The following is a 144,179-nucleotide window of genomic DNA, read 5'->3' on the forward strand; positions in this document are numbered from 1 at the left end:
AACTGAGGCAGGGATGTTGTGGCAGTTATGCGCTCCCCTTGGGATGCCTTTTGCAGCTGCAGTGTGCTTGGAGCTGGGGGCTTTGTGGTTTCCGAGATGCTAACCCTAGGCGTAACCCTAACCCTAACCCTAACCCTAACCCTAACCCTAACCCTAACCCTAACCCTAGGCAGGAAAAGCAGGCCTGGCCTATGGCTGCTGCCAAGGAAAAAGCAGTGGAGACAGGGATGTTGTGGCAGTTTTGCGCTCCCCTTGGGATGCCTTTTGCAGCTGCAGTGTGCTTGGAGCTGGGGGCTTTGTGGTTTCCGAGATGCTAACCCTAGGCGTAACCCTAACCCTAACCCTAGGCAGGAAAAGCAGGCCTGGCCTAGGGCTGCTGCCAAGGAAAAAGCCATGGAGACAGGGATGTTGTGGCAGTTTTGCGCTCCCCTTGGGATGCCTTTTGCAGCTGCAGTGAGCCTGGAGCTGGGGGCTTTGTGGTTTCCGAGATGCTAACCCTAGGCGTAACCCTAACCCTAACCCTAACCCTAACCCTAACCCTAACCCTAACCCTAGGCAGGAAAAGCAGGCCAGGCCTATGGCTGCTGCCAAGGAAAAAGCCGTGGAGACAGGGATGTTGTGGCAGTTTTGCGCTCCCCTTGGGATGCCTTTTGCAGCTGCAGTGTGCTTGGAGCTGGGGGCTTTGTGGTTTCCGAGATGCTAACCCTAGGCGTAACCCTAACCCTAACCCTAGGCAGGAAAAGCAGGCCTGGCCTATGGCTGCTGCCAAGGAAAAAGCAGTGGAGACAGGGATGTTGTGGCAGTTTTGTGCTCCCCTTGGGATGCCTTTTGCAGCTGCAGTGTGCCTGGAGCTGGGGGCTTTGTGGTTTCCGAGATGCTAACCCTTGGCGTAACCCTAGCCCTAACCCTAACCCTAACCCTAACCCTAACCCTAACCCTAGGCAGGAAAAGCAGGCCTGGCCTATGGCTGCTGCCAAGGAAAAAGCAGTGGAGACAGGGATGTTGTGGCAGTTTTGTGCTCCCCTTGGGATGCCTTTTGCAGCTGCAGTGTGCTTGGAGCTGGGGGCTTTGTGGTTTCCGAGATGCTAACCCTAACCCTAACCCTAACCCTAACCCTAACCCTAACCCTAGGCAGGAAAAGCAGGCCTGGCCTATGGGTGCTGCCAAGGAAAAAGCCGTGGAGACAGGGATGTTGTGGCAGTTTTGCGCTCCCCTTGGGATGCCTTTTGCAGCTGCAGTGTGCTTGGAGCTGGGGGCTTTGTGGTTTCCGAGATGCTAACCCTAGGCGTAACCCTAACCCTAACCCTAACCCTAACCCTAGGCAGGAAAAGCAGGCCTGGCCTATGGCTGCTGCCAAGGAAAAAGCCATGGAGACAGGGATGTTGTGGCAGTTTTGCGCTCCCCTTGGGATGCCTTTTGCAGCTGAAGTGTGCTTGGAGCTGGGGGCTTTGTGGTTTCCGAGATGCTAACCCTAGGCGTAACCCTAACCCTAACCCTAGGCAGGAAAAGCAGGCCTGGCCTATGGCTGCTGCCAAGGAAAAAGCCGTGGAGACAGAGATGTTGTGGCAGTTTTGCGCTCCCCTTGGGATGCCTTTTGCAGCTGCAGTGTGCTTGGAGCTGGGGGCTTTGTGGTTTCCGAGATGCTAACCCTAGGCGTAACCCTAACCCTAACCCTAGGCAGGAAAAGCAGGCCTGGCCTAGGGCTGCTGCCAAGGAAAAAGCCATGGAGGCAGGGATGTTTTGGCAGTTTTGCGCTCCCCTTGGGATGCCTTTTGCAGCTGCAGTGTGCTTGGAGCTGGGGGCTTTGTGGTTTCCGAGATGCTAACCCTAGGCGTAACCCTAACCCTAACCCTAGGCAGGAAAAGCAGGCCTGGCCTATGGCTGCTGCCAAGGAAAAAGCCATGGAGGCAGGTATGTTTTGGCAGTTTTGCGCTCCCCTTGGGATGCCTTTTGCAGCTGCAGTGTGCTTGGAGCTGGGGGCTTTGTGGTTTCCGAGATGCTAACCCTAGGCGTAACCCTAACCCTAACCCTAACCCTAACCCTAGGCAGGAAAAGCAGGCCTGGCCTAGGGCTGCTGCTAAGGAAAAAACCACTGAGGCAGGGATGTTGTGGCAGTTATGCGCTCCCCTTGGGATGCCTTTTGCAGCTGCAGTGTGCTTGGAGGTGGGGGCTTTGTGGTTTCCGAGATGCTAACCCTAGGCGTAACCCTAACCCTAACCCTAACCCTAACCCTAACCCTAACCCTAGGCAGGAAAAGCAGGCCTGGCCTATGGCTGCTCCCAAGGAAAAAGCCGTGGAGACAGGGATGTTGTGGCAGTTTTGCGCTCCCCTTGGGATGCCTTTTGCAGCTGCAGTGTGTCTGGAGCTGGGGGCTTTGTGGTTTCCGAGATGCTAACCCTAGGCGTAACCCTAACCCTAACCCTAACCCTAACCCTAACCCTAACCCTAACCCTAGGCAGGAAAAGCAGGCCTGGCCTATGGCTGCTGCCAAGGAAAAAGCCGTGGAGACAGGGATGTTGTGGCAGTTTTGCGCTCCCCTTGGGATGCCTTTTGCAGCTGCAGTGTGCTTGGAGCTGGGGGCTTTGTGGTTTCCGAGATGCTAACCCTAGGCGTAACCCTAACCCTAACCCTAACCCTATGCGTAACCCTAACCCTAACCCTAGGCAGGAAAAGCAGGCCTGGCCTATGGCTGCTGCCAAGGAAAAAGCCGTGGAGACAGGGATGTTGTGGCAGTTTTGCGCTCCCCTTGGGATGCCTTTTGCAGCTGCAGTGTGCTTGGACCTGGGGGCTTTGTGGTTTCCGAGATGCTAACCCTAGGCGTAACCCTAACCCTAACCCTAACCCTATGCGTAACCCTAACCCTAACCCTAGGCAGGAAAAGCAGGCCTGGCCTATGGCTGCTGCCAAGGAAAAAGCCGTGGAGACAGGGATGTTGTGGCAGTTTTGCGCTCCCCTTGGGATGCCTTTTGCAGCTGCAGTGTGCTTGGACCTGGGGGCTTTGTGGTTTCCGAGATGCTAACCCTAGGCGTAACCCTAACCCTAACCCTAACCCTAACCCTAACCCTAGGCAGGAAAAGCAGGCCTGGCCTATGGCTGCTGCCAAGGAAAAAGCCATGGAGGCAGGGATGTTGTGGCAGTTTTGCGCTCCCCTTGGGATGCCTTTTGCAGCTGCAATGTGCTTGGAGCTGGGGGCTTTGTGGTTTCTGAGATGCTAACCCTAGGCGTAACCCTAACCCTAACCCTAACCCTAACCCTAACCCTAACCCTAACCCTAACCCTAACCCTAGGCAGGAAAAGCAGGCCTGGCCTATGGCTGCTGCCAAGGAAAAAGCCGTTGAGACAGGGATGTTGTGGCAGTTTTGCGCTCCCCTTGGGATGCCTTTTGCAGCTGCAGTGTGCTTGGAGCTGGGGGCTTTGTGGTTTCCGAGATGCTAACCCTAGGCGTAACCCTAACCCTAACCCTAGGCAGGAAAAGCAGGCCTGGCCTAGGGCTGCTGCCAAGGAAAAAGCCGTGGAGACAGGGATGTTGTGGCAGTTTTGCGCTCCCCTTGGGATGCCTTTTGCAGCTGCAGTGAGCCTGGAGCTGGGGGCTTTGTGGTTTCCGAGATGCTAACCCTAGGCGTAACCCTAACCCTAACCCTAACCCTAACCCTAGGCAGGAAAAGCAGGCCTGGCCTATGGCTGTTGCCAAGGACAAAACTATTGAGGCAGGGACGTTGTGGCAGTTTTGCGCTCCCCTTGGGATGCCTTTTGCAGCTGCAGTGTGCCTGGAGCTGGGGGCTTTGTGGTTTCCGAGATGCTAACCCTAGGCGTAACCCTAACCCTATGCGTAACCCTAACCCTAACCCTAGGCAGGAAAAGCAGGCCTGGCCTATGGCTGCTGCCAAGGAAAAAGCCGTGGAGACAGGGATGTTGTGGCAGTTTTGCGCTCCCCTTGGGATGCCTTTTGCAGCTGCAGTGTGCTTGGAGCTGGGGGCTTTGTGGTTTCCGAGATGCTAACCCTAGGCGTAACCCTAACCCTAACCCTAGGCAGGAAAAGCAGGCCTGGCCTAGGGCTGCTGCCAAGGAAAAAGCCATGGAGGCAGGGATGTTTTGGCAGTTTTGCGCTCCCCTTGGGATGCCTTTTGCAGCTGCAGTGTGCCTGGAGCTGGGGGCTTTGTGGTTTCCGAGATGCTAACCCTAGGCGTAACCCTAACCCTAACCCTAGGCAGGAAAAGCAGGCCTGGCCTATTGCTGCTGCCATGAAAAAAGCCATGGAGGAAGGGATGTTTTGGCAGTTTTGCGCTTTCCTTGGGATGCCTTTTGCAGCTGCAGTGTGCTTGGAGCTGGGGGCTTTGTGGTTTCCGAGATGCTAACCCTAGGCGTAACCCTAACCCTAACCCTAACCCTAACCCTAGGCAGGAAAAGCAGGCCTGGCCTATGGCTGCTGCTAAGGAAAAAACAACTGAGGCAGGGATGTTGTGGCAGTTATGCGCTCCCCTTGGGATGCCTTTTGCAGCTGCAGTGTGCTTGGAGCTGGGGGCTTTGTGGTTTCCGAGATGCTAACCCTAGGCGTAACCCTAACCCTAACCCTAACCCTAACCCTAACCCTAACCCTAACCCTAACCCTAACCCTAGGCAGGAAAAGCAGGCCTGGCCTATGGCTGCTGCCAAGGAAAAAGCAGTGGAGACAGGGATGTTGTGGCAGTTTTGCGCTCCCCTTGGGATGCCTTTTGCAGCTGCAGTGTGCTTGGAGCTGGGGGCTTTGTGGTTTCCGAGATGCTAACCCTAGGCGTAACCCTAACCCTAACCCTAGGCAGGAAAAGCAGGCCTGGCCTAGGGCTGCTGCCAAGGAAAAAGCCATGGAGACAGGGATGTTGTGGCAGTTTTGCGCTCCCCTTGGGATGCCTTTTGCAGCTGCAGTGAGCCTGGAGCTGGGGGCTTTGTGGTTTCCGAGATGCTAACCCTAGGCGTAACCCTAACCCTAACCCTAACCCTAGTCAGGAAAAGCAGGCCTGGCCTATGGGTGCTGCCAAGGAAAAAGCCGTGGAGACAGGGATGTTGTGGCAGTTTTGCGCTCCCCTTGGGATGCCTTTTGCAGCTGCAGTGTGCCTGGAGCTGGGGGCTTTGTGGTTTCCGAGATGCTAACCCTAGGCGTAACCCTAACCCTAACCCTAACCCTAACCCTAACCCTAGGCAGGAAAAGCAGGCCTGGCCTATGGCTGCTGCCAAGGAAAAAGCCATGGAGGCAGGGATGTTGTGGCAGTTTTGCGCTCCCCTTGGGATGCCTTTTGCAGCTGCAATGTGCTTGGAGCTGGGGGCTTTGTGGTTTCTGAGATGCTAACCCTAGGCGTAACCCTAACCCTAACCCTAACCCTAACCCTAACCCTAACCCTAACCCTAACCCTAGGCAGGAAAAGCAGGCCTGGCCTAGGGCTGCTGCCAAGGAAAAAGCCGTTGAGACAGGGATGTTGTGGCAGTTTTGCGCTCCCCTTGGGATGCCTTTTGCAGCTGCAGTGTGCTTGGAGCTGGGGGCTTTGTGGTTTCCGAGATGCTAACCCTAGGCGTAACCCTAACCCTAACCCTAGGCAGGAAAAGCAGGCCTGGCCTAGGGCTGCTGCCAAGGAAAAAGCCGTGGAGACAGGGATGTTGTGGCAGTTTTGCGCTCCCCTTGGGATGCCTTTTGCAGCTGCAGTGTGCTTGGAGCTGGGGGCTTTGTGGTTTCCGAGATGCTAACCCTAGGCGTAACCCTAACCCTAACCCTAACCCTAACCCTAGGCAGGAAAAGCAGGCCTGGCCTATGGCTGTTGCCAAGGACAAAACTATTGAGGCAGGGACGTTGTGGCAGTTTTGCGCTCCCCTTGGGATGCCTTTTGCAGCTGCAGTGTGCCTGGAGCTGGGGGCTTTGTGGTTTCCGAGATGCTAACCCTAGGCGTAACCCTAACCCTATGCGTAACCCTAACCCTAACCCTAGGCAGGAAAAGCAGGCCTGGCCTATGGCTGCTGCCAAGGAAAAAGCCGTGGAGACAGGGATGTTGTGGCAGTTTTGCGCTCCCCTTGGGATGCCTTTTGCAGCTGCAGTGTGCTTGGAGCTGGGGGCTTTGTGGTTTCCGAGATGCTAACCCTAGGCGTAACCCTAACCCTAACCCTAGGCAGGAAAAGCAGGCCTGGCCTAGGGCTGCTGCCAAGGAAAAAGCCATGGAGGCAGGGATGTTTTGGCAGTTTTGCGCTCCCCTTGGGATGCCTTTTGCAGCTGCAGTGTGCCTGGAGCTGGGGGCTTTGTGGTTTCCGAGATGCTAACCCTAGGCGTAACCCTAACCCTAACCCTAGGCAGGAAAAGCAGGCCTGGCCTATTGCTGCTGCCATGGAAAAAGCCATGGAGGAAGGGATGTTTTGGCAGTTTTGCGCTTTCCTTGGGATGCCTTTTGCAGCTGCAGTGTGCTTGGAGCTGGGGGCTTTGTGGTTTCCGAGATGCTAACCCTAGGCGTAACCCTAACCCTAACCCTAACCCTAACCCTAGGCAGGAAAAGCAGGCCTGGCCTATGGCTGCTGCTAAGGAAAAAACAACTGAGGCAGGGATGTTGTGGCAGTTATGCGCTCCCCTTGGGATGCCTTTTGCAGCTGCAGTGTGCTTGGAGCTGGGGGCTTTGTGGTTTCCGAGATGCTAACCCTAGGCGTAACCCTAACCCTAACCCTAACCCTAACCCTAACCCTAACCCTAACCCTAACCCTAGGCAGGAAAAGCAGGCCTGGCCTATGGCTGCTGCCAAGGAAAAAGCAGTGGAGACAGGGATGTTGTGGCAGTTTTGCGCTCCCCTTGGGATGCCTTTTGCAGCTGCAGTGTGCTTGGAGCTGGGGGCTTTGTGGTTTCCGAGATGCTAACCGTAGGCGTAACCCTAACCCTAACCCTAGGCAGGAAAAGCAGGCCTGGCCTAGGGCTGCTGCCAAGGAAAAAGCCATGGAGACAGGGATGTTGTGGCAGTTTTGCGCTCCCCTTGGGATGCCTTTTGCAGCTGCAGTGAGCCTGGAGCTGGGGGCTTTGTGGTTTCCGAGATGCTAACCCTAGGCGTAACCCTAACCCTAACCCTAACCCTAACCCTAACCCTAACCCTAACCCTAGGCAGGAAAAGCAGGCCAGGCCTATGGCTGCTGCCTAGGAAAAAGCCGTGGAGACAGGGATGTTGTGGCAGTTTTGCGCTCCCCTTGGGATGCCTTTTGCAGCTGCAGTGTGCTTGGAGCTGGGGGCTTTGTGGTTTCCGAGATGCTAACCCTAGGCGTAACCCTAACCCTAACCCTAGGCAGGAAAAGCAGGCCTGGCCTAGGGCTGCTGCCAAGGAAAAAGCCATGGAGACAGGGATGTTGTGGCAGTTTTGCGCTCCCCTTGGGATGCCTTTTGCAGCTGCAGTGAGCCTGGAGCTGGGGGCTTTGTGGTTTCCGAGATGCTAACCCTAGGCGTAACCCTAACCCTAACCCTAACCCTAGTCAGGAAAAGCAGGCCTGGCCTATGGGTGCTGCCAAGGAAAAAGCCGTGGAGACAGGGATGTTGTGGCAGTTTTGCGCTCCCCTTGGGATGCCTTTTGCAGCTGCAGTGTGCCTGGAGCTGGGGGCTTTGTGGTTTCCGAGATGCTAACCCTAGGCGTAACCCTAACCCTAACCCTAGGCAGGAAAAGCAGGCCTGGCCTATGGCTGCTGCCAAGGAAAAAGCTGTGGAGGCAGGGATGTTTTGGCAGTTTTGCGCTCCCCTTGGGATGCCTTTTGCAGCTGCAGTGTGCTTGGAGCTGGGGGCTTTGTGGTTTCCGAGATGCTAACCCTAGGCGTAACCCTAACCCTAACCCTAGGCAGGAAAAGCAGGCCTGGCCTATTGCTGCTGCCAAGGAAAAAGCCATGGAGGCAGGGATGTTTTGGCAGTTTTGCGCTCCCCTTGGGATGCCTTTTGCAGCTGCAGTGTGCTTGGAGCTGGGGGCTTTGTGGTTTCCGAGATGCTAACCCTAGGCGTAACCCTAACCCTAACCCTAGGCAGGAAAAGCAGGCCTGGCCTAGGGCTGCTGCCAAGGAAAAAGCCATGGAGACAGGGATTATTTGGCAGTTTTGCGCTCCCCTTGGGATGCCTTTTGCAGCTGCAGTGTGCCTGGAGCTGGGGGCTTTGTGGTTTCCGAGATGCTAACCCTAGGCGTAACCCTAACCCTAACCCTAGGCAGGAAAAGCAGGCCTGGCCTATGGCTGCTGCCAAGGAAAAAGCCATGGAGGCAGGGATGTTTTGGCAGTTTTGCGCTTTCCTTGGGATGCCTTTTGCAGCTGCAGTGTGCTTGGAGCTGCGGGCTTTGTGGTTTCCGAGATGCTAACCCTAGGCGTAACCCTAACCCTAACCCTAACCCTAACCCTAGGCAGGAAAAGCAGGCCTGGCCTATGGCTGCTGCCAAGGAAAAAGCCGTGGAGACAGGGATGTTGTGGCAGTTTTGCGCTCCCCTTGGGATGCCTTTTGCAGCTGCAGTGTGTCTGGAGCTGGGGGCTTTGTGGTTTCCGAGATGCTAACCCTAGGCGTAACCCTAACCCTAACCCTAACCCTAACCCTAACCCTAGGCAGGAAAAGGAGGCCTGGCCTATGGCTGCTGCCAAGGAAAAAGCCGTCGAGACAGGGATGTTGTGGCAGTTTTGCGCTCCCCTTGGGATGCCTTTTGCAGCTGCAGTGTGCTTGGAGCTGGGGGCTTTGTGGTTTCCGAGATGCTAACCCTAGGCGTAACCCTAACCCTAACCCTAACCCTATGCGTAACCCTAACCCTAACCCTAGGCAGGAAAAGCAGGCCTGGCCTATGGCTGCTGCCAAGGAAAAAGCCGTGGAGACAGGTATGTTGTGGCAGTTTTGCTATCCCCTTGGGATGCCTTTTGCAGCTGCAGTGTGCTTGGACCTGGGGGCTTTGTGGTTTCCGAGATGCTAACCCTAGGCGTAACCCTAACCCTAACCCTAACCCTAACCCTAACCCTAACCCTAACCCTAGGCAGGAAAAGCAGGCCTGGCCTATGGCTGCTGCCTAGGAAAAAGCCATGGAGGCAGGGATGTTGTGGGAGTTTTTCGCTCCCCTTGGGATGCCTTTTGCAGCTGCAGTGTGCTTGGAGCTGGGGGCTTTGTGGTTTCTGAGATGCTAACCCTAGGCGTAACCCTAACCCTAACCCTAACCCTAACCCTAACCCTAACCCTAACCCTAACCCTAGGCAGGAAAAGCAGGCCTGGCCTATGGCTGTTGCCAAGGACAAAACTATTGAGGCAGGGACGTTGTGGCAGTTTTGCGCTCCCCTTGGGATGCCTTTTGCAGCTGCAGTGTGCCTGGAGCTGGGGGCTTTGTGGTTTCCGAGATGCTAACCCTAGGCGTAACCCTAACCCTATGCGTAACCCTAACCCTAACCCTAGGCAGGAAAAGCAGGCCTGGCCTATGGCTGCTGCCAAGGAAAAAGCCGTGGAGACAGGGATGTTGTGGCAGTTTTGCGCTCCCCTTGGGATGCCTTTTGCAGCTGCAGTGTGCTTGGAGCTGGGGGCTTTGTGGTTTCCGAGATGCTAACCCTAGGCGTAACCCTAACCCTAACCCTAACCCTAGGCAGGAAAAGCAGGCCTGGCCTATGGCTGCTGCCAAGGAAAAAACCATTGAGGCAGGGATGTTGTGGCAGTTTTGCGCTCCCCTTGGGATGCCTTTTGCAGCTGCAGTGTGCTTGGAGCTGGGGGCTTTGTGGTTTTTGAGATGCTAACCCTAGGCGTAACCCTAACCCTAACCCTAACCCTAGGCAGGAAAAGCAGGCCTGGCCTATGGCTGCTGCCAAGGAAAAAGCCGTGGAGACAGGGATGTTGTGGCAGTTTTGCGCTCCCCTTGGGATGCCTTTTGCAGCTGCAGTGTGCTTGGAGCTGGGGGCTTTGTGGTTTCCGAGATGCTAACCCTAGGCGTAACCCTAACCCTAACCCTAGGCAGGAAAAGCAGGCCTGGCCTATGGCTGCTGCCAAGGAAAAAGCCGTGGAGACAGGGATGTTGTGGCAGTTTTGCGCTCCCCTTGGGATGCCTTTTGCAGCTGCAGTGTGTCTGGAGCTGGGGGCTTTGTGGTTTCCGAGATGCTAACCCTAGGCGTAACCCTAACCCTAACCCTAACCCTAACCCTAGGCAGGAAAAGCAGGCCTGGCCTATGGCTGTTGCCAAGGACAAAACTATTGAGGCAGGGACGTTGTGGCAGTTTTGCGCTCCCCTTGGGATGCCTTTTGCAGCTGCAGTGTGCCTGGAGCTGGGGGCTTTGTGGTTTCCGAGATGCTAACCCTAGGCGTAACCCTAACCCTATGCGTAACCCTAACCCTAACCCTAGGCAGGAAAAGCAGGCCTGGCCTATGGCTGCTGCCAAGGAAAAAGCCGTGGAGACAGGGATGTTGTGGCAGTTTTGCGCTCCCCTTGGGATGCCTTTTGCAGCTGCAGTGTGCTTGGAGCTGGGGGCTTTGTGGTTTCCGAGATGCTAACCCTAGGCGTAACCCTAACCCTAACCCTAGGCAGGAAAAGCAGGCCTGGCCTAGGGCTGCTGCCAAGGAAAAAGCCATGGAGGCAGGGATGTTTTGGCAGTTTTGCGCTCCCCTTGGGATGCCTTTTGCAGCTGCAGTGTGCCTGGAGCTGGGGGCTTTGTGGTTTCCGAGATGCTAACCCTAGGCGTAACCCTAACCCTAACCCTAGGCAGGAAAAGCAGGCCTGGCCTATTGCTGCTGCCAAGGAAAAAGCCATGGAGGAAGGGATGTTTTGGCAGTTTTGCGCTTTCCTTGGGATGCCTTTTGCAGCTGCAGTGTGCTTGGAGCTGGGGGCTTTGTGGTTTCCGAGATGCTAACCCTAGGCGTAACCCTAACCCTAACCCTAACCCTAACCCTAGGCAGGAAAAGCAGGCCTGGCCTATGGCTGCTGCTAAGGAAAAAACAACTGAGGCAGGGATGTTGTGGCAGTTATGCGCTCCCCTTGGGATGCCTTTTGCAGCTGCAGTGTGCTTGGAGCTGGGGGCTTTGTGGTTTCCGAGATGCTAACCCTAGGCGTAACCCTAACCCTAACCCTAACCCTAATCCTAACCCTAACCCTAACCCTAACCCTAGGCAGGAAAAGCAGGCCTGGCCTATGGCTGCTGCCAAGGAAAAAGCCGTGGAGACAGGGATGTTGTGGCAGTTTTGCGCTCCCCTTGGGATGCCTTTTGCAGCTGCAGTGTGCTTGGAGCTGGGGGCTTTGTGGTTTCCGAGATGCTAACCGTAGGCGTAACCCTAACCCTAACCCTAGGCAGGAAAAGCAGGCCTGGCCTAGGGCTGCTGCCAAGGAAAAAGCCATGGAGACAGGGATGTTGTGGCAGTTTTGCGCTCCCCTTGGGATGCCTTTTGCAGCTGCAGTGTGCTTGGAGCTGGGGGCTTTGTGGTTTCCGAGATGCTAACCCTAGGCGTAACCCTAACCCTAACCCTAACCCTAACCCTAACCCTAACCCTAACCCTAGGCAGGAAAAGCAGGCCAGGCCTATGGCTGCTGCCTAGGAAAAAGCCGTGGAGACAGGGATGTTGTGGCAGTTTTGCGCTCCCCTTGGGATGCCTTTTGCAGCTGCAGTGTGCTTGGAGCTGGGGGCTTTGTGGTTTCCGAGATGCTAACCCTAGGCGTAACCCTAACCCTAACCCTAGGCAGGAAAAGCAGGCCTGGCCTAGGGCTGCTGCCAAGGAAAAAGCCATGGAGACAGGGATGTTGTGGCAGTTTTGCGCTCCCCTTGGGATGCCTTTTGCAGCTGCAGTGAGCCTGGAGCTGGGGGCTTTGTGGTTTCCGAGATGCTAACCCTAGGCGTAACCCTAACCCTAACCCTAACCCTAACCCTATGCAGGAAAAGCAGGCCTGGCCTATGGGTGCTGCCAAGGAAAAAGCCGTGGAGACAGGGATGTTGTGGCAGTTTTGCGCTCCCCTTGGGATGCCTTTTGCAGCTGCAGTGTGCTTGGAGCTGGGGGCTTTGTGGTTTCTGAGATGCTAACCCTAGGCGTAACCCTAACCCTAACCCTAACCCTAACCCTAACCCTAACCCTAGGCAGGAAAAGCTGGCCTGGCCTATGGCTGCTGCCAAGGAAAAAGCCGTGGAGACAGGGATGTTGTGGCAGTTTTGCGCTCCCCTTGGGATGCCTTTTGCAGCTGCAGTGTGCCTGGAGCTGGGGGCTTTGTGGTTTCCGAGATGCTAACCCTAGGCGTAACCCTAACCCTAACCCTAACCCTAGGCAGGAAAAGCAGGCCTGGCCTATGGGTGCTGCCAAGGAAAAAGCCGTGGAGACAGGGATGTTGTGGCAGTTTTGCGCTCCCCTTGGGATGCCTTTTGCAGCTGCAGTGTGCTTGGAGCTGGGGGCTTTGTGGTTTCCGAGATGCTAACCCTAGGCGTAACCCTAACCCTAACCCTAACCCTAACCCTAGGCAGGAAAAGCAGGCCTGGCCTATGGCTGCTGCCAAGGAAAAAGCCATGGAGGCAGGGATGTTTTGGCAGTTTTGCGCTCCCCTTGGGATGCCTTTTGCAGCTGCAGTGTGCTTGGAGCTGGGGGCTTTGTGGTTTCCGAGATGCTAACCCTAGGCGTAACCCTAACCCTAACCCTAACCCTAACCCTAGGCAGGAAAAGCAGGCCTGGCCTATGGCTGCTGCCAAGGAAAAAGCCGTGGAGACAGGGATGTTGTGGCAGTTTTGCGCTCCCCTTGGGATGCCTTTTGCAGCTGCAGTGTGTCTGGAGCTGGGGGCTTTGTGGTTTCCGAGATGCTAACCCTAGGCGTAACCCTAACCCTAACCCTAACCCTAACCCTAACCCTAACCCTAACCCTAACCCTAGGCAGGAAAAGCAGGCCTGGCCTATGGCTGCTGCCAAGGAAAAAGCCGTGGAGACAGGGATGTTGTGGCAGTTTTGCGCTCCCCTTGGGATGCCTTTTGCAGCTGCAGTGTGCTTGGACCTGGGGGCTTTGTGGTTTCCGAGATGCTAACCCTAGGCGTAACCCTAACCCTAACCCTAACCCTATGCGTAACCCTAACCCTAACCCTAGGCAGGAAAAGCAGGCCTGGCCTATGGCTGCTGCCAAGGAAAAAGCCGTGGAGACAGGTATGTTGTTGCAGTTTTGCTCTCCCCTTGGGATGCCTTTTGCAGCTGCAGTGTGCTTGGACCTGGGGGCTTTGTGGTTTCCGAGATGCTAACCCTAGGCGTAACCCTAACCCTAACCCTAACCCTAACCCTAACCCTAACCCTAACCCTAGGCAGGAAAAGCAGGCCTGGCCTATGGCTGCTGCCAAGGAAAAAGCCATGGAGGCAGGGATGTTGTGGGAGTTTTTCGCTCCCCTTGGGATGCCTTTTGCAGCTGCAGTGTGCTTGGAGCTGGGGGCTTTGTGGTTTCTGAGATGCTAACCCTAGGCGTAACCCTAACCCTAACCCTAACCCTAACCCTAACCCTAACCCTAACCCTAACCCTAGGCAGGAAAAGCAGGCCTGGCCTATGGCTGTTGCCAAGGACAAAACTATTGAGGCAGGGACGTTGTGGCAGTTTTGCGCTCCCCTTGGGATGCCTTTTGCAGCTGCAGTGTGCCTGGAGCTGGGGGCTTTGTGGTTTCCGAGATGCTAACCCTAGGCGTAACCCTAACCCTATGCGTAACCCTAACCCTAACCCTAGGCAGGAAAAGCAGGCCTGGCCTATGGCTGCTGCCAAGGAAAAAGCCGTGGAGACAGGGATGTTGTGGCAGTTTTGCGCTCCCCTTGGGATGCCTTTTGCAGCTGCAGTGTGCTTGGAGCTGGGGGCTTTGTGGTTTCCGAGATGCTAACCCTAGGCGTAACCCTAACCCTAACCCTAACCCTAACCCTAACCCTAGGCAGGAAAAGCAGGCCTGGCCTATGGCTGCTGCCAAGGAAAAAACCATTGAGGCAGGGATGTTGTGGCAGTTTTGCGCTCCCCTTGGGATGCCTTTTGCAGCTGCAGTGTGCTTGGAGCTGGGGGCTTTGTGGTTTTTGAGATGCTAACCCTAGGCGTAACCCTAACCCTAACCCTAACCCTAGGCAGGAAAAGCAGGCCTGGCCTATGGGTGCTGCCAAGGAAAAAGCCGTGGAGACAGGGATGTTGTGGCAGTTTTGCGCTCCCCTTGGGATGCCTTTTGCAGCTGCAGTGTGTCTGGAGCTGGGGGCTTTGTGGTTTCCGAGATGCTAACCCTAGGCGTAACCCTAACCCTAACCCTAACCCTAACCCTAACCCTAACCCTAGGCAGGAAAAGCAGGCCTGGCCTATGGCTGCTGCCAAGGAAAAAGCCGTGGAGACAGGGATGTTGTGGCAGTTTTGCGCTCCCCTTGGGATGCCTTTTGCAGCTGCAGTGTGCTTGGAGCTGGGGGCTTTGTGGTTTCCGAGATGCTAACCCTAGGCGTAACCCTAACCCTAACCCTAACCCTATGCGTAACCCTAACCCTAACCCTAGGCAGGAAAAGCAGGCCTGGCCTATGGCTGCTGCCAAGGAAAAAGCCGTGGAGACAGGGATGTTGTGGCAGTTTTGCGCTCCCCTTGGGATGCCTTTTGCAGCTGCAGTGTGCTTGGACCTGGGGGCTTTGTGGTTTCCGAGATGCTAACCCTAGGCGTAACCCTAACCCTAACCCTAACCCTAACCCTAACCCTAGGCAGGAAAAGCAGGCCTGGCCTATGGCTGCTGCCAAGGAAAAAGCCATGGAGGCAGGGATGTTGTGGCAGTTTTTCGCTCCCCTTGGGATGCCTTTTGCAGCTGCAGTGTGCTTGGAGCTGGGGGCTTTGTGGTTTCTGAGATGCTAACCCTAGGCGTAACCCTAACCCTAACCCTAACCCTAACCCTAACCCTAACCCTAACCCTAACCCTAGGCAGGAAAAGCAGGCCTGGCCTATGGCTGCTGCCAAGGAAAAAGCCGTTGAGACAGGGATGTTGTGGCAGTTTTGCGCTCCCCTTGGGATGCCTTTTGCAGCTGCAGTGTGCTTGGAGCTGGGGGCTTTGTGGTTTCCGAGATGCTAACCCTAGGCGTAACCCTAACCCTAACCCTAGGCAGGAAAAGCAGGCCTGGCCTAGGGCTGCTGCCAAGGAAAAAGCCGTGGAGACAGGGATGTTTTGGCAGTTTTGCGCTCCCCTTGGGATGCCTTTTGCAGCTGCAGTGAGCCTGGAGCTGGGGGCTTTGTGGTTTCCGAGATGCTAACCCTAGGCGTAACCCTAACCCTAACCCTAACCCTAACCCTAGGCAGGAAAAGCAGGCCTGGCCTATGGCTGTTGCCAAGGACAAAACTATTGAGGCAGGGACGTTGTGGCAGTTTTGCGCTCCCCTTGGGATGCCTTTTGCAGCTGCAGTGTGCCTGGAGCTGGGGGCTTTGTGGTTTCCGAGATGCTAACCCTAGGCGTAACCCTAAACCTATGCGTAACCCTAACCCTAACCCTAGGCAGGAAAAGCAGGCCTGGCCTATGGCTGCTGCCAAGGAAAAAGCCGTGGAGACAGGGATGTTGTGGCAGTTATGCGCTCCCCTTGGGATGCCTTTTGCAGCTGCAGTGTGCTTGGACCTGGGGGCTTTGTGGTTTCCGAGATGCTAACCCTAGGCGTAACCCTAACCCTAACCCTAACCCTAACCCTAACCCTAACCCTAGGCAGGAAAAGCAGGCCTGGCCTATGGCTGCTGCCAAGGAAAAAGCCGTGGAGACAGGGATGTTGTGGCAGTTTTGCGCTCCCCTTGGGATGCCTTTTGCAGCTGCAGTGTGTCTGGAGCTGGGGGCTTTGTGGTTTCCGAGATGCTAACCCTAGGCGTAACCCTAACCCTAACCCTAACCCTAACCCTAACCCTAACCCTAACCCTAGGCAGGAAAAGCAGGCCTGGCCTATGGCTGCTGCCAAGGAAAAAGCCGTGGAGACAGGGATGTTGTGGCAGTTTTGCGCTCCCCTTGGGATGCCTTTTGCAGCTGCAGTGTGCTTGGACCTGGGGGCTTTGTGGTTTCCGAGATGCTAACCCTAGGCGTAACCCTAACCCTAACCCTAACCCTATGCGTAACCCTAACCCTAACCCTAGGCAGGAAAAGCAGGCCTGGCCTATGGCTGCTGCCAAGGAAAAAGCCGTGGAGACAGGGATGTTGTGGCAGTTTTGCTCTCCCCTTGGGATGCCTTTTGCAGCTGCAGTGTGCTTGGACCTGGGGGCTTTGTGGTTTCCGAGATGCTAACCCTAGGCGTAACCCTAACCCTAACCCTAACCCTAACCCTAACCCTAACCCTAGGCAGGAAAAGCAGGCCTGGCCTATGGCTGCTGCCAAGGAAAAAGCCATGGAGGCAGGGATGTTGTGGCAGTTTTGCGCTCCCCTTGGGATGCCTTTTGCAGCTGCAGTGTGTCTGGAGCAGGGGGCTTTGTGGTTTCCGAGATGCTAACCCTAGGCGTAACCCTAACCCTAACCCTAACCCTAACCCTAACCCTAGGCAGGAAAAGCAGGCCTGGCCTATGGCTGCTGCCAAGGAAAAAGCCATGGAGGCAGGGATGTTGTGGCAGTTTTGCGCTCCCCTTGGGATGCCTTTTGCAGCTGCAGTGTGCTTGGACCTGGGGGCTTTGTGGTTTCCGAGATGCTAACCCTAGGCGTAACCCTAACCCTAACCCTAACCCTATGCGTAACCCTAACCCTAACCCTAGGCAGGAAAAGCAGGCCTGGCCTATGGCTGCTGCCAAGGAAAAAGCCGTGGAGACAGGGATGTTGTGGCAGTTATGCGCTCCCCTTGGGATGCCTTTTGCAGCTGCAGTGTGCTTGGAGCTGGGGGCTTTGTGGTTTCCGAGATGCTAACCCTAGGCGTAACCCTAACCCTAACCCTAACCCTAACCCTAACCCTAGGCAGGAAAAGCAGGCCTGGCCTATGGCTGCTGCCAAGGAAAAAACCATTGAGGCAGGGATGTTGTGGCAGTTTTGCGCTCCCCTTGGGATGCCTTTTGCAGCTGCAGTGTGCTTGGAGCTGGGGGCTTTGTGGTTTCCGAGATGCTAACCCTAGGCGTAACCCTAACCCTAACCCTAGGCAGGAAAAGCAGGCCTGGCCTATGGCTGCTGCCAAGGAAAAAGCCGTGGAGACAGGGATGTTGTGGCAGTTTTGCGCTCCCCTTGGGATGCCTTTTGCAGCTGCAGTGTGTCTGGAGCTGGGGGCTTTGTGGTTTCCGAGATGCTAACCCTAGGCGTAACCCTAACCCTAACCCTAACCCTAACCCTAACCCTAACCCTAACCCTAGGCAGGAAAAGCAGGCCTGGCCTATGGCTGCTGCCAAGGAAAAAGCCGTGGTGACAGGGATGTTGTGGCAGTTTTGCGCTCCCCTTGGGATGCCTTTTGCAGCTGCAGTGTGCTTGGACCTGGGGGCTTTGTGGTTTCCGAGATGCTAACCCTAGGCGTAACCCTAACCCTAACCCTAACCCTATGCGTAACCCTAACCCTAACCCTAGGCAGGAAAAGCAGGCCTGGCCTATGGCTGCTGCCAAGGAAAAAGCCGTGGAGACAGGGATGTTGTGGCAGTTTTGCGCTCCCCTTGGGATGCCTTTTGCAGCTGCAGTGTGCTTGGACCTGGGGGCTTTGTGGTTTCCGAGATGCTAACCCTAGGCGTAACCCTAACCCTAACCCTAACCCTAACCCTAACCCTAACCCTAACCCTAACCCTAGGCAGGAAAAGCAGGCCTGGCCTATGGCTGCTGCCAAGGAAAAAGCCATGGAGGCAGGGATGTTGTGGCAGTTATGCGCTCCCCTTGGGATGCCTTTTGCAGCTGCAGTGTGCTTGGAGCTGGGGGCTTTGTGGTTTCCGAGATGCTAACCCTAGGCGTAACCCTAACCCTAACCCTAGGCAGGAAAAGCAGGCCTGGCCTAGGGCTGCTGCCAAGGAAAAAGCCGTGGAGACAGGGATGTTTTGGCAGTTTTGCGCTCCCCTTGGGATGCCTTTTGCAGCTGCAGTGAGCCTGGAGCTGGGGGCTTTGTGGTTTCCGAGATGCTAACCCTAGGCGTAACCCTAACCCTAACCCTAACCCTAACCCTAGGCAGGAAAAGCAGGCCTGGCCTATGGCTGTTGCCAAGGACAAAACTATTGAGGCAGGGACGTTGTGGCAGTTTTGCGCCCCCCTTGGGATGCCTTTTGCAGCTGCAGTGTGCTTGGAGCTGGGGGCTTTGTGGTTTCCGAGATGCTAACCCTAGGCGTAACCCTAACCCTAACCCTAGGCAGGAAAAGCAGGCCTGGCCTAGGGCTGCTGCCAAGGAAAAAGCCATGGAGGCAGGGATTATTTGGCAGTTTTGCGCTCCCCTTGGGATGCCTTTTGCAGCTGCAGTGTGCCTGGAGCTGGGGGCTTTGTGGTTTCCGAGATGCTAACCCTAGGCGTAACCCTAACCCTAACCCTAGGCAGGAAAAGCAGGCCTGGCCTAGGGCTGCTGCCAAGGAAAAAGCCATGGAGGCAGGGATTATTTGGCAATTTTGCGCTCCCCTTGGGATGCCTTTTGCAGCTGCAGTGTGCCTGGAGCTGGGGGCTTTGTGGTTTCCGAGATGCTAACCCTAGGCGTAACCCTAACCCTAACCCTAACCCTAACCCTAGGCAGGAAAAGCAGGCCTGGCCTATGGCTGCTGCCAAGGAAAAAGCCGTGGAGACAGGGATGTTGTGGCAGTTTTGCGCTCCCCTTGGGATGCCTTTTGCAGCTGCAGTGTGTCTGGAGCTGGGGGCTTTGTGGTTTCCGAGATGCTAACCCTAGGCGTAACCCTAACCCTAACCCTAACCCTAACCCTAACCCTAACCCTAACCCTAACCCTAGGCAGGAAAAGCAGGCCTGGCCTATGGCTGCTGCCAAGGAAAAAGCCGTGGAGACAGGGATGTTGTGGCAGTTTTGCGCTCCCCTTGGGATGCCTTTTGCAGCTGCAGTGTGCTTGGACCTGGGGGCTTTGTGGTTTCCGAGATGCTAACCCTAGGCGTAACCCTAACCCTAACCCTAACCCTATGCGTAACCCTAACCCTAACCCTAGGCAGGAAAAGCAGGCCTGGCCTATGGCTGCTGCCAAGGAAAAAGCCGTGGAGACAGGTATGTTGTGGCAGTTTTGCTCTCCCCTTGGGATGCCTTTTGCAGCTGCAGTGTGCTTGGACCTGGGGGCTTTGTGGTTTCCGAGATGCTAACCCTAGGCGTAACCCTAACCCTAACCCTAACCCTAACCCTAACCCTAACCCTAACCCTAGGCAGGAAAAGCAGGCCTGGCCTATGGCTGCTGCCAAGGAAAAAGCCATGGAGGCAGGGATGTTGTGGGAGTTTTTCGCTCCCCTTGGGATGCCTTTTGCAGCTGCAGTGTGCTTGGAGCTGGGGGCTTTGTGGTTTCTGAGATGCTAACCCTAGGCGTAACCCTAACCCTAACCCTAACCCTAACCCTAACCCTAACCCTAACCCTAGGCAGGAAAAGCAGGCCTGGCCTATGGCTGTTGCCAAGGACAAAACTATTGAGGCAGGGACGTTGTGGCAGTTTTGCGCTCCCCTTGGGACGCCTTTTGCAGCTGCAGTGTGCCTGGAGCTGGGGGCTTTGTGGTTTCCGAGATGCTAACCCTAGGCGTAACCCTAACCCTATGCGTAACCCTAACCCTAACCCTAGGCAGGAAAAGCAGGCCTGGCCTATGGCTGCTGCCAAGGAAAAAGCCGTGGAGACAGGGATGTTGTGGCAGTTTTGCGCTCCCCTTGGGATGCCTTTTGCAGCTGCATTGTGCTTGGAGCTGGGGGCTTTGTGGTTTCCGAGATGCTAACCCTAGGCGTAACCCTAACCCTAACCCTAACCCTAACCCTAACCCTAGGCAGGAAAAGCAGGCCTGGCCTATGGCTGCTGCCAAGGAAAAAACCATTGAGGCAGGGATGTTGTGGCAGTTTTGCGCTCCCCTTGGGATGCCTTTTGCAGCTGCAGTGTGCTTGGAGCTGGGGGCTTTGTGGTTTTTGAGATGCTAACCCTAGGCGTAACCCTAACCCTAACCCTAACCCTAGGCAGGAAAAGCAGGCCTGGCCTATGGGTGCTGCCAAGGAAAAAGCCGTGGAGACAGGGATGTTGTGGCAGTTTTGCGCTCCCCTTGGGATGCCTTTTGCAGCTGCAGTGTGTCTGGAGCTGGGGGCTTTGTGGTTTCCGAGATGCTAACCCTAGGCGTAACCCTAACCCTAACCCTAACCCTAACCCTAACCCTAGGCAGGAAAAGCAGGCCTGGCCTATGGCTGCTGCCAAGGAAAAAGCCGTGGAGACAGGGATGTTGTGGCAGTTTTGCGCTCCCCTTGGGATGCCTTTTGCAGCTGCAGTGTGCTTGGAGCTGGGGGCTTTGTGGTTTCCGAGATGCTAACCCTAGGCGTAACCCTAACCCTAACCCTAACCCTATGCGTAACCCTAACCCTAACCCTAGGCAGGAAAAGCAGGCCTGGCCTATGGCTGCTGCCAAGGAAAAAGCCGTGGAGACAGGGATGTTGTGGCAGTTTTGCGCTCCCCTTGGGATGCCTTTTGCAGCTGCAGTGTGCTTGGACCTGGGGGCTTTGTGGTTTCCGAGATGCTAACCCTAGGCGTAACCCTAACCCTAACCCTAACCCTAACCCTAACCCTAGGCAGGAAAAGCAGGCCTGGCCTATGGCTGCTGCCAAGGAAAAAGCCATGGAGGCAGGGATGTTGTGGCAGTTTTTCGCTCCCCTTGGGATGCCTTTTGCAGCTGCAGTGTGCTTGGAGCTGGGGGCTTTGTGGTTTCTGAGATGCTAACCCTAGGCGTAACCCTAACCCTAACCCTAACCCTAACCCTAACCCTAACCCTAACCCTAACCCTAGGCAGGAAAAGCAGGCCTGGCCTATGGCTGCTGCCAAGGAAAAAGCCGTTGAGACAGGGATGTTGTGGCAGTTTTGCGCTCCCCTTGGGATGCCTTTTGCAGCTGCAGTGTGCTTGGAGCTGGGGGCTTTGTGGTTTCCGAGATGCTAACCCTAGGCGTAACCCTAACCCTAACCCTAGGCAGGAAAAGCAGGCCTGGCCTAGGGCTGCTGCCAAGGAAAAAGCCGTGGAGACAGGGATGTTTTGGCAGTTTTGCGCTCCCCTTGGGATGCCTTTTGCAGCTGCAGTGAGCCTGGAGCTGGGGGCTTTGTGGTTTCCGAGATGCTAACCCTAGGCGTAACCCTAACCCTAACCCTAACCCTAACCCTAGGCAGGAAAAGCAGGCCTGGCCTATGGCTGTTGCCAAGGACAAAACTATTGAGGCAGGGACGTTGTGGCAGTTTTGCGCTCCCCTTGGGATGCCTTTTGCAGCTGCAGTGTGCCTGGAGCTGGGGGCTTTGTGGTTTCCGAGATGCTAACCCTAGGCGTAACCCTAAACCTATGCGTAACCCTAACCCTAACCCTAGGCAGGAAAAGCAGGCCTGGCCTATGGCTGCTGCCAAGGAAAAAGCCGTGGAGACAGGGATGTTGTGGCAGTTATGCGCTCCCCTTGGGATGCCTTTTGCAGCTGCAGTGTGCTTGGACCTGGGGGCTTTGTGGTTTCCGAGATGCTAACCCTAGGCGTAACCCTAACCCTAACCCTAACCCTAACCCTAACCCTAACCCTAGGCAGGAAAAGCAGGCCTGGCCTATGGCTGCTGCCAAGGAAAAAGCCGTGGAGACAGGGATGTTGTGGCAGTTTTGCGCTCCCCTTGGGATGCCTTTTGCAGCTGCAGTGTGTCTGGAGCTGGGGGCTTTGTGGTTTCCGAGATGCTAACCCTAGGCGTAACCCTAACCCTAACCCTAACCCTAACCCTAACCCTAACCCTAACCCTAGGCAGGAAAAGCAGGCCTGGCCTATGGCTGCTGCCAAGGAAAAAGCCGTGGAGACAGGGATGTTGTGGCAGTTTTGCGCTCCCCTTGGGATGCCTTTTGCAGCTGCAGTGTGCTTGGACCTGGGGGCTTTGTGGTTTCCGAGATGCTAACCCTAGGCGTAACCCTAACCCTAACCCTAACCCTATGCGTAACCCTAACCCTAACCCTAGGCAGGAAAAGCAGGCCTGGCCTATGGCTGCTGCCAAGGAAAAAGCCGTGGAGACAGGGATGTTGTGGCAGTTTTGCTCTCCCCTTGGGATGCCTTTTGCAGCTGCAGTGTGCTTGGACCTGGGGGCTTTGTGGTTTCCGAGATGCTAACCCTAGGCGTAACCCTAACCCTAACCCTAACCCTAACCCTAACCCTAACCCTAGGCAGGAAAAGCAGGCCTGGCCTATGGCTGCTGCCAAGGAAAAAGCCATGGAGGCAGGGATGTTGTGGCAGTTTTGCGCTCCCCTTGGGATGCCTTTTGCAGCTGCAGTGTGTCTGGAGCAGGGGGCTTTGTGGTTTCCGAGATGCTAACCCTAGGCGTAACCCTAACCCTAACCCTAACCCTAACCCTAACCCTAGGCAGGAAAAGCAGGCCTGGCCTATGGCTGCTGCCAAGGAAAAAGCCATGGAGGCAGGGATGTTGTGGCAGTTTTGCGCTCCCCTTGGGATGCCTTTTGCAGCTGCAGTGTGCTTGGACCTGGGGGCTTTGTGGTTTCCGAGATGCTAACCCTAGGCGTAACCCTAACCCTAACCCTAACCCTATGCGTAACCCTAACCCTAACCCTAGGCAGGAAAAGCAGGCCTGGCCTATGGCTGCTGCCAAGGAAAAAGCCGTGGAGACAGGGATGTTGTGGCAGTTATGCGCTCCCCTTGGGATGCCTTTTGCAGCTGCAGTGTGCTTGGAGCTGGGGGCTTTGTGGTTTCCGAGATGCTAACCCTAGGCGTAACCCTAACCCTAACCCTAACCCTAACCCTAACCCTAGGCAGGAAAAGCAGGCCTGGCCTATGGCTGCTGCCAAGGAAAAAACCATTGAGGCAGGGATGTTGTGGCAGTTTTGCGCTCCCCTTGGGATGCCTTTTGCAGCTGCAGTGTGCTTGGAGCTGGGGGCTTTGTGGTTTCCGAGATGCTAACCCTAGGCGTAACCCTAACCCTAACCCTAGGCAGGAAAAGCAGGCCTGGCCTATGGCTGCTGCCAAGGAAAAAGCCGTGGAGACAGGGATGTTGTGGCAGTTTTGCGCTCCCCTTGGGATGCCTTTTGCAGCTGCAGTGTGTCTGGAGCTGGGGGCTTTGTGGTTTCCGAGATGCTAACCCTAGGCGTAACCCTAACCCTAACCCTAACCCTAACCCTAACCCTAACCCTAACCCTAGGCAGGAAAAGCAGGCCTGGCCTATGGCTGCTGCCAAGGAAAAAGCCGTGGTGACAGGGATGTTGTGGCAGTTTTGCGCTCCCCTTGGGATGCCTTTTGCAGCTGCAGTGTGCTTGGACCTGGGGGCTTTGTGGTTTCCGAGATGCTAACCCTAGGCGTAACCCTAACCCTAACCCTAACCCTATGCGTAACCCTAACCCTAACCCTAGGCAGGAAAAGCAGGCCTGGCCTATGGCTGCTGCCAAGGAAAAAGCCGTGGAGACAGGGATGTTGTGGCAGTTTTGCGCTCCCCTTGGGATGCCTTTTGCAGCTGCAGTGTGCTTGGAGCTGGGGGCTTTGTGGTTTCCGAGATGCTAACCCTAGGCGTAACCCTAACCCTAACCCTAACCCTAACCATAACCCTAACCCTAACCCTAACCCTAGGCAGGAAAAGCAGGCCTGGCCTATGGCTGCTGCCAAGGAAAAAGCCATGGAGGCAGGGATGTTGTGGCAGTTATGCGCTCCCCTTGGGATGCCTTTTGCAGCTGCAGTGTGCTTGGAGCTGGGGGCTTTGTGGTTTCCGAGATGCTAACCCTAGGCGTAACCCTAACCCTAACCCTAGGCAGGAAAAGCAGGCCTGGCCTAGGGCTGCTGCCAAGGAAAAAGCCGTGGAGACAGGGATGTTTTGGCAGTTTTGCGCTCCCCTTGGGATGCCTTTTGCAGCTGCAGTGAGCCTGGAGCTGGGGGCTTTGTGGTTTCCGAGATGCTAACCCTAGGCGTAACCCTAACCCTAACCCTAACCCTAACCCTAGGCAGGAAAAGCAGGCCTGGCCTATGGCTGTTGCCAAGGACAAAACTATTGAGGCAGGGACGTTGTGGCAGTTTTGCGCCCCCCTTGGGATGCCTTTTGCAGCTGCAGTGTGCCTGGAGCTGGGGGCTTTGTGGTTTCCGAGATGCTAACCCTAGGCGTAACCCTAACCCTATGCGTAACCCTAACCCTAACCCTAGGCAGGAAAAGCAGGCCTGGCCTATGGCTGCTGCCACGGAAAAAGCCGTGGAGACAGGGATGTTGTGGCAGTTTTGCGCTCCCCTTGGGATGCCTTTTGCAGCTGCAGTGTGCTTGGAGCTGGGGGCTTTGTGGTTTCCGAGATGCTAACCCTAGGCGTAACCCTAACCCTAACCCTAACCCTAACCCTAACCCTAGGCAGGAAAAGCAGGCCTGGCCTATGGCTGCTGCCAAGGAAAAAACCATTGAGGCAGGGATGTTGTGGCAGTTTTGCGCTCCCCTTGGGATGCCTTTTGCAGCTGCAGTGTGCTTGGAGCTGGGGGCTTTGTGGTTTTTGAGATGCTAACCCTAGGCGTAACCCTAACCCTAACCCTAACCCTAGGCAGGAAAAGCAGGCCTGGCCTATTGCTGCTGCCAAGGAAAAAGCCATGGAGACAGGGATGTTGTGGCAGTTTTGCGCTCCCCTTGGGATGCCTTTTGCAGCTGCAGTGTGCTTGGAGCTGGGGGCTTTGTGGTTTCCGAGATGCTAACCCTAGGCGTAACCCTAACCCTAACCCTAGGCAGGAAAAGCAGGCCTGGCCTAGGGCTGCTGCCAAGGAAAAAGCCATGGAGGCAGGGATGTTTTGGCAGTTTTGCGCTCCCCTTGGGATGCCTTTTGCAGCTGCAGTGTGCCTGGAGCTGGGGGCTTTGTGGTTTCTGAGATGCTAACCCTAGGCGTAACCCTAACCCTAACCCCAGGCAGGAAAAGCAGGCCTGGCCTATTGCTGCTGCCAAGGAAAAAGCCATGGAGGCAGGGATGTTTTGGCAGTTTTGCGCTCCCCTTGGGATGCCTTTTGCAGCTGCAGTGTGCTTGGAGCTGGGGGCTTTGTGGTTTCCGAGATGCTAACCCTAGGCGTAACCCTAACCCTAACCCTAACCCTAACCCTAGGCAGGAAAAGCAGGCCTGGCCTAGGGCTGCTGGTAAGGAAAAAACAACTGAGGCAGGGATGTTGTGGCAGTTATGCGCTCCCCTTGGGATGCCTTTTGCAGCTGCAGTGTGCTTGGAGCTGGGGGCTTTGTGGTTTCCGAGATGCTAACCCTAGGCGTAACCCTAACCCTAACCCTAACCCTAACCCTAACCCTAACCCTAGGCAGGAAAAGCAGGCCTGGCCTATGGCTGCTGCCAAGGAAAAAGCCGTGGAGACAGGGATGTTGTGGCAGTTTTGCGCTCCCCTTGGGATGCCTTTTGCAGCTGCAGTGTGCTTGGAGCTGGGGGCTTTGTGGTTTCCGAGATGCTAACCCTAGGCGTAACCCTAACCCTAACCCTAGGCAGGAAAAGCAGGCCTGGCCTAGGGCTGCTGCCAAGGAAAAAGCCATGGAGACAGGGATGTTGTGGCAGTTTTGCGCTCCCCTTGGGATGCCTTTTGCAGCTGCAGTGAGCCTGGAGCTGGGGGCTTTGTGGTTTCCGAGATGCTAACCCTAGGCGTAACCCTAACCCTAACCCTAACCCTAACCCTAACCCTAACCCTAACCCTAACCCTAACCCTAGGCAGGAAAAGCAGGCCTGGCCTATGGCTGCTGCCAAGGAAAAAGCCGTGGAGACAGGGATGTTGTGGCAGTTTTGCGCTCCCCTTGGGATGCCTTTTGCAGCTGCAGTGTGCTTGGAGCTGGGGGCTTTGTGGTTTCCGAGATGCTAACCCTAGGCGTAACCCTAACCCTAACCCTAGGCAGGAAAAGCAGGCCTGGCCTATGGCTGCTGCCAAGGAAAAAGCCGTGGAGACAGGGATGTTGTGGCAGTTATGCGCTCCCCTTGGGATGCCTTTTGCAGCTGCAGTGTGCCTGGAGCTGGGGGCTTTGTGGTTTCCGAGATGCTAACCCTAGGCGTAACCCTAACCCTATGCGTAACCCTAACCCTAACCCTAGGCAGGAAAAGCAGGCCTGGCCTATGGCTGCTGCCAAGGAAAAAGCCGTGGAGACAGGGATGTTGTGGCAGTTATGCGCTCCCCTTGGGATGCCTTTTGCAGCTGCAGTGTGCTTGGAGCTGGGGGCTTTGTGGTTTCCAAGATGCTAACCCTAGGCGTAACCCTAACCCTAACCCTAACCCTAACCCTAACCCTAACCCTAGGCAGGAAAAGCAGGCCTGGCCTATGGCTGCTGCCAAGGAAAAAACCATTGAGGCAGGGATGTTGTGGCAGTTTTGCGCTCCCCTTGGGATGCCTTTTGCAGCTGCAGTGTGCTTGGAGCTGGGGGCTTTGTGGTTTCCGAGATGCTAACCCTAGGCGTAACCCTAACCCTAACCCTAGGCAGGAAAAGCAGGCCTGGCCTATGGCTGCTGCCAAGGAAAAAGCCGTGGAGACAGGGATGTTGTGGCAGTTTTGCGCTCCCCTTGGGATGCCTTTTGCAGCTGCAGTGTGTCTGGAGCTGGGGGCTTTGTGGTTTCCGAGATGCTAACCCTAGGCGTAACCCTAACCCTAACCCTAACCCTAACCCTAACCCTAACCCTAACCCTAGGCAGGAAAAGCAGGCCTGGCCTATGGCTGCTGCCAAGGAAAAAGCCGTGGAGACAGGGATGTTGTGGCAGTTTTGCGCTCCCCTTGGGATGCCTTTTGCAGCTGCAGTGTGCTTGGAGCTGGGGGCTTTGTGGTTTCCGAGATGCTAACCCTAGGCGTAACCCTAACCCTAACCCTAGGCAGGAAAAGCAGGCCTGGCCTAGGGCTGCTGCCAAGGAAAAAGCCGTGGAGACAGGGATGTTTTGGCAGTTTTGCGCTCCCCTTGGTATGCCTTTTGCAGCTGCAGTGAGCCTGGAGCTGGGGGCTTTGTGGTTTCTGAGATGCTAACCCTAGGCGTAACCCTAACCCTAACCCTAACCCTAACCCTAGGCAGGAAAAGCAGGCCTGGCCTATGGCTGTTGCCAAGGACAAAACTATTGAGGCAGGGACGTTGTGGCAGTTTTGCGCCCCCCTTGCGATTCCTTTTGCAGCTGCAGTGTGCCTGGAGCTGGGGGCTTTGTGGTTTCCGAGATGCTAACCCTAGGCGTAACCCTAACCCTATGCGTAACCCTAACCCTAACCCTAGGCAGGAAAAGCAGGCCTGGCCTATGGCTGCTGCCAAGGAAAAAGCCGTGGAGACAGGGATGTTGTGGCAGTTTTGCGCTCCCCTTGGGATGCCTTTTGCAGCTGCAGTGTGCTTGGAGCTGGGGGCTTTGTGGTTTCCGAGATGCTAACCCTAGGCGTAACCCTAACCCTAACCCTAACCCTAACCCTAACCCTAGGCAGGAAAAGCAGGCCTGGCCTATGGCTGCTGCCAAGGAAAAAACCATTGAGGCAGGGATGTTGTGGCAGTTTTGCGCTCCCCTTGGGATGCCTTTTGCAGCTGCAGTGTGCTTGGAGCTGGGGGCTTTGTGGTTTTTGAGATGCTAACCCTAGGCGTAACCCTAACCCTAACCCTAACCCTAGGCAGGAAAAGCAGGCCTGGCCTATGGGTGCTGCCAAGGAAAAAGCCGTGGAGACAGGGATGTTGTGGCAGTTTTGCGCTCCCCTTGGGATGCCTTTTGCAGCTGCAGTGTGCTTGGAGCTGGGGGCTTTGTGGTTTCCGAGATGCTAACCCTAGGCGTAACCCTAACCCTAACCCTAGGCAGGAAAAGCAGGCCTGGCCTAGGGCTGCTGCCAAGGAAAAAGCCATGGAGGCAGGGATGTTTTGGCAGTTTTGCGCTCCCCTTGGGATGCCTTTTGCAGCTGCAGTGTGCCTGGAGCTGGGGGCTTTGTGGTTTCCGAGATGCTAACCCTAGGCGTAACCCTAACCCTAACCCTAACCCTAACCCTAGGCAGGAAAAGCAGGCCTGGCCTAGGGCTGCTGGTAAGGAAAAAACAACTGAGGCAGGGATGTTGTGGCAGTTATGCGCTCCCCTTGGGATGCCTTTTGCAGCTGCAGTGTGCTTGGAGCTGGGGGCTTTGTGGTTTCCGAGATGCTAACCCTAGGCGTAACCCTAACCCTAACCCTAACCCTAACCCTAACCCTAACCCTAACCCTAGGCAGGAAAAGCAGGCCTGGCCTATGGCTGCTGCCAAGGAAAAAGCCGTGGAGACAGGGATGTTGTGGCAGTTTTGCGCTCCCCTTGGGATGCCTTTTGCAGCTGCAGTGTGCTTGGAGCTGGGGGCTTTGTGGTTTCCGAGATGCTAACCCTAGGCGTAACCCTAACCCTAACCCTAGGCAGGAAAAGCAGGCCTGGCCTAGGGCTGCTGCCAAGGAAAAAGCCATGGAGACAGGGATGTTGTGGCAGTTTTGCGCTCCCCTTGGGATGCCTTTTGCAGCTGCAGTGTGCCTGGAGCTGGGGGCTTTGTGGTTTCCGAGATGCTAACCCTAGGCGTAACCCTAACCCTAACCCTAACCCTAACCCTAACCCTAACCCTAGGCAGGAAAAGCAGGCCAGGCCTATGGCTTCTGCCAAGGAAAAAGCCATGGAGACAGGGATGTTGTGGCAGTTTTGCGCTCCCCTTGGGATGCCTTTTGCAGCTGCAGTGTGCTTGGAGCTGGGGGCTTTGTGGTTTCCGAGATGCTAACCCTAGGCGTAACCCTAACCCTAACCCTAGGCAGGAAAAGCAGGCCTGGCCTATGGCTGCTGCCAAGGAAAAAGCCATGGAGGCAGGGATGTTGTGGCAGTTATGCGCTCCCCTTGGGATGCCTTTTGCAGCTGCAGTGTGCTTGGACCTGGGGGCTTTGTGGTTTCCGAGATGCAAACCCTAGGCGTAACCCTAACCCTAACCCTAACCCTAACCCTAACCCTAACCCTAACCCTAGGCAGGAAAAGCAGGCCTGGCCTATGGCTGCTGCCAAGGAAAGAGCCGTGGAGACAGGGATGTTGTGGCAGTTTTGCGCTCCCCTTGGGATGCCTTTTGCAGCTGCAGTGTGTCTGGAGCTGGGGGCTTTGTGGTTTCCGAGATGCTAACCCTAGGCGTAACCCTAACCCTAACCCTAACCCTAACCCTAACCCTAACCCTAACCCTAGGCAGGAAAAGCAGGCCTGGCCTATGGCTGCTGCCAAGGAAAAAGCCGTGGAGACAGGGATGTTGTGGCAGTTTTGCGCTCCCCTTGGGATGCCTTTTGCAGCTGCAGTGTGCTTGGAGCTGGGGGCTTTGTGGTTTCCGAGATGCTAACCCTAGGCGTAACCCTAACCCTAACCCTATGTGTAACCCTAACCCTAACCCTAGGCAGGAAAAGCAGGCCTGGCCTATGGCTGCTGCCAAGGAAAAAGCCGTGGAGACAGGGATGTTGTGGCAGTTTTGCTCTCCCCTTGGGATGCCTTTTGCAGCTGCAGTGTGCCTGGAGCTGGGGGCTTTGTGGTTTCCGAGATGCTAACCCTAGGCGTAACCCTAACCCTAACCCTAACCCTAACCCTAACCCTAGGCAGGAAAAGCAGGCCTGGCCTATGGCTGCTGCCAAGGAAAAAGCCATGGAGGCAGGGATGTTGTGGCAGTTTTTCGCTCCCCTTGGGATGCCTTTTGCAGCTGCAGTGTGCTTGGAGCTGGGGGCTTTGTGGTTTCTGAGATGCTAACCCTAGGCGTAACCCTAACCCTAACCCTAACCCTAACCCTAACCCTAACCCTAACCCTAGGCAGGAAAAGCAGGCCTGGCCTATGGCTGTTGCCAAGGACAAAACTATTGAGGCAGGGACGTTGTGGCAGTTTTGCGCTCCCCTTGGGATGCCTTTTGCAGCTGCAGTGTGCCTGGAGCTGGGGGCTTTGTGGTTTCCGAGATGCTAACCCTAGGCGTAACCCTAACCCTATGCGTAACCCTAACCCTAACCCTAGGCAGGAAAAGCAGGCCTGGCCTATGGGTGCTGCCAAGGAAAAAGCCGTGGAGACAGGGATGTTGTGGCAGTTATGCGCTCCCCTTGGGATGCCTTTTGCAGCTGCAGTGTGCTTGGAGCTGGGGGCTTTGTGGTTTCCGAGATGCTAACCCTAGGCGTAACCCTAACCCTAACCCTAACCCTAACCCTAACCCTAGGCAGGAAAAGCAGGCCTGGCCTATGGCTGCTGCCAAGGAAAAAACCATTGAGGCAGGGATGTTGTGGCAGTTTTGCGCTCCCCTTGGGATGCCTTTTGCAGCTGCAGTGTGCTTGGAGCTGGGGGCTTTGTGGTTTCCGAGATGCTAACCCTAGGCGTAACCCTAACCCTAACCCTAGGCAGGAAAAGCAGGCCTGGCCTATGGGTGCTGCCAAGGAAAAAGCCGTGGAGACAGGGATGTTGTGGCAGTTTTGCGCTCCCCTTGGGATGCCTTTTGCAGCTGCAGTGTGTCTGGAGCTGGGGGCTTTGTGGTTTCCGAGATGCTAACCCTAGGCGTAACCCTAACCCTAACCCTAACCCTAACCCTAACCCTAACCCTAACCCTAGGCAGGAAAAGCAGGCCTGGCCTATGGCTGCTGCCAAGGAAAAAGCCGTGGAGACAGGGATGTTGTGGCAGTTTTGCGCTCCCCTTGGGATGCCTTTTGCAGCTGCAGTGTGCTTGGACCTGGGGGCTTTGTGGTTTCCGAGATGCTAACCCTAGGCGTAACCCTAACCCTAACCCTAACCCTAACCCTAACCCTAACCCTAACCCTAGTCAGGAAAAGCAGGCCTGGCCTATGGGTGCTGCCAAGGAAAAAGCCGTGGAGACAGGGATGTTGTGGCAGTTTTGCGCTCCCCTTGGGATGCCTTTTGCAGCTGCAGTGTGCTTGGACCTGGGGGCTTTGTGGTTTCCGAGATGCTAACCCTAGGCGTAACCCTAACCCTAACCCTAACCCTAACCCTAACCCTAACCCTAACCCTAGGCAGGAAAAGCAGGCCTGGCCTATGGCTGCTGCCAAGGAAAAAGCCGTGGAGGCAGGGATGTTGTGGCAGTTTTTCGCTCCCCTTGGGATGCCTTTTGCAGCTGCAGTGTGCTTGGAGCTGGGGGCTTTGTGGTTTCTGAGATGCTAACCCTAGGCGTAACCCTAACCCTAACCCTAACCCTAACCCTAACCCTAACCCTAGGCAGGAAAAGCAGGCCTGGCCTATGGCTGCTGCCAAGGAAAAAGCCGTTGAGACAGGGATGTTGTGGCAGTTTTGCGCTCCCCTTGGGATGCCTTTTGCAGCTGCAGTGTGCTTGGACCTGGGGGCTTTGTGGTTTCCGAGATGCTAACCCTAGGCGTAACCCTAACCCTAACCCTAGGCAGGAAAAGCAGGCCTGGCCTAGGGCTGCTGCCAAGGAAAAAGCCGTGGAGACAGGGATGTTTTGGCAGTTTTGCGCTCCCCTTGGTATGCCTTTTGCAGCTGCAGTGAGCCTGGAGCTGGGGGCTTTGTGGTTTCCGAGATGCTAACCCTAGGCGTAACCCTAACCCTAACCCTAACCCTAACCCTAGGCAGGAAAAGCAGGCCTGGCCTATGGCTGTTGCCAAGGACAAAACTATTGAGGCAGGGACGTTGTGGCAGTTTTGCGCCCCCCTTGGGATGCCTTTTGCAGCTGCAGTGTGCCTGGAGCTGGGGGCTTTGTGGTTTCCGAGATGCTAACCCTAGACGTAACCCTAACCCTATGCGTAACCCTAACCCTAACCCTAGGCAGGAAAAGCAGGCCTGGCCTATGGCTGCTGCCAAGGAAAAAGCCGTGGAGACAGGGATGTTGTGGCAGTTTTGCGCTCCCCTTGGGATGCCTTTTGCAGCTGCAGTGTGCTTGGAGCTGGGGGCTTTGTGGTTTCCGAGATGCTAACCCTAGGCGTAACCCTAACCCTAACCCTAACCCTAACCCTAACCCTAGGCAGGAAAAGCAGGCCTGGCCTATGGCTGCTGCCAAGGAAAAAACCATTGAGGCAGGGATGTTGTGGCAGTTTTGCGCTCCCCTTGGGATGCCTTTTGCAGCTGCAGTGTGCTTGGAGCTGGGGGCTTTGTGGTTTTTGAGATGCTAACCCTAGGCGTAACCCTAACCCTAACCCTAACCCTAGGCAGGAAAAGCAGGCCTGGCCTATGGCTGCTGCCAAGGAAAAAGCCGTGGAGACAGGGATGTTGTGGCAGTTTTGCGCTCCCCTTGGGATGCCTTTTGCAGCTGCAGTGTGCTTGGAGCTGGGGGCTTTGTGGTTTCCGAGATGCTAACCCTAGGCGTAACCCTAACCCTAACCCTAGGCAGGAAAAGCAGGCCTGGCCTAGGGCTGCTGCCAAGGAAAAAGCCATGGAGGCAGGGATGTTTTGGCAGTTTTGCGCTCCCCTTGGGATGCCTTTTGCAGCTGCAGTGTGCCTGGAGCTGGGGGCTTTGTGGTTTCCGAGATGCTAACCCTAGGCGTAACCCTAACCCTAACCCTAGGCAGGAAAAGCAGGCCTGGCCTATTGCTGCTGCCAAGGAAAAAGCCATGGAGGCAGGGATGTTTTGGCAGTTTTGCGCTCCCCTTGGGATGCCTTTTGCAGCTGCAGTGTGCTTGGAGCTGGGGGCTTTGTGGTTTCCGAGATGCTAACCCTAGGCGTAACCCTAACCCTAACCCTAACCCTAACCCTAGGCAGGAAAAGCAGGCCTGGCCTAGGGCTGCTGGTAAGGAAAAAACAACTGAGGCAGGGATGTTGTGGCAGTTATGCGCTCCCCTTGGGATGCCTTTTGCAGCTGCAGTGTGCTTGGAGCTGGGGGCTTTGTGGTTTCCGAGATGCTAACCCTAGGCGTAACCCTAACCCTAACCCTAACCCTAACCCTAACCCTAACCCTAACCCTAGGCAGGAAAAGCAGGCCTGGCCTATGGCTGCTGCCAAGGAAAAAGCCGTGGAGACAGGGATGTTGTGGCAGTTTTGCGCTCCCCTTGGGATGCCTTTTGCAGCTGCAGTGTGCTTGGAGCTGGGGGCTTTGTGGTTTCCGAGATGCTAACCCTAGGCGTAACCCTAACCCTAACCCTAGGCAGGAAAAGCAGGCCTGGCCTAGGGCTGCTGCCAAGGAAAAAGCCATGGAGACAGGGATGTTGTGGCAGTTTTGCGCTCCCCTTGGGATGCCTTTTGCAGCTGCAGTGAGCCTGGAGCTGGGGGCTTTGTGGTTTCCGAGATGCTAACCCTAGGCGTAACCCTAACCCTAACCCTAACCCTAACCCTAACCCTAACCCTAGGCAGGAAAAGCAGGCCAGGCCTATGGCTGCTGCCAAGGAAAAAGCCGTGGAGACAGGGATGTTGTGGCAGTTTTGCGCTCCCCTTGGGATGCCTTTTGCAGCTGCAGTGTGCTTGGAGCTGGGGGCTTTGTGGTTTCCGAGATGCTAACCCTAGGCGTAACCCTAACCCTAACCCTAGGCAGGAAAAGCAGGCCTGGCCTAGGGCTGCTGCCAAGGAAAAAGCCATGGAGACAGGGATGTTTTGGCAGTTTTGCGCTCCCCTTGGGATGCCTTTTGCAGCTGCAGTGAGCCTGGAGCTGGGGGCTTTGTGGTTTCCGAGATGCTAACCCTAGGCGTAACCCTAACCCTAACCCTAACCCTAACCCTAACCCTAGGCAGGAAAAGCAGGCCTGGCCTATGGCTGCTGCCAAGGAAAAAGCCGTGGAGACAGGGATGTTGTGGCAGTTTTGCGCTCCCCTTGGGATGCCTTTTGCAGCTGCAGTGTGCTTGGAGCTGGGGGCTTTGTGGTTTCTGAGATGCTAACCCTAGGCGTAACCCTAACCCTAACCCTAACCCTAACCCTAACCCTAACCCTAGGCAGGAAAAGCTGGCCTGGCCTATGGCTGCTGCCAAGGAAAAAGCCGTGGAGACAGGGATGTTGTGGCAGTTTTGCGCTCCCCTTGGGATGCCTTTTGCAGCTGCAGTGTGCTTGGAGCTGGGGGCTTTGTGGTTTCTGAGATGCTAACCCTAGGCGTAACCCTAACCCTAACCCTAGGCAGGAAAAGCAGGCCTGGCCTATGGGTGCTGCCAAGGAAAAAGCCGTGGAGACAGGGATGTTGTGGCAGTTTTGCGCTCCCCTTGGGATGCCTTTTGCAGCTGCAGTGTGCCTGGAGCTGGGGGCTTTGTGGTTTCCGAGATGCTAACCCTAGGCGTAACCCTAACCCTAACCCTAACCCTAACCCTAGGCAGGAAAAGCAGGCCTGGCCTATGGCTGCTGCCAAGGAAAAAACCATTGAGGCAGGGATGTTGTGGCAGTTTTGCGCTCCCCTTGGGATGCCTTTTGCAGCTGCAGTGTGCTTGGAGCTGAGGGCTTTGTGGTTTCTGAGATGCTAACCCTAGGCGTAACCCTAACCCTAACCCTAACCCTAGTCAGGAAAAGCAGGCCTGGCCTATGGGTGCTGCCAAGGAAAAAGCCGTGGAGACAGGGATGTTGTGGCAGTTTTGCGCTCCCCTTGGGATGCCTTTTGCAGCTGCAGTGTGCCTGGAGCTGGGGGCTTTGTGGTTTCCGAGATGCTAACCCTAGGCGTAACCCTAACCCTAACCCTAACCCTAACCCTAACCCTAACCCTAACCCTAGGCAGGAAAAGCAGGCCAGGCCTATGGCTGCTGCCAAGGAAAAAGCCGTGGAGACAGGGATGTTGTGGCAGTTTTGCGCTCCCCTTGGGATGCCTTTTGCAGCTGCAGTGTGCTTGGAGCTGGGGGCTTTGTGGTTTCCGAGATGCTAACCCTAGGCGTAACCCTAACCCTAACCCTAGGCAGGAAAAGCAGGCCTGGCCTAGGGCTGCTGCCAAGGAAAAAGCCATGGAGACAGGGATGTTGTGGCAGTTTTGCGCTCCCCTTGGGATGCCTTTTGCAGCTGCAGTGAGCCTGGAGCTGGGGGCTTTGTGGTTTCCGAGATGCTAACCCTAGGCGTAACCCTAACCCTAACCCTAACCCTAACCCTAGGCAGGAAAAGCAGGCCTGGCCTATGGCTGCTGCCAAGGAAAAAGCCGTGGAGACAGGGATGTTGTGGCAGTTTTGCGCTCCCCTTGGGATGCCTTTTGCAGCTGCAGTGTGCTTGGAGCTGGGGGCTTTGTGGTTTCTGAGATGCTAACCCTAGGCGTAACCCTAACCCTAACCCTTACCCTAACCCTAACCCTAACCCTTGGCAGGAAAAGCTGGCCTGGCCTATGGCTGCTGCCAAGGAAAAAGCCGTGGAGACAGGGATGTTGTGGCAGTTTTGCGCTCCCCTTGGGATGCCTTTTGCAGCTGCAGTGTGCCTGGAGCTGGGGGCTTTGTGGTTTCCGAGATGCTAACCCTAGGCGTAACCCTAACCCTAACCCTAGGCAGGAAAAGCAGGCCTGGCCTATGGCTGCTGCCAAGGAAAAAGCCGTGGAGACAGGGATGTTGTGGCAGTTTTGCGCTCCCCTTGGGATGCCTTTTGCAGCTGCAGTGTGCCTGGAGCTGGGGGCTTTGTGGTTTCCGAGATGCTAACCCTAGGCGTAACCCTAATCCTAACCCTAACCCTAACCCTAGGCAGGAAAAGCAGGCCTGGCCTATGGCTGCTGCCAAGGAAAAAACCATTGAGGCAGGGATGTTGTGGCAGTTTTGCGCTCCCCTTGGGATGCCTTTTGCAGCTGCAGTGTGCTTGGATCTGGGGGCTTTGTGGTTTCTGAGATGCTAACCCTAGGCGTAACCCTAACCCTAACCCTAACCCTAGTCAGGAAAAGCAGGCCTGGCCTATGGGTGCTGCCAAGGAAAAAGCCGTGGAGACAGGGATGTTGTGGCAGTTTTGCGCTCCCCTTGGGATGCCTTTTGCAGCTGCAGTGTGCCTGGAGCTGGGGGCTTTGTGGTTTCCGAGATGCTAACCCTAGGCGTAACCCTAACCCTAACCCTAGGCAGGAAAAGCAGGCCTGGCCTAGGGCTGCTGCCAAGGAAAAAGCTGTGGAGGCAGGGATGTTTTGGCAGTTTTGCGCTCCCCTTGGGATGCCTTTTGCAGCTGCAGTGTGCTTGGAGCTGGGGGCTTTGTGGTTTCCGAGATGCTAACCCTAGGCGTAACCCTAACCCTAACCCTAGGCAGGAAAAGCAGGCCTGGCCTATTGCTGCTGCCAAGGAAAAAGCCATGGAGGCAGGGATGTTTTGGCAATTTTGCGCTCCCCTTGGGATGCCTTTTGCAGCTGCAGTGTGCTTGGAGCTGGGGGCTTTGTGGTTTCCGAGATGCTAACCCTAGGCGTAACCCTAACCCTAACCCTAACCCTAGGCAGGAAAAGCAGGCCTGGCCTAGGGCTGCTGCTAAGGAAAAAACAACTGAGGCAGGGATGTTGTGGCAGTTATGCGCTCCCCTTGGGATGCCTTTTGCAGCTGCAGTGTGCTTGGAGCTGGGGGCTTTGTGGTTTCCGAGATGCTAACCCTAGGCGTAACCCTAACCCTAACCCTAACCCTAACCCTAACCCTAACCCTAGGCAGGAAAAGCAGGCCTGGCCTATGGCTGCTGCCAAGGAAAAAGCCGTGGAGACAGGGATGTTGTGGCAGTTTTGCGCTCCCCTTGGGATGCCTTTTGCAGCTGCAGTGTGCTTGGAGCTGGGGGCTTTGTGGTTTCCAAGATGCTAACCCTAGGCGTAACCCTAACCCTAACCCTAGGCAGGAAAAGCAGGCCTGGCCTAGGGCTGCTGCCAAGGAAAAAACCACTGAGGCAGGGATGTTGTGGCAGTTTTGCGCTCCCCTTGGGATGCCTTTTGCAGCTGCAGTGTGCTTGGAGCTGGGGGCTTTGTGGTTTCCGAGATGCTAACCCTAGGCGTAACCCTAACCCTAACCCTAACCCTAACCCTAACCCTAACCCTAGGCAGGAAAAGCAGGCCTGGCCTAGGGCTGCTGCCAAGGAAAAAGCCGTGGAGACAGGGATGTTGTGGCAGTTTTGTGTTCCCCTTGGGATGCCTTTTGCAGCTGCAGTGTGCTTGGAGCTGGGGGCTTTGTGGTTTCCGAGATGCTAACCCTAGGCGTAACCCTAACCCTAACCCTAACCCTAACCCTAACCCTAACCCTAGGCAGGAAAAGCAGGCCTGGCCTATGGCTGCGGCCAAGGAAAAAGCCGTGGAGACAGGGATGTTGTGGCAGTTTTGCGCTCCCCTTGGGATGCCTTTTGCAGCTGCAGTGTGCCTGGAGCTGGGGGCTTTGTGGTTTCCGAGATGCTAACCCTAGGCGTAACCCTAACCCTAACCCTAACCCTAACCCTAACCCTAGGCAGGAAAAGGAGGCCTGTCCTATGGGTGCTGCCTAGGAGAAAGCCGTGGAGACAGGGATGTTGTGGCAGTTTTGCGCTCCCCTTGAGATGCCTTTTGCAGCTGCAGTGTGCCTGGAGCTGGGGGCTTTGTGGTTTCCGAGATGCTAACCCTAGGCGTAACCCTAACCCTAACCCTAACCCTAACCCTAACCCTAACCCTAGGCAGGAAAAGCAGGCCTGTCCTATGGGTGCTGCCTAGGAAAAAGCCGTGGAGACAGGGATGTTGTGGCAGTTTTGCGCTCCCCTTGAGATGCCTTTCGCAGCTGCAGTGTGCTTGGAGCTGGGGGCTTTGTGGTTTCCGAGATGCTAACCCTAGGCGTAACCCTAACCCTAACCCTAACCCTTGGCAGGAAAAGCAGGCTTGGCCTATGGCTGCTGCCAAGGAAAAAGGCGTGGAGGCAGGGATGTTTTGGCAGTTTTGCGCTCCCCTTGGGATGCCTTTTGCAGCTGCAGTGTGCTTGGAGCTGGGGGCTTTGTGGTTTCCGAGATGCTAACCCTAGGCGTGACCCTAAGCCTCACCCTACCCCTTACCTAACCCTAACTTAACCCTAACGCTAGGTAGGAAAATGAGGCCTGGCCTAGTGCTGCTGCCAGGGAAAAAGCTGTGTAGGCAGGCATCTTGTGGCGCTTTAGTTCTCTCCTTGTTTTGCGTTTTGCTGGAACTGCATGTGCGGAGTTATTGGCTTTGTTTTTTAAAACCTCTCTTCCTCGGCCGAGCCCCTACCCTAATTCTTTGTGGTACAAGCCTTCTGTGGCTATATGTGTTGTAAACGAAAAAGTCTCTGTGGAAGCCATTTTGTTGGGCTTTTCTGCTGTCATTGGCATACCTTTTGCAGCGGCATCAGGTGTCGAGATTTGCGCTGTGATTGCTTCTGCTTCATCTTGGATTCCTCTCTGCGTTTTCCTGAGCCTGGTTCTGTTTTCCAGTTACTTCCCTTTTGGTTTGCTGGAGCTTGATTAAACATGTTGTTTCTGCCATCCCTTCTGGACTTTTTTTCAGCAGCAGTATCTGATGAGTTTCTAAAGAAATCTTCTAAACTTCTGAACACCAAACGTCTGAGAGACAGGATGGAGCATGAAAAAATCAACCTGTTTAGAACTTCTAATGAGCCTTTGTAAACTTTGTTACAAAGGATCAGGAATAGTTTGCCAAAAATGAAAGGTGAAAGCAGAGTTCTCTTTTTCATCCTGTATTCTCAGTGCAATTTTTTTTTTTTCGCAGAAGAGCTGAGTTTCTTTAGAAAAATCCAATTTTCAGCCCTTCCCTTTAATCAGAATGTTCACAGCGCAATCTAAATTCACAGTTGCTGATTTTTTTTTCTTTCATTTCACATTAAAGTCTTCATTAGTTTTTTTTTTTCTCCATAAGTAAAAATTTTCACTGGGAATTCCTGAAAAAATGTTGCTCTTATAGTTTCATATAAATTATCCTTTGTTGTCTGCTTTAGAACTCAGTGTTTCTTGCTGATAGATATTTCTGTGTTTTCTGCTTTGAGACTTGGAGGCATTGCCCTGTGAATAAGTGAATTTCATGTTATTTCTCTTTGTTGTTCTCGTCATTGAAAGTACCAAGACTGACATAATTGACCCAGAAGTGGCCAGGCCCTTTCCTTACCATTCTGCTGTAAATTTTAATCTCTTAAACTACTCCTGAAATTTTTGCACACATCTTAGTGCTCAGCTAAGAAAGAAGGGTATTGTGTTCTGGTGTTTTCAACCCCACTCGACTCCAAAGAATTTGAGATGTACCCTTTAGGTATTTTGTTCTTTTATTAAAACAAATAAACAAATAAAAGAAAGAAAAAAAAAGCAGCTAACTCAGTCCGATAACCTGGGTAGTCCTTTCTTCCATGTATGTGGAAAGTGAAAAAGTAGAACATCCAAATGTCTGTTTTAAAATGTTGGAGAGCGCAAGGAATTTATGTATATAAAGCCTGTGCTATCATGTGCCTTGAATATCTCACTTGACCATTTTAAGTAACACTTGAGTAACACTTCAACAAAATATTTTCCAGCTGTTATTTCTGTCTCTTCACTTCAAAATGTTATTTCTACCAATATTATTCAACAATTCTGCTGTATGCTGTGAAAACCTCTATGTTCTGCTTCTGCAACTTTTCATTTTACCTACTGTTTTTGCTTTTTCTAGGGAATCAGGAAATAATGTGGGTAGGAAGAGACCTCAGGAAGTTGCTTAATCCAAGCCATCAGTCTAAGTCGGTCTAATTTTAGATCTGGTTGCTTATGGCCTTGCACAGTCCATTTCTGATTTTCCTCAAGGATGGAAATTGTAACATCACTGTAAAATGCTCTTTGATTTCTGTGATGCAGAGCTTGGGCTGAATGCACTTGAGGAGAAAAACCAGTCTAATGCTCAACATTCAGGTGGTTACCAAAGCTGGGATTTCTGTGATGAATCAGTACCTTGGGAAAGACCTCAATAAGAAGCTGAATTTTAAAATTTGTGTGACATCAAACGGCACCATAAAAAGGTAGTGCTCAGGACTCAAGTTATGTTCTCCTGTCAAGAAACAATCAGTACTGAATAATTTAATCACTACTAACTATGTCATCAGTATTGCTGCTGTGCTGTCCACTAACACCAGATTATTCTGAAAAGCAGTTTTGGTGTACATCTCTATAAAACTGTGCTCTATTTCATGTTTGAACTTTGGGGGACTTTGGTTTCAATGGGATATTGTGGTAATTTTGAAGAGCATTTTAATGTGTCTGTCTTTACTGGTAGAAATGAACCTCAAAAATAAGGTTAGATGGATTGAATAGTAGGACACTGCCCTATAATACTGTAAGATTAAAGTACTAGGATGTCCTTTTTTTTTGTTATTTTTGTGCACATCAGGAAAGATCTCAATGCAGTTATCTATTCAGGGTTTATTTCTACCAGCTATGTGTACACATCTGAAATTGTTTTAACACACAGTTCAGCTCTATAAATACTAGTGTACTAGATGTATATAGGATATTTGATTTAATAAATCTATTTCTACTAAGTTACTGTAAATTTCCATTAATATATACAGTTCTTCTAAACTACTTTATGGTAATATATCTTTTATAGAAGAACTAAGGTAAATGATAACACATGGAAATGTTGTTTTGCTTCTTCTATGCTTCCATAAAGCAAGAGATGGCAAAACTACTTCAGACACAGAATCTAATTTTTAAAAAGTTAATAATATATGTTTGGTGGTATCTTTGTTCTTTCAAAATCGCAGAATATATCTGAGATGATGTTTCAAAGCTAAACCACAAATTTTGCTTTCTCATGTCTGTTTTGGAATTATTTGTTTTCAGATGCTCTTTTTAGCAGTGGACAAGGTTCTATGGAAACAAACTTATTTCTTAACATTTTTTCTCCTGGGAGAGCTTTACATCATCAGGGTACCAGTGAGGAGTGGGACTGAGCATCTAATATCAGGAAACCATTCAATTTTACTGTGACCTGTAGTGTGGGAAATGTGTAGTCATATTGCTTTTCTAATTTCTCTGTCCTGTTGGCTTCCTCCCAAACCAGATTTAGGAAGAGCAGATTCATCTGGAAATGTACTTTTCCTCCTTGTTCTTGTTTTTGCCAAATTTTCAATTAAAAGTGTTCAGCAAGCCAAGAAACCTGCCTTCCTTCCTCTCCCCCCTCCTTTTCTTACTATTTATTACATTTTTGCTATTTGCAATAATTTTGTACTTATATAGCCTCACTTTATGCATGCACACATAAATATTTGAGAATATTTTCCATGTAAAGGCTTGATAGGAATAGTTCATAATTTTTAGAGAACAGAGAGAGATGCCAAAGTTCCTCTAATGAGACAGCTATGGAGTTTATGCAAGAATGGGATTCCAGTCCTGAAGAGAAGAGCAGGCCTTTAAATGTGGATCTCTTCCACTCTATATGAACAAACTACCATGTGGAATGTACAAATATGTCTTATCAGAAATCTTGGTCTATTATGAAAAGGGATTTGACATTAATAAATGTCAAAACCTTAAAATCCATAGTGAATGGCACTCTTGTCACATACCAGCTGTACTTATTTTTCTCTTCTTCTTCCCCCATAATTTTTTGGCCCTTCCTAAAAAAATAGGAAAGCTTCCTCGAGGTAATTCAGTTTCACAATATTGTTAAAAGCACTGCTTTAAAACCCAAAGCATGTAATAACTGCCTCAGTAACAGCCTGAGACTGGTGACTTTCACTATTAAAGGAGCAAAGAAAAATGGATTTTTCACACACAAAAGAAAGCTGCATAAGTTAGACCCTATCTGGTGAAAGACTCAATTTGATCACTGAAAGGCTATTCAGGTATCCTCCGTTCATTTACTTTTTAGTTTTTGAGGTAGAATTAAGGCATATGAGCCATTGTGCTTCCTGTAGGAACAAGAGCATTTCCAAAGAAAAGGACCTGAATGCGAATCTGACCTATGGCCCTTCTTAAAGTGTTTAAATGAGAAAAAAGAAACCATGAACCCCTCTGTCATCTTGAAAATGTTTAGAACTGAGATGTGCTCATGAAGTCCTTTCCCTCTGCACCTTGAGGAAAAAGGGTGAATGGGCTCTTTGTGTTATCTTTGAGTGAGAACGTAATAGTATTTAGTATAGTGATAAAATGTATACTGAGCAGGGAGGAGGGATGATTTTTCTACCACGTGTGATGTGAGACACATTGGTTAACATCAGGGAACTTGCCACAAAAAGTACAACTAGAAAACTAAAGGTAAAAAGGAAAATGAGCTTGCTGGGACTGGTATTGTAACACTCACTGCTAAGTGCACAAAGGAAAAGTATTGCCTAATGCACCCCATGCAAGTGAGGAATTGATGCTCTACTTGAACAGTCTTCTAAAAGATGGCTTATGTGAGGGGTTAGGTCAAAGAAAGTGGCTTTGTCAAAATTTCAACTTACTGCTTTATGTAGAAATAATTAAAGAAGGGAATTAAAGTAATACCTCCCACCAAGAATTAGAGTTTTGTTTTCAAAACTCTTTTTTCATTGTAGAGAAAATAAGACTTTATTCTATAGATTAAACCTGGGAATTGCCTATGTAGCCAGATGAAAGATGCCTATAGGATATTTGGGGTTAATAATTCTATTTCAAAATTAGTGTAGATTTTCACTAATGCATACAGTTCTAAACTGAGGTGCGATAATATATCTTTCATACAAGAACTAAGGTAAATGAGAACACACTAGAAGTGTTGATGTGCTACTTTCATCAGAAAATCCACATATCCTTGAGGAGGTGAGGAGGAACTGGATCCAAGACTACAGTCTAGTTAGTCTAGCCTTTATAAAAAGGCTTGCTATTAGGGAAGTTTGGGAAGTTAAGAAAGGAATCTTTGGAATTAGCATTTAGTGATGTAAATGGAAGGACTGAGAAGACACTTTCAGAACTTAACAGTGTTCTGAAATTCTTCATTCCACAATATATCTGGAAAGCACGTTTTAGAAAGCAGTGATTAAACAGAAGTAATGATGATCCTTCTTGAGCAGCTGCTTAGCTGTGAGGAATGGTACAGCATATACTCAAAAGTGAGCCAGGAGCAGAAGCATGCGCTTCTCCAAATATTGACCCCAAAACATTTCACTTTAAAGCTCTGGTCTCTAGCTAAGGAATCTGGCATTGGAAACAGCAACTCTGTGTTTCAAGCTATTGGATTATCAAAGTACTTTTTTGTTCCTGTGGCACAATTAAGTCATATGTCTGAGCAAGCAAGAAAGTTCCTTTTTCTAGAGAAGTCATACAGTAAATGGCTGTGCATTTGACTGTGAAGATTGGATCCCAGCAAAGTGAATCATGGCAGTACTGGGGTCTCCACTAAGCTTTCCAAACACAACTCATAGTATTATATCCTTTATTATTATAATTATAATTATTATTATGAGTAGTAGTGGTAGTAGTAGTCATATGCTGTGACTTTCTGATGTCTTGTTGAAGTTCAGTTTCTCTCAGTCTTCTTGACTAATAAATGTATTAGACAAACAAAAAGCAGTCTGAGACTGAACCTCATGTTTGGCAAGGGGAATAATATGTAGATATAGATAGGTCTCAGGCAACTGACACAGCCAGATCAAACAGATAACACTAAAAATTTATTTCATCATGCTTCAGCCTCCCTCTTTTAGCCACACCAATTCAGAATATTCAAGAAGCAGTGTGAGCCCAGTTTTGAGATGTTTTCATGTCTGAAACTGGACTGGTTTGCCTTTACTGCTCAGTACTGGGGATCAAAAATTGCATGGTGATGTGCAGGGATGGTTCCCTCAATTGCAAAGAGGAAATGCTTAGCATGCCCTAGGAGGATCTGCTGTGTTGGAGTAGAGTGTGTGCGTTGTCCTTGTACTCTGAGCTCTACAAAGTTTTACTCTTGTCTTTCTTGAAGTTCTTGTCAAAGGAGATTGCCCAAGATTTGGTAGAATTGAACATTCACAAAAAATGATGCCTTTTCTCTAATCACTGTCACACAGGCAGCTAAATGGGTTAATGCAAGAACACTGGGAAAAGAGAGTCTGGAAAGAGAGTAAGGAAATTTATTGCAATTTAGGAAGAATGACTTTGAAATATTGAAACCAGAGTTCCCTGTCTCCTATATTTGGTCTACATTAAAGGCCTATTTCAATCTCAAATGTGTTTCAGAGATCTATTGAAATGATGTACCAGGAACTAAGGACAAAATCTTCAGTACACAAATGGAAAGATTTTTTTTTTTTCCCTGTAACTGCCAGGCTAGCAAATTAATTTTTGGCCCTGGAAGTCAAATCATGTTCTTTATTTCTATTTCATTACCAGTTATAAGTTGTTAGCAGGTCAAATTATTCTCCCACAAAAGTGTATAATCTTTTCTGATGGTCTGGTAGCATCAAAGCAAAACTGGACTGTTAGCAGACAGCACCTCTGACAGCACTGCAGAATAATGGATACCCTGCAGGAACAAAGGCTGGTACTCAGTGGAATAGGAAATGGTCTTGGGGTTCACTACAATGAAGTTGTAGGGCTATGTTTTATAAGGCAAAGATTAGTGATAAGTATGTTGTTGCAGGAATACTGAAAAATAAACTATTTTTCATAGAGAGATGTATATATTTCCAAGACTTTATTTTTCACCTTTCACATGTCATAAGGTAGCACTTGGTACAGGCTTCTGCACACTTTTACAGTTAATAAGTGATAGTCAAGGGCTCCTGGCTGCAGCTCAAAGGGATGGCTGTCTCAAAAGGACATTTCATGCAGAGGGTGCTCTGTACCCTTCCCTTTCTACCATGGCATGTTTCCCTCTGCCATCCCCTGAGACTCACCTTTCTGGGGCTTACTGAAGCAAATTGTTTCTACAAGTACCCAAATCTGTCCCAGTTTTGTTCAAAACCCTCAAATCTGAGTCTAAGTACCCCAGCAGTGCCTAAGCTCTGCTTGCCTGTGCTACAGGGGCTGAAGAGGCTCTCATGGCCCTTGTACAGAGTGTAAATCATGTAACTGCTGCACTCAGCTGCTTCCCAGAGCTGTGCCAGGTGCAGGGGCACAGGAACTGGTTTATTTGTTCCCAGCATCAAGGAGGATTTCTGTGATGGGTGTTGCTAGAATAAATGCAGTTCATTTCCATGGACATAAGCCACAAAAGGCCATCATGCAATGACAGAGTACGAGGATGTTTATATAAATATGTATACACATGTATGTGAGTATGGGTTTTATATATATATATATATATATATGTGTGTGTATGAATATTGCATTTCTTCACAGAAGTGAATGTGGGAATCACAGTGCAAATAATTTTCAAGGACAATCCCCAAATATCCAGTCATTCTACAAGATCTGACCTTAAAGGTGTTCACAAAGAATTATTTTTTCAAACTTGTTGATTTGAACAAGTAACATTTTGAGGATGTGGATTTTTTAAAGGCAGACTGTAGTTTTAACATGTTCCAGTGTTTCTGAAAAGCTGTGATACTTTTTGCAAGAAAGCAGAATAATTACAGCAGATCATTGTAATTATGTAATATTTTGACAGGTTGATCTTCACTGAAGACTCAGTCAAGCTGTTCAGTTTTCATTCTGATTTTCAGCAACTTATGCTGATTTATTTGTAGTTGTACTTACATTAATTTTTAGGGCATTACTCTTGATTTGTACTAAGGAGAGATAGTGCATTAAGAATAGTAGATTAGGTCAAAAAGTCTTTTCATTTAATGTTGGTCAAAGATGAGGTTGTACTACACTGTGCTGTGGCACTCTGGTGCAAGGTGTGCATTCAGGATGTCCTCCAGCTGCCTTCCTCTCAGATCCAGCCTTGTGCTGTGGTTCTCTGTTGGTGTGGAGTGAGAATTTCTGTTGACAGATATTATTCTCTCAATAGAAGACTTGTGTTAAAAACATCATCATTAAGAGAAATGGTCTGCAAAATATTGGTGTGTGCAATATGATACGTCTTGTGTCATTCAAGACGTCATGGAAAGGAATTAGTTTCAGTAGTTTTAATGAAATGTTATTTATAGCTGCCAGTATTAGGCAGTCTTTTTGGATAACTCATGGTCTTGTTTCAGCAGCAGAAGAGAGCTGTGGGAGCTGGGATGCTGAAAGCTGCTAGCAGTGGCAGAGGCTGTCTTGGAAATTGCTGTCTTGGAAATTTCTGGCTTTTTTTTTCAAATTAAAATTCCTGGAAATGGACTTTAATTTGTGATTGAAACTCATGTCTCAAACAGAGAGAAAACAATGTAATAGGTTCTCTAAACAAGTTCTTTCAGGTAATCTAATTTTCCCATTGAAAATTGAAACTCACTTCAGAATTACCTGAAATTGAAAGTATTTTTTTCTTTTCAAAGAAAAAATAATGGGTTTTAAAGAACATGTGAATAATTCCTGTTACTGGTACCTTTATGGACACTATTCTTAAGAAAAGCCTGAAGTGATTTAATTGGATCTTTTTTCCTGGAGTAATGCGAAAATTTTTTTTGCTTTCAGTTTCCTCCCCTCCATGGTTTACATTCAGAATGACCTAAAGGCTCGAACTCAGACTCTAACAAACCGCAGACATGAAGTCAGGTTACTGATTGTAAGCATATGAGGGTGCTGAGCGTGCTCTAAGTTCATGTAAATGCACAGCTTGATTCGTTGTGCCTTACAAATCCATGGAAGAGCTTCAAGAACTCTATGAAAAGAAAAGAAGGAAAACAATGAAAAAAACACCAAGGCTAATTTTCAGATTTGCTATGAAATCAAAGAAAATTTCTTTTAGACCTAGATTTCTTAGGTGACTTGTGCTATATAGTTCATCCTATGCTTAGGACTTTGGAAGCCTCCTGCTGATGTGTGTGTAGACTAATGATGCTGAGTGATATATGCAACCTTTAGGTTTGGATTTAGTACTGGCAGAGTTCAGCAGGCCCAGTAGCAGCATTAACAGTGCCAGGAGAGCTCTGCAGGGGAGGATGCTTCCTCCCTTCTTCCACCCTTTGCTGGATAGGCGCTAACTCAAGAGACAATACAGAGCTAAACTGACTTTGGTCTAATATATGGACATTTAATGCTGCTGCTTCTCTTGGTATTCCAAATTCTTTTACAGGTCAGAAATTTAAGATCTGATATGCCAGGAAAGTATCCTAACTTGGTTCCTCAAAGCTGTACAGGTAATTTTTTTTCCTTGGAGAAGGAGGGAGTTAGACTTCATTCCCAACAGAGAACTCTTAATTTGCATTACTGGCATCAGTCAACATCCTCAGCAGTCTGAAAGGGATGAAAAAGTACACTGATTGCATTAAATGATAACTGTGCTGTTTAGCTATAAATGGTTTTGGCAGGTTATCTATCTACAAAGAATTATTCCTGGTTTTACAGATCTAAACTTTATTGCTTTTTAATGGAATACAGTGTTTTCCTTTTGTGCTTGAGTTACGTGTTGCGGTGATAATCAAGAAATAATAGATTCAGTGTGTCTTCAATACTTCTGCTAAGTTTTCTGGAACTACTCAAGGATGCATTTCTCCTCCTTTAAAGAACTGATGTTTTCTTATAACTCACATAAGCTTTTCATTGTACTGAATGATTTATGATCAGCAATCAGCCACACAGATGTTGGTAACAAATATACTGGTAAAGATAACCATTGCTGGCTGAATTATCTATGCTTTAGCTGCAGGCACAGAAACTGGAGAGAGTGAACCTGGCAGGATTGGCATCCCCAAAACCTCAGCACTCAAGTCCATTTCTAGAAAGGAGGGAAAGACCTGCAGTTTCTTTTCTTGCCGTGAGAAACAGAGAAGTCTTAAAGATTCCCCACAGTGTGGAATTACAAACAACAAAACATTCTCTAGTGAAATTTGTAATGGTTTCTTTCTTTTTTTTTTCAACTGTTCTTGTTGTCACCATTTTGGAGCACTGGATGCCACAGGAAATAGACATACCTGATGAAGGTGTGGACCATAAATTGTTGCTACTCTTTTGTTCAAGAGACACATTTGAAGTGTGATTGGTGCCCTGTCCCGTTCTGCGATATCCCTGTGCTTTACCAAATCAGCATCACATCATCCTGAAGTTATCCCAGCTCAGCTGGGCTGAGACAGGGCTGTCCTTCATCCTGCTGGCATTCCTTGTTGTAACATTTTACAATTTCAAACATTTTCAGTCAGTCAGAACCTAGTAGGTTTCTAGGAAGGAGGATATATGTAGAATTCCTTGTCCTGCTTTTAATTATCTTCCTCTAACCTTTCAGGAAGTTCTCTTATGGAAACTCTCCAATTCTAGATCAGCAGAAACCTTAAAAAGAGCTATGCCTAAGTGCTGTCAATACAGCTGGAGGCCCAGAGGGTCCCATAGAAACCCGAGACTGAAAGAAACAATTTAGTTTCCTTGCTTGAGATCACTGTGCCTGATCATGTGGTTTTGGGGAGAAAACACAGGAAATGAAACGATGCCAGGTTAAATATGCCTGCAGAAGCAATACCAAGAATCCTTGAGAAAACAATGACAAGCAAGACATGCAAAACTTCATGATGGGAGAGCAAGGAGGAGCTCTGCTTACCTGGCATCTCACCTGGTGGCAGCCAGCCCTTGTGATGGACAAAGGACTTTTCTCCAGGTCTGTCTCACAGTGGCCATGGGTCGGCAGGAGCGGCACTGAGGGGTGTGTGGCCATGTGGAGGTGGCAGTGAGGAGTGACAGAGTGTGCTTGTGGCTGTGCTGGGGCCAGGGTGCTGGGACAGCTCAGACACAAACAAGGCTGACCGCTCCAGAGCCTGTGAATTAATCCTACAGATTCAGGAAATTTGCTTGGTCTTCTGCTAAAAGAAGGTAGCAGGGAGAAATAGACTATATGTATACATAAATACAGTGAAACTAGAATGCTGCAAGCTATGCATCATGAGTAAGGCAAGGATATTGTATACCACAGCACAGACAATATACCATGAGGGCCATCTTGTGGTCAGAGAAAGTTTATTCTCTGTGAGCATAGGAAAAAAAATATTCCCAGAAATTTTTTTATGTACTTGAAGATACTGACAGCTACACTGTAATTCTTAGAACCATGGAATGGTTTGGGTAGGAAGGGACCTTAAAGGTCACCTGGCTCCAGCCTCCCTGCTATGGAAGGGGACACCTTCTACTAGACCAAGTTGCTCAAAGTCCCATCCAACCTGGCCTAGAACACTTCCAGGGATAGGGCATCCAGGGCTTCTCTGGACAAAGAATTCCAGTGCCTCATCACCCTCACAGTATTGAATTTCTAATCTGTAAACCTACTCTTTCAGTTTCAAGCCATTCTCCTTTGTTCCATCACCACAGGCCCCTGTGAAAAGTCCTGTTTCCAGCTCTCTTGTGCCCCCTTTATGGGCTGGAAGCTGATGTTCAGGTCTCTTCAGTGCCTTCTTTTTTCCAGGCTGAACAACCCCAACTCTCTCAGCCTGTCTTCCTAGGAGAGGTGTTCCAGCCCTCTGAGCATCTTTGTGGGCTCCTCTGGACTCACTCCAGCAGGTCCCTGTCCTTGTGCTGGGGCCCCATGGCCAGGTGCAGCGCTCCAGGTGGGGTCAGGGCAGAGAGGTGGAATCTGCTCCCTCAGCCTGCTGCCCTGGGCACAGTTGGCTTTGTGGGCTGCAAATGGACATTGATGGATCATGTGGAGCTTCTCATCCACCAACAACTCCAAGTTCTTTTCCCAAGGGATGGCCCATTGTCGGCCCCATTTGTGTTTGGGCTTGGCATTGCCCTGACCCAGACACAGCACCTTGCACTTGGCCTTGCTGAACTTCTGGAAGGTTGCAGAGGCCCACCTCTCCAGCTTGTCAAGGTCCCTCTGGATGGCATCCCTTCCCTCCAGGGTGTCAAAATTAGAATTTGGTTCTGATATGCTGTAATGAATGGAGCTGCTCTGCTGCTGGTCATTAATCAGGTCATTAATCCTCAAGTGACACACAGCAGGATTAGCTGTGATCCCATGCCAAGAAACAAAATAAGGTGTTCCATGAGTTGGGAATGGTGGTGTAGATCAATAACTAGAGTCAGAGTTTTCCCCTGATGAATTTTTTATGCCTATTTGCTTTGGAAATTTCTTTCATCCTCTAGATTGTAAGAAAGCTCTTTGAAATCCATGGATTAAATGCCATCACAGTGCTAGAGTTAAGAATGTTATTATTTATTGTCAAATAACAGTTCAAACTGAGAATCAACATTCTTTTCATGATTAGCATACAATGAACCCACTCTGTGTGAATCTGAGTTCTCAGCTGCACCCCTCTTTAGTTCTGGATCTCTGTGTTCTTGATGACAGACTAAAAATGCTGAATTGAAAAGAAGACTGTCCATTCAAATTAAATGTATTATCCAACACAGACATGGAAAATTGAATAAGATCTTCTCTGTATTACCTGATCTATTCAGAATTACTCAGTTTCCCCTTTTTTTGGGTGCTTCCCAGTGAATCCAGATGCCTCCCAAAGAACCCAGGAACTTTTCTTTACTGCTTTCCTAACGGGAACCGTCTGCCAATGGTGCTGGGCAGGCACAGCTTTGCTTAGTTTATGGGACCATGATCCATGGTCGATTAACCAGGTTTTTTGGTTCTAGAGGAGGTGTGTTTACAAAAACCAGCCCCACCATCTGGTACCATTGGCTGTAGGTCTGCTGTAGATCACACACAGTGAACAAATATTTTTCCTCATTTGTCAGTCAGCCTTTGTCCACACACAACTGACTTTTCTAATAACATTAAGTGTTCCTTATTGTACTGTTTTACTGCTACTTATGGATTATTTAATTCTTTTAATGGCTCTGCAATGGTTCATTTGCTTTCTAAAATTATTCTTTAAAGTACTTGTGCAGATGGGGATAAGCAAAGTTGATTCCTCCTGCAAGGAGCTGTTGATAGATTCAGAGATGCTGGCTGCTGAGCAGCGCTGTAAATATTCACTATCTCCGCTCTGCAGGCTTAGCCTCTTTGTAGGGTGTTTGGGAATATCTGACAGTACAAACTATAAAAGCAGTGCAGTGAAGAGCTGCCTTCAGCTTCCAAATGAAAATGACTGATTATAAAACCCATATTTTAATGGCATTGTCTCTCCCAGGAACATTTGAAAGTTAAGCCAGCAAAGTCCCAAACAGATTTTATGGACCAGGCATGCCTGTGGGTTGTGCAGGCACGTGTCACTCGCTGGTGGGGTGAGTACCAATTCCCAGAGTGACAGATTTACCTGCTCTGCCATCCCTGAGCAGTGCTCCCCTGCCTGCTCTGGAGAGACAGGGACCAGCCCAGCAGAGACCTCACCTGTGAGGAGCTTTCTCCAACAGCAGCTCCTCAGTGCAGGTGCAGTTGGCCGTGTTGTGAGCATGGTGTGGTAGCACAGCCTGGCTCAGGGGAACAGCCACCACCTCTCCAGCAGGGGAAACGAGAGCAGCACCGTGGCACAGTGTCCCTGGGGGGATGTCCCTGCTCCCTTCCCAGCTCCTTCTGTGCAGGGCTGTGGCTCTGCCGCTTTCACAGTGCCCTCTGCTGCAGGAATCACAGCAGAGCCCTCGGGCTGCTCTGCATCAGCTGGGAGAGAAGGTACGGCTCAGGAAGGCAGACCCCAGCACCAAAATGTGTCCATGTGCAAAGAAACCCCTGACACAGTAGAGGGGTTGTGTGGCATTTAAATGTATTTAAGAATTTTTATATTTTAGGTCGGGTTACACAAGTATAGAATACTTACTAGAGATATTGTGATTTTTCTTGTAATGCTGAATCACTGAGGTTCTTAGAGATGCAGAACAGAACCATGTAGGAAGTGCACTGGATACATGTACGTAATTTGTGTGCACAGCACGCTTTCTTGAACGGTTCTTGAATGGTCTAGTAAGGAATAAAAATAATAAAAAAAAAGGAACCCTTATGAAATTGAGGTTAGAAATGGTGCAAATAAATTAGATTTTTCTTCAGCTGAAAGCACAAATATTGAGATAGATATGCATATATGCAAAGTTGATTGATTTCTTTCTTTACTCCCGTAACAATCAAGATCTTTCAACTGCAAAACTCCTGGATCCAAACTTACTTGGGACTCTGTCAGCACAGACATATGTGGGGAATTGAGGGGGCACTTTGACACATTTCTGCAGCTTTTGGAGCGGTAAAGGTACTTGGCTCAGAGGTCAATTTGCTCAACTCGGCTTCAGGGCTTTTTCCTATCTAGTTGAAGTTTTCCCCAGAAGATGGAGAACCTGATTTCCATTTCCTAAGAGAATCTGTGCAGAGGAATGAGGAATCAATGACCCTGCTTCGGGCAGCAGCCACCTCTGACACCCTTTAGGTATGGGGGGAGCTTGCTGTGAGTGGACTGTGCTGCTGGGCTTTGTGTCTTGGCCAGGAGAGAGTCAAGGCAAGGGTCTGAGCCCCCTTTCTGGCCACATCAACAGGATTATTAATTCCCTTCTGCTTTTTCACTGCACTGGAAGGGTGGCAGCATATGAGTACTTCTCCCACTTGTTTTTTTCAATTTCTGAGAGCATTTGTAGTAAGTGTTGAGCACACAAAATTATAGCTCTGTAGTGGGTGAGAAAGCTGCTTGCTGCAATCAAAGTGAGACAGACTCTTGACAGCAGACTTTGGTGCTTGCACGGAAGAGCAAAATAAATGAGAAATGTAAGGAATTATTCTGACGACATGCCCAAAGCTTTGGGTGAATCTTGCCAGACCTCAGACCAGATGTTTAACCCTCCCATCTTCTTATGGCATTGCCTCTTGTTAAGAAAGTGTCCCCACATAAAAAAAAAAAAAATACAGGATTTTTCCATCTGGGACTGTGCTGAGATATTTTAGAGTGTTTGGTCTGTTCTTTGTAGTTGCATTTCCTTCCTCCTTGTAGGGAATCATTGCCCCTTTGCAAAAAAAAAAAATACAGCTAAACATCTCTGTAGTACTATATGCTACACCCTCTAATGAATGCCTCAGAATATTTTCATATCAATAGTAAAGAACAATGAGCATGGACATGTTCCTTAGTATTGAAATATTAGCACAGTTAAAAAAAATTAACACAGTCCAACTCATGAACGAGGCCTCATCAAATTAATTGCTGAAATCTGCTTAACACTCATTGATAGTTTTGATTGTGCCACAGCTGGCTCATATTTTGCATAAGTATGTTGTTCAGAAAGGGTTAGTGCAACTGTTTAATTATTAATAGTTACTTTTGCAGAAGCAGACCCTAATGTTATTTATTACAAATAACATGCAGGCAAGCAAAACAGTATTAGCAGTTTATATCTGTACCTAGTGTTTTATTTTGACTTACTTTTAGCTCTCTGGAACTCAAGAGTATTCATGTGTAAAACCTGCTCTTGATATTTTAATTAATTAGTTTATCTAAACCATTAGTTTATTTAATAGAAAGTGGAACTCATGGCTTTGGTGCTGTCTGGTTTATTATTATCCCATAACCTTTTTGGCAAACGATGCACAAATTTCATGCCATAATAACTCCCCTTGGAGTAGCTAAGGAGCAGAAGGAAGGAAAACAAGAAAGGATATAGAATGAGTGCTATGTTTGCAACTTGTGTTCCCTTTTTTGTCCCCTGTGACAGTATAGGTTTGATGTAATATTTAAATACAAGCAAAGCGAAGTCATTGATACAATTTCTTTCTTGTGCCATGATCTATTTAGGCTGAATTCTGTTGACAGCTGAGTAACACTGTTACCTGCCAGTGTGATTACAGCAGTGTCCGCCTTCATTTTCAAATCCAATTTGCATTTAATAAAACGAAAGATGAAAGCAACCTGGCTGAAAGTGCATCATCAGCACCAGCTTGCTGAATAATGGATTTGAAAGACTGGAAAGAAGTCACCAAACTAGTTACAATGTTGGAGCGAATCTAGGTCAGAGAAACTTCAGCATGACTTATTGCAAGCCCATGACATAAATCATCCAGGAGAGGCCAGGGAAGACCAGCTTCTGAGCTTATTTATCGTAGAAAAGATTGTCATTAATGAGCTGGAGGAGCAGAACGCATCCATCTGGGCTCAAAACACCAGCCTGTCCTTCAAGGGAACGGCGACCGTCCAGAAAACTCTATAGCCGACGTGCCCAGAAACTCCCTGAGCTCCAAACCAAGGGGGAGCTTCCTGCTGGCAGCAGTGCCATCCCAAGGTACCCTCTGCCCCTCCTGTGCAGCCCTGGGGAGCACACACTGAGCTGGAGGGGGCTGAGCCGTGGCTGGGGGGCTCAGCCGCTGCCCTGGCTGGGCCAGCGAGCCGGGCTGGGGCTGGGAGCTGCAGCTGCTGCTGCTCTCACAGCTTGGCTGCTCTGGCTTCAGCTGGCTTCACCCCTTCTGTCCTGGCTCTGATGGTGTTTCTGTGGGGCTGTGAGGGTGGTGGGGCTACAGCTCACTGCCTGTGGCAGTGTTACAGATTGTGGTGAACCAAAAATCAGCCCTTGGTGAAGATCGGACCTTTCTCGTACTGTGGTTCTTCTTTTTGGGCACTGGCAGAAAAAATGTTTCAGCTTTGGTTCATGTGGGTTGAATTATTGCTGTTTGCTGCCTTTGGGCAGATGGGATTGAAAGTTTGTGGGCTTAGGACTAGCCTTGATTAAGGCCTTTTTTCTCCTCTGGTGTATAAATATTTAGTGCTCTGTTGGACAGGGACGTTTTCCAGTGCAGTTCTTTTTTCAGCATGATTTCCATTTTAGCTTCCATTTCTGAATCATAAAATTTTGCGCTAATGATTCCGGATGCACAAGAATGGAGCTAGTTGGATTGTGGGAGATTGGATATCATGACAACGTACATATGTTATTTTCTTTCCTTTATCTGCTTTGCTTGTAAGGCCTGTTATCTAACTGTCATTTTCCTGGCTGGATTTCCTGTTTTATGTTCTTGTCCCAGAGTACTTATTTCTCCTTTGTCTGCACCCAGTACTTGTAAGTGTCTTAATTTTGTTTTTTCTTGACATGCTCCTGTGATGCTTTATTTCGTAAAAAGTACACCTGGCAGGGAAGCCTTGTTTAGCCCATCAGTTCTCAAGAGTGTTTATAGAATAAAAAACTTCCTGATGTTTCTGAAGGCGTAAATGTGTTCAGCCACACCTAACATTCACAATTGGAAGTTATTTTAGTGGTTTTTTTCCAGGAAATGATAATTATACAACAGTAATTTCTTTCAAGTTTTGCTATTACATGTATTGCAAGGCATGGAGGAAACTCTTTGCTTTCAAAAATTTAGGTATCTTTAAAGGGCTATGACTTTGCTTGGTTATTATTGCTGGCACAGTCTCTATAATGCTTGTCATTTTAATAAGATTTAAAAGTTAAGCTGTATAAAACACGCTTCTGAAGCAAGGAAAGAGGACTTGAATATACCTAACCAGTGAAGATGGGCAGAAAACCTGCATAAATCTTACTGGGGGAGCTGATGTAACTGGAACCAGGATGTCAAAACTTTCAAGGGCCTGACAGCTATCAGCAGGACCTTAAGTGGGGGGAAGCTTTTGTTCAGTAGAGCTGATGAACAGCTCACTGATCTTAATAGGACTCTTTTCAAGTAGTTCGAATTTTTGGACTTTGAATCAGGTCTAACATTCTCATTGAAAGTGTGATATTGCAATCCTTCTGTTGTCATAAGAATGACACCTTCTTCAGAGGAGATTATTTCCTTTTGGAAAGGGAGGGAGCCTTGAAGGAAATAATTGATAGTCTTAAATGCTGTACTTTGAAAATTCAGGTTCTCTTTATAATCCTCACAGAATGAGAAAAATTACTAGCAACTGCACAATACTTACAGCAGACCTGATAATGGAGTAATTATTTTACAGAAGAGCACATTCTTTATTGCAAAGATGAGCATTTAATTCTATCTATACACAGCTTTGCAATAAAGGTAATAATTTCCACCAGAACATGTATGATTAAATGAGCAACTCGGTATAGAGTTGTCAATCTTGAATGTTCTGGTAGCAAGGAAAGAACAAGGACACCTTGTCTGTGATTATTGTTATTGGGGTGGGGGTGGACAGAAAGATCTTACAAACAGTGTCTCAACTCACCTTAGGTGTATCCTTTAGATCCACAAAAGAGAATGGAGGATGAGGGGAATAAAAAAGCTAAAATGACTGCCTGCTTGCTGCTGCACAAACCAGTCCCTAGGAAAAATGAAGTAGAAGCATAAGATGGGCGAAATGCATGATCTGTGCCTGAGGAGAATAATATGGAAGTAGTGAGAAAAAAATTAGTACAACTTGAAGCTTAGAAGAATAACATTATCTAAAATTACAGTACCTTGAAAGAAATAAAGATATTTTAATATCTTTATTTTCTCCATTTTTAATCTGTGGGATTTTTTTAAAATAGCAAGAATTGGAAAAGTGAAGTTGTAATTAATTTTTAAAATTAATTAATTTTTTAAATGCAGGAAATCATGTTGTTCTTTCTAAAGGTACATATGTGTGGATTAGTAACTTGAAACGATTCTATTTTTTGCTTAAACTGATAATTGCATTAGTGGTTCATAATCTATTAATGAGAATGTAACTTTCATGTACTTTGGTTAAGAGACATGCTGCAAAGCAGAAAAAAAGCATTAGAGATGTGCAGTACAATCCTCAGTGTACTCGCAAAATACATGAATGGAGCGCTGTGGAAATGAAAGCAAATTTTTAGGAACAAGCATTTGAACTTCACAATTTGTACCAATGACGTGTCTCTGGAGAGCTGTGGGTCACAGCAGCAGGAACTGCTGTGCCTACTCTAACTACAGACCTGGGAACATTTGGAAGGTGACCAGTGCAGGGCTTTAAGGTTAGCAGCATTTGTGCGCCCTGCACTGCACCCATCACCACACTACAGAAAAGAAAGGAAGCTCATTTTCTCAGCCCTTAGATTTTACATTGTGTGGCATGAATTCTGATGAGCTTCTGCCTGTACGTTGTGTAAGCAGTGGAACTATCTGCAACATTTCAGTTTGTTGATGTCCTGTGGCATTGAATTCCATGGATTCCACAGACTGCATTTGCATGAATTTTTGGCTTCTAACTTTCCTGTTATTTCTCACCTTGAATATTGTTTTGGGAAGACAAAGGAGGGTGGTCTCTGATTTCTGAGCCCTGTTGCAACATGAATTGTTTTATGGCAACAAAGCACCTGCAGAGGACAAGGACAGGAATGTCTTTGTTGGTGAGCAAACAACTGCAGCAAAACACCAGGAGCTGTGAGCATTTTGAATTCGCTCGTTTGTTGATCTGTTGTTGTCCATTTGCTGTCCTCTTTGCTGGGAGAGATGGGGTCTGAATGGATGGGGCTTTCCATCCTCCTGAGGGTCTCTTGAATTTTGAGGTGTTTGTATTTTGCTGCTTATGCTTACCCAGCTACTTACTTGTAAGTGAGGTGCCAGTAAACACGTGAAGGGATTCTGTGTTCTGTATATATTGAGTAAGAAGATGTTTCTTGGTATCAGGTGTTTTTATGTAAGGTTTTCTTGTACAACCTGAGAACATCTGCTACGGGACATATTTTATTATCAAATGACTGTACAGATAATACTGATCTCTAAAAGAACCCAAGCTATGCAATAACATTGCTGGACTGGGCTGTATGTAAATGCATTATCTCCCAGCTACCAAACTGGTGAACCCAGGAATGAATACCTTTGTTCTTTCTTTGCAACTGGTAACAGTGAAAACCACCTCATTTTGGCGCCCTGTTATTCATTCTGTTATTTTCTGCCCCCTAAAGCTGCTGGTGTTTTCATTTCTGTATTGAAACTTACAGACCACAGGGAAGTCCAGGATAGTGCCCAGCCCTCTCTGACTCCCTCCTGCTCATAGAAATGTATAGATAAATGCTATAGAGCTGTGGATTTGAGGTTTAAGGAAAGCTAAGCCTCCACAGTGGAAAAAATACCCTGTAACAAAAATATTTACCCCAATTTGCTTCAGAGGCCAAACCTTCAGACCAGATTGAGTGTTCACCCTCAGATGTGTAAATTTTTTTTCAACACAGAGATGAAAAAACCAAGTGGCATCCAGAGGAACTTCACAATCCTCTTTTTAATGGGGACTGCAAGGTACGTATGAGAGGAAAGGCAAGGGAGTCTCAGCAAACCTGATGTCTTTAAAAAGAAATGGGTGAGCCAAGTCTATATAGATATTATATGGATATGGAAAGGGTTGCATTTAAATTTCATACTGGTTAAATGCTGTTATAAATACACAAGAATGGGCTATGAACCCTTGAATTTTGTTAATTCGGAATCTACTTACATGTTTTAGTGTGTATTTATGCAAAGAACTGGTGATTGGGTCCTTAACATTACTGCTAGACATTTTCAGCCATCTCAGCTTTTCTGCATCCCATCCTCTGATCAGCTAAATTTGTAGTGAAAGTCCCATCCTTTTTTCAGTGGTAGTTTTAAGAAGTGATGGGACATAACGAAGCTGACATCTCCCAGTTTGTGCAGAGTGGAAGGAGACACTTCTTTAGAAGCAAATATTGCATGAAGAAATACAAATTTCCAAAGAAGGAACATTTTCAAGAAACGCACAGTGCGGTCTATCACTGAATAGCTGAACCCAGTGCTTGTGTTTATGAAATCATGCTTTATTGGTGAGAACCACAGTGATGGGTTTCAGACAGAGAACAGGCACAGAGCTCCGTGGGGAACACTAGTGAGAGTGTAACCCCAGCCCTTTCTCTCCATCTGTAGGCTAGGGGACATACTTTCAAGTGACAGTAACACAAGAAATTAAAACATTCCCTTGACATCAGAGACAATAATTCAGTCTTTGTTTCCGGATGAAAGCACAGACACTTGCTTGCCACTGCGACAGAAGTAATTTCAAAACAACTGTTAGGGAGCACTCCGTGGGCTATGATAAACTCCAGGTTTATTGTCTTTTATATATTTTGTATCATTTTTATTCTGCCTGGATTTAGGTTACTCAGGGAAACTTGGAAAGATTCTTTTAAACTATCTGGGCCTGAGAGGAGATAATGCTGTATATGTTTGACACAAAGCATAAGCATCCCACCACATGAAGATTTATTTTTAGCATATAGGTAGATGTATTCAGAGACCTTTTGATAATACAGTGTAAGAGATGTGAAAACAGCCTGACCCACTAGTCATAACTTAGCAATCTGGGCTATGCATACCTGGCCAAAAAAGAACAATAACCTTGTTTGTGGGATGTTTCCTCGTATGGCTGAACAGCAGAGATTTATTCTGGCGAAGCTGTCAGCATGGAAAAGAGCAAGGGCAAAAGCAGGGTGTGATATAAAAATAATTCAAACAAGAAAACCAACACCTGCTTTGAGTTGGGTCAACCCATATTCTAGTTTTTGACACCCATGCACATAGAGGAAAAGGCAATTTGGCTCGAAAAGTGCACAGATAAAACTGATGAGCTCCCTAAGGGATGAGGTTTGCTGAAATTCCACAATTCAAGAGGTTTTTGTAGACATAAAAAGGTCAGTACAACCGTCTGCTGTATGGTCAGTCTTTACAGAAACAGTTATTTAAAACATGTCTATAAAATTTTATAAATAATGCAAAATATTAGTGAGGATGTAGATATGATTTTACTCATTCAGGGTTGACTAGTCTAGCAGTTTTTGATGGTTTTTAATGCTTAATAGATACAGAAAAAGTCATTCCAAAGATTAAAAAATCCTTGGGATTAGTTAAAGATTTGTCTTGTGTTTCTTTTCTTTAATCATAAAAACAGAGATAAAACCAGTTTCTTTTACTCATCTGACTTGTTTTTTCCAACTCTAGGCCTTGAATTTCAAGGACCACGATTTCTTTTCAGGCATCTCTTTGACCTCAGTAGCCCTGACCTCAGGCTGGTGTTTCCAAGCACTGCAGCTAAAATGATAACCATATTAATGTTACCAGTAACAGGCATGGCATCTGACGTAGGAATAGATCTGTAAATATTTTTTTTTTCACTTTCCTGTTCAAAAGAAAATAAGTATTTCTGAATTTCTGGAATGCAATTTTTAATCTCTTCTTAATAAGAACAGTGTCTGTGGTTACCTTGCAGCTGCCAATCAAGTCAAGTGTTGTTATCAAGGTCTGACTGTTAGCAGTCATACATAATAAAACTGATGGTGTTTATAGATGTTTATTAGTCAAAATTATATTCCAGCTGGAAGGTTTGCTAAAGATGAAATGGATTTTCGTTTTACATTAAACAGGAAAGAGTGCAAAGGAAAAAACATCCTATTAGAGACAATGCGCTGTATGTATAAGTTTATAAATTTGACCCTCATTTTGGAAACTAGTCTCTAATCTTGCTGTGCAAGCAACACATGCTGCACAATAATAGCACAGCCATAATATCAGGTTTTAAAGCCTGCACATTCAGCGTGACCGACTTCCTTGGAAATGATCTAAATCTTGTGGAATGTGAGTCAAAGGCAGGTTAATTTAAAAACCTCTGGTGACCCACTTTGGGTGTTGCACTGCTCTATCTCCTGTTAAGTGTCTGACATGGTCACAAATTGCATGGCAGAGAGTCCTTGCAGCAGCTACTCTTGGCTGTGGTTGGGAAAGTGGCTTCTCTTGGGAACTTACTAAAGTAGATCCATGTTCTCTTAGGGGGTCATTTAGCTGCCTTTGATGCTGGAATTTTAGGTTCTTCCCCATTCCTAAGAAGTTCCAAGTGCCTCGAAGGCCAAGGGCATCTATGCCCAAACTGCTTCAGTGAGATGGGACATTCCATCAGTTAGATGGGATATTGCACAGGGTGAAATGGGGGCCAATTCTCCAAGGACATACGAAATGTTTTGTGCTTCCAGCCAAAGCATGCAACTCTCGGTTGTCCTGATACCCCAGAGTATCAGTAGGGCTCAGGAGTGGGACTCTTGGAAGCTGGTGTGCTCAGGGCTGCTTCAGAAGGCCAGGAGGAAATGTCCTTTTTCCCAGACAGGCACTTTGGGTTGGAGGCAGAAAGCTTTGCACACCTCAAGCTGCACCCAGGGAGGAAGAATGAAGCAATGCCTCTTGCATACTCCCTGATCTTGTGGTGCTGACCTGGAAATGCAGCTGTCCAGAAAATCTCATCCCCGTTGTAGAGAGGGTAAGATGTGTTAGAAAAGACTAGGGTAGATGAATTATAACATACTATTCCCTTTCAAATCATCTTTACTCTAAAATCCTCGAGGATATTTTTTCTAAATCCTTTCAGTTTTTCATTCGTGGATAGGGGATTCTCAATTTTGCTTTCTTTTTACTACAGCTTAATTAAATATTACTTGAAACAGGGGGTGTGATGCCCCAATTAAATGGAGGACTGCTGTAGTCATAGAACACTTTTGAAATTAAATGGAAAGGTTTCCTGTTCCAGGCACAGGCAGTGCCATGGATACCAAGGATAGGTACAGTCCCAAGGACTAATGCATAAGGGCAGTGAAGCTGCACTAGTTACATCAGTGTTACTATTACACATCACTTCTCTCTGACCCAGGGAATACAATAGCTTGTACCTCTGTGAGAGAAGAAGGCATGTCTGCACTGTGCCGTGGAGGGGCAATGCAGAGACATTCAAGATGCTGCAGAACTGAAATAATATAATTGCACTAGCACGTTGCAAATAAGGTCTGCCAAGAGGACTGGCATCATTATCTAACCTAGTGATTATGGAGCTTGGCCAAGAGTGATGTATTCCTGGTCCCAGTCTCACTGTCCTTGATTATTTCTGGCTTGTATTTGTTTTTTAATCCAGATGCCATCTGACATTGGATATTTCAACATCCCAGGGAGCAGAAGCTGAGTCCCAGCTCTCTTCTACTCAAATCCAGGTTTGTCCTCCTTTGCAGGCTCTACATTTTCCCCCAGGAAGTAGAAGCCATAGTTTCAGCCCTCCTCAGCAGGGAAAAGCCTGGAATTCGGGTCTACCGCTTCCTGAGCAAATACTCTATTCGGGTATTATGCAAAAGGCCATGTCTGTGAATAAAAACTTGGCATGCATTAAGATTACTCAAAGCATACCAAATAAATCAGGCTCTTCAGGAGGGACAGCTAGTTTGTAAATCCCAAGCAGCCTTTGTTGACAGAGAAGTGCTTAGACTGTCAGCTCAGCTTGGATTTTTCAGAAATCTAGTGCGAAATCCCTTTGTGTCTTCAGTTTTCATTACCCCCTGAGCTGCGAGGCTCAGTATTCGTGTTTGGCATTCAGGATGAGGTGCTCTGCCTGTCCTGTGCACCTCTGGCAGCTGCACCCAGAGCCCCTTTCCTGTAAAAGGATTTATGGCCAAAGAGCAGCAGCGCAGTGAGAGCAGGAGCAGAGCTTTTTGAGGGGACAGCACCTAGTGAATCAAAATTCAGAACAGGAGACTGGTGAATGCATCCAAAGGGAAAGCACGAGCAGATCCCCAGTCAGCTTACATGTTCAAAAGCTGCTTTATTTAAAAAAAAGGAGAAAAAAGGTTATAGATTGAACAAAGAGGTTAATTTAAAAAGAATTGTATGAGCCCAAATTTTAATTCTGTTTTGAAAGGAAACAGCCTTTTACTACACACTTGAGCAGTTAAAGTCTCACCCTTGTTAGTTTCCCAAAAAGTGATGCTTATTGCTTTCAAACTGAGCACTCAGAGCAACTGTCCAGAGGCTGTGGCCCATACCTGAGCAGCCAGATATCTTAATAATAAGTGACAGCAAGTTCTTTTGTGCAGCTATGCTGCACTTGGTTAGCTGCTCAGGATGTCCTGGAAGATGATGTCTAATGTCAACAACACTTGTGTCTTGGTTCTTGTCTCAGACATGGGAAATTAGAAAGCCTGAAATGTCTGTCCTGGGTGCTCATAAACTTCTCACTACTCTGGCATCTTTTCCCAGACAGTATTAATTCTCCAGCCGAGTCACACAATGGTTTATACATACTAAATCTATTTATGTGTTCAGAGTATAAGGATTGCCAGGGCTTATTTGCATTTGTGGTTTATAAAACCTGAACATGATTTCCCAAATGCGTGACAGTGCCCTATATTGTCTCCTGATATGCTCTGAAAAGCAACTTTTAGCCTATTCCTAAGGCTGCTTACATTGTAAAGTTGTTGAGTTACCTCTAACAGAGCCAGCAGTTCACTACTGATTTTTCATTCCCTTGTGAGATGGTAAAGCAACTCTTTCCCTCGGCTGCATTAGTTGTCTCACTGCAGATAACTCAGCCCAGATTTACATAGGTGTTGGATGTCACAGCTGCATGTCCCAGTGGCAGCAAAAGGCACCCAGGAGTGCTCAGTGCTTGCTGAAAAAGGACACTATTCAGATTTCAAATTTACCACTGCAAATTAGAGGAGTGGAAAGTATGAGGCAATGAAGGATAGGATTTATTTGCATTCTCCTGATTCCTGTGTGCTGGTGTGACTACTAAATATATTTTGAGATCCCCTGAGTCTTAGTGAGAATGTAATATTTTTTTTTTTGGTCTTAACAAGGAAAGGAAGAAAATGATGGATGAAATTGGATGTCACAAATTTTATTTAAACATGCTGTCATTGATTTGGATTTTATTTCCTGGTCCAAATGGAGTAGGAAAATCCTGCTTTTTCAGTTCTCCAAGTTCTCCAGGAGTACCCTCTAAAGAGCTGATAAAACAAGTGTGACAACTCAAGATAAATAATTGCTCCTGGCTAATTGTTTCCAAACTACAGATGCAGTCACAGAGTCAAAAATCATCTTGGCCAGTTCATGGAACAGCTGTTTCATATAGAAATGCTATGATTCATTTTGTATTCCTGTCCATTATGTGCTTTTGCTGAATTTAGTGCAATTACGCGTAGAAAAAGGTTATTACATTTTTTGAGGAAGGCACTGTAAGCTGCCATTTTCCAGAGCTGTATTTCTGTGCTGCATTATTCCTCTCTAGGAGAAGCAGCCAGAAGGTGTGTCAGAAAGACATTATCTTCAAAAACACATGAAAGGTGTCAGTCTGATTTTAACACAGTTTTGTGCAATTTATATTTGTTTTCTGTCACATTAACTGTTAACTGCCCTGTTTGGTAAAGATGCATGCTGATAGTAAAAAAAAAAAAAAAAAGAGAAATGCCAGGATTTTCTAAAGAAAATTGCCTGTGAGAAATTTTGCTGGGCTGTTCCTTCTGTTGCAACAAATAAACAAACTGCCATACCAATAGAAGGGATTCTGCCCAAATTTGGCTCTCCACCCATGGGAATGGATGTGGAACTGAAGCCACAGTGATCCTGTCTGCTAATTTTCCTGGGTGTTTGCACTGTTATCTCACTTTCCTTCCTATAAAATGGGATATTAATCCTTCTTTCGTTCAGAGAATTAGTTGGGTTTTGTGCAGTCCTTTGGTACTATTAATGAAGGATTTCCTCTGCAATTTAACTCATCTCTCCCTCTTTGCGCAGACAATCCTCACTACACCAGGAACCTTTATTTGCAGAGTCAGATTTGCTGTTTTTCATTAGGAGCTGATGAATGTAAAGCTGAGATTTTCCCTGAGAATCTGGAAGTGAAGCTGAAATCACTTCAGTGAAAAGTAAGCCAGCATGGTGAGTTTTATATTCCTAAATTAGCACTGAAGTGAAGGGGAAAACTTAAGAAGTAATTTCACAGAAAAGCCTCAGTGTGCTGGTGAGTAGGAAAATAAAGTATTCTTCACCCATGAATCAAGCTCACTCCCGGGGAGGAGAGATAAATACTTATTGCTCTTGCCACTTACCCTCTAGCCAGCTGTCTGAAGAAGAGTCATGCACCTATAGCCACATGTTGAAAATATCCTCTCTGCTCTCTTGAGTTGTTATAATGGTTAGAACAGAGAAGAATTGTGAAGGACTTCATTACTCTTCCCATTTAATTTTGCAGGATGCCCTTTGGTGCTTCTGCTCTGTGGTACAGCAGAGTCATTCTGATTGATGTATATACATCTGGTGGACACCAAAATAAGGATACCATTACTAAGAAATACTGACTTTGAAGTCATGAATTACAAAACAAGAAAGAAAGCAGTAAGAACATCTTGAAAATATGAAGTAGCAATGCTTACTAATTTAGCAGATAGAGCGCAGAAGGAGAACACCAAAAGCAAATAACGCCCCCTTAAAGTATGGGACTCTAGTGCTGGCAAGCAGCAGTTCAGCCCTATCTCCCATGGATACAGTTGGATGCAGCAGCAGGAGTGTTATTTTCTCCCTGCATGATACGAGTCACTTCCACAATATGCAATCCTAAGAGCTGAGCACTAGGTGTTTCATATTTGCTGAATCTCTTGCTTTGAGTCATTGATTTCTTCACATCGAATCTCATCTCTGGCCCAGTTAGTGAGCCATTAAGTGAGGACTCTACTGTGTTGATGAAATAATAATTCTGTTTACAGAGCGCCTTTTCACCAAGGCACTGTAGGTGCAGCACACTGTCTGCTTAATTCACACTCTTTTAATAATTAAAGCTTTTCTACCTAATGCCTTTGTGAAAAACCGAATTCTTGTGTGAGCTTCAACTAGAAGCAATTGCAGAGAGACTTCCTGGGGAGCAGTTCCTAGAAGGTTACCCATTTGTTTGGTGCCAGAGCAGACTTTCCTGTAGAATGAGGAAAACATTTCCTTCTTTTGAGGAAGGTGCTCAGACCTTGTACTCAAGCAGCTGAGGAGAGCACGGCTGTACTCCATTTCTGCTGTGCATTTGTCCCATTAGGGATCACCATGCTCTGAATGCGTAAGTTGTGTGACAATTCAAAGTCTTTTTTCACCTTCTAAAAAGTTAAGATATGCTGAAATGGTATTCATATTCCTCAAAGAATAAATTGTCTTTCTGTCAGCAGAGAAAAAGGCAAACTTAGGAAAAGTAAGGGCTAGCACGATGTGCTGCATCCAGCCCAATCCAGAACAGCAGGGGTTTACCCACCCAGCTGAGGAGGAGGAAAAAAATCTTGTTCAAATGTTTTTGGACAATCACCTCCTATAAAACTCCCTCTATTTTATTTTTCTTTAATTCTCATGCATAATTAGGGAAAGAAGGAGACAGGGAGTGAGCTGTGCTGGCTGTTAGATGATGTGCTGTCTCATTCCCTAACACCTGCACACTGCTGGCTTAAATGTGAGCAGTTCCTCATGTTCCACTTAAGATTCCATGGGGGCACTTGCAAAAACTCTCCAGAGCTTTTCTTTCCTGGACCACAAAAGCACATCTTTGTATGCTTGGTGAATCTAATCCAGGAGGGAATAAGGTTTAGTTACAAAGGCAAAAATTTTGCTTTAACCTTAAGGGCTTGTGTCTCCTTTTTTTTCCTTCTGTGGAGATTCATGAAGTTTTTGTAAAAAGACACATTAGGACTGTGTGGGTGTAAAAATGACACACAAAAAGAAGGATGTAAAGGATCACAGGTCATAATCCTAAAGTGGCATCATTTGTCATTTGCATCTGTAGGCCTGCTCTTGGGCTAATACTGGGTGATTAATTAGATGTAGTGGCTGGATGTAGCTCTGAAGTGACCATCTACAGGCTGAGAAACCAGCAGAGAAACATGGTGACTCTCACACCTGACTGACATGACTTCCCTTAACCTGTGGGAAAGGTCTCCCAGAAGCTGAAGCTCTTGTAGCAAAATTTAGACTTCAGGTCACATTACTGCTTGTTTTTGAAGTATGCTTTGAACAGGAAGAAAACCTAGCAGGGAACAGATGATAGCCCATGTTGGCAGGAATAAATTAATTTGTTTCTTACACTGGTGTGAATGTTGGCTTCAGGAAGCAGTGGCTGTTCCACTGCCATGGCATGTCCTTGATGGCCATGTCAGGGAACCACTGACATACTCAATAGGTTAAGCTCATCCAGCTGAAACACCTTGAAAGTGCAGCTTTTGTTTATTTTTTTAATGTTCTTGCATTTCTGTTCTCTCTCCCTATATTTGAAGGGTCTCTGGCTAAGGGATGGTGCAGAGAGAGTAATTTCACTTCCCATTGTGTTGTCCCAAACACTTTCTCTGAAGGCAGTAGGCTGCAGCAGTGGATGAATAGCTCTGGTGGCATTAGCCCACCTGTGAGGTGTTTCCTTAAAGCTACTGCGTGTTCTGGTGTCTGGCTGCTGACAGAGGGCTGGAGCTGATGTGGGAAGGGTCACCAGACCCCCAGGAAAGGCGTTGGCTGAGAGCAAATGTCATCAGCCAAACTGCACCCGTGTGGCCCCACTGCTGGTGTGAAGGCAGGGGAGCAGCTAACACTCAGTCTCCTCAAAAAATACCTTTGAAAATGTTTTCATAAGGTTTTTGCTTTGCTTTAGTCACAAAAACCAAGGCTAGAAGATAGTTTGAGAGCTCTTTAAGGTAAGTCCTTTGGTGCCTTTCCTACAGGTGCAGGTAATTGCAGAGAGATTTGGGATCTGTCTAAGTCAGATCCTGCCCATTAAAAAATAGATCTCAGTGCTGGATTTGACATGCAGTGTTGACATCCTTCTTTTATAGTAAGTCAGATGATATGTTTAGCAGACAGCTACTTTGACAACTTTCCTTCTGAGAAGCTAAAGGAGGAAAATGCTGAAAATTTCCTGTAGCTTTTGGCATTTTATGTGCTTGCTGGGCTAATCTTTGTAAAATCTTGATGTTGAGAGGTCACTTACTGATACCAGAGGCAAATGCAACTCCAGAGACTTCATTTCATTGCAGTTAGGGAGCTGGACCTCCTGTTAACAAAAAATATTGCCTTGCTTCATTAAAGGGAAAACACACTCACCAGCTTCTGAACTTTGATACCAATTCTGCAGGATCTTTCTAAACCTTCCATTTCTTTCCATTAGAAAAATCACCTGCACAAATCTTTCAAGAAATTATCAAATGAATCCTCTTCATAGTTTAAATTTCATCTTGAATGATTCCCTACACAGTTTTCTTTACTTCCTCCTTTCACTTTGCTGCAATACCTTCTCTATCTTGAATAGTTGAATAGCTAAACACCAATATTATGTGACTAACTCCACATACAGACCCTGAAGCCTTGAAGAGTTATTGAACAAGAGTTGAGCTGCCTATGTGCTCATTCAGAATGAGATGAAAGCCAGACAAGAGCCTTGTAGAGGAAGTCAGTCTGGATGTCTCATTGTATCACCTCCTGCATTAACAGGAAACACCTAGAGTGGGATCTCTAAAGTTTTCCTGAGGCCTTTTGACTGGTTACTGTGAATATATTTTTTTCAAAATAATTATTTTCTCTAGGGTGTAAAATGTCTAGATTGTTTTCCTTTGTATTGGTTTGAAGAACAACAATGCATATACCATATTTTTATTCAGCCATAATGAAAACTGATTATATATGAATGTAAAGGGGTTTCTTTTGTTAAATGGCTTGGTCATGTTTGCCCTCTAGTGGCAGTGAGTTTGCAGCTGATGGACCCCCAGAAGTGGCCAAGAGGAGCAGGGGACATCACAAATGAATTTTATTTAACTCTGTTCTTGGTTTTGTGGTTCTATTTGTCAGCTTCTACTGTGAGCATAAAAATGTACAGGGAAGGCTTCCTCTCACCTAGAGGTCAGGGTGAAGTGTGAGTAAACCTATTTCCTGCTGCTCCAATCCCTGAAGGGTAAAACCATTGAGAAGATCACCAAGTCTCTTATCTAGAAGGTAAATGCAGCAGCAGCAGCTGGTAGGAGCAGAGGGGACTGCAGTTTGCTTTCCTGAGGGTTTGCTATCCGAATCTGTTCAGCTTGTTGAGACACCCTTGGTTATGTAGTGCTTTCCTGACAACCCTGCTTGCTGACTAACAAGGGAAAAATAAACCCTACAAATAGCATAATGCAGAGTTCAGGCAAAGAGAAGAACTTAAAGTAGGAAAGGCCTTTTCATAGGAAGGAAATCTTCTGGGGAGGGAAGAGGGTAATGAAACTCAGTAGCTGTGAAATTGCTGTGTGATCACCAAGCAAGAAAAGAACTTGGTTTGTCAGTCAGAAAAATTATTGCAGTTTTCAGTCTTGAGACATTAGAATAGCAAGGCAGATTCTGCCACAGATTTCTCATCTACTGTTTTAAAAGATCTATCAACATTTTATTTCTCATATGCTGTTTTAAAAGATCTATCAACATTTTTACAGCAGAAGAAACTTTTTTTCCTTTCTTCCTTAGGTGCATATTGATGTGGAGGAAAAGAGCAAGGCTTATGCTTTCAGTCTTAGTGCAACTATAGAGGAAATGGCTGACATTTAAGGATGATGCAATGAGGAAATTACCAGGTATTTTCCTGAGGGGCTGACTCTGGGTGATCCCACTCCATCTGTATTCCTTACACCTGTGACTCAGGGCCATTGGTTTTTAAAAAGCACTATTTATTATGTCTTGATTGCCTTAGGATGAAGTGCTTGTAGAATAGTGGAAATGTAATGAGAGCCTTATTGGATGAGAGACTTCTCAAGCTAAAATATGAGTTTTGGCAGCTTGGCTAAACAAATACATTTCCAGCTAGCAGTTGTGAAAATCTCACACTGTCTCCAGCCCAGAGGTTATGCAAATGTAAGCTGTTGTGGCACTGCTTGTCTCTTCTGCTCCATATGGAGCTGCAGTTAGAAGGGGACTTGGTGAAGGGATGGACACAATTACAGGAAATATTTCTATTGCTGTTATGGGGCCATTCAGGCAGAGAGTCCTGATCACTGATTTCAGAACAAATCTAATGCATATACAAATAATTAAAAAACCTCCTTTAAAGTGAGATTTTTTAGGGAGAAACAAGCTCAGGAAGATCAAAAATGTACACATTTCAAATACTCTTTGGTACCATGCTGAAAATATGCAGCAGGTGAGAGAGGTGACATTCAAAAGTTTGTATTATAAAGGAGTTACCCCTAGAATCGATAATAGAAGCTGTGTAAGAAATGAGAAATTCTCTTATTTATTTTTATATTTATATTGACATGGTATAGAACCATACTATACTCTGAGCTATGATTCTGCTTGGCCAGGACAGGGTTTACTCTGTAGGTATTTATGTAAAGCTGCAGATTTGGTAGAACACAGAGCACAGAGCCTGTGCCTATAACCTAAACCATGACCTTTAATTCAGCCAGTCTGTGCCTAATCATTAAGAGAAAGCTGAAATGGGATACCAAATGATGTGCAAAAATTTAGTGCTCTGAGCTTCAGGTCCTTTGAGAAATATCAATGAAATAAATTCTGAAATTCAATAAATAAAGCACCTCTGAAAAGCTCCTTTGTCCCCTGGCTGAGTGAAGGAGGTGAGGCAGAGAGCAGCCTGCAGGTGCTGCAGAAAGAAGCCACTTCCCAGGGCTGCCTGGGGCTGTCACAGGCGCCTTGCTCTGCGCAGGGGGGGATGGCAGCATCCCAGAATTTCTCATGAGTGGAGCAATCCATTTTGTCAATCTACCAGCTGGCCAAGAGGTGCGGGCAGTGCCAGGTTCCCTGTCTGCCTGGTGCTAACCAGCTGGCCCTGGGCAGGCTCAGGAGCCTGCAGAGCCAAGCTGAAGGCAGGAGGCAGCGCAGGGGAGCTGGCTGCTGGCTGGACTCGGGGCTGGCAGCCCTACCCGGCCCGGGGAGCGGTGTAATCCGTATGGCTGCAGCTGGGGAGCTGAGCACTTGGCAAAGGGGACAGCCTGCCTGCCAGATTTATTTTGGTCTGTCAGGCAAGGTCACCAATTAATTCCTCCGGAGCATTTCAGTTTGGTTGCGTTAGGATTTTCCAATGTGAAGCTGTAGTGTTGTAGAGATTGATGCCCAGCTTCACAGAGGAAAGAAAAAGCCTTAGATACAATGCAGGTGCTTATACTCAAGACTGAAATCCTTAATACTCCCTTCTATACCTTTAAATAGTGAAGTCTTTCACTGCCTAATTCTGCAGAGCTCTCCAGCATCCTAAAAAGCAGCCTTGCCTTTGCTCAGAAATGGTGGAAAATCTGCAGGGCTCGGCCCCTTCTCACATATATGATATGAAAAGTTTCATATAATTGTTTCATATAATGTTTATAAGGAATGTTGGGTTACTTTTTCTTGTGAATGTTAAGAAGAAACGGGAAGGTTTGGTGCTTGCATGTGTCCTGACCAGACCAGTGGATGCATAAATGGGGAAGGGAAACTGGGTCTGCAGGAAGAGACAGGCTACAGATAATGAAGGGAAAGCTCTGTGATCAGATCTGTCAATATAGAAAATTCCTGCTTATCAAAGCCCATCTGAAAGGCAACTTAAAATCATTAGGCCATGGAAATGTTTGCTGTGAATTACAGCTCAGTGAACTGCAAGCGAAAAAAAGGGATAACCAGATTTTTTCTGTACATTGAGCATTTCCAGGTACCAAAAAACCAACCTTCTCACACTGATTCAGGATGAACTGTAAGTACTATTTTTGAGCAGCTTTGGATTTTCTTAGCAAACAGTTCTTCCAGTACTGCTTACAGTATAATTATTGCCTATCCAGAAATACCAAAAATAAGAATGTCTTATGCAATGCCTTTTTCCTCTGGGGACAGTGTGAAATGGTATTCAGAATAGTACCAAGCTGTAATGTACTTACAGGAAAAAAAAAATCACATAGTAATCAAGTGTGGAGATAAGAGGGAAAAACACCCCACCTCAAACCTTAAATGGAATTTATGTAAAACTACTTGGAATATATCAGACCTATTAAAAAAAACCTCAAGGAAAAACATTTAAGCCATTGTAACTAAATAAAAAAAGCCAGTAGATGGCATAAGAGACCTTAAGATTCGACATAAAACTCAGATGGTCACTAATAGCTACTCCTGCAATCTTCTGAGCTGTCTCTGGTTTTAGCCCTAACTACTGCATTTGCTGGATTCCTGAGGTTTCTTATTCATCGGCTGCACTTAGATCCGCACAGTACATTTATTTTTAGGGATAACTAAAGTTCATTTAATAACTCATTCAAACATGCTGAGTAAAAGCCTGGCTCTGTTGAGATTAACCATTGGTTTCAGTAGGGTTAGAATTGAAGATTTTTTTTTTTTTAACGCTCACACTGCGGAGCTGGCATTTCATTTCCAGGAAGGGTCTGGTATTAGTGGTTTTGTCCTTTCCTATCACACTGCAGCTCCTTTCTCTGGAGCAGAATGATCCTGCTTTCCTGAGATTCACTGTGTCATTTAAAATTAGTGAATCAAAAGAGCCAGGTCTGGTGGACAGAAGGTTTGTTGTCTTTGTCTAGGATACAAAAGGCAGTTTCTCCAATAGCCTTTTTGCCTATCTGTCTGTAATAGCACCATCCAATGCCAGGCTTTTAGGAATAATCCACTAAGGTATAACCAAAGCTGACCATGAACAAATTAACTGTATTGTTTTGATTTTTTCCAAATGTATAGTTATTTTACAGTTGGATGAATCTGAAAATGAAAACCTTCAACTTAGCAATAAAATATACTCATGTGGTTAGGAGATCTAGTGGAAAAATTTACTTTTCATTTCTAGAATCACTGAAGAACTTGCAAAAGACATATGGGACTATAAATTCATAAGCATTTCTGACTCCATCAAGTAGGTAAGTAGTCATATCTTTCTGATGCAGAAAATAATACACAGAAGAAGTCCCCAGCCTCATGGAAAACCACATTACAGAGCTGCAAGGGCAGGATTAGGATGCAAGCCTGGCTTATGCTTAGGTCTGCATCTTTTTTCTGACACTTTTTTAAAAAAACAATACTAGACTACCATAATTGCAAGATTATATTACTTGGTTACTGCAGTAAAGTCCAGAATTCATTAATGCATACATTTGAGAAGCACTAGGAATGAAAGGTGGAATGCATAAAAGCTCAGCCTGTGTAGTACACATTTTAATACTCAGTTGGGTACATAGTTTTGGCTTGCTTTATAAGATAGGACAGGCATGATTTCCAAATGAAGTTTAGATCTGGACTGCAGATATTCTCCCAGATGGGTTGGAAATGTCTGTGTGGTGCATTAGAAATTCCAGAAGGGCTTTTTCACACATGTACTGCTAATGTTCTTAATTCCTTTGGCAAAATGAGCTGGTTCTAAGCCTTTCTTTGCTGTGCACACTACCATCTTCAGGCTTTTCTAATGTTCATTACATTGTGATTTTACAGTTGCAGTGAAGCCTTTCAGACAGTCAAAGGCATTCAGCTGTCTCAGCAAGAGGGCACTAAGGAACAGGAGCTGGACAGAAAGGAAAGCTGCCCCTTAGAAGTGGAAATGAGAGCTGTGTCCTGCCCGTGCCCTCTGCAGAGCAGGGAAAGGTCTGTGCCTGGGCTTTACCTGCTTTCCCCCGAGCTGAGCCTGCACCCCAGCCCAGGCTGCAGTTCTGGGGGGTGATGGTGACTGAATTCCCTGCCCCAGGAGCAGAATTTCTTCTCTTACTAATGGGTCTTTGCTGTTACTAAACCTCTGTTTTAGTAGTTGAGCATGAAACTTCATTTTTCTTCTCCCCCTACTAACTTTGTCTTATCTGAAGAGGTTGACTGGCAAAAGTTTCTCTTTTGTAAACAAGCGGATTAAAGAGAGAGGTGTTGGATTAAAGATGACAGTCTGATCCTATGAAAGTCAATGTCAAATCTCCCATAAGCCACGGTGAAAACAATACCAACCAGAAAAGAACTCTCCAGGTGAAAGACTAGTGTGATTTTAAGGGAAAGTGGAATGCAATATTCCTCATCTCCCCTCTTGTTTGAGGCTGTTTTGCAATCTAGCACTTTTGATGAGTTAGGAAAACACAGCTTTTGTACAATTTGTGAATGCTTTATTAAAAATAAAAACACAGGGCAAGGATTCATGTTACTGGTCTTAGTTTGGAGATCCATGCATGAAGAAAAGCTGTTGAATAGAGCACAGGCTATTTGCATATATTTTTAAACGCAGTACATAGAGGAATTAAGGCTGGGGGAGGATAAAGAGGCAGGTAGCTGCCTTCTGCCTTTGTAGGTTATCCCCAGGAGCAAGGCTTGGGGCAGAGGCAAATACCCTTGTCCCAAAGTATGCATCAGGCATCTGGTCTGAACAAAGTTGTAATGGCTTACTTCTGGAAGTAATGATGTTGTGGCTGTACATGGAGAAAAACTGGGCCTTTTCTGAAAGCTGGTGGCAAGCTGCAACTGGAGAGAGAGTAAAAGGAGTACCTCCTTACATTACTCATGCTTCTGCTCTCGAAAGAAAAGCACTGTGAAGAGTTATGCTGTAATTGTTCAACTATTTAGTCTTCAATCATTTTTCTGATAGATCAGTTTTTAGTTAGAAAGAAAAGTATTTTCTTTAATGACAGCTTCCATCAGGGTTTGGGTTCAGCTGTACCTTGCCCACACTAAGGCTTCTCCTGGAAGAGCCTGCTGGCTGCTATTGACTGCTATGGAAAACATGCCATGGTTCAGTGCACGGCTGAGTTGTGACACAGGGTGAAGAGGTATTGTGCCATTGCTTGGGGGTTTGAGGGTGCCTCCTATTCCTGGTCTCCTGGGGTGGGAGGGAATTACCTTTTTGCACAGTGAAAGCTAGCAGATTGACTCTTCACTGGTTAAACACAGTCTGACTGTCCTGCTTGTATTTTATTTTAGCTTTATGATGCTATTGATCTTACATATCTTTCTATATATTGCTTTTCGGAGTATTTGGAATGCTACTTGATGTATTATTGTTCCCTGAAGTTTTTGAAGCCATCATTTTCATAAATATACAATAGGAGATGGTAAAGCAAAAAAAAGTTCCTATTCACAGTTTTAGTTAGTTCATGAAGCAACAGCACATCCATTGAAATTTAAATGAAAATGGGGACTGTGTCACACACTATAGCTCTCTGGAAAGCTACAGTGGGAGTCTAGCGGTCCAATTCATTCCTTTGTAGAATGTACTAAGGCTAATGGTCTTGCTGGGAGTAAAATATATTTTTTTGCAGAATGGTTCCAGGAACAGACGTTGCTCTTTACCAGAAAACATAAAAGAAAACAAATGCTTACTGTGTCTTTAGTATGCTAAATATGAAATTCTTTGCACAATGGAATGTTAGCAGTAGCCATAATCATGTTTTCCTTTCATCACCTAGTGAACATAATTTTAAGAGCAGACTGCTGTAATTATATCTCAGATAAAAGGGAACAGAATTTCTGTATAATATTATAGTTGCCCTGATTGTTTTGTTGATAGGGAAAAATAAAGAGATACCACATGAATACTTATTTAATGAACATATTTATTAAGCAGTGCAGACTGTACATAATGCATTTGGCTTTGCAGTAGACTTACTTTCTTCAAGCACCTTTCTTAATATTTTACTACAGCTATTATGTTCCCTTCTTATCTGTCCAGCTATTCAATTATTTGTGTAGTATGTCTATAGCACAATGCCAAAACGTTTAGCTTAACTACAGCTGCCAGTGCAGGTACAATCAATGTCAGCATCCACAGACTCCACAACATCCTCAAATGCAGATTTCTTATCGCTGCTTTTCTGCCATTCCAACAGGCTTACAGCAGTTTCTGTCAGAAGAGTGAAGCCATTGTTAACTAACATCAAGCAAATTAACACATTTCAAAGAAATACTGTTTTGATGGCTGTCAACTCCCTCATCAAGTAAAGAATGAAATCCTGCCCTCACGACTGACATCTAACTGAGTCATTGACTTGGAACAGGATTTTCACCCATGATATAATTACTGTAATACTTCCCTAAAACCAAAATGAATTACATTTCATGAAGCACAAAGACAAAAGGAGGCTGTGAAAATGCTGGAGGTAGCCCCTGTCAGTGTAAGAGCAGCACGTACCAATCCACATCAGCAATCACTTCTGTTAGTGCTGCACAGCACTGGGTATTTCTGCTGACTATTTGTCGAAGTTCATTTCTGAAGGGTAAGCCCTTTGGAGAATTTTCAGAGGTTCATAAACTTCTAATTAAAGTTTCCCATGTATTGTGAAATCTGGCAGAGCATTCTCAGTTGCAGTATTAACCTTACCACACTGCTTTATCAACAGCAGCTTGAATAAGCCATATTCCTTAATGCTGAAATAATCTAAATGGAATAATGATATTCATTCTCCCAATAAATATTCCTAGCTAGTTGGAGGTTTATCATTGCATTGGAAGAATATTAGGATATCCATTTAGATTAAGTTTGTATAATGAAAATGCGTAAAGCTTTCATAATTTTACTTCCATTTGTTTTATTCCTCAGTTGGACAGTACACCTATAACATGCCATCCCTCATCACAGGGAAATATGGACACTGCTGTATGAGTTCAGGTTGCATCAGTCACTTATCTTCTGAAAGGTTAACACTCTCCATGGCTAAATTACTGTCCAACATTAACAGCAGGTTTTGCATAATAAACTGGATAATAAATATTTCCCAGAAAGATGCTGGAGATGCTTTTAAAAATGTACATTATATTTTCAGGCTGTGAAATGAAAAATGCTGTAAAATGTCTGAATTCTGTTTTTTATATACATTATGTCTCTCACTCCTGCTATACTGTGGGTCTGAGCACATTCTTATCCATGTAGGAAATGATTTCCTTGCAAACTGGATTGTGGGTGAGTAACTGATCCCCTTGTGGCATGTTTGAAATATAAACCAATATGTGGACTTGGAGTGATGCCTGCTTCAGTCAAGTTCCTAAGGCCACAGTCTTGCTGATTTGAGGACAACAGGAGAAATTATGCATTCTTGTGCTTCATTTTATCCTTGCTCCACTGCAAGTGGGGTCCTTGGCAGTGGGAGGGGTCCTTGAATTTTGAAACAGCAAACTATCATGTCTGTATTCTCACATAAAGAGTTGAGAAAAGTTCTTTGTCCTGTGCTTGCGTGTTCCTAGATTGAGAAAGGTGAAGATTTCTACTGCTTCTACTGCTTCTCCAAGTCAGTAGACAAAGAAAGAAAAATAATAGTTTTTAAGTGGTGGCCTTGTATTCCTACTGATCTTTAGCCTAAGAAAAAGTAATCAATTTAGCAAGCTAAAGAACGATAAATGGAATCTTTTTCTTCCTCCTCCCTCTCTTCCTCTTTTTCTGCTTCCTCTTCAGGGTAAATAAATAACTAAATATATAAACAAACAAACAAACAAGATCTTGATTAGAAGTACTGCAAGCAGACTCCCCAGTCTCTGCTTCAGTAAATGAACAACAGAAGCCTGCAGTTGCTCTGAAAGCAGCACTGGCTGCAACAACTAACATATTTTTTTTTCTGATTTTCCTCTTTTTTCAAACTGTTTCCTCTTTTCTACCACAGCTTTATCATAGCCTAATATTCTAAGGCAGTGAGTGGTCTGGGGTTATGACACCTCAGAGATACAGACTTGGATCCACAATAGAAATCTGTGAAACGTGGATATAACAAGATTTTGGAAGGATTTTTGTAGAGGGTGGGCTTTTCCATTTATGAAAGAATGCATCCAATCTCATCTCAGGGAGCCATCAGAAAACTATTAACACTCTCTCTGTGCTACTTGTTGAATAGAATGTTTCAGATATTTGGCTATTGTAGAGAGATCCTCCCTGCTTTCCTGGGCTGATTCAGCACTTTGCAGATATTAGTAACACAAGCAAAGTGCAAAGTTCTACACAGATGTTTAAATTCAGACATAAAATACCCTGTCCTTTCCAGTACTACTCAACACAGGGGTGCATTGGCTCCGGTGAAACTACACTGGATTATCTCAGCTAACAATGATTTGACCAACAATGGTTAACAGAGAGCAAACCACTTCAATCGATACTTCCTAACGTTAGGGTTCCCTGTAAGCTATAAAGATAATTAATTAAAAGACTTAGGAAAGAATGCACCAGAAATATCTGTGGGTTCCAGGTTGGATTTTCTTTTAATGATTACATAACTTCAGTGTGAAACCGTATTAGACTGTGCCTCATGTCCTGGTATAAACGAAATGAGGAAAAGGCTCGTGGTTTTTTGTTTCTTCTTTTTCTTTTTTCCTTCTTTTCTTTTTTTTTTTTTTTAATCTGGGGCATGAGTATGTGTATATAAAATACCTTAAAAACCAAACCATTTTCTGGAACAACCTAGAGAAACTTCCAGCAATGTGGTTTTGCTGATGAATTGCACAGTGGCATAGCATGGCAGCCTAACTACAGCACTCATGTCACACTACCTGATTGACTTTCAATTGCCTCGCCTGCCCCGGTCTACACAAAATTGCAGGCTGTAATGTACATGAAAGGACTCAGTGTTGCTTATCTCAACTTTATGGAGATCCTGAAGACATGACAAATTTTATTTTGTGATTTTATTGATCGCTGCTGCCTGCCCCTTTTACCTCCTCAAATGCTTTTCTCAGATGATGCTACCTGCCATCACCTAACGTAGCTTTTAGCTGGCCAGCACTGTCAGCAGTTATAGCAAATAGTAATGGGATTAAAAACAGCAGCTCAGAGAGGAGCCAGAGCAATACAGGTCTGTGCATGGCTGTGCTGTGTTTTGTTCTTTCGAGTGCTCTGACAGCTCCTGCAGTACGTGACACACAGAGGGAGAAAAATACCGTACCTTTTGGGAAGCAGTGGAAGCCAACCTTTACTGAAGCCTTTTCGACTGGAGTACAGTCTTTCATACATTTCAGTACTGGGTCAACAGAGTAGCACGTAGATTCCTCACCATCAATAGTAGGATTTCGATTCAGCTTCACATAACTGCGCTGCAGCTTGCACCCTAAGAGGAAAAGGAAAGGTAGTTAAAATTGTAGAAATAAATCCCAATCGATCCTTGCAATAATAAAGGTCCATATTTTCTCTTCAGCTTTTATTAAAACACAGGTATCTGACAAACTGTTTTCACAGTAGTGAGGTTATCAAGGTAGGACAATAATAAGTTGAGGAAAGAGTCTGAAAGGGGAGCTATTTTTAAAATCTAATTGCACAATAGAACCCAAATGGAATCATGTATACTCAGTTTTTTAGAACTACATAATACACAGAAAATGACCTCTCATGTCTGAAAGCTATTAAGAATAGATACTGCAAGCACAATGGCTACTTCATTGCATTAGGAAAAATGTCAACCGTAGTGAATGGATAAAAAAAGGGCAGCATTTATTTAATAACAACAAGGATAATTTTTGCATCGGATGACTTTTATAATGCTGCAATTATCTCACTAGAAAGGTATAATGTAACTTAACAGGATCCCAGCTACGACTGTGTTTCCTGACACACAGATAAGTAAAATTCTGCTGCCACTGAAGTCAAGGAGAAAGCAACCATTAACTTCAATAAAATTATTTCAGGTCCAAGGTAAATGGAGACCTACCAAACAAAACTGTATTGATATTTTGGGAATCTAACATTGTTTTTCCAGCTGCGTGTGAGATGTAGTTCTTTACTGTAGGAGTAGTTCTAAATATTTTCCTGAGATTGCACTCTCACAGGGTGCAGAACAAAAATGAATTTTTTTGTGCTTTGGAAATTTACATGAGTCTAGGATCTGACACTGTATTCACAGTCTGCACCTTGTGTGGTGAAATTAAGTCTGCAGACAACAGCTGAAACTGTTTTGATACAATGGTGAAAATCACACTCTTTTTTCCAGTAGGAGCAAGATGAGGGCTGATTTTGCCTCTCAAGAAAAAAAGCTACTCAGTGTAAGAAATAAAAACCAATTATTTAACATTGAATTACACATGAGACAATGACTTTTGCTGGAGTATATATTCTCTATATTCACAAGCAGTGCTTTGAAGAGTCAGTGGTTAATAAAGTTAAAATGGCTACACATGGTTATTGAAATTTCTAAGTAAAAGGTATCCACTGTTTTTAAAAAGTATTTTCTAGCTCTTGGCAGAGGAAAAGAGAAATCATATTCTATCCAAGAATAGAGTTTTTCCAGATCCACTCACCACCAGAGCAGGACTCTTCTAGCAATACCCACGAATGAACAAACGCAGAACAGCTGTGTGCCAGCCTATGGTTTGGCATGAGGAACTCGTTTTCCTTTTCTCTGTCATTATTACCGCAAACTCCACAGGTCTTTCCTTTCATCCACGAAGCAACTGTAACCTGCAAAGCAGCACACCTTTGTAGTGAATGCTGAAGTGTTGCTCTGTCGCACTGGCAAGGCACCAGGCAGAAAGGAAGCAGTAACCTTGAAAGTAAGTGCAGTACCTTAAGATTTGCACCATCAAAAGTCACCTCCTTCAGTCCTAGTTCTGGAACTTCCACAGTAACTGAGTTTTCATTTTTATAAATTTTAACATTGTCTGTAAAAAGATGATGAATCACACAGTGATCGTCTTAAATTAACGGGGAAACTGTGTTACACAAAACTCACCACAATGCATTTTCCTTCACAATAATCATTTTGCTGCTACAGTTAAATATGTATATTTAAATGGAGAGGAAAAACAAAAATAGGAGAAACAATATATTTTCAAAAATATTCTACTGCTGTTACCTATACTTGGAACTGACTTCTGTATCCAGTGTGCTCAATTTTGAGATTATAATGACAGTGGTGGTGCTCCAGCTAAATGTCTGAGCTAAAGCATCTCTCTGTGACTATAACATGAACTTTTTTTCTGAGCAACCACCAAGCTGGGTATATGATAAGAAAGTGCTTTATTCACCTGTCATTTATGCTGGAGGAGTAGAAGTAAGAGTGTATATACTATAGGAAACATGAACGTAAGTCACTACAAAACTTAAGAAAGTAGTTTTGACTTTTCTCTTTGAATTAATTCCATTTGTGTTTTCTTTACACTGAGATTTTTCTGTGAAATTTATAAAACCTTGATATTTAGTTCCCAGGTCAGTCCTGGAAAACTGGGTATCATAGCTTACCTTTTACATACACCGAACCTCCACTGTGTGATAGAACTCGTTCTTCATTGCATGCCACAAGGAGAGATGAATTTGAGGCAGGACAGATTGTGATGTTCCTTCAAAAAAAGCAAAAATGAAAGAGAATAAATTAATGGTTAAATGTGAAAAGTATAGATATTTGTGACTATCTGAATTTGAATGAATGAAAAGGCAATTTTCTTTCCAAAGGGCAAAATTCATTGGGACTGTGGGCTTTAATATTCAAACTTGAAAGAAAAGACAGCATGGGGAATTAGTGATCAAGTTATCAGATATTGGTGGCTGTGGAATTCAAGACAAGAGCAACTACACCGCAGAGCCTCAGACAAGGATTCCTTCTGGAAATTCTGTCTTTCCCCATATATATCTTATTAAAAACCAGTTTCAGCTACAAACTAGATATCTCACTCCCAGAGTAACTCCCTGAGAAACTTTGTACCTAATTTCTAAGCCTCAGTATAAATCACACTTACGCTGATGTTGTATTTATGTGAACCTCTCTTGAGAAAGATTGAGGATCGACCTTTCTCGTAGTAATGATGAACTTTGGGTTTTCAGTGCAGTCTTGAACCACCACCAGCTTGCAGCTTTCATTGAAAGAATATGAATGGCTCACACGATCAAATGTTTTGAAATCCCTCTCCCTGATTTCACACGTGGCTGCAAAACAAAATCATAAAAGAAATGGCAGATGTGACCACTGTATGTGTTGCTGTGAAGTACTGAAAGATACCTCTATGAGATTGAACTACCCAGCAAACAAGAAGAAAACTTCACCTCCTTGGCAGAAGCCAGAGTCTGTAAGGACATGAGAACACTACAAAATAACTACCTGCTGTAGATTATACCAGTATTGATTTTGATTGCGTGCCAAACACAAAACTCAAGCTAACAGGGGCTAAAATGTACAAAATTCTTGAGAGGCTAGATGCCATAAAAAACTGTGATTAAAACTCCCCATTTCCCACAGGAATGCTAGACACCAACCAGGAGAGACTTACGTGGCTCCTTTTTGAATAAAATAAACTGAACAGAAAATATATGGACTCTCTTGTGCCCATCACCTAATGCCTCTCAATGCAGAGCTGGCACCTTCTCAGGAGGGGCAAAAGACAACCTCTAGTCCTTGAAGAGAGGAGTGATTCCCAAATGCTGAAATGTTTACAGCAGTTTGAAGCCTCTTCATTCACCTGCAGAAAAACCTGCTTCTCTGTGAGGGGATGGACTGCTGGAAGCAGGGCTACAGATGTACAGATGCATGCTATGCTTATTAGAGGGAAAGGCAAGGCCCAGCCATGGCAGAGTATGGATCTACACACATCGCTTATTCATGAGACAAACATATAAGCAGCATTTACATTGATCTTCTTGTGCTATTTGTGAAGCTATTTCAGGAAATAAATTCCAGGCAGTGATATCTCGAGTCTCGTAAGCTGGAGATGGGCCTAAGGGCAGAGTGAATGGCAATCGGGATCCCTGACAATAAAGTGTTACCTGGAAAAGCAGAAATGAAAATACATTAAGATAAATTGAACCATATGCTCAAGATATGACTGCAAAAAAAAACCCCACTCTTATCTTGGAAACAAAATCCCCTTGAAGATGCATTTCTGCAATTGCAGTTGTGTTAGTCTCGGCAGAACGAACGTACCCTAACCTTCAGCTTTTGTGAGAAATCATCATAATCTCTTCTAGCCATACTTGACTTTTTGAGAAACTGTTAAGAACACTGAAAAGTAACTGATAGAGATGAGCTTAAGTGGTATTTGAGTGACTTCTTAAAAAATAAGCTAACAAGTTGAGTTACTGAGATGATGGATGTGTTTGGGAAAATGAATCTCATCCATTAAATGCTGAAAACTGGCATGTTCAGCATTGGGGTAAGATCGTTCACTGTAGCTACAAATTATATTGGCCAAGAGAATCCAATGAATGCCTAATGCACCAACTTCCTCATGATCACATATTAAAGATCCTGCAGTACTGAAGCACTGGTGGGTTAAAGACACACGAGTTTCTGTGTATGAATAGCTAGCTGTTATTAATTTGCCAGAGATCCATAGGGGAAATTATTTAAAGAGGTGCACAGGAATTTGGTGGACAAGGACCAATTAATTAGTGGGGCTCTGCAGACCAGGCCTGGGCAGGCTCCTGTGAGAGGATGACTAACTGCTCCAGTTTGGTTAGGGCAGAGTTGCATTTGTGGCTTGCTCAGACCAGTCACATCCAGCATGGTTACTGCAGAGCTGGGACTGGAGTGCCAGCACACACAGGTGCTGTTTGTGGCTGCAGCAGAGTGCAAATTGTTCTCAAGACCCCCTCCATCTGAGACCCTCGTTCGAGAGCTAGTCAAACTGGGTAAAAATGCATAAATGTGTGAGCGCAGAGCAGTCGTATTTGAGACAATTTGGCCTCACTGCTGTTCTCAGAATGCAAATAAAGTATTGGACTATAGAGCCTGGTTTGCAGCTTACTCCTGCACTGGGCCAAAGCAGCACAAAATCAAGGGAGCTGTTGTATGTTTTTGAACACCCACTTCATATAGTCAGGTATGTAGTGGCTTCTCTAAGAGGGAATGTTTTGCTTTTTGTTTCTTTACGTTAAGAGTCAAAACATTCTAAGTTGAAAATCGTTCAATGTAAGAAAAACGAAAATAAAAATTTAATGTACCTCAGGAGCTTTAATTACTGTATCAATTGTTCGTGGAGATGTTGCAGCTGCTCTTACTATAAATTCATGAGATGGATTTCTCTGATGTGCTTCTGAGAAGCCCAACATGAGTGCTGCACCAGGAATGTATTGCATGAATCTAGAGATAAACAAGAAATGACAAACTCAGGTGCATGAACAAAAGCACACGTGGGATGGTGAGGACTACTGGCAGATCCAAAAACTCAGGAAAAAATGGAAGAACTGAAAAGTTGAGGAAATATTACCTTGATTCAAATTAAATGGTTGATTTTATTGAGAAGAAACACACTGGTTTAATTTTGCCTATTTAAAATGGTTGTTTTTTGAGACTGAATAGAAGAATATTTTAAAACAAAATGCATTTTGAACTGAAACAGAAAATTTAATATGGAAAATGAAATCAAGCATACTTTTTAAATATTTGGAGGCTATCATTTAGTATGAAGCATGTGGAAAAACTAGAACACATTCATACTTGTGTACCACTGAACTTGTGGTTACCATCCAAGCACTGCCCAGACAAGTATGTTTGGGTTGAAAAATTTCATTCAATTCTTTCAGTATTTTTCAAAAGCCAAGTAGGGTAAAAAGTCAAATAAAAATTTAGGAAATAAAGAATTACATACTCTGTGCTTGTCTTTTTTATCCAGGATGGAAGCTTTCCCCATTGCACCTTCAGCTGTGCAGCTGGCTTCTTTGCCAGTTGTCCTGTGGTAGCCACTGCTTCTATCCTGTAATCCTGGCACTCCTTGCCCCATCTCAGTCTGGCCTTTGTAAACAGGGAAACAGTCACCCAAAGTTCAGAAAACAAATCCAGAATGAATCTTCACCGTTTCAAAATGCAAAATTTTCTTTATCAGTTTGTGCATTGATCCTTCATATTTCCAATCTTTAAATAGGCTCACGGACAAATTTTGACTTGTTCACGCAAAAGCTGAGCCATAGTAGGGAAAAAGTTTTCTGGTCTGTGCAGAACTACATACACATGTTCGTGTCTCAAAGCAGACACTGAAACATGTTGAGATTTCCTTAGATGTGGTAACTTCTTAATCATTATGTATTTTCTCCTAGAAGAGGACTGGGCTATAATTTCTCTTTGCCTTCTCCAAGACGTCCTGATTTGAACCCACCCCACTTTCTTCAATACTGAATATCATGCTGAAATTTTTAATTGCAGCTGCAAAAAGCAGAGGTTTGCAAATTGTTGCCCAAGCAATTGCTCCAAAAAGCTCAGGGAAAGTACAGCACAGGGATACGCAAAAAAAGTGAGGACCTTTCCCTTCATTTATGATGCTCTCTTTGGCATCAACCTGTTACCCAACTTTGCTTTTTCCATCTTTTCATATAAATCCTAAAAAATACAATGTAAATATATTTGAGTTATGAGTCTTTTGAAATCACAAAACAGTCTGACTTGGACGGGACCGAGAAGGATCATCCAACTCCATCCAGAAAGAGTTCAGCTCCTGAGTGAGTGGCCCATACAGAGATCAAATCCAGTGTCCTTAGTGTTATCAACACCATGCTCTAACCAGCTGAGCTAAACTTGGGGTCAATAAATTAAATACAGAGAACCAGGTAGATACTCATAATAACTCATAGTAGAACAGATAATAGTGATGAAGTCAATGTTTCAATTTATTAATGCTTCCTTTGGTTATATTTTGATTTATCTTGAAAATCAATATTTTTGCCAGAGTTTGAAGTGTGTGAGTGTTTTTTTTACTATTTTCTATTTTATTGGTGAAATATTTTCTGAAACTCCCCAAACTTTATGAAACATTTCAGAAGAAGTATGCCTCTCCTGTTTAATACTGTTAATCAGCAGATTCTCTGTGCCTGCTCTGGGCTTTGTAGATGTCCCTCTGTGCAAAGCTGCCTGGGCACTTACCTGTGCTTTCAGAGGCAGTATCACAGCATCAGCACACACTTTCCAGTTGGTTTCAGCCAGCTGAACCACAACCAGTTGCACATCAACTTTGGCAGCATCAGAACGAACGTATGCTGTGGCTTGATAACCTTGATTTCTGCTGTCACTCCTCACTGCCTGTGCCACGATGGTAATGCCAGGTGGAATTGCGTCTCCCAGGAAGTTGCGCTGAAAAAGAGCCCCCGACCATCTGTGTTTAAGGATTCCTGTGTATTCACCAGAGAACCTGCAGCCCAGTTCATGTGCACTGATTGCAGGCAGCAGCCATTGTCCTTCATCACTTTGGCTTGCAGTGCATGTTTCTATATCCAGAATAGTTAAGGATGAATTTGGTTGGAAACTTAATTATTCAAAATTGTGATTATTTTGATGAGGGATTCCAAGCTATCTTTGTACATATAGCAAGGTTTTGTTCATTGTGGTAAAGTTTCAAATAGTTGCCTACAATGTGTACTAGAGATATTCAGAGTAATATACACACTCACAACATATTTTACTATTCTAGAGTTTCTTCAAGCCAATCAAATATTTTGAAATCCTGCTTAGTAGCAGAATTCCCCATGACATTGCCTGCATTTGCAGAGCTATCTGTTCTATTATTATGTAGATACCTTTTTGCAGTACAATTATAGAACACTATGTGCATAATAAAGGTAAAGGCAATCTGTGCTTAATGGGCCTTCACATTTACCAATCAGTAATGTCCATGGAAAGTCTGATTTTAGTTATACTCTGCATGCACTCATGACCTCCAGTCTACATTTAAAAATAATTAGGCAGACTTATTTATTTCTTCCTCATTTTTAGCTAAAACAACTGATTTTGTATTCTGAGCTTTCACAGGAAAAAGAAAATTATTTCCTCTCTAACTCACTCAGTTACATTCCCTTCAGCATATATAATTTCCAAATCCAGGCTTTCACATACTGCAAACACCTTCGGAAATGAAGGAAAGGAAACAGACAAACCTGAGCACGAGGGGATTTGAAAAAAGAAAAAAAAAAGGAGTTTTTTGTGGGCGGAAATATCTCAATGACCTTTGGCTTTCAGTTTACAGACTTTACTTTTGTGTCCCTCCTGAGCCTAATGCCTGGCTAGTGCCACCACATCCACAGCTCCTGCTCAGCAGCCAGCTCAGCTCTGGGTACCCCACCCAGCTGTACCTCACGTGTCAGGCTGGAGCCATGGCTGTGGTGGTGGATGCTGACTCTTTTGCTCCTCCTGGAGTTGTGGGCAGAATTTTCTCCATGGTGGTGATGGCTGCTGCTGCTGTCACTGCTGCTGCTGCTGTTTCTGTGGCTGCTTCCCAGCTCAGAGGAAGATGATGATGAGCTGCTTGATCCTTTATGGTCTGGATGCTATGAAATAAAAATAGGTTAAAAATCTATGAGGTAGCCTCTAGTTTTACAGTGTAAGTATCAAAATCACAGCTACCAGCCTCCCTTTATAGGTAACAGACTTGGACATATCTAGAGTGTTATTTTTATTTCCATATATAGACATGAACTATGTTGGGTTGGAATGTGCCTTGTATCCACCTTGACATCTCTGCTGAAAAAAAGACTGCATAGATACTGATTGCAAATAGCAACATCCCACTCTTTGGGTCTAATGCTAGGGAAAATGAAAAGTGGCATTTCATAAGTGGTCAAATACATCCATATCCAGAAAAAAAAAGATAATACAATTTTATGAATAACACTATAAATCATTTTCCTTTTTCATATGCAGGACATATAATAGCTGTACAGGTAGCACCTACAAAAGCCACTCCATTATCACCATTCTAATATATGCTAAAAATACCTCTGTGCCATAATGCTTACTGAACGTGGTTTCTGAAAAAAATCTGTGTAATGATTTTGCCACGGCTGCCTAAGAACTGTGAACATCACTATTCCCATTGGAAGGTCCCACTGTTTTATCATTCCCCCCATATCTTTGTTAACCTAGTTTTGGCTGCATTTGTGTGTCCTGACCCAAAATTTGAGAATTGCAAGTGCTGCAACACCAAAAGGACGAAGTGTAATAGCATATTAGTAATAAATCTGCTTTTTTTGTTCATCATGAATATTGATATTGGGGTTTATGGAATGGGGAAGAGAAATGGCCCAAATAAAGCCCTTCAGTAAAAGGTTTGATCACATCAGCTGCAGCTACCATGGCAATGTGCACTTGCATAAGGCACCTACCCAATGGATGTGAGCAGACTTGAAACGGAGACTGTATACTTTTGGAAGGTGATAGTCCTGCAAAATTCAAAAAGAAGTTATTACCTACAGGTCAGTCCAGATCACCTCCTAGCAGAAGTCAAAGTATCAGACATTTTACCCATTCTGTGGAAATGTGACTGCTGCCACTGTGAGCTTGGGACTTAACACGGTTCGTCTCAGCTCCTTGGTCAGATTTGCTGCGCCAACGGGAAGTACCAGTGCTGTCACTGCTGCTGCTGCTGCTGCTACTCTGTGCTTTAGGCTTCTTCTCATGGACACTTCTCTCTCCTTCAGCAGCACTGGCAAGTGGAAATGATGTGGTCTTGGACTGCTTCTTAGCCTTATGCTTTATACCAGATGCTTTGCTGCTGCTGCTGCTATCTGCGCTGCCTCTGGTACTGCCTTTGCTGCTGCTACTGCTGCTTCTGCTGCTCTGGCTGCTGATGCCACTGCTTCTGCTGCTCCTACTGCTGCTGCTGTCCTTGCTGCTGCTACTCTTACCACTACTACTACTGCTTTTGCTACTGCTACTATTGCTCTTGCTACTGCTACTACTGCTCTTATTGCTACTGCTGCTGCTCTTACTGCTACTACTACTGCTGCTCTTACTGCTACTGCTGCTGCTCTTGCTGCTACTACTGCTGCTCTTACTACTACTACTGCTGTTCTTACTACTACTACTACTGCTGCTGCTCTTACTACTACTACTACTGCTGCTGCTCTTACTACTACTACTGCTCTTACTGCTACTACTGCTGCTGCTGCTCTTGCTGCTACTACTGCTGCTCTTACTGCTACTACTGCTGCTCTTGCTGCTACTACTACCACTGCTACTGCTATCACTACTACTGCCACTGCTGCTGCTTTTGCTGCTGCTGCTACCACTACTGCTGCTGCTGCCACTGCCCCCAAATGGGTAGAACTTCTTTGCTTTGGCTTTGGACTGCCCTGTTTTCAGATTTATCTGGGCGCCTCCCTGTGATGCTCTATCATCAGAGTCGCTGCTGGAGGGGCTGCTCGTTGTACTCTCAGCACTTCCACTGGCGCTGCTGGCACTGGATGATGAGCTCCTGTGTTTTCTTGTCCCCTAGTCAAGGGTAACATTGGAAAAAAATTATTTTTCTGTGTTCCTGCGGAACGGCATAAGTAAAATCAGATGCAGACATCTCTGAATCTCTGCTGCCTTAGAAGACAAGGTGTATGCTTGATAACATCTTTGCAACACATCACAATAATTCAAGGCAATTTCATAATAATGTGTTAAACCCACACCATGAGCAGAACACCCCAAACACTTTTGTGATAAGGAGCGTGCAGCAGTTGTTGGCCACACAATGACATGTAACTGGTATCAGTAATGACAGTGCTGTAGCTGTCGCTGTCTCAGGGCAGGTTGTGTACTTGGTGTCAGAGTATTTTGCTGCAGTTGCAGTAGCTGTAAATAACAGACTACTTTTTGGCCAAACAACAGCTATTTTATCTCTTACAAGAGATTTTCAGAAAAGCATGCAAAACCAACCTGCTCCTTCTAATGTCTTTCACTTGCAGAAAGGATGTGTGCAAACAAAAGACCTGCCGAAAGACTTGTGTATCCAAAAGTCTGTCTTTATTTTCCACTTTGGCATAACATCTAAACAAAGGAAGCTACTTAGTAGAAGGAATAAAAATAAGCTTTGTGTAATGTCTCCCACAAATTCAGAAGTGGAATTTTGGAGCAGTACCTGATCATCAGTGGCAGCAAGGATTTTCTTCACTTTTTTAAGTGCTTCTTTTCTGGAAGCTGCTTGTGCCTCTGGATCTTCAAATGTTACTAGACGTACCATTTTTGTAGGAGCTTGGTCTCCTGCTTGAATTGTGACTTGTATTTTTTCAATAGGTGCCTCAGTGGAAACTGAAATTGCATGACAATTGGTATTATTGTTACTATTAGCAACTGAATGAGAGAATAAGCCAATTTCATTATAATTTATTTAGCCATTTTTTCTCAAATATAAATGTTTAGTGATTATTATTGATATTGAGCAACTTTGTTAAAAATTTTCTCTAATAGCTAAAGCACCTAATGGCAAACACATTTTAAAATATTACCATGATACTGGATCCTTTCAAGTCAATAAACAGAATGATCAGCAGATTTAAGTCAAGTGAATTGGATTGTTTAAAGAGATATACCATGGGTTAGAGAATTAAATGTCAGACAGGAATTGAGGCTTAACTCTTGAATGCAAAGAATGGCCCAATGGTTAGGCCATTAGTTTGATACTTAGGAGACCTAGATGCAGCGGCCTGCTGTGCTTTTATTTCTTATGATCATGGATTAAGACATTAAGGACTAGATCCTGGCAGGGTTAATCCATAATTCCCTTTTAGAGTCTGGGTTTTAGAATGTAGCTACAGGACACTGCATCAGATCTGTTGCCCATGTCCAATTGCTTCGTGCTTGCATCCCAAATCCAATGATTCAGGATGCATCAGACACACTCTGCAGGCACAGATCAGCTCTGCTTGACGCTGGCCACGCTGAGTGACATTGCTGGGAGAGCTGGGAAATTGCTGCTCAGGCGAGTGGGGGAGAAATGGATCCCTGCTGTGAGCATAGTCTGTTGCCAATACTGGCTGGCCTGGTTCTTCTAATTGTAGATTTAGTGGTACTTAAGATGCAAGACATATATACACACATATACATCTCTATCTATATATGTGTGTGCATATATACACACCTCCACCCACTATTTTCTCTTTTGTGCCCACTTGTATTTACCTGGCTTGAAGCTCACTCTCAGGGCATGCTCTCCAACCAGGTAATAAAGAGGCAGGTTTTTGATAAATGCTGCGTGCACGCTTTTCTTCTCAATGCACACTTCAACTCCAAACGTACTCGCATTGAAGCACACGGACTGAACAAAGGGCTCTTTTTGGGAAGAAGAGCCTCCAGAAGAAAAGGGATTTCCAGATGAAACATCCTCTGCAGACTGTCTAGCCTGTTAGATAGCACACACGTCAAGTGAAGTCAGACAAAAATGAGAGTAATTACCTGCGTGTTATGCATCATATTTTGGTAACAGTACCTGTACCCTGCTGGGGAAATTAACCAGTTTATTTTAGATACAAAGGCAGTGACATAGAACAACTTGGTTTTAAAGTGGACAAAATTATCATCTGAATGGGTTGATTAGACTACCTAACGTAAAAACAGCTTCAGGTTTGTAAGAATGGGAAATTATATCACAAATTAATTCTAAATATTAATTTTGTTTTCCTGGAGTATTAGACAGTGGTAACAGGTTCTTGATAAAACTGAGTGTGCTTTTGATTGACTGGAGTTTTTCCCTTTGATTTTTGACATGTCAGAAAACAGAACTTTCAACTATGTCCACAAAAATTCTGACTCAGATGAGGTTTAACATGAATGTGACACTATATCAATTAAATGGTCAAAACATATCATGTATTAGAAATTTCCACTAAAAACTATGTCATTTACATGTGATAAGCAATGCTTACAGAAGAACAAATGAAAATTAATTAAAGTTGGAATCAAATCCATGAAATGAAAACTATGATTTCCTGAAGCAATTAAGCAAATACGTAAAGACACAATAATCACAAGAATTCATTTCACTTACAATTTTTGTTTGCAATTAGCTTTTTAATGCAGTTTATAATGTCTCACAAGATTCTAGCCTTGCATGAACCCTACCAAACAACCTGGAATTTCTAGTGACACTGAGAAATGCTCCACTCAGTGCCATTTTTCAGTTGCTGTTCATTTAAGAATAACTGTGGAGTGCCGAGTTTTCAGGAAGGGCAGCACAGAGGCACAAAGCAGAAGAAAGCTTGTTCCAGGATATTGGAAACTGCTCTCACTGATAGCACGTTTGTCTATTGACTTCTCCATAGGAAAGTGCTGTTCTTGTCCTCTGTTCATCTCTTATTCTATCTGAAAACCCTTCAGAGTTGCAGGATAACAATGAAACCAGAACAGGACAGCATATTCCTGCCTCTGTCAGTCTGAATGAATTGTCACAGTGATGCCTTCACAGCACTGCCCAGCTTAGAAAGCCTGTCCTGGCTTTTAAGGAAACCTGGCTCAGGAAGTCATGACACAAACTGCACTCCATCCTCCAGTCAGGTTATGGTTATAGGCATTAATTTTGTCTCTATAAGTCGAGCAGTGGAGCATCCTGTGGAACATTTGTGACTGCCCCAGGAATGTGATGCTTCCATGTTGGTTGCAAAGTATTTTAAAGATCGTGGGCCTGTAGATGGCAGTGCAAAATTAATTACCAAAGAAAATGCTTTTGCTTTAGACAAAGTGTTGCAAGTTTGATGTATTACACTCCAGATTTTAAAATAATGTTACTATAGGGCTATTTGTGTTATTAGATTGAACCTGACTTATTTGAGTGAAGCGGCATTGGTCAGAGATGGATTGTACTCTTTCCTATAGAGAAAAGAAATGGTTCCCTACTGTTTAAAAGCCCAAAAAAGAATAGTCAGACACTACATCATTTACCCCGATGTTATCAGTCTCTCCTGATGCAGAATCTGAATTGAAGGACGTCTTCATTATGTCAGGCACTGCTTCAGGTAAAAGAACTGGAGTCATCTTACTAGCAGCCAAATCCCCAATATTTCGTGTAACAGCAAATGTCTTAGACCTGCAGAATAAACATTAGAGGAAACCTGTATTGATAAAGCACTGCTGAGGAACAGACTGGAATAATGCCTTGTAGCTGCACTCAGCAACAAGTATCATACCTTGCAAATTGCTTTGCAGATATTTACAGCATCCTTCCTGTTGCGTTTTCAAGGACTGCTAAGACTCAATAAAGACAATCTCAGGGGCAGATAGCCCAGTTAAAATTTTAGAATCATGTGCACAGTTTAAAAACCGTACAGTTGATTGGATCTTCATACTCTAATACCATGAAAAACAGCATGCTTAGAAGCATGGCTGTGGATTACATTTTTGAGTCTCCTATTTTGATCTCCTGGACTTTTAAATTCTTAAATTCATCTTCGGTGTGTTCTCTACAGTAGCCTTAGTTCTAATTTCTTTTAAGATTGTATTTGGAAAAATACTGTCATAACTTCAAAAAACAGCCTAGGGACTGGTGGCTACTGAATGCCTTCTTCTGTGCAATTTTTATTAGACCACAGTTGAAGAAAGGAGCGTGAAATCATGAAACTAAGTGTCTCCAGCTTGATTTAAATTCAGTAATACTCATGGCTTGGCCATGACTTGGCAAGAGGTGAAGAGAGTTGAGCAGGAAGGTTAAGAGCCCATTTATGTAAATCTGTTTGGTACATTGTTTCCAGTGTTGTGAATTCTAAGTGCATTAGTTAGGATCCCAGATAAGTGACAGAAGGTGCAGCATCAGGCTGAGACTCTCATGGCAAACTATCCTGAACCCCTGGCTTCATACCCCACGTTCTTTGTGGAACTTGTTACAGTGCTGTGAAGTATGAGTTTTGTTTTGGGTCAGGGCAACATCTCGAATGCTGAAGTGCTTTTGAGAGACAAAAACCTACTTCCCTTAGCTATTAACACCGCTCTAGCTCTACCTTATTAGCCGTTTATCAGCTAACATCCCTCTCAGAATTCCCCACGTGCTCTTTCTCAAGGATGAAGCTGATCTCTTTGCCCTGGGGCTTTTGTGGTCTGCCAATGGAGGTGGCTGCTGTGACAGTGAATGGAGATGGTCTCAAAATGGTCTCTATTTTAATACGGTCCACACTGTACTAGCCTGAGCAATTCCAATCTAACCTATTTGAAAGATGAATTTGTATTCATTTGATAGCCCTCTCTTCCTCTTGAAGGCTCCTACCGTGCTGTGTGCAATGTAAAGCACACAATTGCTCTTCATGTGGAACACCTCAATAAAACGTGTGTCACCTGTGGGCTTTGTTTTCTTTTCCATCTCTCTCTTTTTTTAGATAAGGACATGACAGCAACGCTCCACGCTGGGTGATAGGAGAACCTTGAAGAATGGAATCTGAAATAAAATATTCTCCCTAACAAGCTGAGGGGATAAAAGAAAATACAAATCAACTTGCATTTCAGATAGCTCATCTGGGTAAAGAGACAAAAAGGGAAATGGTTTTATTTTAATCCCATTCAATAATTCAAATGACCACTGAACTGCAGGCTGGATCTCCAAGCAGAAAGCCCTGGGGTTTCTTTTCCAATTTTTTAAGTATTTTTATGCCAATAGTCTACTCCTGCCACCTAATGAAAGCGAAGGATCGATTCCTCCCTGTTGAGCACAGAGAGCCGACAAATGTAGCTGCATCACAGGTGACACATGTCAATGTCTGCAGAATCACACAGCACTGTAAAAATAGGCTACAAGAGCCAGCTCTGGTGCTTTAACAAGAAAAAACAGTCACAAAGAAGGCCTAAAGCTATGGTATGAAAGAATCTGGTCTCTCTGATCCCACACAAGGGAGAAAAAAATAAAAAGGAGATTTTCCAATATGTATTAGTGCATTTTTTTGGATGAGAGAAGAAGCTGTGCTATAATATAAGCCAAACTCACTGCATGGGTAGGGGACAAGCAGCTCAGCTGTGTTGGACACACTGATGTTTCAGAGAGTGTGGCCTTACATACGTCCCTAGCATGGGGACAGGAGAGCTCAAATGTCTGTTTAAAACAAAAAACAATCAACAAAAAACTATTTTTCCAGGTTTTGAAACACAGTGTGGCATCATATGTAAATAAATGAGCAGTGCTCCCCAAACACTCCTTGCTGCCTCAACAAGATCACAGCATGTGCTGCCTCTTCTGCATTTTCTGCTATACGTGGTATAGCCATGTTGGACAAAGAGATTTCTAATTACCTAATCATCTTACAAATAAGATGCCTATGTGAAGCAATTTCTGCTTATCCTACAGTTAAAATAAGCAAAAAACCTCATGATACAAGCTCTATTCATGATTATGTATATACTTCAGTAGGCTGTCATTATAAATATGTGGTATATTAGCAAAGTGCATTCTCTGGCAGCTCTCCATATTTATACTTTAATCACAGAGCTCTAATTTCCCCTGAAATTTATTTGATTTTTACTTCTTGTAAGTTTTATTTAAAAGTATGTTGAAGTAGCCATCTGTAGTATACTAAATAATTATGTTAAAAGAGCCTTAAAAATAACCATTATTTTAATTAAATTTTGATAGGATTGAATTGAAACACATGCTATAGATTCTCTCCATAGTACAATTAATTACTGTGCTCTGATTTTGCTATAGAGAGAGTTGAGCCCATAATGTGCTGATTTGTCTTGGGAATGCAACCTCTCTATCACCAAAGATTTCTATTTTTTTTCTTCTTCTTTTGAGCCTGTGATTACTAACCTGAATTTCTCTTTGGCTCTTGAAAATTTATATAAGTCCCACTGCTGTGACAGGTTATAACCTTTATGGTGTGTAGGATATAAATGAACTTAATGCTATTGAAAACTGTTTGCTTCCTGTGTCTGGATGTGAGAGATGATGGGGAAAATAATACCACATCCTGTCTAACTTTAATGCCATGGGAGTGTGGAAGGTAACCTGCTGACCATCAAGACAGTGCCCAATATGAAAATATTTTGAACAGAGCTTACAAACACATGAAGGATCAATAGCTTTGTAGAACTATTTCTTTAAATGGGATATGTAAAGCTAACAAGGGAAGGTGTCACAATATCTCTAAAACATTGACTTCAATGGGATCTTTATTATTTGGTAGATCTATGTAAAAGGAAGAAAAAGACTGTGTTGAATTAAATTTTTTAATTCAGTCTATATAGCTATATATAGATATATCTATATATTTATATAGATATATATCTATCTCTGTTCTCTCTACTGTGCCAGCTTGTTTCTCTTCATACCTTTAAGATTTTGCTTTGCTTGGTCTTTGACCTCCTCAGTGATGTGGTTCAATGTTACATTCTCTCGTTATTGCTTTGCCTTCACTTGCACTCATTGCTGTTTCATTGCTCTGTGTGGTTTCCACTGGCCATTTGTTTTGTAATAGTGAATGGGAATGCTTTTTGGAGAGAAATTGATGGTGCTAGAAGTCATCTAGTGGGTATTAGCTTTCTCATATACTTGGCATTATGGAGCTATTTCCTAGTGACTACTTCACTTTATAAATGGTAATGCTGCAGGGTCTAGAGCAGGGCTTGTGCTGGAACTCATGGGCTTCTCTGCTGTAATTCCTTGTTTCTGATACTGACTTGCTTTCTGCTTAATGGCAATGCATTTAACCCTTTTTGTGTCTCATTTGATCTCCCCTTAAGTCAAAGGAGGAGAATATTTTTTATCTATTTGCAGGGAGGATCCTTCTGCTAATATTTCTCTCTGCTTGAGGCTCTAAACTCCCTATAAGTATTCAATATTCTCATTTCAGTTCAGTGTGCTTATTGAGTTCATTAATATCTGCCTCACTCTCTCTAACAGAGGAACTAGTGAGAGTTGTTGCCTGCTTCCCTGATGACCTTAGGAGCAGACTGTCTGGCCTCCATAAGAAACTGAACCAAAAAACCATGCAGCTAACTTTTCATCTCTGAAATGCTGAGACCCTCCCTACCTCTGCATGGAGAGAACCTTATTACAGCCACACTTGATGGAGTGGAGGAATTGTCTCAGGGAGGAAGATGAGATGTCAAATGCATGTCAAATGGTCTGTGACTATTGAAGGACAAGGGAAAATAATGATTAGCCTAACTGGTGGCTAAATGAAGGAGACCTGCAGAGCATCTCTGGGCCAGCAGCCATGAATGCTAATTGCAGCTGGATCAAGCAACTGATCTCTTTTGTTAGGGCTGTTTTCCTAGAGCAGAAACTTGTTAACATTTCAGTGGTTTGTATAATCGCCGATTTCTGTTGTCAGTGAAGATTTTTCCTTTGTGAAGAATTTTCAGCTTCTCTTTCTCAGTTTTTTTTTTTTTCATGTGTGTGCGTGAGAAGGTTTTCTAAATTTGGTCTACTGCTTTGATTCCTTGGACATATTCTTTCTGTTTCCTCCTGCTCTTTGCATTTGTATTTCCATCTGTTTTCATTTGTTTGGCATCTGGCTACAACAGTTTTCCAGAGTGTATTGTAATTGCATGCACTGATAATAAATCAAGGAGACCTAACAGGTAAGAAAACCAAATGGCAGCCACAGGGGAACAAGGTAAAAACGTAAGAAACACCAAACCCTCTATGCTTCAAGGCATCTAATGCAAATATAGATGGGTTAACTGTTCTAACAGACAGGATTCATCTGGTTTATATCTTACCTAGTATTTCCAGTTCAAATATTTGTATCAAGATAGAGATTTTATGTAGTTTGTGTTTCAGATAGATTATGGATCTCAACAACTGAGATATAGTCCTAAGGAGGATTTTCAGGAGAAGACCACAGAAAGTAACACATATTTTCAATAAAGATTTAATGCGTGTCACTTCATTTAAAATAAACATTAACTATACAAATCAACACCACTTATCCAAGCTGTAAGTCAGAGACAAGATCCCTAAGTGTATTTGGGTGACTCTGTTTTGCTGCATAGAAAGATACTAAATGTTGTGTCTTACCTTATGGTAACTACTATGGTGTCTTACCTTATGGTAACTACGTTAGTCTCATCTTTGCATGGCGGAATTTCAATTTTGATATTTTTTTCCCTCATCTGGATAGTGGCAACGACATTCACAGGTACATGAGCATTCATTTTGGTGCGTGCTTCCAGCCCTGCCTGGACTGTGTGTGTGTTAATTCCCATTACGAAGGTCACCTCCTTGGCCATGCTGAAAAGGTAGAAGGAGGATATAATTATGTTCATGCAGCAATCAGCTGTTGAATATTTATGGTCTCTGTCTCTTGAAAATATTATTCTTTTATTTTATTCTAAACACTTACCTTAGACTTGTTTTGGATCTGAGCCTAATGTTGGCATTTAGTAACTCAGTCAATTTGAAATCAGACTTGGGAGAAGGTGTAATCTGTGCTTGAACTATTAAAAAGAAAGCAAGGAAACAGTTAAAAACACCCTCCAGCCCGAGCAAGAATGCTTGTATTGCTAAAGCAATGAGGTATGTTACCATTTCCTGCCACTTTTGTGACAGAAGAGTAATAGAAGCTGGTCTCTGTCGGGAAGCCGGTGCAGGTGGGCACAATGCGGCGGATCTCAGAGGACAGGAGAGCTTTGGTCCACTGCCTCCCTACACCACTTTGAAGGCTACTGATTATTCTCCTTAGTGAAGGGATTTTTTCATCAGATCCATACCATGCCTGCAATTACAGAGTTCAACATGTCTAAATAAGCAGAACTTGAATATCATGATCCGTGTCATTAACTGTGCCTCAGGGGAAATTCTGCCAGCAATGATTACAAATAATCCTGATCAAAGCTTGACCTTATTTGCCTTGATTAATACTAGAGACAAAAAACCCAAGCATGAATTTATAAAAGGGAGAGAATGTATGAAAGTAACAGTATTTTAGAACTTTTGATGCCTGGGGAGTGGTGCTTTAAAAATGATACCTGCAGTGCGTTTTGGATGGCGTTTTTATCAAGTCCACCAAAAAACAGCTCTTGGCCAAACATCTTCAAGTAGCCTGATGCAAAAGGTTTGTCACTGGAGAATGCCTTCCAGTCAGAGAGCTGTGTGAGAAGATGAAAAAAGCCTGATTCTTCATTACATCTGAGAAAGCAATATCAGAGGTTTTCTTTTTCCCCAGAATTTACCGTTTTCAGGATTTTCTTGAAGTGATAGTCAGTCTCTGACTCCCTGTCAGGAGCGTAACCTTTGGCAAATATCTCCTGCAGTCCTTCAGCTGTTATTCCTACCTGTGGGAAGAAGCAAAGTGCAGATGCCAGTGGAGGCTGGTTGTAAGAAGGGACTAGAGGGCAAACTGTGGGTACACCCAATTACCTCCAAGGGATCAGCCACTCTTCCAAGGAAATGTGCCTGTAGCTGGGACATTGCTGTAGTTGGAATTAAGCTGCCTGCATCATTCAATACCAAATATTTAGCTGCCAGCCCGCTCATAAGGAACTCTGCAGAGAAATAGGCAGTAAGACACAGCACAGTTATTTTTTAGGTCAGAGTATGCAGATTATATCTATTTACTAGTTTAATAATAAACTTAGCCATAAAACTGCTGTTCTAAAACAGGCATAAACAGAATATTCTGAATTTTTTAAGCAATAATGGGCAAAGCTACAAGCTCACTGGTCACTGCATGGTGGTTATGCCATTTTTCCAGTTGCTTTTGCTATATCATAGAAGCAGTATGGTTTGGGTTGAAAGCAATCACAAGGATCATCCAGTTCCAGCCTCCTGCCATGGGCACATGCACTCTCCAGTAGACCAGTTTGCTCAAATCTGCATCCAACCTGGCCTTGAATACATCCAGAACTGGGGCATCCACAACTTCTCTGGACAACCTGTGCCAGTGTCTCCTCACCCTCACAGTAAAGAATTTCTTTGTGATATCTAATATAAACGGATTCCCTTTCAGTTTGAATACATTCCCCCTTATGCTCTCCAGGTCTCTTGCACGCTCCCTGCAGGTGCTGGAAGGCCACAATTAGGTCAGTGATCTACCTCATTTCCAGACTGAATAGTCCCAATTCTCTTAGCCTTTCCTCATAGGAGAGGTGTTCCACCCATCTGATCATCTTGCTGGTCCTCCTTCATACTTGCTCCAACAGGTCCATTTCTTTCCTCTGCTGAGGGCCCCAGAGCTGGGTGCAGCCCTGCAGGTGGGGCTCACAAGGACAGAGGAGTGGTGCAGAATTTCCCCCTTGTCCTGCTGGTCTGGCTTCTTTTGCTGCAGCCCAGGACACGATTGGCTTTCTGGGCTGCAAGAGCACATGGCTGGCTCATGTCCAGGCTCTCCTTCTCCAGCACCCTGAGTCCTTCTTGGCAGGGCTTCTTTTGATCAGTTCATTCCCCAGCCTGGATTGATATGGAGGGTTGCCCTGACCCATGTGCAGCACCTGGCACTTGGTCTTGTTAAACCTCCTGAAATCCCTATGGGCCCACCCCGTGAACTTCTCCAAGTATGGAAAATATGCCTGTCCATATCATTTACATCCAGTCACACTCTGTAAAATCAGCTTATGAAATGCTTTTATGAGACGTCATTTAGGGCACCTTGACTAAGGAGATGAGAAATGAAAACAGATTTGCCATCCTTTGCTAATAGTTCAGGGAAAGTGATACAGATGTCCTGTAAGGACAGATGGTGAGCTATAGATTTGTCTCTCAAATGACTCAAAAACTATTTAATAAATCAAGTCCCAAATGCTGTAACCCTTACATGAAATGCACCAGTTGTTAAATTATTGATAAGTAGTGAGTGAACTTTGAGCAAACAATTTGTTTCTATTTATTTCTCTACTTAGATATATAATCCATAATGTTCTTAGGTACAGATAATCAGTGCAGAGCACAGTCAGGAATTTTTCTCAGTTCTGGCACATTTAGAACCTGTCCTGTTTTATGAGTTAAAGTAATCCCTCTGCTTTTCTAAGTTTCTTCAGGTTTAAAGAGAAACAAGGCTGACAGAATTCATAGTCATCTATGATGTGCTTCCTTCTAGCCCTCCTCTCCTGTTCCTACACCTACTGGAGAAAGGGAAATATGTATGAACTGTAATTTTGCCACATTGCCTTCATTGTTTTGCTGCATGAATCTACTGTGCAATCCAAAGTGCTGGGGGCTATCTATATGAGATTCAGAAACAGCTCCTGCAATCAAGACACAGGTATTTATGCCATCCCACTTTTGACAGAGGAATAAGTGGAGAACATTCAGTAGATAGTAATGATGATCCTATTAAAAAAAACCAAACCAAAACAACTAAGTGGTGCCACACTGGACTACTAGGGAGTTGACAGGAAACTTAGAAATGTGAAGACTAGTTTTTCTCTGCATGAGCTTAGCCAAGGCAATGCCAGGTGTTTTGTGGACAGGACACTAAAACTGAGGCACAGTACTATAAGTGAATTTGTTAAATTTTTTATGTTCTTACCACAAAGCCTAGTTAAAAAGTCCATTGTACTTCCTGATACTTAATAAGAAGTATTGCTTAGAAATGATTAAATTATTATATAGAATTCATTGAATTGAAAAGAGCAGGAATATTTTCCATACCTCAGGCATTACACAGTGCTAATGCTCCAAGAATATATTTGCCATTTCACCATGAGAGTTTGAAGATACCTGCATATATCTGATTAATGTCTTGCCCCAAAGATGGTGGAAAGAAAACTTAGTGAGCAAAGAAAGCAGTCTTTGCTATGTATAAACTTCAGTACACAGTTAATTATATAAATCTGTGCATTTTGAGAGTCAGATTCTCACAGTCCTCACACTGAGAAGAACCTGAGTCACCCCTTTGATTTCAGTAGCAATGTGCAGAGCATGAAGCACTATTTGTGGTGGCCATGTGTGACAATTTCCAGAGCAGAGACAGATTCAGCTGATGCTATTGCCTGTGATTAAAAATTCAGCATCTAGCACCACAAAGATCTGTGATGCTGGGGGCAGATTTTTGTTTTTATCAAGGAAATAGGTACTGCATTACGGCCGTCACTATGGTAACTCTTCCAGAATGGACTCACAGAAAAATATTTTACCTGTGGCTAGTGGAGACAAATCAAATCCTCTTCCCATGCTGGTGTAGTAGGAGATTGACTTAATTTAGCCGAGTTATGCAAGTCTAAGATTAGCATGTGTGAGGAAAAGATCTTGTTTTTTATTTTTCAGGATGAGGATCTACCTATCCATGGTAGCCAAATTACTGACAATGGTCTTCACCAGGAAGTAACAGCAATTCCCTGATGTACTGCATTTCCAGGCTACAGCCAAAATAAAGTACTCCATTTCACATCCTGCCAGCATCCCTCATACATATTGCACCCTTCTTTCTCGCTGCGTGAAAATTTAGATGGCTTAATTTTAAAAGCAAAAATTAGAAGACAAAATGAGCGCCTTAACCAAGAAACACATATCTTCATATTAACATAAAATGTATCTATCCCTGAATGTATTTTAAGTAGTAAAAAAGTTCACGTAGTATATATTAGTGACTGTGTTTGTCTGGGCACTTGCTGTCTCCATCAATGAGGCAGCAAGCACATGTATAGTACATTACTGTGATTCCTACAGAATGTATTATATTTATTTCTATTATAGCACACTTTAAATGGCTATGTAAAACTCACAAAACTGGGAGAAGACAACAATAAGATTTATGAAAACGTCTTTCAAATGACACCCCTGTCTCCAAAAGGAGGCAGCAGTACGTGTACGCTCAGCACTGTGGATTTCAGGTGTTTCAGAGTCTCTTAATATTGATTGCTTTGAGAAGAATCTTTCCAGTGAATGACAAAAATTCTAAAAACATCTGACTCCTGATAGACATACAGCATGTGTAAGGAGACTGTGTTTGGGGCTGTAATCTCCCAAATCTACCAGCTACATATGCCAAATCACTGAGGCAGTCATGGTCATTTCCACAGAGGAGCTGCTTAAAAAAATCTACTGAGAAAAGTAACATACATGGAAAATAGCAAAAGCTACCATGTGGCCCAACAAAACCTCTCCTCTAATCTGGTCCTTCCCTACTTTAACTGCATTTTTATGTGTAACTCTGATGTAATTGGCCAGTCTCCAGATACCATACATTAATCTGCTCATTCTAATAAAGAATCCTGGTAGGAAGATGCAAGAAAAATCTTTAGACAACAAACCTGATGTAGCTGCTCATGGGTGCAATGAATTGTCACATCTGAATGTTTTCAGAGTTTTCTGTTTCACTGGGCACAATTGTTGGGGTGAAGAGTATTTAGCATCACATTTGGATGCAGCAAGAGTTGTAGGTGTTCAACACTGGTAGAAATTAATCCACTTCAGCAGTAATTTAGGTCCCTTCTGTTTGTTTGGTGCTGAACAATGGTATGAAATTGTTAAGCACCACTGAGAATACAGCATTTGATACAGGAGCATGTGCCTCTCTGACTAATGAAAACGGAGGGTTAGAGCCCCACAAGCCCTCTGGTAATTTCATGCTGGCAGTGTACAATGCAAAACACACAGGGACATAAAAACTCTTCAAATGGAGAGCCTGAGATTCTCATATTTTTTTCACTGAAGATAGGAAAATATGGAGGAACAGCATGCAGCCTAACAGCTGGCTAGGAGAATTGGGCTCTGATACAGTACAATTTTTTCCCCACATATTCACCAGTGTATATTTTCTACAAAATCTTCTGGATCTTACCTTTAAAGATGCTGAAGCGGAAGACCTTGCTGAACTGATATCCAGACCTGTCAAATTTGGGACTCAGAGCTCTGACAGCCATTCTGCAGGCAGAACCCCTGAAAAAGTTCGGTGAGCACATTAACATTTCAATTAGCTTGCAGCAAGTGTTTCTCCTAGGAAAGGAATTTTCCTTACAGCACTTGAAGATCTGGAGCTGTGCTTCTACCCAGGGCCCTCAAGTGAGAGTAGATGAAACTTGCCACTTGCATGCTGGGCTCCTTCAGAACAGCATCAGCTAATGTCATCACGATTGGGAGACCTGGCTTGGTTTCAAGTAAAACCGCTGCAGCCAACATTCGGATTCGAGGATGAATTTTTTGATTCAGGAAAATCTCAAGGGTAATAGCCTGGACCTGTAAATAGTAGATATACCCAGTTTTACTGTATGTTTGAACATTTTGCTAATGACCACCCAGCACCTGTGAATGAGCTGTTTCATTGCTAGCACAGTAAAAATTTGGATGATTTAATTATTATGGCAATTCTGTTTGTGGTTTCATAGTCCAAGGACTGGAAGGGGCATTATGGTAATGTAGTCTGACTTCCTAACCAATCAAAGCCAAGGAACTTCACTGGATAACTTCTACATCAAGTCTTTTATCCTTTTTGAGCTATCCCACTCTAGGTAAAAGAGATTTCATGAACCCATCACGTACCTGTGAAGTCATTTCATTAATCACCTATCCCTATACATAAAGCTACAACTTATTTCTAATAATGTGATCTTCTGGGGTACTTCCTGCTAAATAACAGGGCAAAAATGAAACAAATAAAACCCAATTTATTACCAGAAATCTCTATGCCATATAGGCAGCTTAAACCAAAATTTAATGCAATAAATGTAATTTCCTTAGTAGTACTTGTGGTTGACATGTTTGCCCTCAGCAATATTCACCACCAAGAACAACTTTGTACTGGAACCTTTGCAGTTCCCAGGAGAGCACAGGAGCCTTTGGCCCTAACTTTAAAATGGATGTGGATGATGTGCCACTGCTCTGGCAAACCTTCTCCACAGCCCTGTCCTGCTTGGGAGAGAGCACATCCATGAACTGCAATGAAGAATGACCCAGGGAACTTCAGCAAACTTTGGAAAAACCCTGACTGGTTTTATGAATTTGAATATGTTGATTATCAAATGTCAATGTAGATGAGGTGACAAATATACAGTAGGCGTAAATGAGGCTTTTCAAATTAAACAATAGAAAAGGCTATGAATTAAGTACACTTAATCCAGATATGGGTGTGTACCCAGCTGCAAACCAGGCATTGAACTGTTTTTTGAACAAAAACCCAAAAGTGGCCACAATCATTAATTTGTTCCAGATCAAATTTCTCCGAAGAAAATGCATAGAAAATGAAACTGAGTGGTCTGGGGCACCTGTGTAAAGCCAGGCCAAGGAGCAATCAGAGATGCAGCGTTCGTCTCAAACACCAAATTGACTTTTTTTCTTCCCCAGAAAATAATTCAACTTTTACCCTTGCAATTCTCTCCCCTCCCTCCCCTGCATTTCCCCATCCAGCTCCTACACTCCATTAAATTGTTTCTTTATTCTTTTGGTTAAAAGCATACCCTGGCTCACTATTGTCTGTGGATCAATATATGCACTCAAACTGGGAGGCACATGCAAAAAATGAGTATAATGGAAACACGATACTGATTAGTAGGTGAATAGTTAATGAAAGCTTTTATTTTACTTTTTTATATTAAGAATTTACTTAAATAAAACAAGAAATTTCAACATCAGGAAAAAGATTTTGAGAAGCTTGAAAAGGTTTCAATTTAAGAGCAGATTGCTTCAAAGTGAAAGCAATTGTAAAGTGATGTCTGTGGTACACGAGAGTGTGCTGGTGTAGGCATTGTATGTGAGATCTAATAATCATCTCATTCAGGGACAAAAGTCACATTTAGTAAATGCTCTGTTTATGACTTAAGCCTACACAATGTCTGTAAAGTTGTAATTAGGATGCAAACCCCTGGTATCTACTTACAATAAAATCTGGTCTTGAATTACGATCAGATGTGACACTCAGTATTAAATGTCAATTCTCTGAAAACCTTGTTTTGTGGTTCTCTCACATACCAAAGGTGAAGTAGTACTAAACACATTTGGGTCAATAATTTAGTTTTCTGTCTAATGTCCTTGGAAATGAAATGTTTGCAATGGAAATACCGATTTGTCTTCAACAACAATGAATGTATCCTTTTAATGGGATTTTTTTTGTTGCAGTCTGAAATACTGGAGGTTAATGTCAAAAGAAATAAGACATGCCTACCAAGGAATGGCTAAATATTTTTTTTTAACAATATTATCTTTGAAAAAAATATAATCTGTTTTTCCCTCATCACCCATTATCTGTTAGCAGCCTTGTAAGTGGAAGTCACAAGGGCAAAGCAGGCTTTGTTTTCTTACCATTTTGGGGTCTTTTAGGCCTATGTTTTTCAGGGCCATCACAGCAGTCACATGGACCCTGAGTGGCAAATCTGAGGCACTGGTTGCATATCCTGGCAAAAACTTCTTGATGTGCTTGATGCTGGCTGGATGTCCTACATTCCCAAGGGCTTTCAAAGCCAGGGAAATTTCTTCTGTGCTAGACTTGCTCAGTGCCTCTCCTGCAAAGCCATGGAGAAGCTGAAAAAAGAAAACAAATCTGTTGAGTTCAATTCCAGCTCTTATCTGTATTCCATCCACCAGCCTGTTCTGGGGTTTGACTTCCATAATTTCAGTTTGTTCAATTCATTTACTTAAAATATTTTCAAATTCTTATTTTTCCTGATGAATAGAACATTTTATTCATAGAACAAGTGTAGCTGCAATGAACAGCTTCTTCTCACTGTACCTTATAGTTATCAAGTAAGAATTTTAAAGGAAAAAATAATGGCTTGGACTTAGTGCCCACTGCCTCTCAAGGTAAGTTGGGAACCCTGAAATAATGCTGCTTGAGCATCTCTCTCTCTCATGGTTGAAGACAGGTGCAAAAATACAGACACGGTTAAACCTTCAGACCCTTAAAAAAGATTCCTGAAGATACGGCTAGTGGTGGTGCCCTTAACCAGCTATGACAGCCCCTTTTCAGTGTGGATTAATAGATGGAAAATGAGATCACTGCCAACAATTAGGTAATTTACAGCCTTCATTTTAAGCAACTGGATCACACTTCCATTATTATGGCAAGATAAGAAGTAGTTGTCTGAAGGCTGTATAAGAGCAAAGAACTAAATACTAACAGGTAACAGTTTTAAATGATAGAAAATGGCTCTAAAAGGCAACTGTGATGTTAGAGAATAATTTCAATACAGAATGTGTGTTTTAAAATAACACATTTGGGATCCCTTGATGGTGCAGAAACAGTCTACTTGATATTACTGATCAAATGAAGGACCACTGGAAATGCATTGAATAAGCCTAAAAAAATCATTTGCTTTGGGAAAGAACTTTCATTCTTTGACACAGGCCTTCTCAGATTTAATTAGTTCAAGAGTATTGGTGGCAACTGTAGCACAGGAGACGAATGTAGGAATGTTGGCCATGCCTATGTATTACAGGAAAAACATCATGTCAGGCATGCAGTGTAATTGGAACGCCCTGCTCTCACTGGGGATGGTGGATTGACGGGTGCCAAAGACTAAACACATATTTCTCTTTCCTTCGCTGTTACTTGGCTGAGTGGTTGGCTCCATAAAACTTGACATGCATTTTTAGAACTGGGAAATGCTATTTAATGACTGCTCAAATTGTTTTGAGGCCTGCTGATTAAAAGCAGTGTAGAACAGGGAGGGTGTTACTGCTGTTATAACAACCTTATAGCCTATATTGATGACTGGCCTCTGCTTCTGGCTAGGTTACATTAATGCTGACAAAAGCCCGGGCTTTTGTATCACTTAGTTAATTTATAAATATACATAATACCGATATTTAAAGTATTTTCGAGCAATGTCACGGGACTTCATTAATAGCTGGCAACAAAGCACCCAGAGACACTCAGATAGAAAGTGTTATGAATTGTTTGCTTCTTCCTCTCACTCTCTTTCGTGTGCTAATCTAAAGATAAAAACGCTGTATTTAACCAACTGGGGTTCCTTTCCCCAAAGGAAGCACTGTAGCGAAGCGAAATACAGCTTTCTGAATAATGAAGAAAGAACTCAAGGCTTAATTTTTCTTTTAAATGATAAAGAACCCTGTGGTTACCTGGAGACACTCGGAGCAGGAGTCTGAGGAGGAGCACTGCTTGTGGCACAGGGACGCGTAGCTGAGGTGGCAAACCTTCCCAAGCACGGAGCTCGAGCGCGGGCAATGCCTCTTTACTATGAGCTGGGGAGAAGGCAGCTGGTTGTTACTACCATTAATGGAGAGAAAAATTATTGAAAAATATGTTTCTGCCCAATGAAAGACAAAACCAGGCTTTTGATTTTTTTTTTTTGTTGGTGGATTTTCAGTTAATCTGCGGATAGTGCTGCATTTGACAGTGTAATTGTAAAGTAATAGCAAATAACATCTGGAAGGCAGATCTGTCTCTTTTACAGTGTTTCACATTTAAATTTGGCATAGTCTACAATCCAAAGGGAAGAAATCACCCAGTCATGGAATGGAAAAATGCACATTATTGAAGAAACATTCATCATGTTTTGTGATTGCCTCAGCTATAGGTACAATGAATTTGAGATTTATTCAGAATGGACCTCACTACTTGGGCAGACAGGAACACCTTTTATAAATGCAGGAGCTGACAGGAGGCATTAGCCCACTGGTTTCTTGTGTGGGAAGCAGAGCACCAGCACACAGTAACAGCTGGGCTGTCAGGGCTTTCACTGGGGGAGAAACTCTAGTCTGGGGTTCATCATCTCTACTTAGGATAGACAGAGAAAAGTTCTTGCATCTGAGACTGGGATTAAAGCCTGCATGTACAGAAAAAATTGCAAAAATAATTAGACTTCCTCCTACATGGCCTTCACATTGACATAATTCCTTGGTTTTGACAGATCTTCTCAAATTCACAGCCATCCTTCTAGGACAAATAGGACAAATATGTGGATATAACAAATATGTATTTCTTGCTCCCTTGTCTTTGTAGACAGTCAGAGAACTGATGTAACTATAAAGTACATTTGGAAAAAGAGAGACTAGAAGCCACTGTTTGCAGCAATAACCTCTGTCCTTGAGGGGTGTTTTAGTCTGTTTCATTCCAGACTCATTTTTGGCCTTTTGATTTGCATTCTTCTCCCCTTAAGACACTCAGGAAACAAAGTCCTTTCAACCTCGCTAGAGGATATAAAACCTTTATCTTTTCAAAGCCTTTGCTATCTTGTCAAAAGAATAAATACAACAGATGCTAGAATCAGCAGAGTGGTCTGAGAGTGTTTAGAGAACCCTACCGTTGCCTCCTCCATCACGTCCCGAGTTGGAGTGCTGGAGTGCAGAGCCACAAGCACTGTTTGAGTCACTTCCCAGCTGGTGAGCTCCTGCCTTTCCATTTTGTGCCGCAGGAACCTGAGTGCTCGGTGACCGGCCACAGCCGGAATGATATCCAAAATGTGGCGCCTGCAGTGGGAAAGGCAAGCAGCATTTTCCAAGTCTGCCTCTGAACACAGGGATCCCAGAGGGTCTCCAGCAGAAGCAGCAGCACCTTTATTGCCTGTACCTGTAGGCTGGCCGGTTGGAGAACCGCTTCCACACCGATTCGTAATTCTCCTCGTTCGCTGCACGGAAGAGGTGCAGAAGCTTGAGAGCTTTTGCTGGTGCATCACTGGGAAGCTGGTCAGAGGTGGCCTCTACTAATTCTTGCAGGCTTTCCTCTATCTGCAGAAAGATGAAAATGCAGAAAGCTCACATGTGTTGTTTCCCACATGCAGGGATTTAAATCTCCAATAAAGAATCTGCCCAGTGGCTGGGCTTTACCTGGCTTTCCACATCTTTTATTTTGAATAAGTGGACAGGAAGCTGAAGCAATTCACTGCCAAACTGATACTGAAGAGAACCACGATTCTGGAACTCTTTTGAGGGGACCTCTGCCCTCTGCTTCTGCACATCAGTCAAGACAAGTTTCTGCCTGGAATGGAGAACCCCAGGAAGAAAAAATCACAAGATGCAGGGTACAAACTAAAAAAAACCAAACACCCCAATAATTCTGCTTCCCCATATTGCAATGTAGCTACAAAAGGTTTTGTTGTTGAGGGCTTTTATAGCCAGATGCATTTGGACATGCTGCTCAGAGCCATACTCTGAGAAGGTGTCCACTTGCACTACAGGGGTCAGAGCAGAGCCGGCCTTTGCCTTCCTTTGGGAAAAACTGGGTTGAGGATTTACAGAAGGAGACGGAGGTGAGAGGCTGTGGCCTGAAGTACTTGTAGTACAGGAAGTATTTGTTGCATCTTAAGGAGTAAACTATGGACTCTAGAAAAACACTGATGGGAAACTTGTTCAGAAATTGTAATTTAATTTAAACATTTTAAGAAGCTCATGAAAGCTGTTCTGTGTCTGTGTCTCTCTTGGAAGCTTCAAATGGAATTGAAAGTTTTTAGATACAATAAGAAATGCTACAATCTTTTTACTTGAACTATTACAATTCCCTCCCCATTTTGTTTGGTAAGCCGAATATCCTGGGGACTACAAAAGAAGGCTCTCATGAAGCTTTAGACTGGATTTTAAAAGAAAAGGGCCACATAAATTCAGGATTAGTCTTTGGAAAAGTGCTCAACCTTTTGAAAACTTTTCAAGAAGCAACAAACCTTCATCATTTGTTATTAAGAATAATTCCAATGAGAAGCTGTCTTTGTAAATATTTGCTATCTTTTACATTTTCAGCTAAAGAGATGCAGCCTATCCTACCAATTATGTTTAAAATGGGTCATCTAGGACACTATAATAAAGTTAGGTATTTGTACTGAACAACTGAAAACATTCCAAAAGCAATATTGCTATACTACAGAGTCTCTCAAAATCTCTGTAGAAAATTGGTGTGTTTATTTTGGAATCTCTATGATCTTCTGTATCATTTCTATTCACTCCTTCCATATGGATTGCAGAGAACTGCTGCAGAAAAATAGCATATAACTGCTTTACAGACAAGCCACTGGAATTTGAATAGAAACTGCTACAGAATCAGTAGAGATTTTTTTCTCTCTTGAAATTTTATACAATATTATTGAAAAGGCTTTTGGGTCACAAAATGTAACATCAGGTACACTCAGGCAGATTTAACTCCCCCTTTTGAATCATGATGAATCTATTATATCTTCATTTTCATTGTTTTGGAAAGAGATATATCTGCCTAGAATAGAAGGGAAAATGCTGTATTCTGAAGAGAAGAGCAAATGAATGCTAAAGATAGGATTAAAATGGTGAAACAGTGGTGAAACCACTCTTGGCCTTGAAAGGTGCTGCAAAAGTCTTATGCTGAGCAGGTCTGAAAACTCAGCTCCTGATGCCTTGATAGATTACTTTTTTTTTAACAGAGAATGCATTGTGGAAATAACTTCTGAAGACTTGAGTGAGATAGTCACATCTTCCCAACTATCTTATATTTGTCCCCTTCAGCTGGGTAATGATAAAAATGCAGAGAAAATGGGAAAAGTAAAGGTACTTCCCTTCTGAGAGCTGAGAAAGACCTTACTGAAGACAATCTCTATAGGCTGCACAAGGAGAGTGTAAAGCATCATGAATCCATTGTCTCCAGAACAATGATGACTCACAAAACCTTATAATTTCATCAAAAACACTGCAATTGTGTCTATCTGCACCTTGATTGCATAAGATAGTACAGCAACTTTCACTTTTTTTTTTTTTTGGCTTAATTTTGTTTGGTTAGCAAAATTGAACAGGTTCATTATGTATATGAAGTTAATCAGTCAGTTACTGACACGAACTTTCTGATATTGCTGTTTTCAATAGATGCTTGCAGAAGCTCATGGAGCAATGAAGATTACAGCAGCTGTAGAGTGGGATCAAAGAACCCCTTCTGCACTGCGACATTTATGCAAAAAGCCTCTCCCTTCAGTAGGGCACTCCTATCTACAGTCCATAATTAAATAAGTAACTGAGAATTTTTTCAATAAAAGAATTTGATAGATGAAAAAAATTACAAATACTGAAAGTTTGAGTGCTTGAGCTAGGAAGACAATTTCATAGACAAACATATTCGTGTTTTGCCCCAAATTTCTTCAAAAAATATGCAAAATTTGCTGCGAAAAAGCAAATGCATTTAACATGTCTTGTGCCCAATTGTTTTGCAATAAAACCCAATTTCCTATCAAGAAACAGTTCTGATGGGAGATTTGCAAGCTGCCCATGGTATTTAGGAATCCAAAGTTTTTTATGAATTAGTCTCCAAGGATCTCTTAATGCATTATTATTTTCCAGGGAACTCTCTTTCCTGAGTAACTGTCTTTCAAAGTATTTTGCTTCAGATATATTAGTTCACAATTTCTCAGATGGAATTACATTTGTTTTGGCTTTTACGGCATAAATCAAATATCCCTGAGAAATAAAATAGTCGAGTCCTGCCAAGTTTAGCTAACAAAATTTGGATAGTGATGTGCATGTTTCAGATTTTCAACTAACAGTGAAGGTTGTTTTTATGAGCTGTTTGGGATTTTATGTAATTAAATACTGGCAAACAATAGGCTGTGGAAATAAAGGATTTATTTCACTTACAGAACTTCACTCAGATTACTGGGTTGCTGAATTAAAGGAATATGTACAGTACCTTGCTTCTACAATAGCATTTCCTCCTGTTATCTCATTGAAGGGTGCAAACTGGTGGATTTCCTCGACATCAGCTTGCGTAATTACAGCTTCACTACGTGTATATTTAATTTTGTAATTGTAAGTAGCAGTTGCACGAGAATTCTTGTTCCTCTTTATAATATAAAAAAAAAAAAACAACAATGAAACAAAGGAAATAAAAAGTCATTGAACTTTGAAATTCTGTGACTAGAGACTATTACATCACCCACTTCAACCCATTTGTTTTCCAGGGCTGTTTTGTTCATTGGCCATAAGAGCAATCAATGTGAATTCCGTGCACTCACTTCCATGGGAGAGGTCAGGCAGGCTGCCTGTCTCCGTTACTTCTACTGCTGAGAAGTGTTAGCTGCTTTTCCCTTTTCCCAAATCTAAGTAATTGGTCATTCCCTCTAGAAGCAGACACATTTTTCTGAGGAGAGCAGCTGCATAAACCACACAATTTTTTATTTCAAAGACAGGATTATAATAAAATTCAGCAGTACCTGTCTTGAATAGCAGAAAATGGACATCGTGACTATTTATTTTACTCAACAGAGTAGGTGAATTAACTCATGCTGATAATTAATGGTTTCCAAGCCAGCTAGCTTGAGCTAGCTGAAATGTGCTTGCAGTACATTACAGTGGGCAGCCCAGACCTCTCCTTCTCTGTGGGATCATTTTCATACAGAAAGAAAATCATGACAACTGGATAAAGCAGGTCTGATTTTCCCCTTACTTTTAGTATTTAAAATTAAGAAATTGTGTGGATATAAATGGTGTTCTGCATAAGAATTTAAAATACTTACACATAATACCACTCTGAATTACCTGCTGGCAGGCCTTGCATGGATGGGTGTATGCTGAACCTGTGACAATTTGAACTTTCTTTTCACAGCTGTCCAGGTCCTTGGATTTGGTAACATAGACTAGATTTGCTCTCTTGTTTTCCTGGATTGCATATGTTGTGTTACAAATACCTCCAATCCCAGCCTGGCAAAAATCAGAACAGGATCAGAGAAAGTCACTATTATGCAAAGCTTCACTTCACCTAATGAAATTTCCTGTTTAATTCTGCATTTTCAAAATTACTAATGGAAGTGAACGCTTTATTTTTCCTTATATTCTTCAGGAGGAAAATTGCAATGATCATTACTTTAATCTCTTTTTTACAAGTACAGTTTTCAGTAAACCAAATCAGAGCTAAACAGAGAGAACTAAATCTCCCCAAAGTTTCACTCGGAGCCTCAGGAAAGGGGAGCGATAATTTTCAGTTAGAGCTGTTGATTATGAAATATGTTTTGAGAAAATATTAATAAAAAAAGTGTCAAAATGATTTGATCACTCAGAATGAAGTCTTAACAGCACAGTATTTCAAGGCTGGAGATGACATTCTGCCCTCAAAACTTGCTTTTACAGAGAGCTTACAAATGCCTATAGAAGAGGCCTTGCAATATCAGGTGATCTGTCACAATATGACCAGCAATAATTAAAAAAAAAAAAATAAGGATAACAGAGTTTTGGTTGTGGATCTTCAGTTTTAGCTGAGCTCTTCAATAATATTTTGAGCATATACATTTATAAGAGCTTTTAAGTCTCCACAGTCAGTGAGACTTTTGTAGAGGAAAAATGCTTGATTGCATTTTAGGAGGAAGAGTTATTTTCCCCGATTTTTTATTATTGTTATTTATAGCATAGCTAGTGCAGAGACCAGCTCTGGGCTATGTGAGAGCAGAGAAATGGTCACATGGTGTTAAGGAAGGAAGATGTACCCACTTCATCTTCAGCTGAGCAGAATTCCCTGAGACAGTGTCTCTGGTAAAGGCTAGAAATAGGAGCTGCCCAAGCTTTCTGGAAGCCTTGCACTGTGCAAATACAGGTGTGGGTATCTGCACACTGCAGGGCAGGGTGGAGACATCCAGAGTTTAGATTGGAGCGTCCAGAGGGTTTGGTGGGATGGAGCAGACTCCTGCCCAGCTGAACTGCACGGCTGTGCGCGGTTTGTGGCTGGCTCAGACCCCCTGAACCCACAGCATGGCACGTACACCTGCCCAGCTTAGTCCTTTAAACCTCTCTGCAGCTCAGATTTTGGGACTAATAGTGTTTATCTTCCTTAGCAGAGTGACTCAAGATTGTCAAGCATGGGTGCCAAAGCTCATTAATCAGTTGCTGTCTGAGAAAACCAAAGAAAACTTGGAAATTATTCCAGAAGGTGAAGTCACATCTACTGCCTAGTGGTGAGAGTAGAACATATTGCTAACTGAATTAGGAAGAATTAAGATGTGAAACTAGATATGAGAAAACAGTGTTGCAGAATATCCAACAGCACCACACAGATTTTTATGTGCAGCAAACAGTGTGCAAAAAATTAAATCATCTAGCTCCTTTCCCAGAAACAACTCTACTTATGTAAAAATAAATTAAAAAAAAAATTGGAGTTACTCTGGTCTATAGTTCCAACAGAAATAACATGAAAGTATAATAATTTCAAGGTTTTTGCCGATCTCTGAATTGAATGTAGTCTAATCAATGTAAATATGGTTTCACAAAAACTAAACACATTGCAATTTCTGTGTGAATAGTAATATCAGATGATTGACCTTGACTAATATATTAAAACTTGAAAAACAGTGGAAATTTCAACAGAGCATCAACTGCATCTGTCAAAGCTGTTATGGTAATGTTATGACATACATACTATTTTCTTCCTAAAAGAGGAGCTAGAAGAGATTAAAGTATATATGATTGGTAGAAAAAGTCGAATCACTGTTATTTTGACTTTAATATTAAACTGTATTTTCAAGCATGTTTTATACAGTGCTCCCATTTAATGTAGGCTTCATCTTTCACAGTTTACTTTCCCTGGAATCACAAGCCAGATTTTCCAAGGGTTTAATTCTGCAAATGTATTTTCTGAAATACTTTCATTAACCAGTTTAAAACTATGCTCTTCTGCTGTCCTGTTTAAGTACATCTCCACCAAATGTTGTCCCATATGCAACTTAATGATGATCTCCCAAGCTTAGGCCTTTCATATAAGTGAAGTTTATGTCAAGGATGAATACAGAAAATGCAGTAGAAGACTCTGGAGTGAAAGTTTATTTATTTACAAAGGCACCACAATGGCCAAACCCAAAACTCACCTCCTGCAGACTGTATGAATTCTGCGACTTCTTTATGCTCAGCTCCAGCACGTTCATAATCCCTCTGTAGATGTTCAGACCATCATCCGAGACAGAATCAGGAGCCATAATGTTCCCAACGTGGCCATTGCTGTACTCAAACTTGATGGGGTTGCTGAGCTGCCCAGTGAGGACCTGGGTCAGTTTCAGGGATCGTGAGAAGGAGCTCGTGGGCCAGGCGCCGTTGTACTCTGCGGCTTCGACCGAGTGAACCTACAGCAAAGGGGGAATAAAACTCCTCTTTCAGGTTGTTTTTTTCCCCAGTTACACAGAAGCATCTAGAGCTTCAATCACATCAAAAATAAGCTTTTAAATAACACAAAGCTTCTTCAAAGGGGAAACTTGGAAGTTGTCATTTAGCGTAACCAGAGTCGATTGCATCTATTTCTGTATATATAATGAAAGAGAGCACTGCAAAGGGCTGATATTTCCACAGCCACTGCACTCTGTCCTGTTTCATAGACAATCCATATTGCCAAAGGTTGACTTGTGCAGAGAAATGAGCCAGAGAAGAGCCACATGCAGCAGGTTGCTACCCGAAAAAAGTAGTATGGAAGATCTGCAGGAAATTGCAGGAGAAAGTTAATGTTGCATAAAGCATCATTAACTCCTGTTGTGAACTTTGTCATTTCCCTCACTGGGGTCACAGAGCGCAGGCAGCAATCTGAAACTAATAAACACATGGCCTCTAGGCCAGCCAGACATGCAGAATTAGTTTGAGCAGTGGACAGCAGGTTACAGAAATTGTCCTTCCCTACACGTTTTGCTGTGGAACCAAAGGCTGAGGCACTGGCTCCAACCTCACTGTGCACTTCATGCTCCAGCCTCAACATGGGGCACATCCAAACAAGCAGAAACTTCTGCTAAACTATGCATAACTTGAAAAATTCCTACCCCAGAGAGCGGGCATGTTTAGCTTAGTTTCTCAGAGGACCCTTCCCTTCTATATATTTTGACAATTTAAAGAGACTTTTCTCTGACACCTCAGGCTGGCGATGTGGTGCAAGACACGGATTAATTTCTCAAAAAGCCACACAAACTAAATCCTCATACAGCAAATCACTGGAGACTGCACTTTCATATTTATTTTTGTTATTGTTGGTGGAGATCACTGCCAACTCCAGTAACTGAAGCTTACAGGGAAGGCTGTTAGAGAGTAAATCCCTCATGCTGCCTCTTGGACATGCTTCTGGCATATTGCATACAGGCAGGTTTGGGACTGCTCTGCAGGGTCAGGGCGAGGTAGTTTTCCCCAGCCCTTGGGGCCCAGGCAGGACTTAGGCTGTCTGCTTGGTTTTGAACACAGCTGGCAATTCTTACTTGTTGGTTTGTGATGAAAAAATTGTCAGCTGGAAACTGCCCAGGGAGCACAGCTTTTTGTTTAGGCTGAATGTGAACTAGTAGGCTGCAGATGAAAGTTTAATTCCCTGAACTATCTCTCCAAACTGTCTAATTTAAATATAACAGCAGCAAAATAAACTTTTCCCAGAGAAGAAGGGAATAAATGTACTATTACCTTTAGCTTAGAACTTGCCCAAAAAGTTATGATTTTTTTCCTTTTCTCCTTTTCTTGCCTGAAATTATTTCTGAAATGGAAACTTTTCACAAATGCAGTAACACCGGTAAAATTATGTTAGAAAGTTTTAGAGAGCAGGAGTCAATTTTTGGTGAAGACTCACCCTGGCACACCAAGAGCCATTTAGGCAGGAATGAAGGAGGATCTGGGATAAGGACAAGACTGCTTCTGGCTCTTTTCTGGGAGGGAAGCTTTCTACTCACCACACCAGATACGTGACTCTTTTTTCCTTAGCTTTTTTTGTTTTGACATCCATCCCCTTACAAATGTCATGGAAAAGCAATATTTCCCATTTAGATCTATTATAATTTGAACTTACAAAAATTCTTAAGAGCAGCAGGCTAATTCAGGCTGGAAGGCTACAACATTTACAGTCATTTATTAGACAGCCACCAGTTTTTTAACCTAAAGTTTTCAATATGCCAATACACAGACTATGTGGCTAAGTGGAGTTTGTGTAAAGCAATTGAGGTGTCCCTTTCTCTACAATCATTATAAGCACACATAGGCTAAAGACAAAAGTATACTTCACATAATCAAAACCCTCAGTAATTACTCAGCAAGCAGCAAAAACATGAAATTGAGGATGACAAAGAATGTCACTCAGGACCCTTCAGAAAAAAAGAAGGATGACATTAATTATGATAAATATTGAATCACATGCAACTGCTGTTTCGTGTTTTATTACCTTTTGTCTGCTGGTTATGAAATCAGTTGATTAAGTAATCCTAGGTTGTACAGTTTGAAACAATTGGATTGATCTAGTAATAAATAATTGTGCATTTCAAATTATATTCCATTGTTTTCCTGACCACAAAGCAGAAGAAATCCTTCAAGCCCAAGGTTGGCTTGAGCTGAGAATTACCTTGCAAAGTGCAAATAGAATTTAGGGCACTGTATAAAAAATAACAGTGTTAGTTACATTATCCCTGAGTAAGCACAACACAAGATGAAACCTAATAACTTCACAAAAGCTTAAAAAAGAAGCTCAGTATGATGAGAATTTTACCTTTCAAATTGAATACATTTTCTTACCCTAATTAGACAAAGTTTTGGCCCAATACCACTAATTTCCACTTTACTTCTTATTCTTATTCCAGCTCTTGCAAGTCCTTTCTCTGGAAGTCCACTGAGAAGTGTGGTTTCATAATCAAATGTATAAACCTTGTTTTCACTGAAATCAGGTTCTGCAAAGAAATGGTTCCCATAAAATATTATACACAATGTACAGAACATATTAAAGTACCCGCATTAGAATGTATGGAACAAAAAAAGACAAATTTGTTCATTTTGCATTGCACCTGAACTAAATTAGCTGTTGTAAAGCTATATTAAACATTGATACACTTTTCAGATTTTATTTTTAATTTCACTCATTATAATTATATTAGTTAATAGGAAAATTACTTACGGTAATTAAGATGCTGGCTCCCTGAAAGGGAAGAAAAAAATAGAGGAATGAAATGACAAAGAAAAAAAAACAACTCCAAAATGTGAATGCACTGTAGTATAAAAGGCTATATCTCATCTTGCACATATAGCATAACCCTTTCTAATTAACTTTACTTCTATTTCAGCACCAGCCAAATGTCTTTTTTTTCTTTAAGCAACAAAAGAAGTAATGAAATTTTTTTTCTGCAACATGGTAAAATTCATGTCTGCCAGTGAACTATATTTAGGTTCTGAAACCTTTTCCTGAATATAGAATTTTAAATTTATCAAAGCACATAAGTTAGATACTTACCCACCAGGGTTAAAACCAGGGCTAATATCAAGCCCCTCATGATGGGGGTAAAGTAGAGGTGAATGAGATGGGTTTCTCTTTTATAAAGGCATGTGATATCACATGTTTCTTTTGGCATGTTAGTTTGACAAATAAGTGCATTCTAGAATGCATATTGATCAATCAAAAAATAAACATTTCTGAGGTCATGAATGCTGACAACTTCAAATCACCTCATGAGTTCAGCTACCTTACTTTCTATACAGTTCACCATGTTTGTGAGCCCTTTGAAATTCAGCAGGACACCTTGGCAGGTATATTCTGGAAAAGAGATTTTATTTTAAAAATATCCTGCTTTCTATTGTCCTCCATTTCTCTACATTTTATTAATACAGTAAAAAAAAAGCACTAAAATTTGAATTATGCAAATATAGTTCCTTTAGCTTTTTTCCAGTCATGTCTTCAATCTCCTGATATTTTGTCCTTCATAAGGGTCACTGCTTGGGAGACAAAATTTGCCCACATTGAAACTCTACTTTTAGAGAAGAATTTGTGGTTGATTTTACAGATTCAGGCTTGAGACACCTTACAGCTGATAGGCATGCAATGAGAAACTGCCTTTCTGCGCTACCTTCCATGTCTGTCTTTGCAAGCATACCTTGTTACCCACTCCTGGAAAGACAAAACTTGTCAGTATGACCATCACATTAGCCTGTGGTCAACAGTGAAAGCTTATACTAAGAAGACACGAGGGAAATTAATCTTTTTGTTTATAAGAAGAATCTAATAAGAAGTGAGTTGAATTTCCAGCCGGATATCAGTGAGTTTGGACCATTGGGAACTTCTCAGTAGGTTCTCATGGGGCTTTTCCTGCAGTCCCACTTGAGGAAATAGATCCAGAATTTCCCACTTGCAGCAATAACATTTAGATCAATCCTTAGTAAAACCATGTCAGGAGGGAGTTTGCTCCCTAACTTCAATTACATGTATTTTTTTTTTGCAAGTGTTTAACATTTACTTTGAATTTAAACTTGTCTTTTGTTCAACTGATAAATTAAATAGCATGTAAAAAAGCACCTGCATACAAAGGTTACTGAGGGGGCAGGAAGGAGAGCTCAGGAATGTCTACCTGGTATTTCCATGAGGCTGTGGAAGGTGCAACACAGCAAACACTGCGCTGAGGCAGCCAGGCTTTATCCTCCAGGAGGGGAACAAGGATTTCTCTGCTGGCGCAGTCCATCTGGGAGGAGAAAGGAGAGAAACTTAAACCCAGGTCCTGTGGTCTTCACCTTCAGGCCTGAAGACACATTTACTGCAGGCCCCATCAAACAGTCCTTTACATTATTGCTCCATTTACTTGGAGTGATGCCACCTGACTGAGGAATACTGAAGTTCACTGTTGTGGTGCCAGGGCACCTGGGCTGGAGTCAGGGATGCAGTTGCATGGTCCCTCTACTCCATCATTGCTCCACCAGGAGTCAAATAAGGGCTCCTTCACTACCAGGACCTCCTGAAATCTTGAGGATTTTAGTATCACAGCTTTCCTTCGTGAAGGGACTGATGCAGAATTGTGTGGGCAGTCAGACCTTCCCTGAAATGAAATCTGTCTAGTAAAATATTTAAGTATATAGTAGACAAATGAACTATTAAAAGAGATTCATAATTATGTTTTTGGTTCGGTGTGAGCTCAGGTGGTGAAAAATTAAGTGCACACAGATTTTCCTTGATGTTTTCTCCTAAGGTGCTAAGTCCTGTGAGCTATGACAAGATACACCATGTTTGTGAGCCCTGTGAAATTCAGCAGCACACCTTGGTGCTTTGAGATGGAGTCAGAAACATCCTTACAAACAGCTTCATGTTGTGCAGCCAGAATGGAAGTAAATGCACAGCAGCAAAGTAATACTGTAAGTGATAACATGCAAAACTCCTGCTTCTCTCACCCTGCTCATCACTGCCACAGCTTGACCTCTGCAGTAATATTGTGCTATCATATTGAGCTCAACTAGCTCCTATCCACAGGGCAGAATGTATAAGATAAAGTACAGAACTGTATGAGAAAGAATATTTATTTAAACATTGTTACTAATAGCTCATTGAAATACTGCGTGAGGGACACATACATATTAAAACAGAACTACAGCATTTTTCGAGATTAATAAAAGGTTTTATAATTAAGGTGTAACATGAATAAATGTGTTCTAAATGGGTAGTGAAAATACTGCATTTCTTTTTTCTAATGAAGCACACTGAATCTAAGCTTACAATTACCATGTGGATACCTGATTGCAAAAATAACAACTATAATAATTAAGGTGGTGCAGGCTGCCATTTTCTCTTCATTTGCAGCATGTACTCTCTCTTTTTAATAACTCCTCTCTACCCAGGCCTGTTTCCTTGGGGGAGAAAAGAAAGTGATCTCAGAATTGTTGTACCCATTATTACTTTAAAGGAAGTACCGAATAAATGCAGTAAGTAGAGAGGAGACACAGCTAGAGTTTGAGGGTCACAGCACTGAGCTCTAATCCTTTCTTCAAAGTAGACACATCATTCCAGCTAGTTCTGAGGGAATAAACAGGAGATCCATCACTTTAAGGAAATGGATAAAAGGAGGAAAGGTAAGAGGCACACTTTTTAAAGGCGATACAACTTTTCTTAAACATTCAACAGGTCATGTTAGTGAGCAAGAAAACACATGAAAAATAAATAATCCACAATCAAACAGGCCCTCCAACAATATCCAAGTGCCTTATTTAGTTGCAGAGGAAGGAAATTTAATGTGGGCAGGGGCTTTATACACAACCTGTATATTTTTCTTTTTTCTTTTTTAGGCATAAACAATGAAGAAAAGGAATTGTTAAAAAGCAGTGGGAAATATCTTGGGATTTTTTTTTTTCTTTTAAAGAAGAAAATATATGGTGTTGAGTGTTACAGAGACTGTGATGGCTTTATAAGGAGTGCAGTAAGAGGAGGTAGACTGCTTTGATTTTACAGGGCACTTGCACCATAAATGAAACATGAATACAGCCTAATTAACCTGATTAGAGCTATTGCTTCTACACAGCAATTGTCTTCACATAACACATTCTGCTGGAGTAACAGAGTCTTATTATCAGCTGTTGTGCTGCCACCGACAGCTCTGCACTCTCCTCGTCCTGGATTCACATTGCTGAATTATGGTGCAGTGATGCCATTTCCATCCTGCTAATGCACAGCCTAATGACAAAGCAGAGGTTAGCCAAACAGCTCCCAAGCAACCACAGCAGGTTAAAATAGATATAACCAGCTGGCTAGGGGAAGAGATTTTAAGCCTTCAGTTTTCCTCATTTCAAAAGATTTTTAAAAGGAAGCTTCACACCTATTCCATATTTAACATTCCCTCCTTGAATTTTTTGCTCAAAACATTCAGCATTTGTAAGAGTGGCACAGCCTCCAAGATAATGTTTGATATTCTCTCCAGAGACATTGTCTAATGAATGAGAAGGTGTTCGAGGTTGGGCTAAATTGCCATATGCTTATTCTAGTACATTCACAAAGGGATTTTTTTCCCCATTACATTGCTTTAAAAGGGGGTTTGGGGTTTTTTTTGACTGTTATTCCAGTTTGATGCTGGCACACCACCACTGGAATAATAACTGTGGGAATTGGATACAAAGTTTAAAAACTGAAACAGGTGGAAATGCTATTTATATGTTGCCTAGCTTTTGATGCATGCATGGTTTGAAAGATAGTGTTGGTCTAGATTAACAGAATAGCTGTAGAATTTTATTTTGATAAATCCGCTTTTTTGCTAATATATGCTGCTAAGATAAAGACACGTTTTGGTGCATTTTGTGAAGTAGTTGTTGTGACTGTTCCTAAGGCCAAGCGTGCATTGCCTGTCATTTCCAGATAAAAGAATGAAAGTACAAAGAGGAGTGGGGAATCTAACTGACATTCTCAATCTGAAAACAGATTGTTTTGATATGACTTAATTTTACTAAGAAGCTCAAAGGTTTATATTTGTATTCAAGTATGAAAAAACACATTCTGAAGCCTGACAGTCCACCACCGTGGCTACCATCAGTGTCTCATCAGCCAGCATACAGATTCAGTGGCTGCAGGATTTCCCCTCCCCTTTCAGGGTATACTATTTCCCAAGTCATTCAGCAGGGTTAAATGTTAGACAGCTTGCATCTGAGGTTTGAGTCATGTCATATTTGAGGACTGGTGTTTGCTATGTAATTCCATTGCACTAGAAGATAACTAGTAAGTTTATCTTAACCCTTAGACTTCATGGCCACAGAGTGATTAGCTCCTGTGGGCTTGGTGCTGAGAGGAAATCAGGTAGCCCTGGAATGTGGCCGTGTCAGGAGTCCAGCTCAGCCACTTTGGGGGTGAAATGGTGATGGCACAGACAGGACACAGAGCTCTGTCACTGCCCTGCTCAGCAGGCTGAGGTGCTGCCTGGGACTGCAGGCTCCAAGGGTCGTGGCTGGTACCTCACCCAAAGGGAAGGATACGTGTGTCAGGTTTATTTTGGTGAACTGTGGCTGTAAAAAGCGTGGGCACTGCTGCAGGGAGGTGAGGAGAGCCCACGCCACCTCAGGATGAAAGCAGGAGGAGGGAGAGCACCTGGTTTGGCCAACTCAGCATCACAACCCTTTTTCAGGGGGCACTGTGAACATACAAACCAGCTGCTGCCACTTCAGAAAAGAACCCATGACCCTCCACTGTACTGCACGAGGACGCCTCTCTGTCCCTGGGGGAACAATGCCCAGGTCAGTGGTGGGAGAATTTTAAAAGGAAGGAAGTTTTCAAGGCTTTCTTTTTCTTTACAACAGTCCAAGTGTATTACACTGCAAAACTTCAGATTCTCCTAAGAAAGGAATTGGGCTTATTTTAAAATTTATTTTCAAAGTGTCGAGCCGTAAAAATATATAACGATTTTTCAAAATTGTTACTTATATTGTGGTCCCATCCAAAACGTGCAAAATTTTTTAAGAATGAAGGGGAAAGCACTGTTTTTTTCTTAGAAGTCAATATTCTCAGGTATAATGATGATTTTTTTTTTTTTCATGGACCTTCATCTTAGTAACATATTCCTTTTTATCATGGTACCAGTGCAAGAACAGGATGGGTCTGGACCATCTCTTTCTGGTGCCAGAGTAACAGACAGGTTTATGGTGTCAGGAGGAAGCTCACCGTGAATTTACTCTCAGTACAGAATATGTGATGTGAGTGATACCTTAATTTCACAGCACTAGGTCACTGTGACATTAGGTCATGGGTCAGATAAGATAAGCTGTGTATTATTCCTAAGGAAGGAGCAGATAACACCCAGCCAGTTCAAACAACAGGCATTGACTTTACCCTCACAAAATAGGTAAAAAAGGCAACATCACCTACCAGTATTTAATGAATGACTATGACTTCCAAAGTATAAAAGGCCTAAATCATATACAAATAAGAACACATTTTGTTTTTAAATTAGTGTGAAAGATAGTTCAGTAATGAATTGAGCACCATGTCTCGCCTGTTTAAAGGAAAGTTGCTACATGGTTATTCCCACAACAATATGCATTAATCATCATAATATTTTCTGTATAAGACAGATAAATTTTCTGCTACAGATAAATGGAGCACTGATATTCATACCTGCTCATCAACAGGTATGAATACAGCACTGTGGTTCAACATTGCCCACTGCACGTTTACACAACTGCATTTTCTCCCACCTTGCAGAAAATCTCTTAACCACCTGACTGGGAGCAATACTAACACTTAGGGTAAAGACTGTCTTTTCCTGCAAGTGGAACATATCTCACTAAAATTCTGCTCTCCAGTGGGGCATGTGCAGCCTTGATGTGTAACTGCTCAAATTCCATTTTTGAGACTTTTAAATATAAATATAGGAAAAAGTTGAAGGCAGGCCCCTGCTCTCTACTCTCTGTACCCTGCACTGAAGTTAATGGTATCTGTTCATGGAGTTTAACTGGAGCTATATCTAGGTTATGCTGACACTAATTTGCTCTTTGAGAATTCACTGTAACTTCAGTGCAAACACTCAAGGACTAAAACAGTTCTCAGTATGAATAGGATTTGAAAATCTGCTCTAGCATGGGTACCTCTCAGAACAATAAAAATGCTATAGGAGAACTTTATTTCAGAAGCCATGCATTTTTTTAACTATTCAATTTTTTAATAATAAAGCCTAAATTAATTTCCTTTTGCTCACCTTTGGAGGGAACACTAGGAAGATTTTTATTTTCTTGGTTTTCAAAGGCAAATAACTGGAAAAGAAGCTTCTAAATTTAATTTTCAATGAATGCCTGCACTGATCAACAAATAATGTCAATCTTGAAACTTAAATTGGACATAATTATCCATTTTTTAATTCTTCAGAGAAGGCAAAGGAATGAAGACAAAGAGATTCCATGGATATTTTTCTGCAGTTTTGTCTTGTTGGCTTTCCTCTCCCCTCTGAAAATTTATTTGTAACTCATTCACTGGCTGAATCTCTTCTGGAATAAACTGATGTAGCTCCAATTAAATGGAACTGGGTCACTTTACTCCAGCTGTGTATTTAGCATTTTACAGTTTTTAACGTAGGAAGTTGTTGGTTGATGCTAACTTACTTGCCTGTTAGAAAGTCTCTAGAAAAACAAGTTCCCTTTAACTGATTATTAGTGCATAAACCCTCTAATTGAGGACTTATACTGCAAAACACAAAGAACTAGAAGTACAATCTAGTAAATGATTCAGGCATTCCTATTCATCTTCCCAGAATTTCTGGACACTGTGACACAAGTGAATAAAAATTTGTCTTCCTCTTGATTTAAAGATTGATTGAAGATCTTTCCTACAGCAAATAAACTACTTAGATTTATATATTTGTGAGTTTTCTGAAGTGAATGTTAACTTTACCCCTCCATTCTGTACTTGTGCACTTCTAAATACATGCAGCATATACCACAACCAGGTGGAATAAATATGTGCATTTAAGCACATATATATTTTTAAACTCCTAATTAATTATACAAACTTTTTATAGCAATTGTGGTTTTGGTCCAGCTATCACAGACATCTACACATCAGTGCAGGTGCCAGTGGCTGCCACACCACACAGAGCCACAGCAGAAGAGCCTATTAACACAGCCAAGACTCTTAACACAAGATTTTCTGTGTCTACAAGTGTCTATAAAGCTCAGCTCTCTTTCTCAGTGTAATTATTATTTATAAGAATTAAAGATATTTTTTTTCAAATCTGCCTATGTTTAGCCTCTCCAGACAGCTCCTGGGCTCTCTGTAGCAGCAGAATGCTTGAGCAGAACATGTCAGTGCCACTGTTGAACTTGGAGCTAAATGATGCCATCATTTTAGGTAGAAGTGGTGATACTAAATAATTCAGGGTCTTTCTGGAAGGTAGCAGCCCTGTAACCTTTCAGCTCTCCTCACCAACCAACCTACAAAGAAATGTTGCTAGGAAAAACTATCGGGGAGTGTGGGAACAGCTCATCTTCCAGGCATAAAAGTAACTGCTGGTATCAGCAGAGGAAAATTAAAATATGAGACATACAACTGTAAAAGAAAATATGTTCTACATGAAAGCACATCAGCAGTTCCATCTGTAAGTTTCTACTCACTCAACATGTTGGGAAAAGTATAGAAAAAGATGAAAGTGCATGTACAAAGACTTAGGCAATATCTGAAGAGAGGGTAACAAATGTTCTGTCTTAATGAAGCATGGAAAAGAAACCAATCTCACAGCAAGTTTGAAAAGCCAGGCCAGCCACCTGGGAAACAAGAAAAAAAGGCAAACCAAGAAAATAGGCTATCAGCCTAAGCCTCACGAAGCATTCACAAAATATAAGTACCATAGACTTGTAAGTTAGTGGTTAATGGGCTCTAAAATTATAGAACTGCCTATAGCACACATGGAACCACAGGTATGTGAGCCAGCCTTGTCACTGAAGATTACTGGAGCAGCAGGTTCAAAGCACATGGAAATGAAGACCATTACAGGAGTTTCTAGATACCTTTCTCTGACTCCAAGGAGCAGTTTAGCAATGAGTTTCAAACAGCCTTTCCATCCTGAAGTTGGAATAAATAAGATTTCATTGGCATTTAATGGGTAGAATTCCTCATGCAGGAACAGTCAGACCTGTGGACAGGTCTTTAAAATGGATCTGGACTGGGATGATGAACCTCCAGCTATAAGAAATAAGGTGCAAGGACCACAGCCAAAGGCAAGAGGAGGATTGTGAATCAAGGAGTGTGAGTCCTCAGAAACAGTGGGAAGAGCATCCCTGAATCAGGCTCGAGCTGCCTGCCATGAAAGGTGGCACAAGGTGTGAGGAGAAGATTTGGGACACTTCTGTATGGAAGTGCAAAGTTCACAGAAGCAGCCAGGTTTCTCATGAGGGTATTCCCTGACCCGAAGAGATAAGGGGAGTCTATTTTGCTAAAAAGCATGAGACACACAAGATGCTGACAGCAGCTTCAGATTGATCTGGAGAGCAGGAAGGGATGATGGACTTCTCAGGGAAGGAGCTGTTCGATTTCTCATCAGAGCACTTTGCCCTCACTGTCACTCATCTCGCTCTAGAGCCTTGTAAGATCTTTAACCCAAAACAGGTGGTTTTGTCCTACTAATGAGACTTAATTGGAAACCTATTGTTTTTACAGGGAGACTATTAGGTCTTCTCAATAGGCAGATCGAAATAACATGAGGGAAAAAGGGGTTTAAACTGAAAGACACGAGTGACATTTTGTCCATGTTATTACCTCAGTATTAAGTAGTTTATTTTTGTCTCTCTGTCTTGGGGAAAAATGGTTTGGATTTGCCCTTGAATATGAAAGGTGATAGAGAGGTTTTAAACAGTTTAGATAAACACATGGTAAAAATTACCCTGGAAACAAATGAGAATAATTTGAAGCTACGCAATAAAAAAGATAGAGATATATAGAAAATTCTACTTTTCCATTTTGAAGTCCATTTAATGTACTTCAGATTAGAAGTCTGGAAAAAGGTTTCTACTTCAGTCTCTTATCTGAAGCCAGGAGCAAGTGTACAATGCAAAAAAAAAGGAACCAAGGAAAACTTTTTATTTTTCTCTTTGATGCCTTCACAGATCCTTCAGAATAGAAGAGAGCTTCAGATACTTTATGTTTTTGTAGTCTTGAAGAACTTCTGGAATATCTCTGAATTTTATATATTCTGTTTTTTCCAGTTAGCTTTTCTTTTTTATCTAGAAATTTTATTTTAACATCTCCCACCATCTTTAGCTTGTCTCTTGCTTTGTTACACTGTAGGCGCAGTGACTGTCTCAAAGTCAAATGAGGGCAACAATATTCCTCAGACGGCTTTTTGGTCTCTGAAAAAGCCATCCTGCAGTTATCTAAACCTTTCATTAATGTACATTACTTTATGGGGGTTTCAGGAAAGACTGAGTAAAACTAGAGAGAGGTGAGTACTCCTGTTAGATGTCCAGAGAATGGGAGCTCCATCTAAGCCACCCTTTAGGTGCTGTGGCCGCCTCCTGTGGTTCTCTGACTATTCCTCTGTGGAAGAGATTTGGACACTGACCTTGCTCTCCCCCTCCCTCGTTTGGGACCTCACACAAGATGTCAGTGGCTCTGTCTTCCCAGGCTGCTCACAAAACTGGTTTTGTGTTCTCCATAGGCATCACTAAAAAATGCATAAGCAAAAAAACCCCAACCCCAAAACCCCAATCAAAGAACCCCAGAAAGACCAAAGCAGAGTTGCCTTCCATGTGTGTGTGCTGTGTTGATTACCAGGGATGTAAATAGCTGCCACAGAGATGCAAAAAGGCAAAAAAAACCCCACCTCACCTCAGCATTATAGCACAAGGGATAAATGGGAAGTGAGTAATAACGAATATATGAGAAGAAGTGCAAAGACCTGATTCATATGCTGGTGGTAATTCATGGGCTGTGGTGGGAGGAGGGTGCTCCAAGCAGGGGTGTGAGGAGAGAGGGTAGAATGCTGACTTATGAGCTCCACTGCTGCAAATACATTACTCTTTGGCTGTAAAGTACCAGAGACAGCACTACTTGAGGTGTATCTGCTTGAAGGAGGTTAACAGGAATGCCATCTCTCCTCACATTTCTGTTTCTCCTCGTATTTCATCAGGTAAGATCTCTCGAGCAACAAAGGTAAGATCTCTCGAGCAACAATTTATCATATCCTCATTAGCAATCTCGGACAACTGTGTTCTCTCCAGCTTTGTTTTCTCTCAATTCTTATGATCAAGAAATACACAGTTTTCTCTTCCCTGATTTTCTTCAGGCTTTTTTTTTTTTTTTTAAATGAAAGCCTGCAGTATGTAATGAACGATTGCTGCCAGGAGCACATTGCACAGTGTCTATGTGATGATTATGTGAGTGGTTCACAGTCTTTCACATTCCATAGTATAGAAGTGAGCCTTTGGGGCAACTCAAAAAGTTTTAAAACACTTGATTTCATTCAGGGAAGAATCAAAGAGTTTCACTAGAAGAAATTGTCTTTACACATATAAAAAATGAAGGTTTCTAAAGGGATCTTTTGGTTAGATGACAGAAAACCTGCATTTTGTAATACCGCAGGGGTTCTTTTAATAAGTGACTGAAAAGTTCCATTTGACAAGTCAAACCTTGAATTTTTTTTCATACTTGTTATAGCCAAGGAGGTGCTAACCTAATACAATGGGCAAAGGAGTGTCATCACAATACAATAGACCAGACAGAGTTAGTACAATGCTGGGCAATAAGGGATCTCACTATAATGAGTTGGAGAAGCAGTGTCTGCAGCATAAGAAGCATGCTTCAGAAAAGAGAAAAAAATGTGTTTGGTTTGTTACTGGTCATTTTATAGCTGCAATTGTAACCCAACGCAATGACCTCGAGATGCTTAAGAGTCTTTAAAAAGCAGAATGAACATTTCAAAGGTTCACAGGCCAAAAGAAACCACTATGGTACCTAACTGGGGGCCTCAGTAACACAGGCTTATAGATTTCTGCACAATGTTGTCTCTGACTTGATAATTCAGAGTTACATCAGTGGTGTTAGGCTGAGGCTCGGTTTGGCCCTCTTTATTGCTCTCATTGATGCACTGTGAGAGCTACAGAAGTATTAGAGGATGAGAGTGTTTTCTCTTGGCTTCCATTTAATTACATTTGATATACATTTGCATAAATTAAGTCAGAAATCTCCTATTTTCCTGTACTTTTTTGGTATCGGTTTCCAAAATCTTTATTATATTTTTGGCCCTTAAATCACTTTATTCCATTTATACTCACTTCCCAGCTCATGTTCAAATTTCAAGGTGCACTAGCTCTGGCATCAGGACAATCCTATAGCGAGTATGAAGGGTGTTTGCCTAGAAAAACATTCCCACTCACCACATTATTCTAAAGCACAACACGGGCAAAGGATGCTCAGAACAAATCCATACAATATGCTATATGTAAATCTCCACAGGTTTTCAGCAAACTACACTCTGCAAATTTATGTGACCTACTTTTTCAGATTGCTTGGTGCATAATAGCATCCTTGCTGTCAATCACATGGCAACTGCAAGTATAATATATGCCCTTGATGTGGAAAGAAGAGAATGAGGCATAACTTGAATAAAACTTGGGCAAGATGTAGAAGAAAATGACGTAGGTATGAGTTCAAATTTACAGCACAACAATACAAATGCTTGGTGGGAGAAAAAGTGCTGCTCATTCGCTGGAGAATGAAATATATGGGGTAGAATGGAGCAATTGTAGTATACAGAGACACAGTTTGGATCGCTTGGATATGCATGTGCCAGACATCTGAAAGTCCAAGCAGCACCTTTCCTGATTACCCAGAAGCTCTAATGCAAAGCTTCATAAAAAAAGAGTGACATTACAGAATCACAGGATAAGCTGAGTTGGAAGCCACCCTCAAGGACAATTGAGTCCAGCTCCTGGCCCTGAACAGCACCAGTCCCTAGAGTAACTCCATGTGCCCAAGAGCATTATCCAAAAGCTTCCTGAACTCTGTCAGGCTAGTGCTGGGACCACTTCCCTGGGGAGCTCTTTCCAGTGCCCAACCACTCTCTGGGTGAGGAACCTTTTCCTAATATCCAGTCTAAACTTTTCTGATGCAGATTTGAAGAGAGCAGGCAAGCACAATATGTTGGAGTTTCTCAGTGCAGTACAGTTTAAGGAGGAGTGCATTTCTGGACCTAATTTTTTAAACATTTTTAATAGTTTAGTACTAATGAAAAATGGCATTCTTACCTAGCACAGAAAAGCTGTAGTGGTGTATAAGCTTTAATTCAAAATGGCAAAACACAGCCAAGCTGCAAACATCACTAGAACACTTTTTACTTCCGTGAGACCCAATTTACAGCTACTAAGAAAAAGAAACTGAAATATTTCTGAGTTCCAATTGCTAAATGGCCTTCAGGAGTCAGAAAACTTGGTTTGTGGTTCAGGCAGTAGATAAAGCCTGAGGAGAACTGGTTTCAATTTATGGATCCGTGTTGGTCTTGGAGCAAATCACACTTAATACAAAATGTGGATAGTATGTCATGCCTGTTGCACTATAAACGTTCTAAGGCAGGGAAAATCTCTCACTAGGTGAAGACTCTGCATCTACCTCAAAGAAATATCTATCTTGACTGAGAGGATGAGGTATTCCTATATTAGAAATACTGATCAATAACAAAAACAAATATTGCTGTCTTTTCCCAACCTCCCCTGGTTGCTGAAGCTTATCTCAGATGCGAGATTGGGTACACAGATTTTCTTCTGCACTTAGCTTTGCTGGGGGCAGACAGTTCCTGCTTGCTGATAAAGATCAAGAAGGCTGGCAAAGAAGAAAATGAACCAGAGTTGTGAGGGGAAACAGAAAGAAGGAGGATCTGATGGAGGAAAATATACTGGTGGAGATATTCTGGTGTGCAGATGGTGAAGGACTTATCCCAAGTGCTTTCCACTTCACCATCTGGCACTAGCTAGAACAGAAAGTTCTCAGAGAATTAGAAAAGGTTGCTTTCACCTAAAAAATAACCCAAATATAGGGCTAATGACTAAGGGGGAAAAAAATGGTTATGTAGCCAGAGTTCAGAAAGCAGAGGGAAAGCATAAGCAAGAGAGGATGAGAGCTCTAAATCTAATTTGTTTTTTTTTTCCTAGCCAACATTCAGGGCAAAAACTAACCCTTGCTCTGAATTCTCTTCACCTTGTTCCTGTGTTTGATGCTTCATGCAGTCCTCACCATCCAACTTCTCTCATCCTTTCCTTTTAAAAATGCCTGCATCTGCAATATCACTGTGACTTGCTTCTAGGACATAACCTGGCATGTGGGATGAGGGCTAATGGTTTCAGTAGATATATTTGCTTTTTGCTCTCAAGGGAGATGGCATAGGTTAGAAAATGAACTGCCCCCTTTCTATCAGTGTTATATTCTTGCTTCTCTAAGGGACATTTGGGGTATAATGCGGTGGGAAGACGTGTTACAGATGGATAAAACATGGTGAGAAGTTGGTTTTATCTGCCTCAAATTAGACATGGAGACAGAAAGGACAGCAGTTTCTGGACATTAGGAGGAAAGTTTGTTTGGCAGGGTTTTTGAAACTCGGTCACAAATTTTTTGTTTAACAGCTTGCAAGATAGTGTATTATAAGACTGAGTGAGTGTTTATGATCTGTGTTGGAAAAGGACTATGGGATGTAAGTTGCTGGTGAATGGTTTCAGCTTATGCCTGAAAGGCTGGCAAGGATGCAGGAGGCACTGTTTAGGGCCCTGCACCCTGGAGAAATGGATGCTGCCCACCCCACATCTGCTCCATGGCTCCTCCTGGGGAGGAGCAGCAGTTGCTGCCATTCCACGGGGGGATTTCAGCACACAGTGATTACTTCACTCTGGTGTTTTTGGAAGAGGATAGCAACTTCCTTCAGTTTATACCCACACTTGCATTTATTGCAAAGGGAATCTAGCTTCCCATTAAGTGCCTCTGAACTCAAATAGCTCCAATTTGGGCCTTGGTTTTTGTGAAAGCATGCAAGGAAAGACCTATACTACCAAAGACAACTCCGCTTCTTATTCTTTAAAGGCTTTGCCAAATGTTCTTATTTAATAACAGTAATCTTTATGTAGTAGCTGTATCTTTTCATAAGCTAATAGTTGTAAAGCACTGTCTACTTTGCTTAATGATACCACTTTCCCAATATAAAACAGGTCTAATGGGCGTCAAATGTGAAAGCAATATTCCTGCAATTTATCACTTAAGCCTTCTTTCACTCTTTTGGGGTGAATTGTTGTATTTTTAAAAGGAAATTGATTGCCTTGAGTGAATTCTTTTGTTCTTCTACATTAACAATTCATGAATGAAGCCAATAGCTGCAACACAATCTTCAGTTCCTTGTCCCACCAATAACCTCAGCTGTATCCTGGAGGGTAAACTCACACTGCATCAATCAGCTGTCTCCCTGGTCTGTAGCACAGCCATGTGAACTGTGGCTTACACTATGTTCTCGTTTGCTCCCTTGACTTTTGGCAGTAGGGAACTCCACAAAAATGAATTAACTGCTACAAAGTTTTCTGGTGTGCTGTACTTTACATGATTGGAAAGTTGCATTACTAGGAAGAATGCAGACATTTACTCTGAAGTTCAGAACCAAGTGCCAATGGTCAAATGATCCTGTGCACCTTTCTTCTCTGCCCTGCTCTTTTCACTATCTTTGTTAAGAATTGGGCCAGTCCAGTTAAAATGATTCTGGGAGATTAAAGAGGTTTCTGTTAGGGAACATTTTGGACTTTTTTTTTTTTAATAACCCAATGACAGAAAAATAACCCCAAACCAGCCCTATAAAAATGAGCTGGGAAAGGCAAAGAGGGTAGCAGTTTAAGAATGCATCAAGATTGCACTTGCAAATGAGTTCATTCAGCTCTTTCCATGAGCAAACCCTGTGCTTCTATTCCCAAATGAGAAATAAACACCCAGGGCTGCTCAGGCAGACATCCAAATGCCCAGATTCAGTGTAGCTGTGTGCCCACAAAACGCATATGGAGAAAAAATGGAAGCTGTGAATGTGGACTTCAGCCTAAGTTGCAAAGCTGGAGCTCTTGTGCAGGAAAACTCATCAAAGTCTGCTGTCCTGGCTGGCCTTCAGTCACTAATAAAACTTCTCTCTTGTGTGTCCCTCTTCTCACTCCTCCTTTGAAGGACACCTGCTCTTAAGCACTTTTTCCTCCTTTATTTTGGCTCAGAGTCTCCACATAAGCATGGGTATGCATGTGCCTTTTGCTGTTTTAGCTCTTCTCCAGCCAAATTTGCTTTCTCTATGCAGCAACCTGTACCCACACACAACTCTGCACACCCCAGGTTGGACAAGAGCAGGTTTCACCCAGGAGTAACGCCTTGGGCTCCCTGGACATCCTTACTTCTATCTCAGTTTCATCATGGTACTTGGTGTGGCTCGTTATAACAATTTGTACAACAACAACAAAAAAAAGCCCACTCCTGGTTTACAAAAAACCAACCAACCAACCAACCAACCAACCAACCAACCAACCACCCAATATTGAAAAAAGCCATCTTTTGTGACCAAAACCCAATAAAACCTAGCAAGCAGTTACTTTATTTCCTCGGGAAAACAATAAATTAAGATGCAAATAGGTAGACCCCCCTTTGTAAATGAAACTGTATTTAAGAGAAGCTCCTCTGCCCTGGTTGCTTCAGCATTTGACCTCAGTGAGATAGAGGAGGTACAAAAGATTATTTGTTTGCAGATTGCAAGATAACAAGCAGTACATCTGAAAATGCAAACCTGAGATAAGTCTTCTTACAGATGATCCTGGGAGAAGATGAACAAACACAAGGAAAAAAAAAAAGGGGCAGGGAAATGAATGACAGTGCTGCTGTAAGTAGCATGAATAAAGATCTAAGAAAAGAACAGTGAAAATAATTCATTTTTCTGATTCACCACTTAAATTTCTTGAGAGTCCCCAAGAAATCTGATGTCCACCAGAACCTAATTTTTTTTTCCTAGAATTATCCAAATTTGAAACAAATATTCCCTGGGATTAAATAAAAATGTTTATTTTAGCTGATATTTTTTAACTTTGATTTGATGTATTCTCTGAGAATTTAGCAAATAAAATAAGTACTTGAAAATAAAGGGATTGAGTCACTGAAAATGAAGGGATAGAGATCACTGCTAAAATAGAAGAAAGAGAAGAACAAGTAATGATGGCACCTTTCACAAAAGGGAGCATAAACAAAATCCGGGTTGTGGAAAACCCAGGCTTAGATTTCACCTCCACCAAAGGTGCAGTGCAGACAGGAATCCACCTTTCCTTTCCTATGCTCATGCCATTCATTCAGACAAACATTCAATGAGAGTTTATTTATGTGTTCCTTATTCAATATGATATAAAATTACACCTATAGACCCAAGTTCCAATCGGGGTCCCCACGTACACCAGGAAGAATTAATGAGATGACCGCACATGGTGGAGAGAGAACATCTGCATCCTGTTCATAAGCTGTGGCAAGACACACAAAGGCTAAAGTTTTCTTGTTGGTCCAAAGCAATCTGTGGAAAATGGGATCAGAAATTCCAAGTCCTGGTACAGTGATTTTTTTTAAAAAATGTTCCACAAGACACACTATAAAGACTCTCTCTGGGGTCCCTCCACCCCTCTGCTCCCTGAACTGGTCGTGCTGAGACTCCAGGAGAGCTCTGACCAGATAACCTTGATCGACAAAACATTTTACAAAGACAAGGGCAAGGTAAACTTCCCTGGACTAGTCTGCAGTGTCATAAATGTTTGCAGAATTGACTGTTCCCTCCAGAGGCAGCCCCGTGCCTCGCTGTCCCTGCTGCATACAAATGAAGTCACTGCACAGCACAACCAAGTGCATATGCTGTGGTGTGACCTTCTGTTTGGTGACATCCATCAGTGAATTGCTCCGTGCTAGTGGCTGTCTGAAAATCAGCTGGTGCATGTATTTCTCCTCTGATTTCACTAAAACCCAATCAATAAGGGCACATAGCTTTAGTGTTCTCATACGCCTGCTCTGTGAATAAAGTAGATGAAATATTTGCACAGACTTTTGGGATTCTTTTTTAAGGGCCTGACCAGAAATTGGAACATGTCAGGAGCTCTGAGGAGGGGACTACAGACAAGCAGCATTGTATGCACAGGAACTACAAAGTCCTCTCTTCTAGGTGGAGGAAAAGGAAAATCGACCCAAATATCAATGAACACATAAAAAATCCCGAAAGATTAATTTAGCATAAGTTAGTATTGCTAACTCTCTGCTGCTGGGCCCTTGAGAGCAGGTAATCCTGATGCAGCTAAAGATGCATTATAGATAACTGCTCAATTGCAAGCACATATCCCAGCTATATCTATATTTGCATAGAAATTTGTAAAATAAAGTTCTCTTGACATGTAAGGACATTATTGGGGGAATTGTAAGGACATTATGGGGGAATTTTGTTTTTCTGGTTTAAAAAACCCCAAACATTAACCAACCCAATTATTTTGTAATTATGGAAAGATTAGGTAGGAAGTAGAAACAATGGCTCACTTTGCATTCTAATAAGGAAACTGGAGCAAAACAAACAAAAGTGCAAATAGCAGTTTCAGAACAAAAGGAGATTCCTCTACACTGAGTGTGTCACTAAGCACAACATGCCCCAGCTATTGAAAAATATCCATGACTAATTGGAAATCTTCTGAAACAAATTGCTACTAAGGCTCATACAGAGCTATCCCACTTGGACCAAAAAAGACCCAACGTCCCTGGTGGCAACACTGAGAAAATATAAATACTTGTTATTTTCTGAAGTTCATTCTTAGGTATTGTCTTTTGGGTGCAGACAGTACGTGTGGCTCTGTGAGTAAGAACAGCAGAGCCAGCATGAGACAAGGGGGTTATTATTCCTAAATGTTATGTTATTGTTCTTAAAACATTCTTCAGCTAAGAAACAGTGCAGCAAGATAAAAACAATGGTATTATACTCAGGAGAAAAAAACCAAACAAACAATGGCTTTGGAAAAAAACAACTCTGGGAAATGGAGAGGAGGTTTTACAAAAGAGCTCTTGTTTTGCTTTTCAAGGCTTTACATGGGACTGAGCACACATAATGGCTCAGAGCAGAGACCAGAGCATTTAAATGATCTTGTCAGAGGTCTACTTAATAGATACATGTTTTAATCAGGGACAGATGATAGCAACTTTCCTTGCTCTGGGTTTTTGATTCTGATAAAGGTGTGGGAAAGAGATAAACATATCTGCTCATATTTATTACTGTTCTAGCGAGAGAAAGAAATTTGATTAAAACTGTCATTTACTTTACAGCTACTGAAGTTATATGCTAGTGTTTGATGTTCAATAGGTGTTTGTTATGTCATCTCAAGCATTTAAACTGGTTGGTGCCCTGTCTTAAAATCCTTCACCTTCTTGCCAGTCCTCTTAATTTTTGTTCTTATTCCCTAACCCCTTTTCCAGCTGTCCACAATTATAAAAGTAAATGATTTCAATATGATGCAAAAGAGTAAACAAACCCTTACCCTGCAATTGTTCTAGGCACTGTGAAAGAACAAATAATCATTTTGACAGGTAGACAGGAGACAGGTCAAAGTGATCTGCTAGAAGTCTGCCTTCAAGAAAGGGCAGCAATGCAAAGCTTCTTTCCTTTTCTTTTCTTCTGCCTTTGTTTTCTTTCCTTCCCCTCACTCTCCTAAATTTCAGGGTGACCCAACAGCATTCAGATAATGAACTAAAATAGTGACTTTGTTCACAGCAAACTATAAGGCAGACACAGCAGAAATATGTGATCTTTTCTGCATTTTTAAAGTAGTAGTATGAGATCCCTTTGCTTTTGCATAATGATATAGAGCCATTGCCATTTTCTCAATCTATTCCAATAAAATACACTCTGAACAGAAGCTACTTAGAGATATGGTAATGAGAAACTTTCTTTCAAGAGGAAAAGTTTGGATGCAGGAATGTAAAGGGTACAGCTCATAAACTTTTTCTTTCTACTTCTCACTGCTGGAAGAAGAATTCCCATCCTGTTAAAACAAGCCGGGTTTGAAATAATAATTTGGAACCCTAAATCATGGACCTTCAAAAAATCATGCAAATTCTGCAAAATATTTCTGGAGACATCTATATATATATATTGCACATACGTCTTTTTGTGAGTAATACATTTTAAAACTCTTTTTAAGGACCTCCTGTGTCTTTTTCTGAAAATTCATTCACGTTCTCAAGCTTTGGCCATCCCCCAGGCTATGGAAATTAGATTTTTCTCCCCTAATGGCAGCTAGCACCAATCATCACTTTCCAGCAGCTACTCTGGCAGTAGGTGGACAGCCTTATCCTGATCTGGGGACAAAGGGCAGCTGGGACACCTGCTCTGTCCTGCTGTGACTCAGGGGGACAGCACTGGAGCTGGGGCAGGAGGCAGGTCCTGGCCACGGTGTCCTGGCAGCAGGGTGGGGGCTGGAGGTGCTGGTGGCCCTGTGAGCGGGGCTGCCACGTGGCTGTGGAGGTGACAGCGCGCAGGGGTGGCCCAGGGCTGGTGACAGAGCTGGGCTGCTCCTGCCTGTGCAGGGAGATGGGCTCCAGGAGGCACCACCAGCCCACACTGGAGGCCTTTGTATTCTGGTAGCTCTCAACTACACATTTGCTTGTGTTATTGCTTCTCATGCTGGCAGGCTTAAACCACCAAGGGTAATCCTGGGACAAGCTACAATTACAACTTCTTTCTGTTGTGGAGACATGACCTTTGACTGTTTGATTGCAGCTGGCTTTGGATCAGGGCCTGTAGCCAAAGCTGTGTCGCTAGCATAACATGCAACACTCTCTGCAGAGCCCCTAAGTATAAGCCATCACTTCTCTGATCTAAAATACACATAATTGCAATGAGCTGTGAGATCCTCCAGCATTTCACAGCATATACAAGAGATTTATTAACAAAGATTTTCTCTTTCCAGATAGAGAATTATGCAGAAAGCCAAATTTTTAGCTTTCATGAAAAAATGAAGCCCAGAGTGTGAAGAAGGGGTGAATTCTGGGGGGTGTGTGTGTCCGTCCATGGAAAAGGGGACACACCTTTTCCATGTACCACTTGGTAGCTCTATGAGAACAGATCTTCAAAGGAGACAGAAGAACTTGATGAAATTGTTGTAGCTTTACAGTCCAGTTTAGGTTAAACACAACTACTAAAAAAATTTGAGTCATGCCTTTTACATACAGAGTGATGGTAAATTCTTATTAGTAATCCATCCATACAACAGAATTATACTTCTGAGTTCATGAAAGAACTGTGGTTAAGACTAGTTCAGCAGTCAGACTGCTGCCATCCCAGCTTTGGGTACAAGATGGGGCTGTCTGGACCAGGGGGACTCTGCCTGCAGCTCCTCTATGCTGTGCAAGCTGGCACCAGCCTACTCTGACTCTGACAGCAAAGCAGGCCTGTGAGAGGAGCACTGCAGCTACCAGTGCACTGAATAGCACTGAAGCTGCCAGCATCAAAAAACAACCCTAAAAAAATCTCAAAAGCAGCTGCCCTGTCAACCTCTACATAATCCAGTTTATCTGTCACACATGCTTTGTAAAAGCATCAGCCTATTAAATTCAACAGAGTCGACTTCAAACTTGCTAAAAAGGGAACAGGACACCATGGATATATTTTGGTCAGGCACAGTACCACATTTATGGCCTTTCTTCCCCACTACACTTATGCTACAGATGCATTTTATGTGAGTAGATCTTGTTAGACAAGCAGGCGTTTCCAAAACGCTACGAATGCAACAAGCTATAATGAGTACACACATAACGAGAGGATATTCTGCTGCGCTCCTGGCCTTGATTGGGCAGCTTGTTTAAACATCAGGTTAAATCCTTTTAAAGTGAAGTGCCTTAGAGAGCTTTTGCAGCAGTGCTCTTAATGATTGCAAAATAAAAAGAAAAAAAAGTCAAGAAACAGAATTAGGTCAGCTCTCCCATTTTCTTTAGGCTAACTACTCCAACAAACCTATCCCCAGTTGTTTTTTTCACACAGATGAATTCTGCGTGGAATTGGAGGGAATACGCATTCTCTTCTCCCTCCCCAGCCAAGCATGGTCCCGACGCTCCCCGCCCGAGCCTTGCGCCGCTCGGTCCGGGCCGTGCCGGCGGTTCCAGCGGTTCCAGCGGTTCCAGCGGTTCCAGCTGCGCGCTCCCGGCAGGTGGCACTCGGGCTCCGCGCCTCGGGGCTGCGGCCGCGCTCGGCTGCGCGGCACCGGGCGGAGCCGAGCGGCGCTTTCCGGCCTTAAATCGCCGACAGCGATTAAATCACGGAGAACTGTCGTGAGTGTCCCGCGGTGTGGCGGCCGTGTCGCGGGGGAGGTCGCGCCGCGCTGCCCGGACTGCCCGCGGCGGGCGCGCCCTTGGCGGGGAGCGCAGGCGGATGGCCGAGCATCGCTGCAAACCACCGCGGAAGGAGAATTTAAAGAGCAGTTATTATCCCCAGGGGAAATGCCTGCACCGAGAGGGGAATGGATGTATGTGTACTGTAACTCCTTCTAGTGTTAATGGGAATTATGTGTGTAAATCCCCAAATTCCAGCGCACAAAGATGAGAGTGTCCCTGTAAGGGTCTGAATTATGCATTTGAATTAAATCTGTTGGGAAACTCATAATGCTGTGGCTCTTATTATAAATTTATACTTAGTAGGACTAAGTTTCACCTGAAACAACAGAGCCTGAAGTGTTATTTGTTCCAGCACATTATTTTGTTAGATGTGATAATCAGCTCACAGCAGGACTGTGAGAGGCTACTCAGCTTGTTGACAATTCTGGGTCCCATCCAGCTTCGAGCAGCTTCTGAAGCAGCTCTGAAGGCTGCAGAGGGGATCCCAAACCTGGCCTCTCATGAGGCTTGGTCTGGGCATTGCTGACTGTCCATGGCCCCTTCCAAGGACATCCCTTTCCTGGGTGCAGAGTTACCTGTTCTGTGTGCACTCCCACCCCAAAGCAGAGACCACAGGTGAGACCAGCAGAGCTGCTGCTGTTTCCAGCCCCCTGTATTTTGCCAGGTGGATGATATTTTTTTCTTATGAGCTAAGTGCCTAAAAAAGCAGTCTGAGGTGGAGGAGGAGCTTCAAATCAGTTCTCCTTGATTTACTGGACTACTTTGTAGATTATTTCAGGAATTATGTGACCTAAGGGTATGACTTCCACTGGCATTGCCTTTGAATTAGGAAGGTGCCTTTCACAGGAGCTTTTGTCCCACATTTATCATCTCAGCCTCAGATCGCTTTTAATCCCAAGGCATCCCTTCTCTCAAGGCTGCACGTTTTCTGTCTGGTCTGAAAGGAAGGAAATCCAGTTCTGAACCTCATGTGTCAGCAGCTGGATTTGGTGAGTAGCCATGGTGCTGCAGGAGGGATGCCATGGAGCTGGGGGAGTTCCTAATAGGGAAACATGCCTAAAGAAGCCGTGTCCATGGCTGCAGCCTGCCCTATCCTACCTTCATCACCTTATTATATGGTCCAGCACCTACAGGGAGGAAAACAGAAGCACACAGCTGTGGAGGGCCTGAGGCAGCAGTGCTCGTGTGGCAGGGAGGGGTCCCCTTTCCAGGGCTGTGCAGCTTACGTGCCTCAGGGATGCAACAGCGCTGGGTGCCAGCATGAGCTCCAGGGCCACTGCATACAGGGATGGCCACAACCATGGTGCAAAACAGCTGCCAACCAGCCCCTCACCCCCTCCCATGTGGTCATATTTTCTCCTCCTTCCTGTCTCTTTCTGTTCAGTGCTCAGACACTTCATTCCTCTCAGCCGCCCCATGCGAGAGCAGCCGTGCGTGCCCTCTAATCCTGTGCAGTCCCAAGCTCAGGCTGAAGCAGACCAGCACTTAATGCCACCCTAGATTTAAATACCAATCATAGAGGCAAGGAATTGCTTTATTGTGAATGAATCCTTAATCTATCGAGTTATTTGGAACAGCACAGTTAATTATTTTTAAACCTTCCTCTCCTACCTTAAGCCTGGGTGTGTCTCCAAGAAATTCACTTTCAAATCTTGTAATGGAATAGAGGTATTGCCAGTCCTCATTAGAAACACCACAAAAGCCACAGCAGCAGTGCTGTGTTCCTTGTAATGATTTGTTTTACTGATAGATCAAGCAGCCTGTTGACAATGGTTGACTGCAACCAACAGCCTCTTCTAATAAGATAAAGAAGCTGTACATTTTATTGATTATAAAACAAATTGGGTTTTTGTCTCTTTAAATTTTTTATTGGATAAAATGGGAGAACTTAGGCCTTTGAAACTGCAGCTTGCCATGACATTACAATGAATTATAATCCTAACCTATTCATGCTTCCTCAAAAACCTGACCTGTTTGCCTGCCTTGCAAGCATGTTGTAAAATGCCCCACATTTACATACATATTTTCAGGAGCTTTCTATTCAAGAACTGCAGCAGACTGGAGAAAGAGAAAGAAGCTGAATGGGCAAGAGTTCTCAAGATCCTGGAATTTTAAGACTCTTGCAATATTTTGTCACAAGCTGAGAGCTTGAGGCAGACATTTTTGGATAAGATTCTTAGTTTTTCATTACATAGGAGTGGAAATTTTTAATCCTTTCTGGCTCTGAAGATCTATGTTCCTGAACATCCTGGGGATGGAGCCCATATTGCTGAAATAAATCTAGCATTTTCTAGATCAGTTTTTAGGGTCAGATCTTACAGAAGCTTAAGGCAAATCAAGATTTTTAAAGACCAACTCCCAATATCTGGACCCCCAAATCTGCTCTCAGCACTTTCTTGCAACCCCATATGTCTCCCTGCCTGAATCCAAGCTGTGCAGGCACCTTCAGCTCTGCCTGTGCATTTGCACAGAGAGGAGCAGGTAGGTGGGGATGTGTCACTGAGTGACATCCAGGTCTCCTGCCTGGCACAGTTTGAAGGGGGAGGCCAGTGAACACCTGTGACCATCAGCACAGAGTGCCTCAAAAACATCATAGCGCCAACTTTACTCTCCTAGCAGAAAGAGAAAGGGAGGGAGAAGAATTGCTTGTGCCTCTCCTGACACATTTTTGTGGGTAAGAAAGCTGGAGCACCTGGCTGTCAGTAAAGCTGCACAGTTGAGACAGCAGCAAGAAGCAGCCCTGACTCCTGCTCTCCAGTCTCGGGGCTGTTTTTGTTCTGTCGCTCTTCCTGCTCTTTTCCTGCTCACCCCTAGCAGTGATAAATGAGGAGGTGGGGGTGGGGTGGAGGAAGTTTTGGAAGGAGCTGTCAGAGCACAGGCTTTCACCTACTGTCTCAGGCACTTCCAAAGGGAGGGATATTTGGGCTTTTCTTGGGCCCATGATTTCTTCTTCAGCAGCTGAGATTTGCCAGGAAAGCACACCCCTACTGTGCTGAGTAGCAGCTCATGGGCAGGTTTCTGGCAAACACTGCCAAAAAGTCAGAGATTGAGATTTGAATCCTTACAGGAGCTGGAGCACATGCTACCTGGGCCCACTGCTCTGGGTTACGAGGCACTTGAGGATAAGTGGGTCAGTGTCACCATTGTGGAGTGCTATGAATCAAGTGTGTAAAAAACAACCCTTGCTCTGTTATTATGCAACTGGATGTAGGTTACCTCTCCCAGAAATGCTGAATCTAGCACACAATGATAGCAGTTGCCTTCCTAATCACATCTCTTTTAAAAGGACTGACTATTCCTGCGCTCCTCTTTTTCTATTCTATATGAGAAAGAAATACAACTCTCAGGTACCACACCACCCTAAAAAACATCACTCTGGACTGAGCATTTTGACCATGTGACCCTTTCCATGTTTTCAGCCCCAACATCTTTCAGTAAGGAGGAAACAGACAGACAGACAGACAGACACACACACAGAGTCCACAACAAGCGACAAATGAAAAGTAAAAGTAAGTTTTCAGTTGTTTTATGGTGGGCAACTTGAGCTGCTGCCTGCAAAGTGATGAGGCACCTCAAACCACTGCCAGTGGGCTGCAACCAGCGTGGCACTTTCACCCCTGATGGAGCTCTGTCTCTGTGTAAGGACCAGCTCCTAGATCTGCACATCAGCCTGGAAACTGGATCTGAAACCCAGCCCTTCAAACTGGCAGTAGGTGACAATGGTGACCCACTGATTACACCCACAGTTTGGTGCTTATGTTTTTTTTTTTTTTTAATTATCATCTGAAGTGTTTTAGTGACTCCATCATAAATTTCAGTGGAGTGCTTGGGCTCAGGAGACTGGTTTGAAAATTTTGACCCAAGTGGATGGATTACTTCCAGGTAACATCCCTTCACTCCCAAGGAGGATCAGTTAGCAGCAGCTTGCAGTGCAGCAGTTCATGCTACTTCTGTCCTACAGGGATGAAAAGTACTTTGGTTTCCTGTTTGTTGATTGGGTTCTTTCTCCAGTGCTCAAGTCAGTCAAAGGAAGAAAAAAAAAATTAACAGAGCTTTATAGAAATATTACATTCTTTCCCGGAGTGGAGGCAAAACAAACAGAAGTTTAAAGTAAACAATCTCTACCAGCAGATCTTTTCCCCTTTTATTGCATGAATTACAATGCCCTTCAGCCAGCAGAAGGCAGAGAAAGTTCTGCCAGGAAAAAGAGTTATTTGAAAAAGTTTAAAGTAAACTTTTGTTTGCTTTGCTGCACTCACACACACACACACACTTAAAAAAAAAAAAAAGAAGAAAAGAAAAGAGAACCTTTCTTTTTCCACTTTAGTGCTAGGTAGAAAGAAAATGGATTTCTCTTTATCGACTGGCATGTGATTGGCAGAAGTAAAGGCAAGTTTCCTCATGGTCATGCCTCTGTGCTCAACCATGACCTGGAAGAACATTGTGAGAGATAAAGCAGGACTGTCCTGTTCAACAAGGACATGCAGAGCAGTGGAAAAAACAAAATATGTGTCTCTGATCAATCCACTGATATAAACAAGCACAAAGCTACCAAAGCCAAACAGCACAATTTTATTCTAATATAACTGCTCAATGAATCTTTTTCTTCTAAATCTCTGTCCCTTTTGTAATGAGGACAAAAATTGCAGTCTGTTTTCATTCTCACTCTTGTAAATCTGGAGTAACTGGGAAAGAGATAAAAAAGCTCTTTGTTGGCTAGGACAAAAATTCTGACTAAAAAGTAAAGTGTTCTCAAAACAAAAACCATCACCTTTTGTGAAAAATGTTCCCATTTCTCATCGGTTCTAATGTTTTCATTTGAAACAGACTTCTTGATCAGAAGTTAATAAAAGTGTGTTGTGAAATACTCAGAGCATTTTAGAAAATGTATAACAAAAATAGGTGGTTTCGTGAAGACTTTATAATAGGCAGAACAAGAAAAAAAGACAAAGGAAGATAAAAGGAGATTTCTAGCAATGTATAAGCAGAGGGGGATAAAGCTGAATAGCGGCTGGATTAGTGCAGCATGAGTTTGTTTTTAA

The 144,179-nt window shown here is 44.3% G+C and overlaps 1 protein-coding gene across 1 annotated transcript; it reads right to left on the bottom strand.

The window, feature by feature from the left end:
• Positions 1-74,953: 74,953 nt before the first annotated feature.
• LOC311156797 (vitellogenin-1-like) lies at positions 74,954-117,808 on the bottom strand (the record flags this gene model as incomplete). Its single annotated transcript, XM_084211038.1, has 36 exons — positions 74,954-75,072; positions 78,092-78,253; positions 79,437-79,596; positions 79,702-79,796; positions 80,377-80,474; positions 80,871-81,057; positions 81,756-81,891; positions 83,068-83,206; positions 83,715-83,857; positions 84,980-85,186; positions 86,182-86,376; positions 87,211-87,267; positions 87,350-87,612; positions 87,889-88,318; positions 88,953-89,122; positions 89,993-90,212; positions 91,748-91,892; positions 96,834-97,019; positions 97,132-97,225; positions 97,314-97,503; positions 97,757-97,876; positions 97,961-98,062; positions 98,148-98,272; positions 102,508-102,605; positions 102,685-102,902; positions 104,961-105,179; positions 106,737-106,859; positions 107,921-108,086; positions 108,187-108,344; positions 108,444-108,594; positions 111,250-111,401; positions 112,098-112,259; positions 114,410-114,661; positions 117,060-117,211; positions 117,436-117,456; positions 117,769-117,808. The coding sequence occupies 36 exons, from the start codon at positions 117,806-117,808 to the stop codon at positions 74,954-74,956; spliced, it is 5,655 nt and encodes a 1,884-aa protein (XP_084067164.1).
• Between the last annotated feature and the right edge of the window lie 26,371 nt (positions 117,809-144,179).

The sequence above is a fragment of the Fringilla coelebs genome, assembly GCF_963513975.1.
Source record: "Fringilla coelebs genome assembly, chromosome: 9".
NCBI classification, from domain to species: Eukaryota; Metazoa; Chordata; class Aves; order Passeriformes; family Fringillidae; genus Fringilla; species Fringilla coelebs.